Source organism: Acomys minous (assembly GCF_964271855.1).
Source record: "Acomys minous genome assembly, chromosome: 16".
Lineage (NCBI taxonomy): Eukaryota > Metazoa > Chordata > Mammalia > Rodentia > Muridae > Acomys > Acomys minous.
Window position 1 is genome coordinate 62858384 of NC_140498.1, and position 141242 is coordinate 62999625.

Sequence of the window (141242 nt, forward strand, 5' to 3'; positions counted from 1 at the left end):
GTCACCAGCCATCCCTCTGGCCCAGGCAGAGTGTGTATAGGGAGGTAGGGACCTGGAGTGGCCTGGTCCCACCCTCTGGCCTACGGGACTCCTCAGGTCACCAGTGTTGTCCTCTCCCTTTTTAAAATAAAATGCCCTCGTTTGTAAATCCTTAGACGCTTGAGAATAAAACCCTTCCCTTTTCTTCTCCGAGTGTGGTGTCCTAAGCCTGGCAGAGTTGACAGAGCTGTGGGAAGGGGCCGGGAGGAGGGCTTTTAGTAAGTGGTTAAAGACTGCATACGTGGGAAACAAGCAGGCCAGGAAGTTTTTGGAGTGACTTAGGGTGTCAGCAGCTTTGTGAGGGGCCACTCTTACCTAGCAATTTCAGCACATCACAGAAGTCCTTATCCAGGTAGGCCTTGAGCATGGTCTCTGATGTCAGCCCCTCCGTCCTCCGCCCCCGCTCCCTGCTTCCCAGGGTGGCAGCTTCACCAAGGCCAGGGCTGGCAACCCACACTTAGAGGGCTGGCTGGGTACAGCCCGACCAGGTCTCTGCTGCTGGCCTGGAGTACCAGGCCACCATGGTGGGGACCCCATTCCTGCTCCTGGCCCTGCTCCTTGGGACCTCCACTGCCTACAGTGCACTGCTTGGTATGTAAAGGCTGGCACTGGGGGTGGGGCGTTGTGCCCCACTTACCTATTGTCTCTTCCCAACTTGGTTTTGTACCTGTGTGTTTGGGGTGGGGAAGTGGTGCCATCCTTTTCCCTCTAGTCAGTTTCCTCAAAGTTTTCAATAACCAGTTGGTGGCAAAGGCTATGGGAATGGGGCAAGGTGTGCACATGATTCTTGAGAAGACCACCAGCTAACTGCCACCTACAGTCATTTGCCTGTATAGGTCGTGCGTGCGTGTGTGCGTGCGTCGCGCACACAGGCCTGGGTAAACAAAATAAGAGACCATCCAAACTCATCTGTTGGTGCTGTCTCTGGGCACTTGGATCTCTTTTGAACAGAAATTACTAGTCCAGTTGCCTGTCTGGACTGAGGCTCTGCCCTCTGGGGGGGGGAGGGGCTGGAAGGGTGTGGTGTGCCCTCCTAACTGCAACAGATGCTAGCACCTACCTCTCTTTAGTGTGGCCAGTAGGTCACACTGGATCTTTTAGATTCTAAGACTTAAGAGCCACCTGGGCAAGGCAAAGAACCTTGACTTCATCTCGCCTGGCTGACCACCATCACAGGAGCTCTTCAGCCCTGTGTAGTATCCCCATATCCCGTTGCCTACTCTGCAAGTGGCAAAAGAGGTTGGAAAATGAAGGAGCACGGTTTTGTGTGAGCTGCGGCTACTGGGCTGTGATGCCACTAGGGTTACATAGTAGCAACTTGGAGGGAATTTGGCACTCGTCTCAGCGCTGGTAAAGAGACCACCTGTAATGCATCCCTTTTCCAAGCGAGACAACGGCTGGAGGTCGAGGCCCTCCACTGGGGGAATTGCGCCCTTGCTCTGTGCTCTGTTTCAGCACCTCCGTTCCCTGGGGCGCCTAGCCACTGGCTGCGCAGACCCCTTTTCAGCCTGGAGTTATCAGATACAGAGGACGCGTTCCTTCGCCGCGCAGGGCCGCTGGAGGTTCCTGCGGACAGCCATGTGTTTGTGCAGGTGCGGGCGCCTGAGACACAGTGGGGTGGGTGGGGATAGGGACAGATGGGGACCAGTCGACCTTGATGGTGCCTTGATCCCTCAGGCGGCACTGGCTCGTCCTTCGCCGAGATGGGGTCTGGCTCTGCACCGCTGCTCCGTAACGCCTTCCTCACGCCCGGCCCTGGGGCCTGCTCTGGTGCTGCTACGTGGGGGCTGCCCGGCTGACGCCTCTGTCAGCGTCTCGCCACCTCCACACCCGGATGCTGCTGGCGTCGCTCGCTTCAGCTTCCGCCTGCGCCCTGTATTCAACGCCTCCGTGCAGTTCTTGCACTGCCAGATAAGCCGCTGCCGCCGCCGTCGCAGTCACCGCCACCGAGCTGTTGGCCAGATACCAGTGCCTTTGACCTCACCAGGGCCATTGTGGGTGCGCTCACAGAAGCAGTAGTAATCTGGTTCTCTGTAGCTAGACGCAAGTGTCTCTGGCCCCTGAGGGGACCTCGTAGGCAGCATGCTTCCAGCTCAGGACGGGTACTGGGTACAGAGATACTCCTCTTCTCGTGGTGCTCTGCAGGACTCAGAGCAGATGAGAAACACACAACTTTCTGCAAAGGATCTAGGGTCCTTGGGTGGGAATCTGAAGTCCTTTCAGGGCTGGAGGACTAGATGTGGGAAACTGACACGTCCAAACCTCTGCAGATCTGATTTGCCGGCCTCACTTGAGACCCAGAGGCTTACATATGGGTTGATCTAGGGCTAAAACCGTTTCTATGTTTAGGGGTTCGGCCCAGGAGTCCTGCTGTGACCTCCTAGCTCTAATGGAAAGCTGGAAGCTTAATTAAGTCCATCTTAAGAGCCATGGGAGAGGAGATCCAGAATCAACAAAAGCACTGACATCTGGTTTCTTTCTTCCGAATCCAGTGTCTGCCTCACGATGAGGCATGTGCCGGCGGCAGCATGAGCCTTGGTACTGACAGCCCCTACCTGCACACGCTGACACAGCCCATCGTGGTCATAGTACCTCGTCCGTCCCCTAGTAAGCTCACAAGCGTCCCTGGAAACGGTATGGGGGAAAACAGGTCCAAGGCCTAGGCTCAGCCTTGCACACACACACACACACACACCCCTCCCCAATAGGGCCATCCAAGAGCCTCCCAGGCAGGGCGGTGCGCCCGGAGCCACCAGCTCCAGCCGCCGCCGCCGCCCTGGAGCCCGCACCAGTGGTGGCGTTGGTGGTGGCTGCATTCGCGATGGGTGCTGCACTGGCCGCTGGGCTCGGTCTCGTCTGCGCTCATTCAGGTACCGACTTCTGCACCACCCCACCCCACCCCCAACCCCGACACCTATTTCCACAAGTCCAGACGGAGTAACCTACCGCCCCCCCCACCCCCCACCACGTGCCCCATATCCTCAACCAGTCTCCAGGATCTAGCCCTCAGCGTTGCAGCAACTCCCACCAGGGGGCGCACTTACCCTGGCGCTGGGCACAGGCAACCCTCACTCTAGCTAGCTGCTTCTTTCAGCACCCCCAACCAACCGCCAGCCTCCTGGAGCTTCGCCCAGTGGCCCCCAGCTCCAGAGGCCCCAGTAGACAGGTAAGTACCGGGTATGAAGAGCTAAAACAAGAGATAGAATAAGGGGGTGGTAGTGGTGGTGGTGGTGGTGTTAAGGATCCTTCCTTGAGTTTACATCTGGGGCTCCAAGTAACTTGTATATTCATTTAATCGTCTTTTGAACAACATTCGGGTGGATACTTTTCATAGTATCCATTAGAGGTTGTTTGTTTGTTTTTATTTTTTATATTTATTTATTTATTTATTTATTTTGGTTTTTCGAGACAGGGTTTCTCTGTGTAGCCTTGGCTGTCCTAGACTCACTTTGTAGTCCAGGCTGGCCTCGAACTCACAGCGATCCGCCTGCCTCTGCCTCCTGAATGCTGGGATTAAAGGCGTGCGCCACCACGCCTGGCTGTTTGTTTGTTTTTAAAAATGAGGTTAAAGTAAGTTGCCAAAGGTAGAACTGGAAGTTAAAGTTGGGGATAGGGTCGCCAGCGGTGAAGAAAGGGGTTCTTAAAGACTTGAACAGACATTAGGTAAGAGTTAGGGATTTACACAGGTCCTGTTCTCACACCTGGTACACAGATTGATGGAGGAAGCCGATGCCTGCTGGGAAAATGTGACCTGAGTAGTGTTCCCCCGTTCTGAGCCTCTGCCATCCTCTGTCTAGAGATGGCACGACCCAGGGAGGTCCTGAGATGCATCCAGCCATGGATGCAGATCGGGGGCGGGGGGGGGGGGGGTTCCTGTGGGTCTCCCCACTCCACCCCCCCCTTCCGCCCTCACTCACCTGATTCAAAATAAAGTGCTGACCTGCGAACTTGTAGTGGAGTCACTGTGCTTGCAAACGCGGGGTGCTGGGGGCGCAGGAAGAGGAGGCTCCAGGCTATGCCTTGGGACCGACACCTGGGGAGATTCGTGTCTGGCAAGACTCAGATTGGGGAGTGGAACTCCAACTCCCATGAATATGCACTGGGAGAGCGGGGGGGGGGGGGGGGGGCGGGGCATTTGCAGGAAACAGAAAATGACACCACCCAACCTGGCCAGCTCAAGTTAAAATTAAGCCCTGCTTTCTTCCTCCCCTCCAATACCAGCTCACCTTCCCCTTTGCTCTTCCCCAAACTGGATCTTCTTCGCTCTTTACTCCCATGCCCAGATCTTACCTTTCCGCAGGTGTCTATTGGGCCTCTCGAACCCCTGCCTACCGGAAGTCTCCCCTCCTCTTTGCGTAAACAATCAAGGAATTTCCAGGCTTAGTCCACCAATGAGGAAATTGTGGCTTGGCAATTCTAAATCGCCTTCCCCCAAAGTCTCCAGGGCTGTCTTACCCCCAACCAACCCAGGTTTTTTTTTTTTTTTTTTCTTTCGAGCCAGGCTCTATGTAATCCAGGCTAGCCTGGAACACAATGATCTTCCTGTCTCAGCCTCCCAAAAAGCTGGGATTGGTCAGTGATCACCACCCCTGGCAAGCCCGAGTTTGTTTGTTTGGATGTATGTGCGTGAGTGTTCTCCCTGCGTGTATGTATGTGCACCGGAAGTGTGTCAGGTGCCTGGGGACTTAGGAAGAGGTTGTGAGCAACCATGTCTGTGCTGGGAAACAAACTTCTGTCTTCTGCAAGAACAAGTGAGCGAGATGTGGAGGCGCTCGCCTTTAAACCCGGCATTCGGGAGGACCTTCGTCAGTTCGAGGCCAGCCTGGTCTACATATCAAGATCCAGGCCAGTCGCCAGGGCTACATAGAGAGACCCTGCCTCACAAATGACAAGCCCAGGGTTTTTTGTTTGTTTGCTTGTTTTTTTAGTGCAACTGCCCACTTCTCTACGAAAGGCAAAGCTCAGAGTATGGGTTTCATGAGTTGGTTTAGGAACATAGGTCTAAGGTTAGACGCAGAGGCAGGCAGATCTCTGTGAGTTCGAGGCCAGCCTGGTCTACAAAGCGAGTCCAGGGCAGCCAGGACTATATGAGAAACCCTATCTCGGAAAAAAAAAAAAAAGTTTTGGCTCCAGGTAATGAGTAACATAAAACGCAGATAAAACTCGCTGGCCCCTCCGCCCGCCTCAGTCTCTGTCACTCCTCTAGAGCCATCCCTCCGCGGGCAAACGTAAGCCACGCCCCCATCTGCTCCGTCTTCCGCGTAGTGCTTTTTTCAGACCTTTTCAGCCTCCGTAGCCGCGAGCCAGCAGAAAAAAAGAGCTCTTTTACAGTTCGGGCATGAAGCCACCGCAGCGACGGCGGAAGGTCCCAGCCCGCTACGTAGGTGAGGTTACCGGCCCCACAGCATGGAGTCCCCGCGAGATGCGGCATCTGCTGAGACTCCTTGAGGCTCGGCGGGGCGAGCCGGAGCCTGACGCCGCGGAGCTTGCCAAGGAGCTGCGAGGCCGCAGTGAGACCGAGGTGGCATCCCGGAGCTGGGGGGTGGGGGTGGGGGGTGGGGGCGTGGGTGGAGCTTCGGGGCGGGGGAGTGGGGGGGGGGTTGATGCCCCAGCGGGGACTGCAAGGTGGAGCTCAGGGCGGGGACGTGGGTGGAACTTGGGGTGGAGTTGTGGTGGCGCTTGAGCTTGACTGTTTAGGGGCGGGACGACAATGAAGTTTAGGAAGAGGCCTTGGTGTGAGGGTTGGGGGCGTTGGCGGAAGTTTAGTAGCCGGGCAGCCATAGCAAGCGACCCGACTGTGGGTCTGTATGTGAATAAAGGGTAAAGGAAGTGGAGCATGAAAGAGGTGGTACGTGAGTGGGTAAGTCTTGGGGGGTGGGCCGTGACCACTGGGGTGGGGTGAGTCTGTGGGGAAGGTTGTGGAGAGTTAGGAGGCTGGAGAAGTCAGAGGGCTGAGAGAGAGCCGAGTGGAGGTCAGTGGAAGTGAGGCTGGGGACTGGATTTAGGTGGAGTTGGTAGCCAAGTGTGGTGATCATACACCCTTAATCCCAGCACTTGGGATCCTGGCACAGGTGAACGTCTTTGAGTTCAAGGCTAGCCTGGCTCTGGTTATGGTAGGGACTTCTTTAATCCCAGCCCCTCGGGGAGGCAGACGCAGGTGGATCACTGAGAGTTCGAGGCCGTCCTAGTTTACAGAGCGAGTCCAAGACAGCCAGGGCTACAGAGAGAAACCTTATGGCGGGGGCATAGTAAAAATCAAAAATAAAAATAAAGGCTAGCCTGGTCTACATAGTTACAGGACAGCAAGAGCTTTGTAGAGACCCTGTCTCAAAAATAAATCAACTAAGCCGGGTGTGGTGGCGCATGGCTGTAATCCCAGCACTCAAGGAGGCAGAGGCAGGTGAGTCTCTTGTGAGTTTGAGGCCAGCCTGGTCTGCAGAGTAAATCTAGGACAGCCAAGGCTACACAGAGAAACCCTGTTGAGCGGGGCATGGTAGCGCATGCCTTTAATCCCAGCAGAGGCAGAGGCACAGGCAGGCGGATCTCTGTGAGTTCGAGGACAGCCTGGTCTATAAAGCCTAGGACAGGGGCCTGGAGAGATGGCTTCAGAGGTTAAGAGCACTGGCTGTTTTTCCAGAGGTCCTGAGTTCAGTTCCCAGCAACCACATGGTGTGGCTCATGACCATCTATCATGAGATCTGGCATCCTCTTCTGGCAGAAACATTGTATACATAATAAATACATCTTTAAAAAAAAAAAGGCCAGGACAGCCAGGACTACACAGAGAGACCCTGTCTCAAAAAAAATAAAAAATAAAAAAATAAAAAGCCAACCATAACAAAAAACGGTAAAGTTGCATGGGGAACCAAAGTGAGTATGAAGTGGAAGTCTAGGAAATGAGACGGAGTAGAATTGATTAGTTCTCATTCTAAGAACAAACTAGCCCCCAGGAAGGGACGAAAACAGACCTGGCTTTTTTCACATCTTCATTTGCTAGCTGGTCACACACTTGGGCTTTGGCTTGAGTCCCAGCACTTTCGGGAATGCACAACACTGGGCTCCGTCCAGGATTGAGCAGTAGCAGTCTCTGAACCGAGCAAGGCAGTAGACTCCGGTCTTGCCTCTTATTTTTGAGCTCACAGAAAGCCCGTCTTCCTCCCCAGATCTGCCGATTTATCCAGCAGCTCAAAGGCCGTGTGGTTCGAGAGGCCATTAGGAAGGTGCATCCAAGTAGCAGAGAAGGTCCAAAGCGTCACGAAGCACGGCTTCCAGCCCCCATAGAGGTGAGGGTTGCCCAAGGCTAGCCCTTGACGGAGGGAGGATAACCTGGTCAGAGGAATACTGGGAAGGGTGGAGCTTGGGAAACCCCTGGGGGCCTGTCCCTAGACTGACCATGCACCTACCTACTATTGGCTTTACCCAGGTATGGACGGATCTTGCTGAGAAACTTACAGGCCCACTGGAGGAAGCCCTGACTGCAGCCTTCTCCCAGGTACACACATTTTCTTAGCAGGTCAAAGGGTATATTTACCACAGGGCACAAGGGTGGGTGTGGCCCAGGGCTAGAAAGCCACTGGGTTGAGTCAGGCAGTGGTGTTGAATATAATCTCCAAATTTGAAGGAGCAGAGAATTGTTAATGAGTTCAGGTTTCTCCTGCCCTATCCAAAAAGAAAAGAAAAATGTAGACCTGGATTCTGGGCCTTTCCTTTTGCCAAATCGGTGACTCCAGCCAGGCACTGACACTTGAGACAAAGCAGCTAAGGCCATCGCTGAGTCCCCTTCAGAATGGGAAGAAGGGTTCGGTCCATGTGTAGAAGTGGGGGGCTCATTCTAGGCCTAAGAGGGCAATGGAAGATGAAAGACTTGCCCCTTTCCTTCCTGACGCCTCTTCCCTGTTAGGTGCTCACCATCGCGGCTGCAGAACCTCTCAGCCTCGTGCACTCCAAGCCAGGCAAGCACACGAAGGCCTGCGGGAAGCCACTGCTGTTCTTGAGCAACCCAGGAGGGCAGAAGGATCCTGGCCCTGAAGCCTCTGGGCCTGGCCCTGTGACCGCTGACCCCACTCCCGAGGCCTCTGTCCCTGACCCTAAGGCCTCTGGTACCAACCCTGAGACCTCTGGCCTTGCCTCAGAGGTCACTGTCCCTGACCCCGATGCCCCAACTAAGTCCCTGGCTGGCCCCTCCACAGGGAGAGACTTCACTGTGGACTTTGAGAAGATTTACAAGTACCTGTCCTTCTCCTCCAGAGGCGCCCATGGCCCTGAGCTCACAGCAGCTGGTAAGAGCGGGTAGGGAGGAGCGGGGCTGTAGGGCTGTGGGGTTTTCAAACCTTCTCTCTCACTCTTCTCCTTTCCATCAGAGTCAGCTGTGGTCCTTGACCTGCTAATGTCACTCCCAGAGGAGCTGACTCACCTGCCTTGCACAGCCTTGGTGGAACATATGACCAAAACATATACTCAACTGACGGCCCCCCAGACCTCTCTCCCTGGGCAGAAGAGCCCCAGGCCTGGGACTGAAGATGGAGGGACTGGCTCCAAGGGGCCAGAGAAGCCTGACCAAGCCAATCCCAGCCCTCAAGCTCCTGAGCCCATACAACCAAGGCCAGCCTGGCAGACAGTTGGGATCTGCCCACTGAACCCGTTCCTGGTACCCCTGGAGCTCTTGGGCCAGGTGCCCAGCCCTTCGGGGTGAGGAATACAGCAGACCAGATATGCTGATTTCTGCCTGAACTTCAGTCCAGCCCCGCTGGTACTGGGTGGCCAGGAGGATGACGGTGGACTTCTGACATGGTGTCCTGCCACAGGCTAAGCCTTTCAGATGCAGCATACTCCAGTGGCCTCAGGGAAACCCAGTTGTAATGAATGGAGAGCTACAGGACTCTGCACACAGGCAGAATTCCCGCACAGGCAGATGGGGCCTGGAACTTTCTGCCCGGCCGTGCCTTGTTCTCTGCCATGGGTATCACCTACACCACCATGCCTTTTATGTGTCTGTGTTTCCCCAGCACACCTCCCCCACATCAGCTGACCACTGTACAGTTTTCTTCACTCCTTCCTGGGGCGTGCCTGTCACCCTTAATAAAGCTGTCACCTTACTAGCTAACTACACTCTTTTCCCCATGACATAAATATGGGAGTGAGGGCCCCGAAATGATGCACTTTGGGAGCTGGATTGAGACACCAGGGAAGAGGCGTCCCTGGTAAAAGCTGGTGCCTGGGCTGGTGAGATAGCTCCAAGGGTAAAGTGTTTGCATGCAGTCTGGCAACCTAAGATTAATTCCTTGAACTCACGTAAAGCTGAAGAAAACCAATTCCTGAAAGTTGTCTGACCGTATATACACATGCCTGTAGACCCACGTCATGCACTCACACAAACATTCAATAATTTTAAAGAGCTGTTATCTAGAGCGACCTTAGTTTGGCATAAGGAGCTCCTGGGTGACCATGCAGAGGCGGCTCTTTGATAAATGTGGGAAGAGGAGGAAAAGTGGGCTGGTTTTATGGGGGGACAAGTGTTAGAGGCAAATTTTTAGAGCAGCGTAATGATCTATTGACAGACGACTGAAGCTGGCAGACAGCGTGGCCAGCTCGACTGAAGGAGCAAAAGCCCTGGTTCTGGGGAAAGGATTCCCGGGGGGGGGGGGGGGGGGACGGACTAGCAGAGGGCTAGAGGAAGAAGAGCGTCCCTGGAAATGGTCTTGGAGCTTCACCTAGCCCTAGAAATCAAGGGAGGAGGGAGGCAGAAGCAGAGGGTCTATAGGATAGTGTGGGTTGCAGAAGTGCTGGAGTTGGAGCTGAGCCCCAAGACCTCACACTCCCCTTTGCACTGGAGGCCTCCTCACGACAGGCTCCACCCACCTAGGTCGCTGGGTCTCTTTGGGGAACCAGGTGCCTTCCCACATGAGCACCCTCCCCCAGGCCTAAACGAGCTTTCTGAGAGTAAAATTTCTCTTCCCTGAGCTGTGCCTTCGCACGGCTTTCCTTTTTTAGAAAGGCTCGATTCTCCCCCACACACACACTGCACACGGCTCCCCGAGGCGCTCAACTCATCTCCCAAGGCAGATTGTGGAACCTAGCCAGCCCACTCCATGGTTGCAGCCCCACAAAAGCCAAGCCCACGGGTTCTGAGACACTTGAGGATGATGGGGACAGGAGGGACCAGGCTTAGGAGCCTGGGGGCTGCAGGTGTGGGTTTCCGAAAAATAATCTCTAGGCTAGCTGAAAGTACCCCATGTTTGCTCTTCGTAGTTCCCTGTGGCTCTGTGGCCAAGGGGAAAAGAAGAGTGTGTATGTGTGGGAGTGTCTCAACTATGCCATGAGCTCAGGGGACGGAGATGGCTGCTAGCCTCCACTTTCTGTTATTTTGTCTTTTTTTTTTTTTTTTTTTCCAGAGCTGAGGACCGAACCCAGGGCCTTGCGCTTGCTAGGCAAGCGCTCTACCACTGAGCTAAATCCCCAACCCCTAGCCTCCACTTTCAAAGCGACTGAAAGGTTGTGTATGAAATTGGGCATCTGCAGGCCTAGGCAGCAGTTAAAAGACAAAAGAAGATCCGGGTTCTAATTCCAGCTCAATGGCTTGGGGCAAGTCATTTTAGCAACGTGGGCTTCAGTCCCCGGGCCTGTAGATCCTAACAGGGCCTTGGCTCTTTCTAAAAAAAAAAAACCCCAGAAGTAAACAGCCTAAGAACAGGACCGGCTAACTCAGCAATCTGCTTGGCATGCAGTAAGCGCTCAATAATAGCTTTTTATTATCATCTCCATCAGTCAGAAGCAGGGAGGGGTGAAAGGCAAGGGGAGGGTGTGGGGGATGGGGGAGGTGAGGGAGGTGGGGCAAAGGAAAGGCACTCTAACCTGTGCTGGGGCCGGGTCTGGGAAGGGGGATGAGCCTGCTTGGCACATAAAGTGCCAGGCATTCTCGACACAAGCAGCCGCCATGGTGGGGTTTCGGGGTCTGTCTCTGGGGCAGGCTGTACGGTGCGTTATAGGTAGGCAGCGTCCATTGTGAGCCGAAGAGAGCCTGCCTGTCAGGGACAAAACTCAGGGAGTGTGTTGAAATTGGCAATGTCGACCATAACAAGGGGAAAGAAATAGGGGATAGAGGAGTCCGCACTCCCAGGAAAGGATGTAACACTCATGCCTGGTAGCTGGGGAAGGCTGGGGTTGGTGCGGGATGATTTGCTCACTAGGGATTCAGTGTTGAGGGATCAGCAGTGATGAGTGTGCAGAGAGACGGGGACAGGGCAGATAAAGGCACCAGGTGGGGTTCTGGCCTGGCCAGGAAGGAAGATGGGTGGTTAAATGGGGGTAAGAACTGGACTTCTCTGAACGCTCTTAACTCTGAGCTAGGATAGCTGGGGCATAATCCTGAGCGCAGTCCAGGCTGGTCGCACCCCTCCACCAGGCTGACCCTCGGCGGACCCGCCAGGGACTCGGTGCCCTCTCACACCAACGCATAGTCGAACTGCCCGCGTTCGAGCGCCTCCTTGTGGTCGGTCCAGGACGAGGCGGGCATGCGGCTGTAGGGGTCTAGCAGTATTCGCACACAGCGCACCATCAACAGAACCAACACCACGAGCAGGCAGAGCACGAAGGCGAACACCGTGCGTTGCTCGACGTCCAGCCCCGCGCCCACCGGAGGCCCCGTCGATGGCGGCAGCGGCTCCGGTGACAGTGTCCACGCCGCGCTCATAGCTCACATCGCCGCGCCCTGCGGAAAGAGGGGTGCCCACCCCGGGGTCCGCGGGGATGAGGCTGCGCTCTCCCTGCACCTCCAGCCACCCTTTCTGGAGTCACCCCTTTGCTGTATCTATCCCGCAGCATCTTCCCAGTCCGTGCTGTTGTCTCCGGGCTACGCCCATGCCCCGCCTGTGCGCTCCTCCACCACAGCCACGCGGGGACCCAACTCTAGCGGTGTGCCCAGGTGGGGTCGCTGAGAGCCGGGACGGGGCAGCTTAGATCCACCCAGCCCGCGCACAACAGGTGCGAACGCGCTGGGACAGGGACCCGAGCTGCACTGTTTGAACTGGTCCCCGCCCCGCTCCCTTTGTTCTCCAAGGCCCAAGACCCCCCTCCCCCACCGTAGCCGCCTCCCCAGCCACAGCGCGCCCCCCTCACCCTTGGTCCTAGACAGGGACCGGCCGCCCTGCAGCCCCTCTCTCTCTCCCGGTACCCGTGCGCTGCTCCGCTCTGGTCTTCCCCGGTGGCGGAGGTAGTGGCGGAGGCTGTAGCAGCCCCAGCTCAGCCCACCCCATCCGCCCCTGGAGCTGTGGAGACCGAGGGAGGAAGGAGAGTCGCGCACCAGCCGGGCCGCCGCGACTGTTCCCATGGCGACGGGGGCGGGGCCGCGAGGGGTGGAGGCTGAGCTGGGAGAAGTGCCTGGGTTTGTGACCCCGCCCCGGCCTGCCTACCAAGAGACTAGACCTTCCCACCACGAGCGCCTGCCCAGACAGCCCCAGCTTCCTTCTCCTGGGGCACCCAGAACCTCTCCAGCACGTGGGCAGTTGCGAGCCTCCACCACGGAAGCCTCACCCTGACCTCAGTGTCTATATCCCCATTCTTCCCTGCAAACCCCTCACCCCAAGCCTGTTTCTGGAGGATCCTGAGGCCCCCAAACATCACCCACTAATGTTTAAGCTGCTCAGTCTCAGGGAACCCCCAGTTCAACGGAGAACCACCACCCCCCCGCCCCGCCCTCCTCCGGACAGCTGATATAGTTATTCTCCCCCACAAGAGGGCAGGGTCCTGGCCTGAGAAAGCCGCCCACTTCCTGACACAACCCTTCAGTGACCTTGAAGGTCTCTATGACAGGCCCTTGGTCCCAGCCTTCCCAGCAGACATACACTTCAGACAGTTCAAACTGCTCTTCTGCGCTTTGGTGTTTTATTATGTCCAGATCTTAGGCTTATGTACAGGAAGTAAGAGCACTGATTAAAAAAAAAAAAAAAAAAAAAAAAAGGACCTTAAGTGGCCTGGCAGGCAATGCCAGTGGACTACTTAGAACAGCAGGCCAGGCCTCGCCCCACTGCCCACGGAAGTTCCTGGGCGGGGCCTTCTGACACTGCCAGTAGCCCCCTGTGGCACTCTGGGGAACACCCACCCACCGGGTTGCCACTCTCAGCCCTTTCCTTGTCCAGCTGGTTTCACAGGAACTTGGAGCAGAGGCCATACACAGTTTTATCAGACGTGCCAAAGTGTCTCTTTCTCTGTGTCTGTCTCACGACGGTCTAGCCTTGGAGCTGCCTAGAACCGCATTGCTGCCCTCAGAGGATCTGCTCTGTGCTGGAGGCCGAGATGTCCAGAAGGCGCCAGGCAGCGTAAGGGTTGAGCTCCTCCTGGTCTCTGCAGAGTGCCCACACGTACAGCATGCGCAGCACCTTGTCCTATGGGAGATGCAGCAGAGGGAGGGGCCAGGCTTGGTTGGTGCACAGAGGGGTTGCTGGGGGGGGGGGGGAAGGCTCTCGGAGGGGCCACGGAGGGGTGCCTAGGGCTCCTGGCTCTGGTCACTGCTCAGGTGAGGTAGTGGACTTTAAAAAGGTCTCAATTCCTAGTTCTTCTCTCCAACCCCAGAACCACTGGACTCCAGGCTGAGGTCTGTGCTGAGCAGGCATGCACAGGGCCCCCTGTGTGAGAAGCCGTCCCAGAGCTCCAGGGCCTTGATTCCCCACTCACCGGGTCACCCTCAACCACCTCGCCTTTTGGGTTCTTGATCACCATCACCAGCTGGGCCTGAAAGGTAACGATCAGCACCGGGCCCTGCTCCATCATCTTGCCCATGGCCAGCTGCAGAGAACACAGAAGCACGGGCCTCAGAGTGGCACTCCTCCACCCCACGGCCACGCCCCAGGCCCGGAGACGGGAAGCACCCGAATGCACCCTGTAGGAAAGAGGCCCGACACCTTGCCCCACTAGAGGCATGGCACCCGCCCCACCTCGGGCAGCTGGTTTCCATGGAGCCTCTTCTCATGGACAACTCCCGGTCTTCAACCGTGGGACTTCTCTGTTCCCAGATTGGGTCCATGCAGGTTCATAAAGGCCAAGAGGTGAAGGAGGGCAGGAAGGTGGCTCCATTTTGCTTAGGGCTCACACCAGGGAAGAAGTCTGGGTGACCCGAAGTGGAATTGCCTATTCGGGGCCCACGCCGCAGAGGCAGGAATGCCCCTGCCGAGGGGCCTCAAGAGCACTGGAGGTCTGGGCAGTGCTCACCACCTGCCCAATGACGTAACACAGGTGCTCCTGGATGCAGGAGAGTGGCACCCTGATAAACACACTTGAAAAGACTGAAAACTCACAGCCCAGCCCAGGGGTGCACACCTTTACAAAGCAAGGCCAGGACTACAAGAGAAACTCTATCTCGAAAAACAAGCAACAAACAAAAAGAAAAAAGAAAGAAAACTCACTAAAATACCAAATAGAATAAGCATCCTTGTAAGTATGCTGGCCTATACGTGAGCAAAATTATCTAATGCAAAGCCTTTTTTTTTTTAAGATTTATTTATTATTTATACAGTGTTCTGCCGGCATGTGTGCATGTCCGCCACAAGAAGACACCAGATCTCATTACAGATGGTCGTGAGCCACCATGTGGTTGCTGGGAATTGAACTTGGGACCCTTGGAAGAACAGATGGTGCTCTTAACTTCTGAGCCATCTCTCCATTCCTCAAAGCCTGTTTTTATTTTGATCCAAGGTCTCAGGTAACCCAGGCTGGTCTATCACTCACTATATAGTTATGAAGTGCCCTGAATTCTCCTGCCTCAGCCTTCAAATGATGGAATTATAGGCATGGGCTACCTCACCACTAACAAAGCCTATTTTACGATAAAGTTATTATAGGAATTTTTTTTGGAGATATGGTTGGCCTTGAACTTTTGGGCCCCTCCTGCCTCAGCTTCCAGAGTGTTGGAATTCTAGGTGTATGCCTCCATGCCTGGCTCACTGCATAGAACTTTGCTTTTAATTTTTCATTTTGTGTATGAGTAGTGTGCGTGCTAATATGTGCACATGAATACAGACCAGAGACCGGTGATACTAGTCTTTCTCTATTGCTCCCCACCTTTGTTTCTGAGACGGGATCTCTCAGTGAACCTCACATTCAACATTTTGGCTAGGCTGCCTGGCTAGCAAGTCCCCCAGGAGCTGTCTGTTTCCACCCAAATGCTTGGGGTTCTAGGCATGAGCAGCCATGCCTGGCTTTTACACAGGTGTTGGGGACTCAAGGCCTCTTGCTTTTACAGCAAGTGCTCTTACCCACAGAGCCATCTCCTCAGCCCTGACAGAATTTTAAATAGAAGTCTAAAGTATGGTTTCAATCAAATACAATAATCCCTTCTGCACTATCAAAAAAGGTAAAAACAAAACAAAACAAACACCCACCCCTTTCCAAAAAAAAAACCACCCCAAAACAAAACAAAAAACCCTCTAGGCATTGTGACCCAGGCCTTTAACCCAAGCACTGAGGAGGCCATGGTGTGAGTTTGAGGCCAGCCTCGTCTACATAATGAGTTCCAGGCCTCAGAGACCGGGGGTTGGGGGGGGCATTGGAGGGAGTTGGGGGGGTGGGCAGACACAGAGACATAGTGTAGGTCACTGCACTTCCTACCATAAGCAAGGCCCTCGATTCAGTCCCTAGCCCCCTAAGCCCTCACCCCCAAACCAACTAAACAACCAGTTTAAGCCACATCATTACGTTGGGAATCACTCAGAAGCCAACCACGGAAATATGGAAAGCTTTGTGCGGCAGATCATACATTTTTGTTTGTTGCTGTACTAGGAATTCAAGCCTAAGGCCTTACATATGCTAGGCCAGGCCTCTTACCTGTTCTTTTGAAATACCGTCACTAAGTTGCCCAGACTAACCAGGAACTCACCCTGTAGTCTAAGCAGACCTTAACCCATGCGGAGTTGGTAACAGAAGAGCACACCTTTAACCTCAGCATTCCTGCACTGAGACGGGAGGAGGGGACAGAAGAGCCTCTGGAAACTCTTGGGCTAGCTAGCCTGGAGTACACACAATGGCGACTAAGAGACCTTGCCCACCCAAGCTCTCTCTGCCTGGATCAGCGGGAACCAGCAGGCCTGGCTTCATTTAGCCGACAGTGTCACTGCTGGGGCTTCGCTCCGACTGCCCTTTCCTTGGGGGTGACTTACGTCCACATTGCTGATGTCCAGGATTCGGGAGTGGAACTGGAGGCCCAGAGCCTTGGCCTGCTGGATCGGGTGGGCCAGCTGGCTGTAGGTCTGCAATAAGAGGCACATGTCCTTGTGGTTAGTCACTGATGGGGCTTGGGTCACACCCAGAAGTGTAGCCATGTTCATATGCCCCAGTACCCGGAGGGGCAGAAGAAGCCAAGAGCACAAGTCCAAGCCCAGAAGGACGCCACTCTTCGCTGGCTAGAACGGCACACTTGCTTCTCATTATGGCAAGAGCCACACTCACAAGCACGAGCAGTATTAATCAGTGTAGTGGGTGATTCCACAGCACCATCCAAAGGACACTCCCAGGGTAAGCCGGTGGACTGACTCTTGGCTGAGCTCTACTGTTCCGAGATTCACCTCCCCTGGAATCTTGGCCTGGACTCAGATGTCTCTTCTAGGATTTGTCCCAAACCTGTGGGTTGTCCCTAGAACTCATTGTGTTAGTGGCCTCTCTCACAGAACACCCCAGGTGTCATCCTCCACTGCCCCAAGAGTCTAGGGACATGTAGCTACATGGAGAACAGTTTGAGCTTAGAGGACACTAGGACAGGACATGCTTTGAAGACAATTACTTTTTATGGACATAACTGATATGTAGAAGAAGGGGGGGGGCAGACAGGGAACAGCACTGGGCTGGGAAGATGGCTCGGTGGATTAAGCACTTGCTGCACAAGTATAATGGCCTGAGTTCAAATCTCCACAACCCATGCAGAGTTGGTGACAGAAGAGCACACCTTTAACCTCAGCATTCCTGCACTGAGACGGGAGGAGGAGACAGAAGAGCCTCTGGAATCTCTTGGGCTAGCTAGCCTGGAGTACACACAATGGTGACTAAGAGACCTTGCCCCACCAAAGATAAAAAAAAAAAAAAGAAGATTAATACCTGAGACTGTTCTGTGGCCTGCACATCACGGCACAAGCATACGTATCATACACGCACAAGGCAGCGGCAACCCTAGCTGCTGGGTTTCTGTTGTTTGATGCTATAGCAATAAGAGCCTGGTGTAGCCCACGCTGGCTTTGTAGCAAAAGATGCCTCTCAACTCCTGATCCTGATGCTTCCCCAGTGCTGGGATGGTAAACGTGTGTCCCCACACCCAGTGTATGCAGTGGTGGGTATCGAACCCAGGGCTTCCAGCAAGTTAGGCAAGAGCTCTAAAAACAGCCACACCCCACACCCATGGGTTTAACTATTTTGTTTGTTTGTTTGTTTGTTTTCCGAGATAGGGTTTCTTCTCTGAGTAGCCTTGGCTGTCCTGGATTCCCTTTGTAGGCCAGGCTGGCCTCGAACTTACAGTGATCTGTCCGCCTCTGCCTCCCGAGTGCTGGGATTAAAGGTGTGCGCCATTGCACCCCGCAAGATAACATTTCAAAAACACCTCCCTAGAAAGAACTAGAATCTCAGCTGTGCTGTGGCCTAGGCCACTCTTGAGTAGACAGGATCAGCCACAATTTCATGGTTCCAGAGGAGGAGCGAGAGCTGGAAGGAGGAGGGAGGAGGAGGAGGAGGAGGAGGAGGAGGAGGAGGAGGACTCCTCTTCCTAAATGCCCGCTGGCTTAGTCACCAGTGCAGGGGAGTATTTAAGAAAAGAATCTGACAGATCTTCTCTGCTTTTCCCAAGTTGTTTGTGAGCTCGGTACAGATAGCATGAGCCAAAAAAAAAAAAAAAAAAAAAAAAAGGCTCTAGATTGCTTCACACAAAGAAACTGGAAGAAAAACAAAACAAAACAAAAGCCCCACAACCCTGCCTGGAGAGGCAGAGCCAGAAGCTAGCAGGGTGAGGTGAGGTGGCCTGACACTGGGCCAGAGCAGGAGTTCCATGGGGACAGGGAGGCTGCCAAGCGAGAGCAGACGGCAGATACTGGCCTTCCCATAGCCGGCTCTGACAGTGACCCTGCGATCTTGAGCCCTGACTCTGGGAAACAGCGAAGGTATCCTCAGGGCAGTGTCCTGCCTTGGGCAGGAAAGTCTACCCATACCCCTGTTTTGGTGTGTGTGACATTATCAGAGGGAGGGCCTGCTGGGACACCTTATATTCGGTGGTGTTCACATTGACTCTCATAATTGTCCCGAGGCAGCTGTCACCACCATGTGCGGGGCTCAGGAATGCCAGGGGGAACTTCATACATTCAAGTGGCCTCTTTCTTCTATGATCTTCCTGAGCGCACGGCCCTCCGATCTGCACATCCTAGGCCATCTTGCACAGGGTTCAGGTCACAGCCACTTAAGCCAGGCAGGAAAGAGACAGCAGGGCACCCTGGGAATTTCATATCAATCCGTGGCGTGAATCATTTCTGTGATTCTGTTTCATCAAAATGAGTTTCTGAGAGCCAGGGAGATGGCTCAGCTGGTAAAGGGCTTTCTGTGTAAGCCTGAGAACTGGGGTCTGGCTCGCAAGAACCCTCACTGAAGACAGACGACGGCTGTGGAGGCTTTGTAAGGCCAGAGCCCAGCAGGTATAAACAGGGGCACCTGGGCAAGGTGGCTAGCTAGGCTGGCTGAAACAGCAAGCCCTGGGTTCAGTACAAGACCCTGCCTCGATATAAGGTCGAGAGTAATTGTCATTAACCTTCATCAGTCTTCAAGCCTCCAGATGCATGTGCCCGCACACACTTGTGACTATACACACACCCATATACCATACACGGACACGTATGCCGCAGAACACCCTGCCCTCGTTAGTTTACAGGGCTGAAGATACAGTTCAATAGTGGAGCCTGCCTTCATGCATTCGTTGATCAAGCCAAGCCTGACCTGTGGGCACCTGGGCATCACTTGCAGAGCAAAGGACAGATGGGTGGGCTGTTGGGCTCCGTGGGGACCAAGCATATCAGACATGTCCTCTCCACTGGACATGGGCCAGGGCCACCCAAGCAGACCACCTCTATACTGTTTATTTACTTATTTATTTTCACAGCACTGGGGATGGAACCCAGAATACCACACGCGCTAGGAAAACGCCCGGACCCAAGGCACACCCCAGCCTTCTGACTTTCCCCCCAGCCCCAGCTGTGCTGTTTGGCTGAAGAGAGAAAAACAGTACTCACAGCTTCATAGCACCAGTCTTTGAGAATGTCAAGCTCCCCAGAAATCATGGCCTAAATAGAGAAAAGGAAAAAAAAAAATAAGCACAAGGTGACTGGGCTTTTGTAGCAGACTGTTGGTGAGGCCTTCTCGGGAGACCCCTGGCGTCCTGTCCACCAGCTTGTGTCTGGGATACTGGGTCAGGGGCCAGGCAGCTGTGTGTGGCCTGAGAGGGATGGCGCAAGTCCCTACACTTATGTTCACGCGGCTCTGGTCCTTCTGCGTGCAAGAAAAGGACCAGCACGGGGCACAGGGGAGCCCTCACAGTGGAGGAATTGCCTTCCGGCTCTCCGTGCCTGGGGATGAGACTTTGGATGGCTAGAAATGAGGCAGGCTGCAGAGGGAGAAGAAGACACAGCCACACAAACCCAGGGCTAGCTCTGCTGAGGAAGGTGCCCAGCGAGAAAGCAAGCAGCAGCTGGGGACTGCCTTAAAGAGGCTGCCTGAGTGACACCTGCTCTTCCTGGTGGCCACTCCCTTCCCACCTCCTCCCTGTCCTGCTGAAAGAAGAAGAAGGAGCTGAGAAACTGGAAAGAAAGGAGAAGATGACCCACATGGAGATGAGGGCAAAGGCGGGGGGGGGGGGGGCTGAGCTTTCTTGTGGTTCTGTGAAGGCTGTAGCGAAGGCCTGGCCAGACCCTGAGTAGGATTGCCCCACATCCTGCCATATTCTGGGTGCTTCCAAGAGGTAGAGACAGACAATAGGCGATACAGATGTGCTGTATTGTGACCAGAACAAGATGTGCCCTCCTGGCTTACAAAGGGGCGAGAGTAACTGAGTATGAAAGTCAGGACTGCCAGAGACAGGGGCTCCCAGATCTTCTCGGCTCTGGTCTGGCCAGGGTACCCTGGGTCTGAATGACAATGGTGTGGCTGGCCTCTCCCTGATGCCTGAAAAACCAGGACTCCTGGGCTATTCCCAGCCATCTCCGGAAGTGGCTTAAGGAAAACTTTACCAGGAGGCACAGTGCAGAGCTTCAGGAATAGGAGCTTTGAAGACAGAGAGAAACTCATCCTGGAGCTCTCATGCCCTGTGGAGAAGGCAAGAAGCCTCCACAGCTAACACAGAGCATAGGTGAGGGTTAGCACCCCTTTATGAGAACCCTAACTGTCATGGGTAGGGCACAGGCCTCTGCAGCTGAGGAAGGTTAAGAGACATAGCCTATGTCCGGTCATAGCCTGGAAGCAAAGCTATCTGCTCAGAAAACAGCCAAAGCAACTTGGTTCCCTTGAGATGATCTAGACTCCTTCCTCGGGTACCAGCCAGAGTGGAGAAGGTCCACCAGGCCAGGGCCCCACCACGGCTCGCACCTCTAAGATGTTGGGGATGATGTCACTCTCACACTGTCGAAGAAAGCGGTCCTTGTCAAAGGTTGGGTCCACTTTCAGGATCTCTGTGAGCACCTCTGACATTTCTGTTTTTGAGAAAAGGCCCCCTGCAGGGAGAGGAGCCTATGTTACGGCCAAGCTTCCAACCTGGGCTGCAGCCAGGGCAGAAAGAATGGTCCTGGACTGACACTCACCCAGCACGTCCGTGACCTTGTCGGTTAAGGCTCGGGATGCCCGGATGAGAACATTGTCACTCTCGTCATACTTCATCTTCATCTCAAAGAAGCCTGTGGAGGATAGACACCGTAGCTGGAGGAGGGGGCCTTCTGAGAGGATGCCCCGACTCCAGTTCCTGACAACTCCCTGGAAGACTCCTCTTCGTGCCATGGGTCAGGTCTAGGCAAGCCATGCGTGGGCCTGCACCTGCCTCCTCACCTCGGCATGCTATCTATCCACCTACCTGTGAAGACGCAGAAACTCAGCTACAGCCACAGAGGGGCTGGGAAAAATTTGGGATGCCACCCCTTCTGGTTCTTGCATCCACTACAAAGGAAACACAGGCCTCTAGCAGTCCTCACAGGAGGAGGGACAAGGGTGTGGTAGCCAGGGCTCTCCTGCTCAGCCCCTGGAGAAATCCCATGGCTAGCTGCGAGTGAAGAGCAGTCTTAGAGTCTGCCCCAGGGCCTTGGCACCACCTGTCAATCCTAATTTTTTTTTAAAAAGATTTATTTATTTATTGTATATGAGTGCTTTATCTGCAGAAGAGGGCATCATATCACATTATAGATGGTCTCGAGCCACTCAGGACCTCTGGAAGAGCAGGCGGCGCTCTTAACCACTGAGCCATCTCTCCAGCCCCGTGTCAATCCTAATTATTCCCCCAGGGGTGCTTACCTAGTGTCTTAGTGACAGGATCTACAGCTAGGTGGGTGCATGGACCTAAGGAGGCGTGTAACTCTCCCTGATCCCAACTTTCCTTCTATCAAGTGGGGCTCTGCCTAGTGCCTGGCGAGTATCTGCTGCCGCCATCCTGCCCAGGACCCAGCAGGCTGGCCACACTCACGGTTGAAGACTACGTTGTTATCTTTGAAGTCTTTCCACTGCTGGTACCACTTGGAGTCCTTGTGTAGCACAACCCCCAACGCTTCCCTGGGGGGAAAAGGCGGGCAGGTGGAGTGAACTGCAGCCCCACAGAGGTCACCCTCACATCCAGGAGCTTTCTTTCTCTCCTTTCCCCCACCCACCTCTCAACCCCAGTTCTCTCTAGGGAGCCAGGAACCCTAAGAGAGAAACAGACTTGGCAGGCACCTCCCAGCGGACCTTGGAAACCAGACCCCAGGTGGTCAGGACCATTCAGGAACCTGTCTGGGACTTACTCATTAGCCTCAAAGACTTTGCTTTCTTTGAACTTTGCTCCAGCAAACTCTGTCCTTTTCCGGAGCCGCTCAGGCCGGCGGTAGGGCCCCGTCTGTCCTAGCACGCTCTCGTCAATCTCCTTCTTCACTGACTCTACGCCCTGCAGGAGAGAAGACAGCATGCCTGTGGCTGCTGAGGGCCACCAGCTGATGGGCTCCCTGCACCTGCCTGGCCTGGGCCAGGCTCACTCACCTGGGAGATGGCTTTGAAGGCTGCAGTCCTGCCCAGCTTCTCCCCGCCCTTGGACACTGACTCTGCCGACTGCTTGGCCGTCCTGGCGGCCTCTTCAACTCCCTCCTTGATCTTCCGGCCGAGGTCACTCTTACTGACTTCATCAAGACTCTACTGAGACAGAGACAGAGAGGAGGATGTCGCGTAGGCCTATGCACAGCCTTGAGTTCAAGATTCTCCCTGGAATGGGGCATGAGCAGAATGGAAAGTCCCAGCCACAGGGACCCCAAGGACACAATCAGGAAAAGTAAGGGGAGGATGCCCAACCCAGCGCGGAGTCGTACCCCTCCAGGAGGAGCCTGCTCCCTCCTGTGCCCTCCCGCGCCTGCAGTGCCCTCCCCACGGCTGCAGTGCCCTCCCCACGGCTGCAGTGCCCTCCCCACGGCTGCAGTGCCCTCCCCACGGCTGCAGTGCCCTCCCCACGGCTGCAGTGCCCCTCCCCACGGCTGCAGTGCCCTCCCCACGGCTGCAGTGCCCTCCCCACGGCTGCAGTGCCCTCCCCACGGCTGCAGTGCCCTCCCCACGGCTGCAGTGCCCCTCCCCTTCTATATTCAGCCCTGAAGAACAAAAATGCCCACTTTAGTTTCCACTCTCACCCCAGGCCAATTTAAATGTTTACATCTTACGAGTGCCGGGGGGACTCATGGTCCTAAGCTCTTGAACCCCTCACTTTTTCTCACTTGTCAGGTCAGCCTCGGCCCTTACCTCCCTCACCGTCCCCGTTAACGCCCCAAGCCTCTTCTTTATCGCTTCACTGGTGCGCACAGTTTCAGACTCGATGGTTTTCTAGGATCAGAGAATTGCCTCTTTTTATTTGGCTGCAACGGTGAACTTGATCTTCCAACCGAAGGTCCCCAACCCCACTGTCAGAGTTAGGATTTTATTGCTGTGAAGAGACACCATGACCACAGCAACTCTCCTAAGGGAAAACACTGACTTGGACTGGCTTGCAGTATAGAGGGTCAGCCCATCATTGTCATGGTGGGAAGCACAGTGGCACGCAGGCAGGCTTGGTGCTGGGAAAGTTGTACATCTGCATCCACAGGCAGCAAGGAATGAACTGCCCCAACAGGACCAGCTTGAGCACCTGAGACTGCAGAGCCGGACCCCACAGCGACACATTTCCTCCAACAAAGCCACAACTCGTGAAAGCGCCATTCACTATAGGCCAGGCGTTGAACCACCTTTGGGGGCCATCCCTATTCAAACCACCACACCCATGCCCACCCACCCCGAGGGTTCCTGTTGCACAGCACCCTCCGCCAACTTGGTAGCCACCACCAGAACATGTCCTGGGTCACATGACACAGATGGCATTCTTAGCATGTCTCAGAGCTCTCCCAAAAGCGAGACCTTTGTGACCATGCTGTGCTACCTGTAGTGCTAGAGATGAAGCCAGTGTCTCTTACATGCTAACGCACAGGTTTGGCAAACTGGCCACTCCTGCACTGGCTAACCGCAGTGCCACAGCGAGCCCTGCAAGGCCAGGAGGCCTAGGCAACCTGCTGCCAGCCTGATATCTTTGAATCAGTGCTGGGACCTCCGGCCTTCCCCCAGCAGTTCTGGTCCAGGGAATAAAGGTGGGACTGCAGTACTCACGTATTTTCTTCTGGCTTCCTGGAGGGCATCTGACTCTTCTAGTTTCTTGGCTTCGTCTCGGAACTTTTTTATACTCTCTTTCATCTCTTTGTTTTTGGCTAATTCTTGTTTGATATTATCTAGTAGGCCTGACAAAAAACCTTTTCTGTTGCCAGAAGAATAGGATTTGGTCTAGAAAGAATGTAAAATTGGAAAAAAAAAAAAGTTTAGAGGCTAGAAAGGCAGACATGGCAACATCTGGTTACCCAGGGCCCAATTTCCTTCTTTCTGTTGACAGTGGTGTTTAACAGTGAATAGATGTCTCTTTTACTATAATAGAGTTTGAACTACAGAACATCCGTGATAAATTGCCACAGCACAGTCAGACCTTCATGTCCACAGGTTTATATCTACTGATGTTATCAACCATAAGTCAAAAATAAAAACTTGCATTCCAATGTTCATTGCCACACCAGTCATAATATGTAAGATACGGAACCAAATAAGGGAAATGGACAAAGAGGGTGGGAATTTTTTTGTGATTTAGATGATTTTTTTGTTTGTCTGTTTCAGTCATAAAGAATGAAGTTATGGGGGCTGGAGAGATGGCTCAGTGGTTAAGAGCAACTGTCTGTTCTTCCAGAGGTCCTGAGTTCAATTCCCAGCAACCACATGGTGGCTCACAACTATCTATAATGAGATCTGGTGCCCTCTTCTGGCCTGTAGGTTTACATTCAGGCAAAAAAAAACAAAAAAAAACAAAAAAAACCTATATTTAATAAATAATAAATAAATCTAAAAAAAAAATGAATAAACTTATGGCTGGGTATGGCAGCGCATGCCTTTACCCACTGCAGTTGGGAGGCAGAGGCAGGTGGATCTGAGTTCAAAGCTACCCTGGTCTCAGAGTGAGTTCCAGGACAGCCAGAGGTACGTCAAGAAACACTATGTAGGGGGGAAAAAAACCAAGTTATATGGTGTTCTGAAAACAGATGCAAGCATAGATAACTATATTAAGTGGTTTTAAGTTAGACTCAGACAAATACTTTATGCGTTTGCTCAGTTATGGGAGATTTTCTAGATCAAACAGTATATACACACATGAGATCGAAGTACAGTCAAAGCTAGGGAACAGAAGGGACTAGTGGGAGTGTCAAGAAAAAGAAGGGCATTAGGGACAAACATGCTAGAAGTTAAATATATATATATATTATATATAACACATACATTATTTTTTGTATGATAATGGTTTATATAACAAGGCTTCTGAAGCAGGTGGCACATACCAGCACTGAAAAGACTGAGGTCCATCCCTGGGACCTATGTGGTGGAAGGAGCAAACAGATTCCTGCAAGTTGTTCTCTGACCTCCCCACACATGCCATGGCACAAACATGCTCACCTCCAAATAATAAATGCTTGGAAAAAAATATTTAAGCAACAACAACAATCACAAATAAAAGAGGCTGATGCACAGATTTTGCGATTAAAGCTGGCTTGGATCTCAATGGCTTTGAAGCCAGCCTGGTCTATACAAGTTCCAGGCTACCCAAGGTTACATAGGAAGACCTTGTCTCAAAACCAAAAAACTGGAGCCAGGTGTGGTGGTGCATGCCTTTAATCCCAGCATTCAGGAGGCAGAGGCAGGCAGATCTGTGAGTTTGAGGCCAGCCTGGTCTACACAGTGAGTCTAGGACAGCCAAGGCTACACAGAGAAACCCTGTCTCAAAAAACAAACAAAAAACTCAAAAAAACTGAGCACATGAAAAATTGTTTTCCTTTGATTATTCCCTAAAACCACACTGTAGCAACTACTGACATAGCATTTACACCGTGTCACTTGCTATCGGTTGTAGTTACTTGTAACTGAACTTGAATCACCAGAAAAAGGATTCTCAACTGAGGGACAGCCTAGATGGGAGGGTATCTTGAATGATAACTAATGTAGGATGGACTCCAGGCCACAGTGGTTGGTGCCATTCCCTGGCCAAGAGGGGAGCCCTGGGCTGTATAACAAGTCTAAGCACTAGAAACCTACAAGAAGAACACTATGATGGGTGGATCTGGGCCCAGGGGTTCTGCTCGATCTAAGGCACCAACCAAGGACAATACGTGCAGTCATCATCAAACCCCTACCCAGACCTAGCCAAGGGACAGAACATTCTCCACAATTAAGTAGAGACTGGGGACTGACTCTCACACAAACTCTGGTGCCCCATATTTGGCCATGTCTTCTTGATGGGGAGGCCCGATGGCACTTGGAGGAAGGATAGCAGACTACCAAAAAGAGACTTGATACCCTAGCATCATATTCAGGGGGAGGAGGTCCCGCTCAGTCAGTCATAGGGAAGGGGAATGGGGTGAAAGCGGGAGGGAGGGAGGAATGGGAGGATACATGGGATGGGATAGCAAATGAGATGTAATATGAATTATTTTATTTTTCAGTAAAAAATAAAATAAAAAACAGAAACCAAAAAAAATTAATTAATTAATTAATTAAAATTAAAAACTAAAAAAAAAAAGTCTAAGCGTTAGCTTAAGGGAGCCAGTGAGCACTGTCCCTCCACAGTTTTGTCTGTATTTCCTCGGCTGTGAGTGCATTTCCTGGTTGGAGATAATACTGTGCACGTAACTGATATGTGGCTATATGAAAAGCCGCTAACTGCGTGAGTTACCAACACGACATTCTGACAATGGCAAAACTACAGAGACAGTAAAAATACTGATGGTGTCAAGGGCGTCTACGGGAAGGACGGATAAACAAGTAGAGTCCAGAGGATGGTTTAGGACAGTGACTGATGATAAAATTAAGTACAAATAGTGTCATGCTTGTATGCAGAGATCAGGAGAAAACTTGTGAAATGGGTTACAGGACTCAAGTCCTTTTACCCACAGAGTCCTCTCACACAGCCCTGTTCTTGCGGTGCTTATGTGGAGGGGTTTGTTTTGAGAGGGGGTCTGGGAACTGGTCCTGAACTTGCTGTGTAGCTGAACTTTTGCTGTTCTTGCCCCTCGCCTTCCAAGGGCTAGGGATTACAGATGTGCACCACCATGCCTGTTGTGTATTCTCTCCCCGGTGATAGAGACAAATCCTTCCCCACTTGTTAGAACCTCACCGGATGTACAACACAGAAGCCAACCTGAATGTAACCAGATTTCAGATCTTAACAATGTATCCACTCTGGTTCAATCAACTGTAACAATGTCACCCACAATGGGAAATATGACTAACAGGCACCTGTAAGCAGGAAAGGGGAGAAAGAAGGCCCTCTGTGCTTTTTGTTACATGTTTATTAGTTACGTTTGTTTGTTTGTTGGGGGTGAGGGGCGTATTGAGATAGGGTCTCATATAGCACAGGCTAGGCTGGAGGCCTCTATGTAGAGTAGACCAGGGTAGCTTAGAACTTACAGAGATCTGCCTGTTTCTACCTCCTGCGTGCTGCTAGGTTTAAAAGCATGCACCATGAAGCCTAGTCCAATCTATTTGTAATTTTCAGGATCTCCTGTCACCTACACTGGCCTTTAACTTGCTAAGCAGCCAAAGAGAACCATGAATTCCTAATCCCACCACTTCTACCTCCACAACGCTGGAATGAAAATTGTACACACACACACACACACACACACACACACACACACACACACACACAAGAAAATTGTGCACCACTCTTGCCTATTATATGCTGGGCTGGTTACAGAATTTAGGGCTTTCTGTGTGTTAAGAAAGCACTGTAGCAACTGAGCCACATGCCCCGCCCCCTTTAATTTTTCAGAAAAGCTAAACCTTCTCTAAAAGATAAAGTCTGTCAAGGGTAAGATACCAAAGCAAGGCCCCAGTGGTGCACACCTGCAATTGCAGCACTCAGGAGACAGGAGACAGAAGCAAGAGGATCAGGAGTTCAAGGTGATCCTCAGCTACACAGAGGCTAGCCTGAGCTACATAAACTGCCATCTTTAAAAAGAAAGTGTTTAAGGACGGTGAAGAGATATGGGCGTGACCACCTGTGGCTGATGCACGTCAGGCTTGCCACAGTGGCTGGTGCATGACTGCCTCCCTAGCGCTTGCCAAGGCACAAGGAGGAGTAGCCGGGGGAAGTCATCACTGGGACCTGTCCTACTCCTCGAACAGCTGCAGGACGGGATGAGGAAGAGGCTGAGAAGAGGCTCTGGCCAGCATGTATACTTGAGGCTTCCTGCCTCCCTCAGACATGACACACTGAAGAGTAGTGACCAAGACACAATGAGACCCAGAGAATGATGGAATGACTCTGTTACAATATTTAAACAACTGTGCTTTTTGGGGAGCCCACAGACAGAAGCCAGAGAGGGAGAAGGTAAGTTGATGCCTTTTCTAGCCATCAGAGCTAAGTGGATGTGTTACTCTATAAGGTACGAGTGCCTTTTTGCTGGCAAAATATAACAGGACATATCCCAGGACATCCAGAAACAAGGTCTGCTGCTCTCCGTGATTCTGCAGGCCCGGAACACAGAACACCGCCTGAAGTGACTTGGCATTTTTTTTTTTCCAGACCTCTATTGGGTCTGCTTATTGGCATCCTGGGTCACTCACCAGTCTTAGCTCTCCTCCTGGCCGGCATATCTGGTAGCTTGAACCATGGGGTAAGTTGTGGCTGGAGAGAATTTGGATTCCGCTGCCTAGGCACCTCTAATTGGTTAAGAAAAGAGAAAGGTCCATTCAGAAAAGAGGGTAACCCTGAGGGTCGCTGCTGAGTCGTTTTCTGACCTTGACCTCATGCCTGTTGTGAGCTAATATGCAATGTTCATAAAAATCTGAGAAGCCACTGGAATTAGGCAGGAGAATACATTGCATCAGCACCTCCAGGACCTAGTCCCACCTCTGAAACTGAGGAGAACGTGGACACATAGTTACCAGGAAACCTTGAGAGCCATATAAAGCTAACACTTCAACCCAATCTACAGTGGCGCCCACTCTACTTCTGGGTCTCCAACAACTACAGACATGAACTTTTGAAGACAACCAATGACTCCTTGGTCCAGGGAAACTGTGCAATGGACTTGTAACGCCCTGGTCAAAGGTTCTAAATGCAAAGCCCCTCTGGGGCGGGGAGCTAGGTGAACCCGTGAGAGTTCTGCTACCAAAGGCTGACCTTGGAGCTATGTGCAGTTGAGTCCACCACGGGTGCACTGAACAGAATGGCCCTACCACAACCACTTTTCAGCGTACGGATTTCCTATCTCCACTTCTTCCTGGCTGTGTAATCACTGGTGATGTCCCAAAGTCACCCAGCTTCACAGGTGAAGGAGATGAGACCGTGTGATTTGTCAGCCCACCGACTGACTGGCAGGGTGATCTGGATGACCCAGCTGCTTAGTTTAATTTTTCCTTCCTCCCTTACAGCTCCACTTGTGTTCTTCCCAAGGTCGCGCACTCAGTCAAAGAGGATGGCCTTCCTTTGGTCAAGCAAATACCTGCTCTTCCCAGGTAGATCCTCCAAACAAGGTCTTAACGGCCCAAATGCATACAAGTACCAGTACGGCTATAGTTATTAGAGAGTATAAATAACTTGTTTTACGTTTTTCCTTCCTCTTAACCGTGAGCGGTAGAAATATACTGATCTGGGCTTTAGACTAGATCAGCCACCTACTAACTCCGGGGCTATAGGCAGGTCCTGTAACCTAATCAGACAGGGTCAAACAACAGCAATATAAAGCACTATATTCTGAGTGTGTATGACAGGCCATTGACCTAAGTCAAGAGTCCTAGGTCTTATCCGGGACGTAGATTATCTCTCCCACTCGAACGCTGAGCATTAGGAGTGGCAGATTTAGGAAACACTCTCGGCAGAGAACTTAACATTCAAACACCAAGTATAAATGTCACTTTGAAGAAAAAACTTTCATCAGACTGTGTTCTCCATGAGGCACCGCCACCCCAGACATTAGGGACTCCCTCTTGTACGTGGGATCAGATCCACAGGTGAAAGGTGACCGGTTCCCGGGGCAGCCCCGCGCTGCTGGATGCCCGGGGAAGGGGTTGGGGATCGGTTCCCGCCCTCAGGCCTCGCTACGTGCTCCCTGCCCAAACCTCGGCTGACCCAGTGACCCAAGCCCAAAGCAGCCGTGGAACCCATAGGAAAAGTCACGAGAGATCAGGGACCGAGGAGAAGGAGATCTTGGTAGCTGAGCATCCAAACCCCTTAATTCTGCCGTACCAGCCCCATGCGTCTGCTCACCCGCGGACAGCGGCACCAGCCGCTCCGCAGCGCTGCCGCCGCCATGTTGGAAGAGCCCGTGTGACCTTCCTGCGGCGCGCCTGGACAGCGTCATCAGCTGCGCCGGCCTAGAGGAGCAGGAGCCTGGGAAAATTCGGAGGGGGTTGGTAGGACTGGCGGCCTTAGAGGAGAAAGAACCACCTGCATTTGATTGGTCCTCTGTGATGAGATGAGACAAGAAAAGGGATGAGCGTAGGAGAGGTCCAAGTCTCTGGTCCAGGAGACTGAGAATTCTGTGATCCAGCCTAGGATGGGGCAGAGTTTGGGCCACGTAAGCCTCTGATTGAGGCCTAAGGAGGAGGGCACTTTTGTGAGAACACCCGTGGTAGGTACGGTCTACGAAAGGGCAGAGGACTGGAGAGAAAGCTCCACACACTTAAGAGCACTGGCTGCTCTGGCAGAGGATTGGGGTTCAGTTCTTAGCACTCACATGGTGGCTCACAACCACAAGTAACTCCAGTTTCAGGGGATCTGATGCCCTTTTCTGACCTCCAATGGCATCAGGCACACACGTGGTGGGTAGATATACGTGCTGTCAAAACACCTACCTAAACATAAAAATTAAGAAGACTATAAAAAAGCAAAGCCTACTGGGGAGGGGTCAGTACAGAGTTGAGATAGCCCAAGAGATGTCAGTGGTGCTTGACTATTTTGTTTGTTTGTTGTTGTTGTTTGTTTGTTTGTTTGTTTGTTTTTTAAGGATCTCGTGTAGTCCAGCAAGCAAAAGACTCATACGCATAAAATAAAAATTTATAAAAAGACGATGAAGCCGGGCGTGGTGGCTCACGCCTTTAATCCTACCAGCACTTGGGAGGCAGAGGCAGGCAGATCTCGTTGAGTTCAAGGACAGCCTGGTCTACAAAGTGAGTCTAGGACAGCCAAGGCTACACAGAAAAACCCTGTCACGGGGATAGGGGGGAGCGGGCGGGGGCGGAGGGAAGAATATGAAAGGGCAAAAGGGCAAAACCTAAAGGTGAGTATTCAATCTGGAACATGGATTGCCCCCCAAAACAGCTCAATGATTAGTCCTTGTTGTGTGTGTGTGTGTGTGTGTGTGTGTGTGTGTGTGTGTGTGTGTGTGTCTGGAGCGTCTGGAGTAGGCTGGCTTCCAACTTGCTATGTAGTTGGAGATGACCTTGAATTTCCGATCCTTCTGCCTCCACCTCCCAAGTGTTTTTGTTGTTGTTGGTTTTTTGTTTTGTTTTTTTTTTTTTTTTGAGACAGGATTCCTCTGTGTAGCCTTGGCTGTCCTGTACTCGGCTTTGTAGACCAGGTTGGCCTTGAACTCACATTGATCCGCCTACCTCTGCCTCCAAGTGCTGGGATCAAAAGCGTGCGCCACCACCCCCAGCCCAAGTGTTACTTATCACAGGTGTGCCCCACAACAGAAGGTTTATGAACTTCAGGGAACGGAACACAGGGCTGTGTGTGCATGCTAGGCAAGCAGCCTACCAAATGAGTCACATCTCCAGCTCTGAGACAGCATGTTGTTAAGTGTTAAGTGTTAGAGACAGGCATGTAGGTGGGTGAACTACTAAAGTATATTTAGTTGGTCTTGGTTCGTTTCCAAACGAACCAAGAATGATTAACTCTGGATGTGCTTGCAAATGACTGACTGACAGCACCAGGACCTGTCAGTAAGCAAGTGGCTCTAAGAGCAAGACTTTCAAACCTCTTCTTATAAGCGAGGTAGGAAGATACTTGTTAGTTCTAGCCTAGAACAGGAAAGGGAAATTAAGACCTACCTGACTGAGGTCTAGTCCTCCCATCAGTTCAGTGTAAATGAGCACATCTCTCTTTTGAAGCAGCTTGGGCCTTTGCTACTTCAGCACTTCTCTGCTATTTTAGATTTAGAAGATACTGCTAGTAAGCAAAGGTACTGTAAAGTGACTGTGCTGTCTGTGGCTGAGGACATGAGCAGGACCATGGCATGGGGGGAAATGTATGTATGCAGCCCCCTGTCCTGGGGAATCTGTAGGAAAGCATGGGCTTACAGGATTTTATCCCTTGAAAAGGAGGCAGCTTTCACTGCAGAAAATTGGAGACAGGACCAGTGACTACCTCATGATGAGATTATATCCCCAGAAGATACTCCCCAAAATGCTAAACCTTTAACATTTAGGACAGCAACAGTCTTGTGTATCACATTCTTCTTATTTACTTATTTATTTATTTATTTTCACATTATTCTTCTTAAGCTAAGAGACATATCTGGGTTGTTTTTTTGTTTTGTTTTTTGCTTGTTTGTTTTTTCCCCCGAGATGAGGTTTCTCTGTGTAATAGTCCTGGCTGTCCTGGAACTCTCTTTGTAGACCAGGCTGGCCTCGAACTCACAGAGATCCGCCAGCCCCTGCCTCCAGAGTGCTGAGATTAAAGGCCTGCGCCACCACACACCACCCCCTAGTTGGCTTTCTGTTGTTGTGGTTAAACACTGTCCAAAAGCAACTTGAGAATGAAAAGTTTTATTTCAACTTACAGTTCCCAAGTTCACACTGCACCATGAAGCAGTCAGAACGGCAGCTGGAGACAGGAATTGAATGAGGAATTATGGAGGACCATTGCTTACAGCTCATTCCCCAGGGCTTTGGTTCAGCTATCTTCCGTATACAACCTAAAACCACCTGCCCGAGTGTGGCACAACCCACAGTGTGTTAGGCCCTCCCACAGCAATCACCAAGAAAAGACCTACAGACACCCCTGTAGGCAATTCTGATGGAGGCATTTTCTCAATTGAGGTTCCATCTCCACAGATAACACTGACTTGTGTCAAGTTGGTAAAACACTAGCTAGAAAAGCACAGGAGTTGGGGGTACAAGTTGTTAAAGTCTGGGTTAGAAATACAGCTTCTTAGCCAGGCGGTGGTAGCGTATGCCTTTAATCCCAGCACTCTGGAGGCAGAGGCAGGAGGTTCGCTGTGAGTTCAAGGTCAGCCTGGTCTACAAAGCGAGTCCAGGACAGTAAGGGCCACACAGAGAAACCCTGTCTCAAAAAAACCAAAAAAAAAAAAAAAAAAAAAAAAAAAAAAAGAAAGAAAGAAAGAAAGAGGGAGAATGGCAAAGTAGAAGGATCCAGAGGGTTCTAGAAACCTACAAGTAGAACATTATGATAGGCAGATTTGGGCCCAGGGGTCCCGCTCAAACTAAGGCACCAGCCAAGGACAATACAGGCGGTAAACCTTAAACCCCTACCCAGATCTAGCCAATGGACAGAACACTCTCCACAGTAGAGTGGAGAGTGGGATATGACTTTCTCACATACTCTGGTGCCTCAGCTTTGACCATGTCCCCTGGAGGGGGAGACCTGGTGGCACTCAGAGGAAGAACAGCAGGTTACCAAGAAGAGACTTGATACCTATGAACATATACAGGGGAGGTAATCCCCCTCAGGAACGAACAGTCATAGGGGAGGGGAATAAGGGGAAAACGGGAGGGAGGGAAGAATGGGAGGATACAAGGGATGGGATAACCATTGAGATGTAACAAGAATAAATTAATAAAGGAGAAAAAAGTTAAAACAAAAAAAGAAAGAAAGAAAGAAAGAAAAAGAAAGAAAGAAAAGCCAGGTGTGGTGGCGCACGCCTTTAATCCCAGCACTCGGGAGGCAGAGGCACGCGGATCGCTGTGAGTTCGAGGCCAGCCTGGTCTACAAAGCAAGTCCAGGATAGCCAAGGCTACACAGAGAAACCCTGTCTCGAAAAACCAAAAAAAAAAAAAAGAAAGAAAGAAAGAAAGAAAGAAAGAAAGAAAGAAATACAGCTTCTTGGCTCCCATTGGCTCATATGTTTATTTTCTTTTATGTGTATGAATGTTTTACCTGTATGTAAGTCTGGGTACCATGTGCATGCCTGGCGCCCACGGAAGCCAGAAGAGGCCATTGGATCCTCTGGAACTGGAGTTACAGACAGTTGTGAGCTGCCATGTAGATGTTGGAAACTGAACCTAGGCCCTCTATAAGAGCAGCCAGTGCTAGTAACTGCTCGCTCTCTCTCTCTCTCTCTCTCTCTCTCTCTCTCTCTCTCTCTCTCTCTCTCTCTCTCTCTCACCCTAACTCACATGTTTGAATATTAGTCCCTAGCCAGTGGAATTGTTTGGGAAGTATCAGGGCTTACGATCTTTTAGGAGGTGTCACCGAGGGGGCAGCCTTGAGGCTTCAAAACGCTCCCGCCATCTCCGGTGTGCTCTGCCTTCTGCTTACAGTTCAAGATGTAAGCTCTCAGCTGTCCCTGACATCTTGCCATCGTGGACTCCAGCCCCGTGGAAGCATAAGGCCAATTAAACTCGTATAAGTTGCCTTGGTCATAGTAATAGAAAAGTAAGCAGTAGAGCTGGCCTGATATACATGGGGGCATTGTGAACAAAATTAAACACAACAGAAAAGGAGAAAAGGGGGGAAAAAAAGCCCAAATTAGAAGAAGAACCCCGGGAGACAGGGCAGGATTGCCCAATAGATTGAAAAGATACATACAAGGCCTTGAAGAAGGCAGATATTTAACAAGGCCAGGCCAGAAGGGTATTGATTGCCCTTTGTATCTATAGCATAGAGTCCCTGGAGAGACAGTTAAGTTTGTAAAGTAGTTACACTGAAAGTATGAGGATATGACCTTAAAATTCCCCAGCACCAACGCAAAAACTGCCTGGGTCTGTAATCTAAGCAATGGGGAGTTGGAGACAGCAGGGTCCCTGGAGCTCGCTGGCCAGCCAGCACAGCTGAACTGTGCAGCTCCATGCTCGTAGTTTGTTTGAGTCTGGGTCTGTGTAGCCTTGGCTGTCCTGGAACTCACCCTGTGGACCAGGCGGGCCTCGAATTCACAGAGATCTGCCTGCCTCTGTCTCCCGTGTGCCGGGATTAAAGGAGTGTTGCCACCCCTGCCCAGCTCAGGCTCTGTCTTAAAATACAAAGCGAAGACCTGGAGATTCGGCTCAGTAGTTAAGCGAACAGGCATTTGCTCTTCCAGAGGCTCTAAATCGAGTTCCCAGCAAGCACCCATATCAGGTGGCCCACAACCGCCTGTAACTGCCGTTCCAGGGGATCTGGAACTTCTCTGGCCACTGTGGGCACCTGCACAATATGCCCATGGCATTCACTCACACACATATAAAAATGACAAACAAGCCTTAGGAACAGGTGGAAAGCAATTGAGGAAAACATCCACATTGACTTCTGGCCTCAACATGCGTCCACACCCTCATGCATACACACTAGTATGAACATGTACGCACACATATAAAAAAGAAGTCACTAGGGAGATGAGCCATCATGGTTTGGACTGGGTAGTGAGATGCCAGATTTCAGAGTGTTGAAATTAAAAATTTCACATAAGTGGGCTGGATCCAGTTCGTGCCAATTCTTGAGGCAAAGGTTCCAGAATTCTGAAGGCAGCTTTGTTTTCTTTTTCCTTTAATGATTTATTTATTATGTATACAGTGTTCTGCCTGCATGTACACTACACCCCAGAAGGTACCAGATCACATTATAGATGGTTGTGAGCCACCATGTGGTTGCTGGGAATTGAACTCTGGACCTTTGGAAGAACAGACAGTGTTCTTAACCTCTGAGCCATCTCTCCAGCTCCCACTTTTGGTTTTTATTTCAAGACAGAGTTTCTGTCCTGATTTGTAATCCAGGCTGGCCTCGAACTCACAGAGATCTGCCTGTGTCTGCCTCTGCCTCCTGAATGCTGGGATTAAAGGCATGGGCCACCATTGACAACCTGAAGCAGCTCTTTTTTGTTTGTTTGGGTTTCCTTTTTGTTTTTCATGACAGGGTTTCTCTGTGTAGCCCTGGCTGTCCTGGACCAGCATTGTAGACCAGGCTGGCTTTGAGCTGACAGAGATCTGCCTGCCTCTGCCTCCTGGGTGCTGGGATTAAAGCCACCACCCAGCTTTGAAGGTAGCTCTAAAACACAGCCAGTATTTAATAAGGAGTTGCAGGCTCAAATGGATTACATTAGCATAAAATTAACAAATACTCATCACTTCATTCTCTTCCTTTTTTTTTCTTTTAAAGACAGAAAGGCTTTATTTGCAGGGGAACAGAAATTTAATCAAACAAGCCAAATCCACGTTTTATTTAATTTATTTATTTATTCATTCATTCATTCGTATTACATCTCAATTGTTATCCCATCCCTTCTATCCTCCCATTCCTCCCTCCCTCCCACTTTCACTCTATTCCCCTCCCCTATGGCTGTGACTAAGGGGCACCTCCTTAGACTAAGGGGGTATAAAGTCTCTTCTTGGTAGCCTGCTATCCTTCCTCTGAGTGCCACCGGGCACCAGAGTTCATGTGAAAGTCAGACCCCACTCTTCACTCATCTGTAGAGAATGACCTGTCCCTTGGCTAGATCTGGGTAGAGTTTCAATGTTTACTGCACGTATTGTCCTTGGTTGGTGCCATAGTTTGTGCAGAACCCCTGGGCCCAGACAAATCCACATTTTCATGTGACTCCTTAGATTCCTCCTTCTTCTTGTCTTTCTCCTCCACTGCAGCAGGGGCAGAACCAGCAGCAGGAGCTGCAGAGCCAGGGGCAACAGAAACAGCCCCAGCCCCAGCAGCAGGCACACTGGCGAGCTCGACAACACCCTGAGCAATGACATCCTCAATGTTTTTTCCGTTCAGCTGATGACCTTGTTGAACTGATCATTGTCTGCATTTGCATTGATTCCCAGGCAGCCTAGTATCTTCTTGATGTCTTTGTCGCTAGAAGAGTTGTTCCTAAGGGTGGACAGCAGGTAAGAGGTGACGTAACACAGGACAGGCCTCCCAATGCAACCTTGGCAGCACCAGGCAGTCAAAGCTTCTTGATTGCATTTTTTTTTCCTTCGGAGACAGGGTTTCTCTGTGTAACCTTGGCTGTCCTGGACTCATTTTATTTCATTTTTTAAAAAGATTTATTTATTTATTATTAGCTATATAGTACTCTGCCTACACATATACCTGCAGGCCAGAAGAGGGCATCAGGTCACATTATAGATGGTTGTGAACTACCATGTGGTTGGGGGGAATTGAACTCAGGACCTCTGGAGGAGCAGTCAGTGTTCTTAACCTCTGAGCCATCTCTCCAGCCCCTGTGTTGGACTCATTTTATAGATCATGCCAGCCTCAAACTCACATAGCTCCACCTGCCTCTGGCATCTTAAATGCTGAGATTAAAGGCTTGTGCCACCATGCTCAGCGCTGCATTGTTTGTTTTTTTGTTTTTTGTTTTTTTTTTTACGAGACAGGATTTACTGTGAAGTCTAGGCTGGTCTCAAGCTGAAGTCAGTCTTCCCACTTCATCATTCAAGTTATTACCTGGGTGCTGTTGAAGTTATATTTATAAAACAGTGTCTGTCTGTTTGTTTGTTTTTTTCTGAGACAGGCTTTGTCTATGTTATCTAGGTAGTCCTGGACTCACTCTGTAGACCAGGCTGGCCTAGAACTCACAGCCATCCTCCTGCCTCTGCCTCCCAAGAGCTGGGATTAAAGGCATGCACCGCCATTAGCTTATTTCTTAAGCAGGCTATCACATAAATGATTGAGACTCTTTTATACTACAAGGCTTCACAACGCCATCTGAGCCGTTTCCAGTCTCTTCTTAAACCCTTTATGGTATTTTGTCTTACTCCCGGCGAACATCTCAGCTATACTTGCACTTTGTAGCTTTCCTTGGCTCCAGTTCCTTCCTCCTGGTTTTCCTTGGACCTCTTCTAATTCCTCCTCTCCTGGCTGGCAGGAAGTCCAGCCCTACTCTCTCCCCAGCGTATTGGCTGTAAGCTGCTTTATTGACACATCAGGGGGACAACTGGGGAGCAGAGTTTACACATTTAGGCAGGAAATCAGAATTTAAGCTACACAATAACCTTATGCCTACCACACATGCTTCTTGGCTCTGCACTGAGAGACCAAGTAGAACGGCATTGTCTCACAGCATTTTTTTCTTCTTCAAATTATATGTGTGCGTCTGCAACATGAATGCAGGTACCCATGGAGTTCAGAAGAGGGCATTGGATCCCCGGAAGTTGTGAGCCACCTGATGTGGGACTGACCTCAGGTCTTTTGGAACAGCAGCAAAAGCTTCTTAACCACCTCCCCTCAGAAACATTCCATTCATATAGGTGATAAGGATGCCTAACGATGCAAGATCCATCTGCGTCATTGGGTAAAGCATAACTGTCTATGGTACTGTTATCCCCCACCTCCCTTGTTGCCTCCCGAGTACTGGGATTATGTACGCCACCACATCTGGCCCCCCTTTTTTTGAAGAAAGGGCCCATGCAGCTCAGACTGGCCTTGACCTTGCTGTGCAGTCAAGGCTCCATGCATCGTATCTGCATTCTGGAAGTGCTTGCTATATTGTGTTTTGTCCATCTCTTACTAATGCCAGCTTTGATGATGCCCTGTTAGTAATGACATCAGGCACGGTGGGTATATTTACACTGCTGGAGATAGCAACTACTACAAGTCAGGTGCCTTGGGGTTTGTTTGGAGAGCCACTGATTGAAACTTTAGCCAGAACAGCAGCATTTAGGAAGAGAGAAGGTGACTATAGACCCCTTAGAGGATGACAACTGGAGAAACAGAGAGAGGAGTGGGTGGGTATGATACCTTTCTCCTCAAAACAACAGTAGCAACAAGCCCATGTTCTTTTGTTTTTTTGTTTTTTTGTTTTTGTTTTTTTTTTTGTTTGTTTGTTTGTTTTTTCGAGACAGGGTTTCTCTGCGTAGCCTTGGCCATCCTGGACTCCCTTTGTAGACCAGGCTGGCCTCGAACTCACAGTGATCCGCCTGCCTCTGCCTCCCGAGTGCTGGGATTAAAGGCGTGCGCCACCACACCCAGCTCAAGCCCATGTTCTTATAGTGTAGCTCTGGTTGGCTTTGCTCTCAGCGTTTCCCCCTCTATGTTTTTTAAAAAAGGATTTATTTAGTGTATATGAGTGGTCTATCTGCATGTACATCTGCATGTCAGGAGAGGGTATCAGATTTCATTTATAGATGGTTGTGAGCCACCCTGTAGTTGTTGGGAATTGAACTCAGGATCTTAACCGCTAAGCCCTCTAATCTTTCTAACCTTCTCCCTCAACCTTTGTTTGTGCTTCTGTTTCTGCCTCAGGTATCGTAGAATGCTCTTGAACTCAATATGTAACTGAGGATGACCTTGAGCTTTTGATCCTCCTGCCTCTACCTCCTGCGTGCTGGGATTATAGGCATACATCACTAAGACTAATACAATCTAGGGCTTCATTCATGGCAGATGAACATGACTAACTCCTATTTAAACTTTTTACTACATTTATCTGCCCCACCCCAGTGTGTGTGTGTGTGTGTGTGTGTGTGTGTGTGTGTGTGTGTAAAAGTTTACCTGTAGAGGTCAGAGGACAACCCAAGGGGTCAAGTTTCGCTTGCTTATGCCTTTTGATCTGAACCATTTCACTGGGCCCACTTCAAATTTTATTTTATTTTTTTAAGCTAGAGACTTAGAGAATGTGTTATTAGTCCAGGCTGGGCATGAACTTGAAGCCATCCTTCTGTCTTAGGCTCCCAACAACTGCATTCGCAGGTAGGAATGCCACGTTGGATTTGTAGAATTTCAAAGTTGCAAGAACACTTTAATGACCATTCACAAAAAAATATCTTAGCCTCTTTTTAAAAAAATATTTATTTATTATGTATACAATCTTCTTGCCTGCATGTACACCTGCACACCAAATCTCATTATAGATGGTTGTGAGCCACCATGTGGTTGCTGGGAATTAAACTCATGACCTTTGGAAGAGCAGCCAGTGCTCTTACCCTCTGAGCCACCTCTCCAGCACTGTCTTAGTTTCTTGAGTGCCGCATTTTAACTTTGGAGATCAATGGGCATGGTAGGGCACACACCTTTAATCCCAGCACTCAGGAGACAGAGGCAGCCTGGTCTATAGCGAGATTCCAGGATAGCCAGGGCCACACACAAAAAAACTCTCTCTGGAAGGAAAAACAAAACAAAAAAGCCAGGTGCAGTGGCACACACCTGTAATCCCAGGATTAGGGAGGCAGAGACAGGCGGATCTCTGAATTTGAGACCAGCCTGCTCTACAAAGGGGGAAGTCCAGGACAGCCAAGGAGACACAGAGAAGCCTTGTCTTGGAAAAAAAAATGTCCATGGAGACCAGTGGATAACCTTGTGGAATTTGCTCTCTTCTTGTATCATGTACGTTCTGGAGCTCAATGCAAGTGCACTTACCCACTGAGACATCTTGCTGGCCAAATTGTGTTGTGTGAAGCTGTTAATAACATTACAACTATTTGTTCCATCAACAGGGAAACAATACTTTATAAGTGGACTCCAAACCAGGTGTGGTGGCGCATGTCTTTAATCCCAACATTTGGGAGCAGAGGCAGGTGGATCTCTGTGAGTTTGAGGCCAGCCTGGTCTACAAAGCAAGTCTAGGACAGTCAAGGGAGAGAGGGGGGGGGGGGGACTCCAAGACTCCCATTCATTTGTCTTCTACTTCATTTTAATAAACCAGCTGTGTAGGACTCATGGCCTCCTATGGTGGATGTCATCGCAGCTTGCTGACCTATCTGGTTGTTCCAATTATTCCATGAGGTGGGTAATACCATTATTCCCACTAAACTTTGAAATAAGGGTGGGTGAGATGGCTCAATGGTTAAGAACACTTGTTCTTCCAGAGGACCTAAGTTCTATTTCCAGCACCCACAAAGCAGCTCATAAGCGTCTGCAACGTCAGTCCCAGGGGAACCTGGCACTTTCTTTTGAACTCTGTAGGCATCAAACATGCAAGTAGTATGCGTGAGCAAAACATATAAATAAACCCAAAAGCCCCATTTAGAATAAGACTGTCTTGTGGCTGAGTGGAAGTCAGATGACAACAGGAGTCGGCTCATTCTTTACACAACATGCCTCCTGGGGATTAAACTCAGGCCATGAGGCCTGGCACGAAGCCACCTTGCCAGCTCTATTATTATTTCTTAAACCACACCCTGAGGCCCTCTGAACAAAAATTGAAGCTTACTGGGTGGGAGAGATGGTTCATGAGTTAGGAGTGCTTGTTAGTCTTGAAGTAGACTCAGGTTCAGTTCTCAGCACCCACATAACGGTTTACAACCATCTTTAACCCCAGTTGCAAGAGCTCTGACACCTTTTCCTGGACTCTATGGGCATTGGGCATACATGTGGTATAAGACATGCATGCACGCAGAACACTCTTAAGATCTAATAGAAGTAGGAAAAATGTCAGTTTACACTATATCAAATGCTGCATTCACTTTGCATTAAATTACTAAAGTCTTCATGAATTCCCATTTCATTCTTGAGCAGGGACCATGCTAACCTCTCCTCATTCTTGTTCTAATTTTAGAATACAGCTGCTGAATCCAGTACTCAGCCACACTTTTCACAGAACCAGGCAATGATAAATGGGTGTTGTTTTGAGCTACTAAAGTCTTAAAGACATGGTAATTGGTTACACAGAAATAGAAAACAAGTGGGGGTGTGGTGACTCACTGGTAGAGAGCAGTAGGCCTTGGGTGGTTAATCTCATCACAGGGGGGAGTAAGGAAAGAAAAATGTATGGGGTTACAGGAAAGCCACCTGAGTTCAATCCAGGGCTCAATCCTTGGGACCCGCATGGTGAAAGGAGAGAACCTAATGCCACATTGTCCTCTGACCTCCACCTGTCCCATGACACACACATACATAAACCACTCCCACACTCACTTTTAAAGATGACTTCACAACACAAATCCTGGAGTCCTACTTTGGAATTGGTTTCAGGGCCATGAAATGACCATGTCAATAGGCCAAAGGACCCAATAGCCAGGCATTCCTAAGAATTCAACTTTCCAACTGTTTCCAGCTTTTGCATCTCTGGATCTCGATTTCTGTAGCTGATAGCTTGTGGTTCCTTTCTGCTTGTAGGGCAGCATATGGATTTCCTCTATACTTCATTTGACTGACCAAAATCAATGTTGAGATCTATCATCTGTACCTCATAGTGAGGCTTATTATGAAGCCAAAGTTCTGCTATGTAGCCCAGACTGGCTTTGAACTCACAGATCTCTACATCACCCTTTTTTTTTGAGATGGTCTATGTAGCACTGGCTACGTGGGAGATTGCTTGCCTCTGCCTCTTAAATGCTAGGATTAATGTCATGTGTCACTATGCCTAATTCAGTTTGTGTATGGCCATGCAAACTTGCCTGGCATGGCTCTCCCGGGGTCAGAGGACAACTTGGGGGAGGAGGTTCTCCTTCTATAATGTGGAACCTGGTGATGGAGCTCAGGCCATCAGTTCTAGTAGCAAGTATCTTTACCCACTGAGCCAGCTCACCAAGCCACTGTTTCCCCGCCCCCAACGGTTTTGGGACTCTGGGCCACAGAGGTACTCTTTGCAGGTGCCCTGGCTTCTTTTGATTCCATGTATCCTGTTTATCTAACTACAGTCCCCTTATATGTCAACCATTTGGCCAGGACTAGGGTATGCAGTTCACTCTGGCCTCTCTCCAGAAGGCCCGCCATGACAAGGTATTCCACCAAACCAGTTTTCCATACTAACTTCACACTCTTGTCCCACATTTGTTCAACTGTGTGGGGGTATGTCCTTCAGTAGGCTTTTCTGAATCATCCTCCCATTCCCCAAGCTACAATTTCTTTTCTAGACCTAGATCCTTAAATCCTGGGAGTACACCCCCTCCTCTTTGGAGGGGTTGGCGGTGATAAGGGCTCTCATATCTCAGGCTGGCCTCAAATTTGCTACGTAACCAAGGCTGACCTCCTAGCCCCTCCTCTCAAGCATTTGGATTTCAGGCACACTACCAGGCTGTTTTTCTGTGGCACTAGTGGATGAATGTCAGAGCTTAGTGCATGCCAGACAGACACTCTTTAAGAGTCATTTATCTCCAGCCCTCATGAGATTCTGTGCTTCTAACTACACAGTAAGATGGAGAGTTACACTTGCTTTCCTGTCCCCAAAGGAAACTAAGTCCCATTCCATCCCTATGGCTCAAATGTGGCTATGGTATCATCCAACTGAAGGTAAGGGGTATCCACCATCAGGGGCTCTGGGGCTCCTCCATGAGGAGCACTGGGGCAGGAATGGGTGGTCTTGAGGGAGACACATACACAGCATACCTGGACTGTCCACAGGCTCCTTCTCTGCTAGGTCAAGGTTGTGGCCTGGTCCTGGCTCACACAGGAAGAAGTCACCTGGCACTTTATCCGGCTTCGGAATGCTGACAAGTCACACATGATCACCCCTACACCGTCGCATCTCAATGATCCCACTTCATTTATTACCAAAATATCACAGAATTCCAGTCACTGGTAACATACAGTGTTTAACACAAACCTGACACCTGTAGAAGGAACTAAGTATTTGGACAACTGACTCGTTTGGAATCATCAGTTAACGCCCCATACCTCCAAAATACGCTTTTGAAGAGCTTTGGAAACTGAATTAAAATGTCTACACAGCTATGAACAATTGTTTAATAAAACTTTTTTCATGTTTGCATTACATGTAAATATATCAATTTGGCATCTCTATAAAAACTCTGAAAATGGTGCAAAAGTTTCATTCTCTTTGAGAAAGCCATTGACAAAAAATATTCACACGTCACTAAAATTTCGAAAAATGGTTCTTTCAAAGCTTCATTAATCTGAAATCTTCTGGATTATCAAAATCTAGGTTTGCTTTTTCTTCCTAAAACACTGAAGAACATTTATTCACAAGGGTTTAAAGTTGGGGGGAAAAAGGCAATGGGGAGAAGGAAAACAGGTAAGGGATTTTGTTCCCCACCTTTCTTTTTCTGAAAATTACTTTTAAAGGCTAGTTACATAAACATCCTCAAAAGAACACAATGGGATTCACTTTATTGTTGACTTTGGACAGCAGTGTCAGACTTTATTGAAAACAAACCCATGTAAAAACAAAGTTAAAATGAAAAAAAAAATGGTACCTGAAAAATAAATTATTTCATATAAAACAAATCAATAACTTAAAACACACTAATATACAAAAATGTCTAGCCATCTAGTGTACAACATGGGAATCAGCTGGTAGAAGCCCTCCCCTCCCCCAAAGTAAGCCGCTGTGGGGGAAACAGCATGTGGGAAGAGAGGTGGCCCCACCAACCAACCAGCCTTCTTTCCTGGGGGAGGGGAACAGAAAAGCACAGTCCTCTCCAAGTCTCCACCAGCCTAATGCAAATACTTGGCAGCTGGTGACTTACAAGTAATAAATAAATAAATAAATAATAAATAAATAAATAAATATTTTCATGACCAAGAAAAAGAAATTGAACCACATCAGCAAAAGGTTATGGGAAAATGTAATACAATCATTATTAAAGGTCAAGGGGTGGGATGGGAAGTCTTTATCTAGGATGGAAATGCATGCTCTATTGCTTCCCTAAGAATGTGTCAAATCATCAATGCCACTGAACAGTAAAGTTCATGACTTCTGGGGTGCTCTAAGGAAGTCTGGAAACAAAATTCCTGACCCCTTGCATGTGATGAACCCCAAGGGTCCCTCCTCAGTAGTTACCTCAGGTCCCAGTAGGTGAGGCAGTTCCTGGAAGATGGAAAGGGATAAGGTGTTAGGGATGGAGGAGGCAGAGGCCCCCTTCAGCTTCCTCATATTTTCTTTCACTCAGTATAGGAAAGCTGGCTACACAAATCACCAAGAGATAAAATTGGGCTGATACATGCTAATTGGAAGAGCTGAGTTATTTTACCTTTGATTTTTAAATATAACACAAGACTGGAGTAGGTCACAACCTGTTAACATATTATGTTATAGACAAATGGCTCCTTTGGAGGCAAAACTGGCCCCTGTCTGAGAGGCTCATCTATTTCTCTGACCCAGCTGGATTCCCCTTATATGCCAGCCACAAGACTCCAGTCTTAGCTCCTTATAGCTAGGAGGTCCAATCCCCAGCAGTGTAGGGGTTCCTGAACTTACTGCTGAGCAGACTCTCAAAAGGTTAAGGCAACTTTAAGGGAGATATAACTCAATTCAGTACAGTGGCACCACATCTCCCCACACCCACCAGGGGAAGTCTGGTTCTCAGATAGTCAAGCAAGATGGTAGCTGAGCAGAGCAACTAAGTACAGAGCAGGAGAGGAGGGGGACAGAGTCAACAGTACTGCGACTAGAGGCACAGCCAGGACGGCTTGGCACACTACCTAGGGAGGTTTCAGATGAGGGAGAGAAACACTCGAGGAGAGCCGGGCAACCCAACTAGAAGTAGGCTGAAGGATCTGGAGGTGGCTCAAATGAACAATCCACTACCCGGGGAAGTTGTACAGGTCAAGAGAACTCAGCCAAATCCTCTTTGGTATTGGCCAAAGCGTATTTCTGATGAATGAATAGTACCTACTCTGTATTTTTTCTTTTCCCCCATCAGACTCCCCAAAAGAAACACCCCTACTTTGCTCCATAAAAACAGGATGAATTTCTGTTAAAAAAGAAAATTAAGTTTCTCTCGGGTTGTGACTTTTTCATGCTTAGCAAGTGCTTTTATCACTGAGCTACATCCACCTCTGGACTATGGGATGCCCCTTTCTAGAAAGCTTCTACAGGGCATCATGAACCAGGTCCAGCACCTAGTCTCTTCATAGAATGAAAATTGCTTTCAGGAATGTCTTTTTAAAGCTAACTCCTAGGCTGGGTACGGTTGCGCTCCCCTTTAATCCTAGTGGGAGACAGAGGTAGGCGGATCTCTGAGTTTGAGGCAAGCCTGGTCTATGAAGAGAGTCCAGACCAACCAAGGCTACACAGAGAAACCCTGTCTCGGGGTGGGGGTGGGGGTGGGGCGCTAACTCCTTCTAGACACTGGCAAAGAAAGAAACACACTAGGGCTTTTTATCTAGAATGTTGTCGAGATTGTAGAGACCACACAAAAAGAGAATTTCACTGAACTTGAGGTGACTTCCAGAAGCTGGTTAGATTTCCCTTTCCTCTCATGCTTCTGGTCAGAATTATTATGGAGTAAACAGGCGTCTGAAGGATGGGGATGGGAGTGACTGCGGTGCTGCCTCCAAGCACCATCACGTGCTTTAAAGACACAACCCCTTTCAGGTATGGGACACTAGCTAAGGCTGCAGAACGAGGGGAAACCAGGAAAGGGTTGGATGGGGAATCTCACCTTCACTCAGAAGGATGTTGGTCTGAGAAACTGGAAATGCCTATTTTACCAGGAGAACTTTCTGGTCCCATGGGAGGAGCACTCTGCACCAAAAGAGCAGTGGACTCCTCTCCTTTTTTGGTCAGATCTGGGCATAAGGGCCTTTGGTTCTGGGTTTCAGGTCCTACAGGCTGGGAATTCTGGGAAGGAGATAGGATACTGAGCAGCACTTGTTCACTTAGGGTGGTACAATGAGGCAACCTCGTCAATGGTGGGGAGCACTACAAAAAGCCCCTCCAAGGAAGTCAGGAAAAGGAGGCGGGGGAAGGGACAAGTGGCCTCAAATTGTCTAAGGGCTTCTTGACACACTGACCTGCTTTGGAGATGGTTGTGCATGTTGCTCAGTTTTCCACTTAGTAAATGAAACAAAATAAATAGCTATATATATAAATAATTAAGCAAATATATAAATAATGCTGTTGTACCATGATATCAAGAACTAAATATTAGCCTGCTGTTACTCCAGGCTCACATCAAAGTGAAGAGCTGCCAGTAGCTGAGCTAGCCTAGTCTCATTCTCTCCACGTGCTAATACAAATCAGAGCGTGGTCCTCATGGCTCCAGGGGTCAGGCCTGCCTCATCTGCTCTAAAGGCCTTCCCTCTGACCTTTCAATCCTACCATCTGGAGTTAAGAAGCATCGATCCATAGCTGTGTTTCTATACCATAGATCCAGAAGTGCTTTTTAAACGTTGAGGCAAGTGTTTAAGGTCTGACAGACTCCTCCCTGAATGCTGGGCTGTCTGTGCCTTCCCTAGCCAAAAAAGAAAGAAAAGGTAAAACAAAAAACAAAACAAAACTCGAGCAAAACAAAATCAAATTTAATGGTCTTAAATGCAAAAGTAAAAACAAACAAAAAACACAAAAAAGCAAAAGAAAATTAACAGAACAGAACCCCAAACGTCAAGGCAGTTATGAAGAGAACTTTGAGGGTTAATCCTTAAAACTACAAATCAAAGGTTTTTGTTAATAGATAACTGGCAAGAAGTACTTTTCTGCTGAGTGTCCATACAAAAGCAAAACATCAAAGCAAAAATCTGACTAAAATCAGAAAAAGTCTAGTGCTCACAAGGAGGGATGCGAGAAATACAATGCTCAAATGTTTCTGTGTCATTAAAAACAGCAATCATTGTGCATTCAAGCTAGGATAAATGGTCTTGGAAACTTGAGAGGTTGCATGAACAACAGTATTTGATGTATGGGCACCATGCATGCAATGTGTGGACAGACACTCAGGATGTCAGAGGAGTGGGACATCTTCAGGCATGCCTGGAGCTCAGGTCTGACTCTGGAATATACTGGAGCTGCCCTGAAACTCTTTGGTCCGTTCTCATTGGTGCCTGGGCTTACCCCTTTTTGTCCTCTGGAGGGCTTGGCCCAGCCCAACATGTGGAACCCCTCCCTCCCCTGGTGGGGGTCCCACACAGTCTGGGCCCTGCTGTTGCTCCCTACACCACAGAGCTGGGACTGAGTGGGCAGGAGACAGCAGTGGGACTGCTGGGGAGGGCAAATTTCCTGTGAACTAAAGCAGAAGTTGCTTAAAATGGTGAAGCAGTTGAGAAAAACACACTCCCCATCTGTCTAACATCTTTAGTTTAAAAACTAAAACTAAGGAAAAAAAAAAAGAATTTTTTTTTTGTTTGTTTTAAATCCAGTCTGTGGAGACATCAAATGAAACAGGTGTTAGACAGTCTTAGAAGTTAAAGCATGCTTCAGTTCCACCACCATCCAGAGGGACTGGTTAGTTAATGCAGTCTACTTAGGTTTCGGTTTAATATATACTTTAAAGGAAATAACTTAAGAAACTTAAAATTGGTCTAACATTTGTGGGATTTCAAGCATTTGAACATGTCGGTTGCATCCCAGAGTATAAAAACCTTTTGCACTTCTCATTTAGACTAAGACAAACACTTGTGAAAATTGGCGCAAAATGAGTTGTACACTAACAAAAAAGTTTCAACTTCTTCACTCTTAATTATCTATTCCGTACAAAAAAAGAAAAAAGAAAAGAAAAAAAGAAAAGCATGAGCGAGTTATTTGTGGGACTTGTTGGTTTTGAAGGAAACCTGTAAAATTTTGTCCCCCAGGCGGTAGCCATTCAGACTTGCTATGGCCACTGCAGCTTCTTCATAGTTTGTCATGGTCACAAAACCAAACCCTTTGCACTTGTTGGTGTTGAAATCACGAATCACTTTCACATTGGTGACTGCACCAAACGGGCCAAACATCTGCCAGAGGATCCCCTCATCCGCGTCTTGCCCAAGGTTGTAGATGAAGATGCACCAGCCGGAGGAAGCATTGCCGGGGACATTGACACCAGAAATCCCACTCATGTGATCTACACCCATAGGGGAGAACCTAGCAAACAGAGAGCACATGTCAGGTCAAGGTTAAGGTCAGCAGTGTATCTTAACAGGAGGGTAAGAGGTAGGATGGAGAGGGGTAAGAGGGTGGCTCTGGTACAGTGATATAAGGACACTGGGCCTCTTACACAGCCAGCTTTTCTGAGCTAGAGGTGCTCAAGAATGGGGCATCATGTGGGTTGAAATGACTTTTAAAAACAGCATGTATTAGCTGCATAATAATGCTCACTGTGACATTTGCATAACACATGTAACGCAATGAAAATGGTCACTTTCACCTTTATTATCTATCCTCTTGTCCCACCTCCCCTCAGACCCTGTCTACTCCCCAAATAATCCCTTCTACTTTCATAATTCATTAAATGTTTGCACATGAGAGAAAACAGGCTGGGCATGGTGGCACATGCCTTTAATCCCAGCATTCCAGAGGCACAGGCAGGCAGATCTCTATGAGTCTGAGAACAGCCTGGTCTACAAAGGGAGTTCAGGATAGCCAAGGCTACACAGAGAAAGCCTGCCTTCAAACGAGAGCGGGGAGGCGGGAGGTGAGGGAGGACCCTGGAATCTAGTAAGACAAGACAGGTTGTTAGGATCTGAGGTGTCAGTGCTTTCACTTGTGCTGTATGTGTGCAGCACGTTTATTTAGTTGTTCCAGTGGCTCTCCCCATTTTAGTTTTTGTAATGCTGGGGAGGAAACTGACGGTTGGTGCTGAGCCACAAGCTCAACCCCACATTCCACATTTGAAATTCTGGGAGTTTCTTCCACATGCCCCAGTGTAGGTGGCAGTACTCTGCAGGGATCTTTCATTGTCAATGTACGTGAGGGAAACTTCACATTCTGTGTGTGAGTGCGTGTATTCATGAATCCATGTAGGGGGGAAGGAGGGAGGTTTTTTTTTCTCCCAAATTTAGTCCCTTTTCAATGTTTTGTTTTGTATCGCCCCCCTCGGCCCTCATCATGGTTGCTCTGTGTAGGCCCAGATATGCTGTAACTCACTCTGTAGACAAGGCTGACCTTGAACTCAAGAGATCTTCCTGAGTGCTGGAATTAAAGCTTGTGGCACCCCCCCCTTTCCATTTAGCATCTCGTGGTGATACTTCTAGATGAGTGTAAAAGCACAGGATCCTCTGGAGTGAGTACAAGTCATGCACAGTTACTACAGGGCACAAGGTTTCTTCCTCTTAGCTCTGGGCTGGCTAAAACCACCTTACAAGGCCTAGGTCAAGATACTGAGGCCTATAGACTCGGAGTTTTTCCCGGTGACACATTCATACTCCCACAACACCCCTTCTCTCTGTCTCCCCCGTACCCTCTATGTTTTTCTTTCTTTGGAGCCACAAGTACCTCACTCTACAGCTCATGCTGACTTAGGATTTATAATTCTCCTGCCTCAGCCTCCTGACTGCTAAGACAACAGGTGAGTACAGCATGCCTGGCCACAGTGAACTGTTAATTACATTAAACAAAATGTGATTGAAAACACGACGGTAGCAGTAAAGATTAAGGAAAATAATAAAAAGTGCTAACGAAGCACTGCTACCCTCTAGGTGTTTTATGAGGGATAAAAAAAAAAAAAGGTTGGAGGGCACATTTAAGAATGTTTGAGGGCTGGAGGGATGGCTCAGAGGTTAAGAGCACTGGCTACTCTTCCAAAGGTCCTGAGTTCAATTCCCAGCAACCACATGGTGGCTCACAACCATCTATAATGAAATCTGCTGCCCTCTTCTGGTGTACATGCAGGCAAAATACTGTGTATATATGATAAATAAACAAATCTTAAAACAAAACAATGTTTGAGGATGTGCTTACTTCGGCAGCACATATACTAAAACTGGAACGATACAGAGATTAGAATGGCCCCTGTGCAAAGATGACATATAAATTTGTGAAGCATTCCATATTTTTACAGCAAAATAGGGGAGAAAAAAAGAATGTTTGAGGTGGAGCTGCACAGTACAACCAAGGAGTCATCACTTGCTCCAAAATGATAGCAGACTCTCCAGACTTCCAATATAGTGCAGAAGGTTTCAGGGCTAGTTTCTATGTGGTTAGAAAAAAGCAAGATAGAGTATTGGCCTCAGTTTAAAACAAAAACCAACTGTATAAACTGTTTTCTATAGTCAGCAGTGTGATGCTGCAGTGGCCAGACAGCCTTCTATGGTCCAGAGGCAGTTTCAGGAAGAATGACTGTGGTATTGTTGCTATGGGCAGCAGTACGGCACCCAACTGTCTGTGAGATACTAAGCTGAGCTGTTTTTCTTTTCTCTTTCGTTCTTTCTTTTTTTTTTTGGTTTTTTGAGACAGGGTTTCTCTGTGTAGCCTTGGATGCCCTGGACTCTCTTTGTAGACCAAGCTGGCCTCGAAATCAGAGATCCATCTGCCTCTGCCTCCCATGCTGGGATTAATGGCGTGCGCCACATCTGGCTCTGGGCTGATTTTCAGTTAGAACTAGAAAGAGGTGCTGACTGCCATTTCAAGTCACTTAGGTGACTACAGTAGGCCTATTCATTATAGGCTCTCCATCTGTATTTTACTTTGTTGTTCATTTGTTTTTTTTAAAAAAATATTTATGTATTTTATGTATATGAGTACTTTGCATGTACATCTGCATACCAGAGACAGCATCAGACAGTTGTGAGCTGCCATGTGGGTGCTGGGAATTGAATTCAGGACCTCTGGAGTACAGTGAGTGCTCTTAACCACTGAGCTACCCTACAGACCCCGTGTTGTTGATTCTTGGCACTGAGCCTGGAACTGTATATAGACCATGCCTACTTCAAACTCATACGAGTTTCACCTGCCTCTGCTGCTGAGTACTGGGACTAAGTGCACCTGTGCCAGCACACTCAGTTTTGCTTTTGGTTTTTTGAGACAGGGTTTCTCTGTGTAGCCTAGAGTCCTGGAGCTCACTCTGTAGACACAGCTGGCCTGGAACTCACAGAGATCTGCCTGCTTCTGCCTCCCAGGTGCTGGGATTTAAAGGTGTGCCCCACCACTGCAGGGCTGTTCTGTTTTAAAATAAAGTCTAACTTAGCCCAAGCTGGACTCTTGACTCTATATGTAACTGAGGATAACCTTCAAATTCTGGTCCTCTTGCTAGAATGACAGGTGTTTTATTAACACACCTAGTTTATATGGTGTTGGGAATGGAACCCAGGGTTTCATATATGATAGGTAAGCACTCTTCCAACCAAGTGGTTTCTTCAACAACCACCTCTGCAATTCAACCAATTTTGGATCAAGGAAGATTATTTGGGATAAAAAACCAAAACCAAAACCCCTTCCTTGAAAAAAACCTCACAATTTTCTACCTGTAATAACCATGTACAGACATTTGGGGTCACTATTCCCTGAATATGCTGTTTCCAAGGTAATCACAGGGTATCAGGTATAAATCATGTGGTAAAGTAGAGAAGCAACGAAGAGAGGATGTTTATGGGATCAATGCAAACATTTTATATGTTGAACTCGAGCACTGGATGGTTCTGGAATGTGAGACAGGGGTGTGAGGTGAGGGGAAGTCCTAGCACCAATCCCCTAGTGAGCACCAAAGAATGACTGCATATTAAAAATATCTAGGATATTATTTTACTATCTTAAAGATTCTACCTCTTCAGCCTTTCCAGTGCTAGGATTATAGACATACATCTCTAGTCTAGCAAGGGACACTTCTTCATCTTCCGCATTTTCATTTCTTAAGATTGGCTTCATCATCTCTGATGAAGAAAGAAGCCTGTCCTGACTTACAGGTCTTTCTGGAGGGGGGACCTGACTCTCTGCCCATCTGAGCCCCTCCTCTTTTCCTTATCTTTGCCTCCTTCCCAGAACTCCTTATCCATCCCTTCCTCACTGCTATTTCTCTCTGGCTCTGTGATTCTTCTGGTTTCCTTTCTGCCTGTTCCTCATGACTGTGACCCAAACCCTGTTCCTTCCCTCTACCATCTCCTGGTCTCATTCCTGAGCAGGCAGGATCCTCATAAAACTGTCTATCTACTTAGCTGGGAGTGGTCCAGCATCTTCAGACTCTAGATAGCTTGTGTGGAAAGAGCAGGATCTATTTGGTCCCACTGTTTAACCCAAAGATGGGAAATCTGAAGAGTAAAACAGAAAATCTTTATCCACCTAAGGCAAATCCTTGCCACCCTGACAAAAATGAAAGGCATCTATGTCAGTGATTCTTTTTCTCAGTCTGGCAACTGACATTTTCAGTATGGAGAGAAGGAAATTGCAGAAAGCAGCTCTTCTTTTGGCCAGGACCTTCAAGCAGTAGACTCCTAATACTCAGCTAATAGTCTGGCAGAGTGCTTACCCAGCAGTTATAAAGGCCCAATTTCCATCCTCAGTATAGCATAAACTGGCTGTAGTAGCGGTAGACCTGTTTACCAGCATTTGAGAGGTAGAAGCAGAAGGATCAGAAGTTCTAAGTAATTTATTTCTTATTTATTTATTTCTTATTTATTTTTTTCCCCAAGTTTTTCTGTATGTTCCTGGTAATCCTGGAACTTACTCTGCAAATCAGGCTGGCCCTGAACTCAGAGATTTGCCCAGAATTAAAGACCAGGCCAAGCTCCAGGCCATCTTGAGCTATACTAGACCCTATCTAAAAGGGAAAGAAAAAATAGACAAGGAAGTTATATGATAAAGGCTTGCCTCAGAGTCACTGATCAAATGCATGAATAGGCCTTACCTAAGCACATGCTGTCTGCTATCTTTTCTCACAGATACAAAAGGTTTTTAAAAAAAACAAACATAATTTAAAAAATGTATGGATTCATCTATTTTTATGTGCATGTTATATGTTTCCTTCATGTATGTCTACAACACCATGTGTGTGTCTGGTACCTTCATGGGCCATCTGGTTTCCTTGGTACTGAAGATACAGACAGTTGTAATGCAACTGATGTGAATTAAATCCACATCCTCTACAAGAGCAGTTAGACCCCTAATTATTGAGCCATCTCTCCAGGGCCAAGATTTTTATTAGAAAAAAAATTTAAGGATTGAGAAATTGCAATTCCTGCTAAACGATATCCCCATATTACAGGAACCATGCACTAGAGCACTAGCCCGTGAAGTTGGTGCCACTTTTTCAACTTAGAAGAAAGACAATGCCTCAGTGGATGTGGGGTTGGTCCATTGCAGCCACGGGCTACCTGAGGACATGACCCACCAGTCTGAATGGACCTGGAAAAAAAAGAAACCATCTTGTCTGTGTACTGATTTTTCTTTTGTCATTATCTTACAAACAGCAAAACTTAAATTGCATTAGGTGTTAAGAGTCACTAAGTCTACAGGAGGATATATGTAGGTGATGTGCAAAGATCTTACAGGAGAGCTGAGCAACCTTACAAATATTTGGTACCTGCAGAGGCCCTGGAATGCACTCTCACACTCTTGATGGCGGAGGGCCACTGCGTACATTTTGCTTTCCTTTAAGAAAGGGCTTTGCTTTGTAGTCAAAGGTAGTCTTCAATTCTGCCTATGTCTCTCTAGTGACAGAACTGCAAGTGTGAACCACTACGCCCAGTGCACAGACATGTTTCTAATAGAGGTGATGAGAAAGTTAGAAAGATATGACTCTGGTAGGATCAGACTAGTGTCCCCAGTATTTTCTCCTCTGAGCACATTCCTCTCAACACACAGGGCTATGTTTAGCTTAAAGGATTCTGGCAGGACAGGGATAGCCCACCAGGACGTTAACCTCTGGACCCACCTGAATCTCTGTGCCTGGTGGTGCACAGGGCCTCCAAACCGCCTAGCAGGTGAGTGGTACAGCTGCGAGAGGAGAGCCATGTTTTTGTTCTGGTTGGGATTGGCTGCAAACTTCACTGTGATGGGCTCGGAGGAACCTGGGGGTTTATGACCATTGAAACTGGTAATTGCCTCTTCTGCTTCCGACCGTTTGTCAAACCGGATAAATGCAACCCCTCTGGACAAACCTTTTTAACAAACCAACAAAAATGAGTTAGAGGAAAAAACTGTAAGGACAGCAAAACAAAACTAAACTGAAAAGCAGAAGTCAAGTCTGTAGGCTATGGCTCAAACTGGGCACCTAGGTAATAAAATAAACCAAAAATCAAACCTAAATATGCAAAAGAATGAATAAAGAAATGTCAGACTCTCTTTTGAATTAAAGCAATGAATTCCAAATAGCATTCTGAACATATCTTAAGTGCCCCATACCTCATGGATGATGGAATATACATTAAGTCTTGGCTCCCGAGCAGGACTCTCAGAACTCCTCCTTGGGAGGAACACTGGCTTAGCAGGGTAGAGGGTGGCAGAGATGACTTCTAAATTAGCCCTTTCTGGCTTGCTTGAAGGGGACTTCCTTGCCTGTTTAGTACCTTAGCCTATATGCTTTCTCCTTCACCCCAGGAGAACACGGTAGTGGTATCTCAGAGGCAGCCCTTCACTCTCCTCTTTCCTATCTCAGATCTTCTTGTATCTCTTGTATCCTCTGAGGCCCTGGGACCTCTTGTGATCCACAGCTGCGTTCAGAAACAAATGAAGCCACTTATATCTCCACAGAAAACCACCCAGGCATGGGCCACAGAGAGGAACGGCTAAGAATCTTCTAGGAGCATCATGAGCCCACCCTGCACCCTCTGTACCTTGTCAAGCTCTTGTACAGGAAGCCAGGACCGACTGGTGCAGTCTACTACCTGGAAGACAACTCCTGCTTTCCCATAGGAACCCTCTCCCTAGACTGAGCTGCCTGAGACTTGAGCCTGGCTGCTAAAAGGAGCATCTGGTCAGTCCAGCTCAAGTGTGGAACCTGAGTGGAGAGAGGACTTATCCTTCATCCCCTGCCTGTCATATTCCAGGCCCTGGGAGGAAAAAAGGGATTAACTCTGCTTTGAAGGACAATCAAAATGGGTGAGGGCAGCAAACACTAAAAAGAACTGGTTAGAAAGGTGTTAAGAGGCCTGTCTGAATGACATCTCTGAGCCAGAGTTTGACTGTGGTCTGGAAGAGAAGCTACCTCAAGTTGACTAAACATTCTCATTCACAAGATCAGTAAAGGTTAACGTGGATGGGGGCGGTTCTCTAAGCAATGACATTTTGTGGGTTTTTTGTTTGTTTTGTTTGAGACAGGGTTGGCCTTAAGCTCATTATGTAGCCTTGGACCTTGAACTCCTACTAATCTTGCTTCTACCTCTGAAGTGGTTTGATTACAGGTGTGTGTCACTATACCTAGTTTACGTGTGCTAGGGACTGAATCCAGGACCTTCTGCAAGCCAGGCAAACACTCTACTGATGGCACTTTTTGCCTAGCGTAGGCAAAAGCCCTTTAGCTTACAGTTAAAAAGTAACAACAATGATCTAGAACCTTGGGTGACCAGTCAAGTGAGCATGCTGTCAAATGCTCTCAAGTCTCTTCCCATTTCTCGGTACTTTGCCTAATCATTTCTTAGAAGACCCCCCAATGGCACATGACTGTAACACCGTGGGCTTCATATGCACATACAGCAGCAATGGACTCTATGGTTCTTCCTTCTAGATTCAATGGCAGCACTGTAAACGCAATAAAACTCACCCTATTTAAACCCACAGATTTAGTGATTCCAGACCTAGCAATGCACCATGTCATAGAAGACTCTGGCTTTTTTTTTTCCCCCCAAGACAGGGTGTCTCTGTGTAGCCTCTGCTGTCCTAGACTCATTTTGTAGACCAGGCTGGCCTTGAACTCACAGCAATACGCCTGCCTCTGCCTCCCAGGTGCTGGGATTAAAGGTGTGGGCCACCATGTCTGGCTACATTTATAAATCTTAAACCTGAAGGAACACCCAAAGACCCTCCCTTGGCAGATGCTATCTGTATTTACACTTACAGCAAGACCAACAGCTTGGTTAATCTTGGAAAACTGAACACTGACCTAACTTTAGCTAGTATGATTCAAAGTTGTGGTTGGTTGGCTCTTCCACAAGGCCACTTTAGAGAGTCTTTCTACTTCTTAGACCTGTGACCAAATTGAAAAAAAGCCTGTATCCCAATGTGATTTCTTTGGTTTCATTCAACGGCTTTCAAGTAAAAACTATCTGAAAGAAAAGCGATGGAATCTCACTTAGAAGGTAAAAATCCATATAAATGTCTGATGAATTCATACTTTTTTTTTTTTTGGTTTCTCATGACAGGGTTTCTCTGTTATCTTGGCTGTCCTGGGCTTTGTAGACCAGGCTGGTCTCGAACTCACAGCGATCTGCCTCTCTTCTGCCTCCCCAGTGCTGAGATAAAAGGTGTGCGCCACTGCCCCCATTTTAAGGTTTTTTGAGACAAGGTTTTTCTGTGTAACAATCCTGACTATCCTGGACTCACTTTTGTAGACCAGGCTAGTCTTTAACTCACAGTGACCCACCTGCCTCTGCCTTCTGACCTTCTGAGTGCTAGGATTAAAGGTGTGTGCCACCACAGCCAGCCAACCCACTGGCTCTTATTGTGACTCTACTTCCACAAAGTTCTTTGACTTGGGCTTTATTTTTGCTAATGTTTTCAGAATTAGCAACAGAGACCAAGAATTGGCATAATTTCCAGATGTGTGAACTAATCTAATTCATGATTATAAATAAAACAAAGCCAGCACTCGGGAAGCAGAGGCAGGTGGATCACTCTGAGTCCCCGGCCAGCCTGGTCTACAATGTGAGTCTAGGACAGCCAAGGCTACACAGAGAAACTCACCCCAAATAAATAAAACAAAGAAAAATAAAAACTAATTTCTATTGACTATGGATGTCAAGATCAATCTATTTCTATTTTATATGCGTGAGTGCTTTGTCTGTGTGTATGCACTGTGTACCAGTATGTGCCTCGTGTCTGTGTGTATGCACTGTGTACCAGTGTGTGCCTCGTGTCTGTGTGTATGCACTGTGTACCAGTGTGTGCCTAGTGTCTGTGTGTATGCACTGTGTACCACTGTGTGCCTAGTGTCTGTGTGTATGCACTGTGTACCAGTGTGTGCCTCGTGTCTGTGTGTATGCACTGTGTACCAGTGTGTGCCTAGTGTCTGTGTGTATGCACTGTGTACCAGTGTGTGCCTAGTGTCTGTGTGTATGCACTGTGTACCAGTGTGTGCCTAGTGTCTGTGTGTATGCACTGTGTACCAGTGTGTGCCTCGTGTCTGTGGACGTCAGAAGGTGTCTGCTTCCATGGAACTATACTTACAGGCAGCTATGAGCTGTCATCTGGGTGCTGGGTGAGTAGCAAGTACTCTTAACAACTGAGCCATCTCTCCAGCCCCACATGTGAAGACTCCTAAAAGAGCATTCCAGTTTTTCCTTTTTTAAAAAGCAGGATCCCACCATGTAGCCCTGAATGGTTTCAAGCTCACTGAAATCCACCTGCCTCTGCCTCCAGAGTGTTCGGATTAAAGGCTTGTGCCACAACATCTGACTGATTTTTTGTTGTTGTTGTTTCCATACATGCAAGCAAAACACTCATACATATAAAATAAAAGTATTTAAAAATAATTGTAGTGGTTTGAGTGAGAATGGCCCCCACAGGTGTCCATATAGTTGAACACTTAGTCCTCAGTTGGTGGAACTATCTGGGAAGGATTAGAAGGTGTGGTCTTATTGTGAGGAGGTGTGTCACTGGGGACAGGGTCTCTCTCTGCCTTGTGGTTGTGGATCACGATGTGGGCTCCCAGCTGCTCCTTTTGTCTGCCATCATGAACTCTAATCCTCTGATACCATAAACCAAATCAAGTATTTTCTTTTACAATTTGCCTTGCTCACGGTGTTTCAATCACAGCAATAGAAAGGTAACTAAGAATGACGAAGAAAGATAAATTCAATTATTTATTTACCATGTGTTTGTGTTTATATGTCTGCCATGGTCAAGGGGTAGAGGTCAGAGGATGTTGTGAGGAAGTTGGTTCTGTTCATCCACAGGGACTACTGATAGCTTTCAGTGCAAACTGGGGGGAAGTTCCTGTAGAGTAAATACTGCTTCCCAGTCTGATGCCACCCAAAGCAAGGAGCACAATGGTGTGAGGGAACCCAGGCCTTTCTGACACAGGTTGCTCAGAGTAGGTGTATGTACCAGGCTACAGGCCACAAAGAGCACCAGGAGTAGGGACCTGGGAAGCCTGCAGTAAGCCGGAGCTTGAGAGTGTTGGTAGCACCTTCCTTTCCTTAGGTTCCCACTGTGATCCTGTAGTCTGCTTAGATAAGCTGCCTCAGCCAGCAGAACATCTGGGCATGCAGGCTTCCTCCACAGCATACAGCTCAGGGGACAAGATTCAATGTAGTACCACATCAGCCCTACCTATCACAAGGTGAAGTACAATCCCTGTGCAGCCATAATGGGAGCAACAAGTTTCACCAAACAGAAGCTGTCCCATAGTGAGGTGATTCTATGGCTAAGCCACCAACAGCCAAAAGGTGGGACAAAAGGTCTAAGGTCTATAGAGAAGAAAGTAAAGAGGGAGTAAAAAGGAAAACTAACCACCCACCCACCCACACAGGCTTTGCTCAGACTCCGAACAGACTCTTCCTTTTTAGTGCCAACAACTTTTTATTTCTGCTATGGAGATAATGGATAATCATGTCCCCAAGTGAAGCTGTACTTGTCATCTGACTGAGAATGCTTTGGTTCCAAGTAGCAGATAGCTGGGTCGGGACAGAGCAATGGGCGTATGTACAAGTCCTTAGCACCTGTGTCTAGAATCTCCACACACAACTTGGGGTTCAAGTCTATACTGAGATGTTCTGGGAGGGATCTGCAATGCAGCAAAGATGGTAGAGACAGAAATTCACTGCTGTCTCTGAAGAGGAGCATCTCCTCCAATCATGATGTTGCTTCAGGGCACTACAAAGTAGGATCTTGGGACTTTGAGATACATTAACACAATGTGATTGTAGAAAAAACTGCCAGGGGCAGGTGGAAAGTAACCTTTCCAACTATTCCCTGGCCAGTCAAAGGTATCTGGGTGCCAAAGTTTTGATGTTTTTGCTATAAAATGCTAGCCTAATCCTGTGCAGAAAGGGTCTCATTATGTCATCCTTGCTGGCAGACCAGGAACTCAGATCCACCTGCTTTTGCCTCTTGAGTGCTGGGATTAAAGGTATGTGCCACCACACCTGTCCCCCAGGATTCTTTTGTTGTTGTTGTTGTTGTTTTCAGGGTTTCCCTCTGTGTAGCCTTGGCTGTCCTAGACTCACTTTGTAGACCAGGCTGGCCTCAAACTCACAGTGATCCACCTGCCTCTGTCTCCTGAGTGCTGGGACCAGGATTCTTTTAATGTCAAATCAAATGAAAACCAAGGTCTTCTCATGTCCAATCTATCCCCTGTTGGAGGCTAACTAATGACCTCTATCTTCCCTAGAACACCTGGTTTCAGGTTCAGAGAGAAGCCTATGCCTCCTATCTTAGCTCCTGTATGTACCTGTGGTCTGATCCACAAGGACCCTGGAGTTGATGATTCGCCCAAACCGAGAGAACATGTCTTCCACATCCTTCTGAGTCATGGTCCTTGGGAGCCCGCTGATGTACAAGTTGGCATCTTTGATGACCTCTGAGCTTGGGCGAGCATATGACACCTTAAAAACAAAACAAGTCAGAATTACTGCCAACATGTGGCCAAAGCACCATAGAAGGGACCAAACTTTGGTGTTATAGATAATCTCATGCAATGGCATTTTCTGGCATTTCACTACAGGCAGCAGGAACTCAGGACACTTTGTAGCATTTATGTATACTGTGTTCTACCTGCATGTAACACCTGCACACCAGAAGAGGGCACTCATTATGGATGGTTGTGAGCCATCATGTGGTTACTGGGAATTAACTCAGAACCTTCAGAAGATCAGCTAACCTCTGAGCCATCTCTCGAGCCCCTACTCTGTAGCATTTTCTCAGTTGGTCCGTAGCATCTCTAACAAGCGGAGCATTATTCCTACTACAAAAAGACAAAGAAATGAAGGCACAGTAGTTGGGATTTAAGTTCATGTGACCTGCTGAAAATAGGACCTAGGATCCCCAACTGCATGGAATTTGTAGTGTGGTATACAAGAGCTGATGTCCCTCTTGGAAAGACTGTAACAACCCTTGGCAACAAGTTAGCACACTACAAAAGACCACAAAAGAACGCAGCCCTGAGGGGGCCCCTGTGATCAGCATTCAAATGTTCATTGTTAATGTCTGTGCTAGGAAACAGAAAGGGAGAACCCAAAGGCAACAGCAAGGAAAGGTTTTGGGTGCTTTCCTGGTAGAGGCAACAGAGGCAGTGGAGACTTCAAAGACCACGAGCAAAGAGAGGGGTCAAGCCTGCCCCAGATGAGACCGTGTTGTTAGCAGGAGGCCTTTCTGCCTGTAGAGAGGTGGCCTGGCAAGATAGGACACAAAGCTGAGTATAGAGGGGAGTGTGTGCGTGAACCAAGCGTTCCAGAAATGGGATGGAGGGAAGGGAAGAACTCAGATCTGTGTGTTGAGGGCACAAAACTCCTTAAACACATACTTCTTGGGTGATAGCTCTTCTAGGCTTTCCCAGGATTAGGCTGGGTCAGCAGGGAGCTGCCATCCCTACCTTGCTTAGGCTGTATTTTTCTCAGCGTCTACTTAAGGACACAGAGGTATAGGTATTCCTAAATTGTAACTGAGTGGCACCAGTGAGGTAGAGCTCAGGACCAGCACTATCTACCTTTCAGAGCCAAATGCTGAGGAGCCCTCAATGTCTTGCAGTTGGTATACCCTGTGGGTATTCTTGGGTGCTGTTCCACAGTACCACAATGATCCTCTACATTCTCAGCAACTCTTTCTTTAGTGTCATCCACTGCTTTCCTGTCCTGACCTTGAGAAACCTGTGAGTGGCTGGACTATATATCCCTTTGCCCAATTCTAAGCAATAACCCACAGGATCATAGAATGTGAGCTGGTTTGCATGCAGACTTAGTTAAGACAAAGTCACACATGCTGGGCCCTTAGTCCCATATAATTGTGTACTTACAGAAATGGAAAATCTGGACCCAGGCACATATACAAAGGCAGAATGTCATGTAGAGATAGAGGTGGTGAGCAAGGGAACACTTCTATAGCTCAAGGAATGCCATGACTGCCAGCAACTGTTAGAAGTTAGGGGAGAAGCTTGTGGGAAATCCTTTTCCACGGCCCCTAGAAGGAACCAACTCTTCTGACTCCTTGACCCCAAGACTTCAGAGCAATGAAATGGTCTGGGGTGCTATATTAAGGCAGCCCCAGCAAACTCGTAATTTCCCTGAGCAAGTGGTCGGCATAGACCTCTGTTATCTACTTAATGCATAGCTCCCCCTGTCTCTGTACTACATTAACTATAGTCACATATACTATATTTTACTCAATTAATTGCACGAGAGTAAAACTTTGATGATCACTGTTTCCTTCAGCACCTAGGACAGAGTCAAGGGGACTACTGGCATAGAGTGAACACCTGCCCAATGACTCAATCAGTCACTGGTGATAAGAACACACATAATAATCCCAGTGCTCCCAAAATGGGGGCAGGGAATAACAAGTTCAAGGTTAGTGTGGGCCATAAAGGCAACTAACATAAATGTTCCATTTCTCTAGAGCTCTGTGCAGTAACTTAAGTTCCAGGTGCTTATCTCCCACCTTGTACTGGAAAGTTGCTTAAACTGGTGTTAAATGCCAGGTGCCTGAGCACGCAGTTCCAAGCCTTAGCCTTTGCCCCCCTTTCTCTGCTCCACCCTCAGAAAGCCCTTTCATTTACTGGGGAAAAAAAGAAAAAGTCAGCTTCCCATTCTAAACTGGGGCTCATACTCTATGAGCTGTGGTGAGGACCCTGTGATGCTATGTGGAAGGATCTAGCTTACGATTCTCCTCTGTTAAGTGTCAGCTGTGTGAATCACAAGGCCCTGGCAGGCCTGTGGAGCTGCACCTGAGCCTGATTAGTTTGTCTCCTCACTAGAGCTGCCAGTCTTTCACAGGGAAAAGATGGTTAGGCATAGAGGAGCAGAATCCTTCACTCTGACCTCTGCAACCAGAGCACAACACCAGGACCAAGGAGATAAATTAGACACCAGGAGCTGTGACCTGAGGCTGGTTAGATGTTCATGTATGTAAAGCCTTCAAAAGAAGGCCTGCCTACAGGGACAAAAGCAAGGTTTTAATTTAGGGGCAGAATATGCCTGGCTTCTGGGTCTTTTTCAACATAGCTACTCTTGCTTGGCTTCCCATCCATGAATGACACACCAACACCTGTAAGTCCTAAGTACCCCATTCTGTCCTGGCTAAGGCTTTTCCTCCAAATCAACATCTCTTTACCTTAATGGTTTTGGACTGGAGTCTCAAGCCATTCAGCGTGCTGATTGCTCTCTCTGCATCCTTTGCAGTCACATAGTTCACAAAGCCGTAGCCCAAGCTGTGCCCTGTGTGAGAGAAAATGACATTGGTAAACTAGTTGCCAATGAGCAGGTAGAGGAGAGGTGCAAGGGCAAGGTCAGAAAGGGAGAAGACAAGTGACACAGCAAAACGGCCAGGGAGGTACAAACTTGTGCATTTTTGCAACTAACAAGATATCCCGTAATTAAAAGTTGCTTAAAAGCTGGGACAGTAAGACGGCTCACCCAGGAGTGCTTGCTGCCAAGCCTGGTGACCTGAGTTCAATCCCTGAGGCTTACATGGTAGAAGAAATGAGTTGCTTTTCTCTGACATGTGAGCTAGAGTGCACGTGCATACATACAAAATAGATAACTTGTTTCTCAAAAAAGAATAAAGTAATAATGTGTTACTGAGCACATCCTGTGAAATGCTGCCCAGCAGCAGTCCTGAGGGGCTGGCCACACTATGCCTGAGCGGGAAGGCCTACTGGGCTCTCACACCATCTAGTACTGCTTCCCTTTCTTTCCGGTGTGTGGGGTAATTGGACCCAGTGAAAGGGTGGGGAAAAGCTGAACTGAGAGATCCTAAGCTGGCCAAGTGGCCCTGGCCAAGCTCCCCCAGCTTCTTCTGGCAGCAGAGTCCACTATTATGTTATCAGAGCAAATTTAGAGATGAGAGGTGAGAGGCATAAAAACTAAGGTAGCAGCAAAGGATCCCAATGTCCTCTTTGTGAAATCCTCAGGACAAGCAGGAACACCTACTACCTGGCTACCTGGGGAAGGAGGACATGGCATGTAAGGAGAGGGCCAGGAAGATGAAGCTACTCGGCCCTGACTCACATCCTCCCACCTCACGCAGACTCTTACTTCGTTCTGTTCTGAGGTCCTGAGAGACAAGCCCATTGAAGGCAGAGACCTTTGTGTTGTGAGTGTGCTGCAATCAGAACCCAGGAAGCCACCTCCCCTGCTGATTGTAAGACCTAAACCAAGCAGAGAACCTAATTGGTGTTTATGTTTTAGTTGTATTGGCACTTTCCCAATACTTTTAGAAATTATTTTACTAAACTTGTGTGTATGTGCATACCCATGCTACAGCAAGTATTTGGAAAACAGACACATTTCAAGAATCAGTTTTCTCTTTCTACCATGTTGGTCCCAGGCACAGAATTCAGGCTATCATACTTGGCAATAAGTACTATTAACTGCTAAACCATCTTGTTAATTCACCCTTCTCAGATACTGTCTTTTGTTGGTTTGTTTTTTGAGGCAGGGTTTCTCTGTGTAGCCTCGGCTGTCCTGGACTCACTTTGTAGACCAGGCTGGCCTCAAACTCAGAGATCTGCCTGCCTCTGCCTCCTGAGTGCTAAGATTAAAGGTGGGCGCCACCACTGCACCATATATACTGTATTTTTTAATGCCAATTTTAGATTTACTGAAAATCTAAACAACTAAGAGTTGCCATCTTGTCTCTGGCCTCTTCTAGTAGAAATATCTTCCATTACTGTGGCATATTTTCTATAGTAAGTGAACCAGAACTTGTTCAATGTTAACAAAATATTCTTTCCCATGTCCTTAGTTTTCTCATTGAGGCCTCTTTCTGCCCTAGGACCTGACACTATCTTTAGTGTCATTCCTCTACCTCCCACTGTCTTTGCTTTTAACAACAACAACAACAACAACAACAACAACAACAACAACCTATTTCACATGTATGGGCACTTAGCCTGTACGCATATCTGTGAAACACGTGTGTGTAATGTCCACGGAGGTCAGAGGACATCATTAAACTCACTGGAACTGGAGTTATAAATGGTTATGAGTTGCCATTTGGGTCCTCAGCAAGAACAATTAGTATTCTTAACCACTGAGTCCTCACTCTAGCCCTGTCCTTGTATTTGATGACTTTCCCAGTTTGGGGGTCCTGGTCTGTGTCTCATGTACCTTGGTTTAGTATTTTTCTTGTATTTACTAAGATGATGAGTTTAGGGGAAGAAGGCCACAGACTTTCAAGGGTCAAGGCCATATGCTAACAACAAGGCTTAATCACTACACACATATCGGCTCAGATTAGCTGGCTGGGGCAGTCTGTGAGGTGACCCACCTCTAACAACATCACATTGTCTCTCCCTTTTCCATATCAGACCTGCTGACACCACAAAAGCAGTCCTAAATTACGTTCTTTCTTCTTGGGGCACAAAAACTGCAGGCATTATTTACAGTTTTTCACAGGCTATTTATTTTCTCTCTCTAGAGATCCACATTTCTTTTCAAAACAACCTTTTTTTTTTTTTTGGGTGCATACATGTACTTATGTGTGTGGAGGCCAGAGGCTGACACACAGCTGATCCCGTAATCACTCATCCTCCTTTTTATAAGTTAAAATGTTCACACAGGGGGCTGGAGATGGTTAAGAGTGCTGGCTCCTTTTCTAGAGGAGTTGGGTTCCTTTCCCAGCATCCACATAGCAGGTTACAACTCAATGTAACTCAAGTTGGATTCCAGGGAATCCAACACATTTATACAGATGAACATGCAAACAAAAAACAAAACAAAAACACCAATGCACATGGAAATAAAAATAAATAAAAACAATTCACATTTGACTATAATATATTTTGATAAATCTCTATTCCCATCTCTCCAGTACATATCAATGTTGATCTGCAGTTCCCAGTTCCTAGAAGCACAAAGGGCAAGGAAGAACAGATGACCGAGTCATCATTTTTTTGGCTGTAACCCTTGTTTGAACATGGAAATATGTTTGGAAATGCTGGATACTAGCCCAAGTGTACCAGAGAATACTTTAACAAGGTGACACATATGCTGCTCCATGTGGAGGCTGCTCCAGTGCAGCAGACCCCCAAGGTCTGTCCTCTAACCACCAAGTAACTTCTGGGAATTTGGAGAAATGCAAACCACCCAGACATACCAGATCAGCTAACTCTAAGAGTCAGACCATCTGTGTTTTAACTTTTTGTAGGTGGTACTGATGCTCGGCCAGCCAGAAAACAGGTGGCAGAACTGTGTTTCCTGTTGGGATACACTGTATAAAGGTGTGTCTGTATATGTGATTGCTGATTGCTAAACTGGCAGAGAGCTAAGTGCTAGACTACTAGCCCAATCTTGGTATTATTTCTATGGCCCATCACCAGTCTTCTATTTTTGTAAACATCCATCCTTCCTCACTTGCATTTATGAATGTCATAAAGAAATGATAGCCTATAGTTGGGCTGGAAATGGAGATGAAACTTTTGGGAGAGAGAAGGTCTCTGGGAGAGAAAACAAAGGCAGGAGATTCATTCACCAGCAGGACATCATGCCAGGTTTAGTTCGGTTAAGCTAGAAAGCTGGCTGGGAATCAGCCCAGCTAAGCTTTAAAATATTTTAAAAAAACCTCTGTGTTTTTTGATTCATAAGTCCTACTATATGTTCCTGCAATTAAAAAGGGAAGGGAGTACAACCAGCCTTTGGGACATTCTCAGAACTTGGAGCCAAGGTTTGTTCAATCTTTATTCTCCATATCTCTTGCCCCTTCCTACCTCTTTATCCCTCTGGCCTATAGTATCATCTCACCTCAGAGCCTTAGCCCTCTGACCCTGACTCTAGGAAGGTGCTGATGCTACCCAAGTCCCCAGCTGCCTATCCAGAAGCTGTGTTTGTCCCCAACTACTGCTGCTCCCCAGCCCTCAGGCTGATCTCTCCTCTATCTCCAAAGAAGACAGAATCCTACAAGGCTTTTTGGTCCTAGTTAACAGAAGCGAGAGGAATGAGGCTTCCAGTAGCCTGACTCCCAGGCTGAAGATTTGAGATCTCGATGTCCCACTGTTGGATATAGTTATTTGGGGACCACCACCCCCTTTGGTTTTTTGAGACAGGGGTTCTCCATGTAGTCTTGGCTGTCCTGGACTAGCTTTGTAGACCAGGCTGGCCTCAAATTCAGAGATTCACTTACCTCCTCGAGCCCTGGCATGATAGGCGTGTGCCACTGTGCCCAGCTCCTTCTCCCACTTTGAAGCCTCTTACCAGCTGCCTACTCAGTACTAACTATTCATACTAAGGTTTCTCTGCAGCCTTACTATGCCACAAATAGTGTGTCAGGAAAGCTGATGATAGAGACAGGTGGTCCAGCCTCATGAGTAGAGAAGACAGGAAAGCTCAAAAGCAGTTGCTTCTAAAAGAGAAAAACCAGGTGCTCCATTGCCAAGGTCATGTTAATAGGATGGGCTCTGATGCTTGAGCATAGTAGAGAATTGGTATAGAGAAGCATTGAAGAACAGGTTCTTAGAGGTACAATAGTCTGGCCACTCTGGAGAGATGTAAAGCCCTTTTATGGAGATCTTCATGTCCCCAGCTTAGTTAGTACTCTTAGTAGAATACTACAGTGTGACTACTAGATAGTTCTTAGCCCCACAACTCTGCGGCTGCAGCTCCTCACTTTGTCTAGGGCTATAATGTTGAGTCTCTAGGAGCTCTTTGTTAGAAACAGGAAACAAGGGCCTGGAGATGGCTGTTAAAAAGTGCCTACTATGCAGGCATGAAGACCTGAGTTGGGATCCTCATATAAAGAGTCAGGATCCCAGCTGGGCATGGTGGTGCACACCTTTAAGCCCAGCACTTGGGGAGGCAGAGCAGAGCGGGCGAATCTCTGAGTCTGAGGCCACTCTGGTCTACAAAGCGAGTCAAGGACAGCCAAAGCTACCCAGAGAAACCCTGTCTCAAAAAATCTTTAAAAAAAAATCCCTGTGCTCTCAGTGTTGGGGCATGCAGTGGGAGGGAAGACACGTGGACCCCTGAAGCTCATTTCTATATCAATGAATCAAAATTAACCTTATTTGTGAGTAACAATTAAAGCCTCAAGTTAAAGAGTAGATTCAATAATCTACTTTTTGTCCTATATCTCTACATATCTCTATACTCCCTCATTTTTTTTTACCACCCTTATCTCTATACCTCTTAATGACAATATACATTTATAATCTAAGAAAGAAACCAAACACCTACCCAACCTCCCTTTTGGGAAATGGGATGTCTTTTAAAAAGTTTTTTAAAGCTGATTTGGGGCAGAGAATACCTGTAGGGCGCCCCCCCCCCAACAAAAATGGTTAAACAAGCTGAGGACAAACAGTATTTGTGGTCCAGTCTCTAAATGTTGAGAAATTTAGGCTTAATATTAGTTTGGTGTGGGACAATTGGAAATGTTGGACCAATGTGGATCAGGAGTCCTTTTTGAAGCTGTCCTTCTCTGATGAGGAACAGTAACCAAAGCACTTGGGCTGGAACATAAAGGATGTATGATGTCAGTGTCTCAGCATGCTGGAGGAATGAATCTTGTCAGGTTTGACCTAGTATTAGTGTCTGGTTTTTTTATTTTGAAAACATAATTTTTTACAAGTTTATACATTATTAAAACATGAATGTATAAGGTGTGTAGGATGTACATGTTTCAGTCAGTCTCAGAGTTAATTTTATGTAGTGGGATTAGCAATATAAGTTAACTGTTTTGTAGTCTGAATTTATGTAAACATAGACTTTAAGTTAGTAGTTTTTTAAAATTTGGGTTTGTTTTATTTTGTCGTTTTTAAAAGACAAAATATAACATCACCATTAACAATTAACATACAATTATCATATTAAAATCAAAACAAGATGTCTAATTTAAATGTCTATTTTTAGGCTCTGTGGCTTTTGATGTATAAGTTAGGTCGTAACCTGTGTTTTAAGAAATGTTTTGCGTTTTAAAACAAGCCAGTTGTTGTTAGCAGAAAGAAAATGCATTAAGTTTTAAATAAACATTAGACAGATTTTTATTTTATCTTACGGTTTATGTATATAGTAGGTATCTTGTACCTACGTAGGCAGTTTGTATTTTTTTTTTTTAACCTTGGGTCTTATCTTGACCAACAAAATGTATTTTTTAGGCCATAGGTATCTTGTACCTGGCTTTTTACATTTGTTTTGGGTGGTTTTGTCTTACTCCTTTTTTACTTGGGAGTCATGCAGCTTTGTCTTTTTAAAAAATTTACCTATGTTTTTATCTTGACCAACAAAACATATTTAAAGTATTTTTATTATCTTTTTTAAAAAACATAAACCTCAGATTGATACGTATCTATCTTTTAGATCAGTAAGTATATACAATCTATTGTTAAGAAAAAGAAACATTATCAAAAAAAATGTTACTTTAAATCTTAAGCAGTTTTTTGTAAACAACTTTATCTTATCAGCAGGGGTCAAGCCTGTGGAGACCAGGTTAGAACTTAGTAGTTTTACTAGGCTTCTGTCTTTATTGTGTTGGGATTAAGAGCTGGTGTCATTACTGCCCTCTTTAACTATTTTATTTTAATTTAGTCAAAATTTTTAAGAAATCTTAGTAAAAAATCAAACAAGGAAACCAGAAAAGTCTAAGCCTTGGGGTCATTTGTGCTAATTTAGGCTTTAGTTAGTGAAATCCTGTTTACTATTTCTTGGAATTTAGTTACTGTTATCTCTCTTTGGTGGACCTTTTCCAGAAAGCCCTGACAAACACCTTGTAGTTAAGGAGTTTAGAATTTTAGCTGTTATCAACTTTATGGAGAGTTTAGTTCCTTTTTCCTTCTTAGTTGTTAGTAAATTAGTCTCACATTTCTCACATTGAACTTTTTTAGAGAGGGTAAGGAGAAGTGTGACTATGACTAAGCACACTGTAAACAAATTTATTAACACCAAAACAAAGTCAAAACAGATCTCCGTTCCTTTTGTCATAGCACTTTGGAAAGTATATCTCCACAGGCTTGACCCCTGCTGATAAGATAAAGTTGTTTACAAAAAACTGCCTAAGATTTAAAGTAACTTTTGATATGTTTCTTTTTCTTAAAAATAGATTGTATATACTTACTGATCTAAAGGATAGATACACATAGTAGTTTTTATTTTATTATTATTTTAGGCATTTAACTCTATTTTTTAGGCTAGTTTAGAAGACTGTCAATCTCTTAGGTTCGCCTTTTTAGCTGGCCACTCTTTGTCCTTGTCTATGGATGCTCTCTGGGAACTACTTACCTTTTTCAGACTATGGCAATATTATTTTTAAGAGTGTGGATACTTGCCCCATGTTGGGCACCACTTATTGTTTTTAAAATTATCTGTATTACCTGTAGACCTGGCTAGTGATCAATTAAAACACAGGCACTTGTTATATTTTAAAATAGCCTTAGTTAACCTGGGACAGGATAGATATCTGTCCTATACTAGGGCCTCAGGTATAGGATCCCTGTCTCAAACCCATGCTGTCTGTTTCTAATAACTTCTATCAAACTATCTCATATATACTTGCTCATGTTCTTCATCTGCGCTGGATCCTCCATCCCCGCCACCAGCCATGTGCATCTCCTCCAGCTAACCCACGGCGGCCTTCCTCTCCTCACTTCAGGTCTCTCTCCTTTCTCCTCCTGACAGTCCTTCTTCTTCCCAGAATTCCTCTCTCTCTGCTAGCCCCACCTATCTCCTGCTCTGCCCAGGTGGGGTGGCTTTTTATTAAACAAAAGATTGGTTCACAGAGACAGAAGCTGTAATTAGTGTCAAAATACATCAGACCATCCCCCAACACTCATTGGCCAGTCTGTCTATCCAAATCAGCAAACTCTAGGTACGGTGAGAGATCCTGTCTCAAAAAAAATAAGGCACTGTCAACTCCAGTCTCTTATTCTTTGCATGTTGGCCAGTTGTGGATATTGCATTGATCACTGTCTACTGAAAAAAGGAAGGTGTTGTACACCTTTAATGTCAGCACTTGAGAGGGAGAGGCATGTGGACATGACTTTTAGGCCAGCCTGGTCTACAAAGTGGAGTTTCCAGACTACACGAGGAAATCTTGCCTTGGAGAAAAGAAAAGAAAAGAAAAGAAAAGAAAAGAAAAGAAAAGAAGAGAAGAGAAGAGAAGAGAAGAGAAAAAAGAAACTTCTCTGATGATGGTTGAGAAACACACTCATCTTCTATGGGTATAAACTTAAGAACTTAGGGAACAGGGTTTGAAAGGTTTTTTGTTTTTAAGTTTTGTTCACATACTTCCCCTTCTCCAATTTGTCCCAGATCCTCCCAACCCTCTTAACTCAATGCTCTCTCTTTAAAGGTGCTCCAGAGAAGACTTCACTGAGAGAGAGAGTGTAGGTGACAAAAGGAAGAAATCTGAAGTAAGAAAGAAATAGTGAAGGGACCAAAACAAAGGTAGGAGCCAAAGGACAAGAAGGGTGTTTTAGAGAAAATAGAAAGGGGCCAGCAAGCAGATGGAGATGACAGGCTTTACTAGAAATGAAGGCCGGCACATGATCCAACACCACTTGCTGTATCAGCTGAATCCTGCAGGGCCCATGGGATTGATGGCAAGTCTTGGTGGAAAGGAGGGCCAGTTACAACTGAAACTATGGATGTTCTTTTGAAGGAATATTCTTGTTTGCAGATTTGCTACTTCTAGAAAAGTTCTATGGAAACAGCTAGTGAGCAGAGTGATGCAAGGTGGTCATCTCCGCGGAGCTTATAAATATGGAGTAGTCTTATACAACCACTGTGATGATGGGATAGTGCAATGTCCAGCAGGGAGGGAAGATGTTCAGATAAGAACAGTTTGCTACACAGCTCACAGTACCATGACTACTTACAGTGGATATGCAACAAATGGAATCTGAAGGGAAATTTATCTAATGGTAAATTACAGATAATTTAAACTTTACTTCCTGCTTGTATTGCTTACTGTTTCTGCTGCTTTTTGTTGTTGCTGTTGTTTGTTTTTAGACAGGATCTTACTATGCAGCTCTTGGCTGGTCTTGAACTCAAGAGATCTACCTGCTTCTACCACCAAAGTGCTGAGATCAAACATATTTGCCACCACACCAAGTCAGGTTTTGTTTTTAAAATGAGGAACAAAGCCGGGCGTGGTGGCGGACGCCTATAATCCCAGCACTCGGGAGGCAGAGGCAGGTGGATCGCTGTGAGTTCGAGGCCAGCCTGGTCTACAAAGCGAATCCAGGACAGCCAAGGCTACACAGAGAAACCCTGTCTCAAAAAACAAAACAAAACAAACAAACAAACAAAAAAAAACCCAAAAAATAAATAAAAATAAAATAAAATAAAATGAGGAACAAAGGTGAACAAAGTGTAGAAAGGCATTCTTGTAGAAGGAACATTGTTCAGTAGTCCTGAGAACTGGAGTACACACATCTGGGAAATAAGCAACTCAGTCCAGGCTGAGGGTGGGTATGGGGCAGAGAGGTTAATCATGAATGGTGTGGATTCAATCCTGAATCCTTGTACATGGCAACAAGATGACAGAGAAAATAGGGAACCATGAGGACTGAGGGCTGGCTCCAATCCCTCAAGGGACATACAAGACAGATAAAGGTCACACAGCAAGCTTTGGTATCAGGTAGATGCTGTGATGCCACTTTGTACCTAGTGTTTGTAGACAGAATTGCCAACAGCAAATATAATGTCTCCAACAAGGGACTAGATTTGGCTGCCCAGAAACACCGGAAGCTTCCCAGCCAACACAGTGAACATTCTCTTCATTCTAGTTATCCTGTCCCTTGTCTACTGTCACTAGTATCCAGCTGACTCATAGTAAAAATTCACAAAATGAATATATCAGATTTGACAGCGTCAACCTCAGTGCAGTAGGAGTTGCTATGAAAACCCAGAAGGCAGCATCTTATAGTGACTAAACAGAGGCATGTAAGGCTCTGAAACTAACAGAGCCCAGAACCTGAAGGGTTTTAGAGCAAGGGTCACATGGAGACTGAAGAAGTCCCTGTGCTGTAATGAGGAAGTCTGGAAGGAGGAAAGGCTTGGGTGGCAAGTGAAGAAGCCACAGCAACAAAGTAGGTAAAGGTAATGATGTCCTGGGCTAGGATTACTCTTGGGGGAAAGGACAGATAGGGAAAATCTACAAAAACATTGAAGGGAAAGAATTCTCAGACTCTGTACTTCCAGGTAGACCTACTGTGTATACAGTGGTACTATTCCACTAAGACAAAAAACACAGAACAAGATCAGTGTGGTACAGAAAGGCCTGGAGTACAAGACAGCTGTCTGGTAAGGAGACAAAATAAACTAAACTTACCCTGATTATCAGCTCTGGAAAAGGAAAAGAGCAGCAGAATAATCTGAAGCTCAAAGCTGGGGAAAGGAACAGCTATGAAAGACAGAGTGTGGCTTTGAAGGCAGATTGAAAGCCATGGGAAGAGGATGTTTTTAGAAGAAAGTAGAGAGAGGAATTTGACATTGACAACCTGTACACAGGAAGAAAACACACAGCGGTGGTTCTCACCCCAGAGCTTTTCTGCCTCCTGCAAACCTCAGGACAATGCCTGGAGACATAGTCTAATGTTCACAACTCAGAAGGTGCTATCAGTTTCAAGTGGGTAGAGGCTAGGCATGCTGCTCAACAACCCCCAGTGTGCAGCCAGGCTCCAGGTACCAGCACCCAGCCCCAAATTTCAAAGTGCTAGAGGACATCAGGGAACCTAAGAAGGTCAAGAGACCCAAAGGAAACAGGTGTGCTTGGATAGCTCATGGGTCATGAGTAGCAAGGGAGGGAAGGGATTGAGAACAGAGAGGATACAGCTGTTGGTTCTACTGTGAACTAGTAGGTTGTCATCAGAGCTGAGTGAGGGCTGGAGGAAGGAAACATAGAAAGGCTATTAAACAAGGAGGCTACCCAATGTGCCAGTGAGAAGGCCTGGGACTGGCCCTAGTACCCGGCCAAGCTAGACAGATATAAAGGACTATCTTGCTGGGGTACATGGGCTGAGATCTGGCCAGAGAAAGGAGACATGAGACTAGGCAGAGCAGTGCCACTGAATGACAGATGGACAGTGAGACTTGACAGCAGGAGGAGTAAAAGTAAGAGTGGGACGAGCATCTCAAACATGCCATTCACTGAACTGGAATGAGAGGCTGCTAGCAAGATGTTATTGAGCTTAGCAGGTAACTTCTTCACAACTCCCAACGCTGCCTACAGGTCAGACGGAAGCCTTGTATCTGGTAATTCAACTCTGTTTCTAATCCCACTTCTGTTTCTGTGGTAGTTTGAATGAAGCTGGCCCCCACAAGCCTTTAGGGAGAGGTACTAACTTGAGGTGTGGCCTTGTTGGAGGAAGTGTGTCACTGTGGAGGTGGGTTTTGAGGTTATGTATGTTCAAGTTACGGCCAGTAACCCGTCTCTGCTGCCTTTGGATCAAGATATACAATTCTTGGCTCCTCTAGCACCATGTCTGCCTGCACACTGCCATGCTTCCTGTAAGCTACCTCCAACTAAGTGTTTTCCTTTGTAAGAGTTGCCATGGTCATGCTTTTTCACAGCAATAAAACCCTAACTAAGACAGCCTCCTCCAAAAAGAATTCTTTCAAGGCTAACCTTGCCTAGTGTCACAATTCCTAGTAACTACAGCTTATATTCCTCTGAAACCCACAGAAAGAAGTCAGGGCATGAAAACCAATAGCTAGACTCAAAAGCCCAGGATTGATGAAGATGCTGCTGAGAACCCTTCCCACCAAAACATAAGCAGAGAAAGGCACCCAGAAGCCCTTTGGTTAGGGTTCCTATGCAGGGCCAATGTCCCAAAGTCCCAAAAATTGTCCCAGACATTACCCTGCATATTATTCAATTTGTGTATTATCTAAAATTTCTTTTTAGAATGCACTAAACAACAGACTTGGGCCAGGCATGGTGGCACATGCCTTTAATCCCAGCACTTGAGAGGCAGAGGCAGGTGGATTGCTGTCAGCTTGGTCTACAAAGTGAGTACAGGACAGCCAGGGTTATTACACAGAGAAACCCTGTCTTGGGGGAAAACAAACAAAAAACCCACTCCAAAACAATAAAAACCAACCAACCAACCAACCAACTAACCAACCAACCACAACAGACTTGGGATTGAGAGGGTTCAAGAACTTTTAGTTTAAGGATCTCATCTGATGAGTTATTTCTCTGGACAGCCATCAGACAGGTTGTACAGGGTTATACAGGGGTCACTGTACTTATGTTACTGGAACAATGTTGAAGGTTGATGAAGCAAGGCAACAGTGTAACAGACTAAGACTGAATACATACTTTCTGTTCACACATACCTGAAGCTTTCCATAAAACAAAAAGGATGTTAAAAAAAAGCAACTTTTGCCTGGCAGTGGGTGAGGCAGGCCTTTAATCGAGGCAGAGGCAGTTGGATCCCTCTGAGTCCAGGACAGCCAAGGCTACACAGAGAAACCCTGTCTCGAAAAACTAAAACCAACCAAACAAACAAACAAAAAAGAAACTTTTAGCCCTGCGTGAAGGCGTACCACTTAAACCCCAGCACTTGGGAGGCAGAGGCAGGCAGATCACTGTGAGTTTGAGGCCAGCCTGATCTACAAAGCGAGTCCAGGACAGCCAAGGCTGCACAGAGAAACCCTGTCTCAAAAACAAAACAACAACAAAAACCTTTTAAATTAGTTTCCAAGATGAAGCCCGATACCAAGAAACTAGATGATAGCTGAAATGTCTCGACGTGCTGCTTGTTTCCCAGTCACCCAAAGTAGAGAAGGGAAGTCAGGGAGGGCAGGAAGGAGAAGAAAGAAACCTTTAAAACAGGGATTTGTAGCACTGAGCTCCTGAAGCCACACTCTCAGAACCTGGCCTTTTACAAACACTTATGAGGTAGGTTCAGGCAGGACTTAAAAGTACCATTGGCTACTACTGAATAGACGGGGGCCCAAAGGCCTGTGAGTCACACCATGAGAGGGCTCAAGCACAAGGCTTTCAGGCACCTTGCTCCTGACTCCAGCATTCCAGTTGGTGCAGGAGCTCTGCATCCTCAGGGAAAGGCTTGTCAGTATTTGGCCTAGTAGGGTCCCTTCTGTATGTGGGAATTTGATCAATCCCTTCAAGATCCTCTCAGACTCATTACCTGCTACTTTATCCCGAATAAGCTTTGCAGATTCAACCTCGCCAATGCTGCTGAAAAGACTTCGTAGTTCCTCCTGGGTCATGTTCTGAGGGAGGTAGTTGACAATTAAATTTGTTCTCCCAATGTCATCCCTGCAGTCTTCAGCCATGTGGTCTTCATAACCATTAGACATTGTATTATTTAAAAATCTGCAAATAAAAATAAGATCAGGTAAACTGTAGATGTATATCTGGGTATGTAAAGGCAATGATAAACGACTACACTTGCACTTAAGGGTTTTTCTTTTCCACACTAAAAGATCAACTACTGGGGAGATGGTTCATTTGTAAAGAGCCCGCTGGCACAAACATGGAGACTTGAGTTCATATCCCCAGAACCCACATAAAATTTGGATGAGCTGGCACATAGCTGTAATCCTGGCACGGGAGTTGGGAACACGATAGGGGAACTCTTTGGCCAGCCAGCCTAGCCGAATCAATGAGCTTCAGGTTCAGTAATACCTTGACTCAAAAAAATAAGGTGGAGAATATGTATGTAGTAGACACCATTATACACCGCATCACAGTCAGTGCATCCCACACAGATCTTGCTGTGTCTTAACGACAATAATACTTGCTACAGAATAGCTCTACTCACTAACACTTAGGTCTCAAAGAAGGAGGAGAAATATTTTTCACAGGCTCAAGCATTTGAATACATGGTTCCCAGATGACGGCACTGTTTGGGGAGGATGTAAACTTTTTAGTAAGTGAAGCCACTGGGGGTGGGCTTTGAGAGTGTCTAACCTTGCCCTACATCCAGCTCTCTCTCTGAGCCCCGAGTGTGGCTGGAGATATGATTTCGCACCTACCTACTCCGGCTACATCTCCTTCACCATTAGGGACTATCCCTCTGGAACTGTAAGCTCAAATACACTTTCTTCTGAAAGCTGTTTCTGGTTATGGAACTTTAATACAATGTGATAGAAGAATCACTCAATAGAGACCTCTGGCTTCCACATAAACCTGTACCCCCACACGAACATACATACACCATATATACCTACCTATACCCATACAAAGAGATCAACCATGGTTACAAATGGCAGCTTTATCAATACTGACCTAAAGAAAAATGAGCTATTATGCCACAAAAAGGCAAGGAGAAACTTTAGCTAGGTAATTTTTGAAACACTGAGCTATGTCCCTAGACTTAATTTTTCTTTTACCTAGTGTTAGAGAGCAAACCAGGGCCTTGTGATTAACAAGGCAGTGATCTACCTCTGAGCTAAACTGCCAAAGTTCCTAGTCTTTCTATTTAAAACATTTGTGTGGGGAGGAGGGGGGCTCTGGATCAAACCTAGGGCCTTGAACATGCTAGCTAAGACTCTGTCACTATGCCACACTCCCCAAAGCCCAGTAAGCTGGAACTTAAATGCATATTAAGTCAAAGGAAACAGTTTGAAATGCCATACTATATGATTCAATTGTATTACTTATCAGTAAAAGGCAAAACCACAGGGATAGTACTAGGTGTGGTAGCTCATGCCTATAATCCCAATGCTTTTGAAGGCAGATTTTCAAGGCTATCCTTGGCTACATATCAAGTTGAAGGCCATCATGAGATATGAGACCCCCAACTAAACAAACAAACAAAAACAGGGCCTGCAGACATAGCTCTTAACTTCCTGTTCTTAAACAGAACCCAGATCTGGTTCCCAATACCCACAAGGTAGCTTACACTAATCTATAACCTTACAGCAATCTGTAACTCCAGTTCCAGGGGACCTGAATTCTTTGGCTCTCTGTGGGTAGCAGGCTTGCATATAGTGCAAACACACATACAGGCAAAACACTCACACACATTAACATGAGTTATGGGCCTCAGTTATTACATAATATGCCAATGTTTCATTAACTGTAACAAATTTATCTAACTACAAAATGTAACAGTGAAAGGCATTATAACAAGGATATGAAAGGAATATATTATGCTTTAAAATTTTTTTGTTTTGTTATTTTTTGCTTGTTTGTTTTGAGACAGGGTTTCTCTGTGTAACCCTGGCTGTCCTAGATTCCCTTTGTAGACCAGGCTGGCCTCAAACTCACAGAAACCCTCCTGCCTCTGCCTCCTGAGTGCTGGGATTAAAGGTGTGCACCACCACGCCCAGATAAATTTATTTTTATGTGTGTGCTTTGCCTGCTTGTATATAAGAGCATTTCATATATACCTGGTATCTATGGAAGGCAGAAGAGGTAGCTAGATCCCCTGAAACTAGAGTTATAAATGACTGTAAACTACCACGTATGTGATTAGAACCAAATGTGGCTTCTCTAGAAGAGCAGTATGTACACTTAACTGCTGAGTTCTCTCTCTAGCCACTCACTTCTTTTCATTTTAATATTACATTTATTTTACGCATATCCACTATGCATGTTTGCAAGAGCATGAAGGTCAGTGGATTACCTATAGGAATCAGTTCTCCCCTTCCTTTGAACTCAGATCAGACTTAGCAACAAGCACCTTTACCTACTGAGCCATCTCACCAGCTCCTCACTAGCTTCTTTATAATCCTTTTTTTGGGGGGGAAGGGGGGTTTCGAGACAAGGTTTCTCTGTGTAGCCTTGACTGTCCTGTACTCACTTGTAGACCAGGCTGGCCTCGAACTCACAGCAATCCACCTGCCTCTGCCAAGTGCTGGGATGAAAGGTGTGAGCCACCACCACCCGGTTTCTTCTTTATAATCTTTTAGTAAAACTAAAACTGTTGTACAAAATAATTTATTGACACAAAACAACAATTCTAAGATCAACCATTTTCAATAAGTATTTTTTATTTTGTTTTGTTTCTTTAAAGCAATCTCACTTTTAAACCAGACTGGCCTAGAATAAAATAGTAGTTTAGGGCAGCCTCAAACATGGTGATCCTCCTGCCTCAGGCTCCCAGCTTCTATGATTACAGGTGTGAGGTTTCACATTTGGGTAAGAGGACTTTTTGTGTGTGTGTGTGTACGCGCGCACACACACACACACACACACTGATTTAAACTTCTGATCCTCCTGCCTCTACCTCCCAAGTGTTATGATTACTAGTATGTGCTGCCTGGTCTAGCTCCGTAGGAGAATCTCTGAAGAGGTCTGAGAATGCAGCTCAGTAACAGAACACGCACAAGACCCTGGGTTCTATACCTAGTGGATGAGCATACCTATACATAAATATAGCTTATAAGAACCCAGAAAAGAAACCCAAATGTAACCCCAGTACAATAACTCCAGCTTGCAAGAGAAAAAAAGCTTTGTGGGTCTCTAACTGCCTTTTCCTGCCCATTGTGGATTACAGCTGATACTGAGGAACAAATGATGTGTATCCCTGCAACCCAACTTCGGAATCTGCCTGTCACATGTGCCCCTTTTATCTCCAGAGACACAGCTATGGAACTAGAAAGAAATTAGGGATTCTCTCTTTGTATGTATGTATGTATGTATATATGTATGTATGTGTATATGTATGTGGGGGTGGGGTCTTCACAGTTGCAGGCTCTGGAAAATCTACTTTCAGAGGCAAAGAGCCAGGATAGTTTGGGAGAAACATCTGTATAGATAAATCTGAGGGCATCAAGATCAATCTTTTGAAAACAGCCTACATCCAGTTTGCTCAACAAATATTTCAGTACAGAGGCCTAACCTGAGAGGCCCTTTGATGCTGCTTCTCAATTCATAGTCAACACTTCATGTGTGCTCACCTGTCTCAAGAGCTCAGTAGGCAGTCCATCCTTTCCTCCAGATGTGTAGCTTGGGTTTATGAAAATCCAAAACCCACAAGGCATAAGCCTTTAACTATCTTTAACACCAATTCTGCAGAGGCTGGATGTGGATGCAAACCTATAACTCCAGTACTCAAGTAGTGGCAGCAGGAGGATCAGGAATTTAAGCCTGTATAGAAAGTTCAAGGCCAGTCTGGGCTATATTTAACTCTACCTCAAAAGAAAACAAAAAACAAAGAAAACCTTTTCAGAGCTAAGTAGCAGAGCACTTATTTAGTATGCAGGAGGCACTAAGTTCCATGTCTAGCACTTTCTCAAAAAAAAAAAAAAAAAGCTTTGCCTGAGATTACATAAAACCAAACACAATTTTTGCAGATCTTTCTTTTCTACTTCTTGAATCATTGGGGAAAGGAGAATTAAGTCTGTTTCCTAGAAGTGTTCAAGTCCCACTCTCCTAATTCTCAAGCAATCAAACAGTAAAAATTCCCCAGTGTTTGTTACTCACTTAAAGCTGTGCAGGTTCGTTTCTCTATATAAAGTATGTTAACAGCAAACCAGGTATCACAAAATTAAATAGCCGTATGGCAAAAAGCACCAGAAACAAAGACAAGTAACAAGAGAGTAGGAACAAACATCTGCTATGTATCATTTTGATCAGTGTTTGTCATGCTGGGAAATTCACCCACCAGGAGACAGGATGTGATGATGTGTGCAGGCATCTTGATTAATAGCAGTATATATGTGCCCACACACTATCAGTGTCTAGTGAGTACATTTCAGAATGCTATTAATTAAATATTCTTCAAGGCACAGGATAATCCCGACAACCAAGAAGCACCTTGCCTAAAATGTCAACATTGCTAAGGCTGAGTCAAGTTGATTCAATGCATCTACAAATAATTAAAGTCCAACATATAACCAACAGAAAGGCAGATGATGATATAAACTACAACTTCATGATGACAGCCATTCAAAGAGATGACAAACCCATGAGGGGAAAAGCTCAATCTTGCCAGGTGGTTGCAGGGAACACCTTTAAACCCAGCACTCAGGAGGAAGAGTCAGGTGGATGGATCTATGTGACTTCAAGACCAGCCTACTCTACAGAGCAAGTTCTAAGACAGCCAGGGCTACACAAAGAAGCGAAACCCAAAACAAAGAAACAAACCAAACAAGGAAAACTCCTCAGCATCATGAACAGCAGGGAAATTGCAAATGAGTGTAGGGATGAAACTCAGCTGTTAGAGTACTTGTCTAGCATGCACAAGCCAACCATGACACCATGTACTAGACACGGCAGCACACTACCATGCTAGCATCTGGGAGGTAGAAGCAGGATGATCACAACCAACCTCACTTTCAGTCTGGAATTATCTAGGAAAGTTCCTAGATGCTTTAACCCTTTAATACAGTCCCTTATGTTGTGGTGACTGCAACCATAAAAATTATTTTGTTATTACTTCAATTTTGCTGCTGTTATAAATGGTAACATAAATATCTGATATGCCAACTCCTGCTGAAAGGAACATTCAACCCATCCCTAAGAGTCACAACCCAAAGGTTGAGAACCATACTAGTCTAGGCTATATGAGACACACAACCCCCACATACAAAATTTAGGAAAAAAAAATGGTATGAGGCTGTTTCTATTGGTCATACAGGATGAATAAAATCCTTTACGTATTGGGTGTGGTATGTTGATGGAGAAGAATGAATGAACCAGCCCCCATGCCTCTGATGGGCAGCACAGTGGAGCTGGCTCTGTAGGCATGAGTGTGAGTGAGCCAGCCCTGAGGGCATGAGGGAGCAGCCACCTCCCCCCCCTCCATGGTGGCACTGGGTAGCCCAACTGAAGCCGTGCAGATGTAGGAGAGTTGGCAGGCTGACTAGCTCTGCTATAACCCAGGCCACCTCAAAATCTACATCATCTAAAACTGTTGTAGAGTGAAAAAGGGCTGGTCCTGCTGATCCAAAGCTGCAGGTTCTTCATGATACAGGGCAACAACAGGATAACTGGGAAGAGTCCCAGTGAGGATTCAATATTAATGGTGTGACAGAAGCCAAAGACCCCCAAAGCAAACCAATAACTCATTGCAAGTGAAGATGTTTGGACAGAGGGTTATACTGTGGGACATATTGTGATACAAGATGTTTTCTATGCTTTGTTTTATTTTTGTTTTTTATTTTCTTTTGGGGGGGGTACAAGGGCAGAGGGTGGATATGAGGGGACAGGGGACCTGGGTTTATGATGTGAAACTCACAAAGAATCAATAAAAAGTTTTTTAAAAATCCTCTAAGTAGGAAGACAAGGGAACAGTTTCACTGACTGACATATACATAAGACAGCGCCCACCTTTTTGGAGGAGAGTTGGCAATCCTACTAAAAATTTTCATGTGAAACCAACTCCATGATAGGAATTTGTCCTGTAGCAATGTCCACACAGGCACAGATTAGCAACCTGAAGAAACTCACTACCCCTCACCTAGTCAAAAGTACAAAACGTAGCTAGCATTTACATAATAGAAAATGGCTCAGAGTCAATTTTCAGTAGAAAACATTAACATTTAATCAGAAAATACTGTGGCTAATCAGTTAAACTGTCTGTTGTCATGAGATATTTAAATAGATCATTAGCTCAAAAACCAATCAACAAAAGCATCTGCTTAAGATGAGAGCACAGAGGTTAATGTTTAAAAATTAATATTCACCAGAGTGGTGGTGGTGCATACGTTTCATCCCAGCCCCCAGAGAGGCAGGTGGATCTCTGAGTTCAAGGCCGGCCTGGTTTCCAGAGCAAGTTTAAGGGCAACCAGGGCTATACAGAGAAACCTTGTCTTGAAAAAGAAACCTTGATCATGCATGTTCAAGTTTGTTGAAGTGAGATTCAAAATATTTCTTCCTTCCTCTTTTCCTTTTTTCTTTCTTTTCCCTCTCCCCTCTTCCTTTTCATGGTGTTGGTCATCTACTATCTTGCATGTACTAGGCCATGCTCTACCGCTGAGTTACATCATGAGCCTTTTCCCTCCTCTTCCCCCTTCTCTAAGAGCTGTGCTTCTTCTCTCCCCATTCTGCTTCCAAGAGCTGATGAACTGATAGTGACTACCCTCTTACCAAAGGGGCAAAATTCCAGCCCATTATCTTTCATAAAGTTTTACTAGAATACTGTCATTTTTCTTTGAGCTATCTACTGTCTAAGATTGCTGTTTTCCACAATGACAGTTGAATAGTAACCAACTAGTAACAACCACATGGCCCATAAAGCCCCAAAGATTCATTGTCTAGTTTTTTATAGAAAAAAAATTGCCTACCATTATTTCCTTCCTTCGTCCTTGCCCTTCCTTCTTTCCCCATTCTGAAGTCCTCCTATGTAGACCAGCCAGTATCAAACCAGGAACATCCCTCAGGGGTACAGTGCTTACCTCACCTGTGTGGACAAGGGCCTGAGTTTGATTCCTAGCAGTCTAGTTGCTGTCAAACTCCATGCAGCCCAGGCTAGAGTTAAACCTGAGATCCTCCTGTCTCAGCCTTCCAAGTACTGGGATGATGGCATATGCCACCACACCTGTCTTTTTCTTAATGAATATCTTGTTCCTTCCTTTGGTTTTTCGAGAGTTTCTCTGTATATCCCTGGCTGTCCTGGAATTCACTCTGTAGTCACACTGGGAGATCCACTTGCCTCTGCCTCTTGAGTCCTTGGATTAACACTGGCCAAGGCAAAGAAAAGAATTCTTAGATATAGCACCAAAAGCTGTTTTCATTAAAAAATAAACAGATGTCATCAGAATGTTAAAACTGCTGCCTAGAGCCGGGCATGGTGGCGCACACCTTTAATCCCAGCACTCGGGAGGCAGAGGCAGGCAGATCACTGTGAGTTCAAGGCCAGCCTGGTCTACAAAGTGAGTCCAGGACAGTCAAGGCTACACAGAGAGACCCTATCTCGAAAAACCAAAAACCAAAACCAACCAACCAAAGAAACAAAAAAACTGCGGCCTAGCAAGACATTGCTGGAAGAATTAATACTCAAAGACTAAATAAAGTATTTGCAAAGAAGTGAGAAAGTTAAAACTATTTTTTCATTATTTTTTTTTCTTTTTAAGATTTATTATGTATACAGTGTTCTGCCTGAATGTACAACTGCATGCCTGCCAGAAGAGGGCATCAGATCACTTTTTCGATGGTTGTGAGCCACCATGTTGTTGCTGGGAACTGAACTCAGGACCTCTGGAAGAGCAATCTTAACCTCTGAGCCATTTCTCCAGCCCTGAGCCATGATTCTTTAAAAACCTGTATATGGGTATTTTATACGTATGTACATATGTATATCACGTGTATGCATGATGCCTGTGGAAGTCAGAAGAGGGTGTCAAATCCCTTGGAATATGAGTTATAGACAATTCCCATGTAGGCGATGGGAACTGAAACCAGAGCCTTTCAAAGAGCAGCCATCTCTCCATCACTGAAGACTAAATTTTTTAAAAGCTCTCATGACTAGAACAACTCAGACAGCAGATCTTCTGTTACTACGTTGCCTACTGATCTCTTTTAGTATACTAAATATGTGGTTTCTCTTTCTATCCTGTCTTACCATCTTACCAAAAGCTCCAAAACGATGTTCTCAATTAACTACTAAAAATATACTGGTGGTATACATAAATTGTGTTTATTAGGGATTTATTTCTGATACGTGTATGTTCAGTTTGATGTGTATAAGTATAAACACATATAGACACATCTTCAGTTAAAGAAAAAAGGAGGTGATGGTGGCAGTGACTGGAGTGATGACTCCCATAATATGCTTAAAAAGATGGACATGGCTAGGATTGCCTGTATAATCCCAGCACTGTGAAGGAGAGAGGAAGACTGACGTCTTCCAAATTACCTTCAGCTTTGGTGAGACCCTTCTTTGGAATAACGCAGAAAATTTTAGAGCTGTAGTGACAATTTTGGAATTTTGGTTTGTTTAAAGACAACAATATGTGTGGTGGTGGTGTATGCCTTTAATACCAGCATTTGGGAGGCAGAGGCAGGCAGATCTCTGAATTCAAGGCCAGCCTGATCTACACACTGAGTTCCAGGATAGCCAACATTATACAGTGAGAAACAAAACAAGAAAACACATAAATATTCTAAGAATGTGCTTTTTTTGGCTTTGGTTTGGTTTTTCGAGACAGGGTTTCTCTGTGTGATAGCCCTGGCTGTCCTGGTTTCACTTTGTAGACCAGTGTGGACTTGAACTCACAGTTATTCGCCTGCCTCTGCCTCCCAAGTGCTGGGATTAATGCACCACCACACTGAGCTGAATGTGTTTTCCCAGGTGTAGTGATGTTGAGCTGCTCTGGATTGTGTGCAGCACCTATGATTTGCCTTGTGCTCTAGCAGAGGCATGGTTTTTCCAGCTCCAGATAGTTTCTGAGACTGTGTGACATTTGGAATTCTGGGAATTTTTCAGAAGATATATAAATGCTAGAGCCCTAATAGGTGGAATAGGTGGTTGATGGTCATTTAGAGGTTGGCTGCAGTTTGCCAGCAGCCAAGGTCAAAGAAGAAACAAAGAAAAAAAAATTAAGATTCAGGGATTTCCCCAAATTCCTCTTTCCTCTGTATCCTTGTTTCTCTGCTATGCTATTTAGTATTAGGGGTAAAATCACAGGAATAAAGAGTGAGGGGGGAAAAAGCAAAGAGCAGCAATGGAGCAGACACCTTATTTAAAATGTGAGTATGTACACTTGCACACACACACACACACATATAAATAAGTCTGGATATGGTGGTATATTTCTGACATCCAAGTATTTGAGAGGAAGAGGCATGCAGATCAGGAGTTCAAAGTCATCCCCAACCAAATGGCTTGTCCTGAAAAACAAACAACTGGAGAGATAGCTCAGAGAGGTAGAAGTATTTGTACACCTGACAACTTGAGTTTGATCTCCAGAACACAAGTATGAAGCTAGATGTTATGGCCCACTGTGTGGCAAAAACAAGAGGCCTTAGGAGTGGAACAATCCCTAGACACGGAAGCCAAAGGACAATCCATTCTCTTTATTTATGAGTTGTCCTTTGACATCCACATATGCAGAGCTGCAAGCTTGACCGCTCAAACACAAAAAATATACAAACAAATAACTGAAAATTTAAAACAAACCAACACATAAAACTTTTAAAAAATGGCAAAGTATTTTTGAAAGTGCACCAAAGCAGATATGTAGATGACAAATGAACATATGGGAAGAGGCTCATCATTAGCCAGACAGAGGCCTTGTCCACTTACTAGAATGGCTAAAACAAAATATAATAAGATAATGTCAAATGCTGGGAAAGACAAGGGAAAGGGGTTTGTTCTAAACCAAAATATTAACAAAATAATGTCAAATGCTGGGGGAAATGGGGGTGGAGAAAAGTTAAGTTTTCTACATATAGCAATGGTAGGAATGCAGAAATGTTATAGTCACTTTGAAGAATTGAGTTGAACATGCATACTTAGTATGTGACCTGGCAATCACACTTACTACTGTTTTGCTCTTTCATTCCCTTTCTTTAAAAAAAAAAAAAAAAAAAAAAAAAAAAAGGTTTATTTATTTTGCGTATGTAAGTACTCTATCTGCTTGTACACCTGCAAGTCAGAAGACATTATAGATAGTTGTGAGCCACCATGTGGTTGCTGGGAATTGAACTCAGGACCTCTGGAAGAGCAGACAGTGCTCTTAACCACTGAGCCATCTCTCCAGCCCCAACTCCTTTCTTTTTGATAGACACAATCATACTCTTAACTCTAAAATTCACCATATAGCCCAAAACTAGCCACAAACATGACAATCTCCCTGTCTTTTACTTTTTTATTCATTACCTTTTTTCCTTAAAAAAATTTTTTTTCAAGATTTATTTATTTATTATGTATCCAGTGCTATGCCTGCATATACACCCACAAGCCAGAAGAGGGCATCAGATCACATTATAGATGGCTGTGGTTGCTGGGAATTAAACTCAGGACATCTAGAAGAACATTCAGTGTTCTTAACCACTGGCAATATCTCCACCACCACCCCACCTCCTTTTCCTCATTCCTTTCAAATACACTTTACTGGGAGGAAGGGGGAAGAGAAGGCGTAACTAAAAGAGCTATCTCTTGAGTGATTCCATTTTAGGACATTCTGGAAAGAACCAAACTAGACAGCCTCAACTCAACTTAGGATGATTCATCTTGAGAACATTTCCCTATGGTTTTTCCAACAGGATCAGTGTACAGCCAGGCCGGTCCTCTAATTTGTGACTTTAAATAAACAAACACATACATTAAAAAAAATACTTAGATTTTATGTGTACAAATGTTTTACATGTATGTATATGCAATGTGTTTATCTCAGAGGGCACTGGATTCCCTGGAACTGGAGTTAGGATGATTATGAGGATGTGGGAATCAAATCTGAGTTCTCTGCAAGAGTTATGAGCCTCATGCTCTGATTATAGACTTGTGTCACTAAGCCTAGAAACAACTTTTGGAAAGCTCAGAAGCAATGACACTCTATAGAAATTGTGCTTCAAGCTGGGCATGGTGGCACACACCTGTAATACCAGCACTCAGGAGGCAGAGGCAGGCAGATCACTGTGAGTTTGAGGACAGCCTGGTCTAAAAAGTGAGTCCAGGACAGCCAAGGACACACAGAGAAACACCCTGTCTTGGAGAAAAGAAAAAGAAATTGTGCTTCAAAATTTATATCTTTTCCTAATAATGTGGTATGACAGTCTTATGATGTTGAACAATAACAGCTCCCAAGCACTCCACATTCTCAGTCGACTATGGATAGACTACAGGGTTCAATAGTTTGAACATATTGGGTCTATTTTTAATTTTTTTCTTTCTCATATTACATGGTAACCCCACTGCAAGTCTAAAAATACCCCTCAAATAGATCTGTGGTTGCCAGAGTAAAGTATGAGGAGAACTGACTACACCTAAGAGCAACTAGAGGGAATATATTTAGTTTTGGATAATGGACATTTCTGCTGTCACGATGGAGATGATAAAAACTCAGGGCCTTAACAGGAAGGTGACAGCTATGCAAATCTGAGTTTGAGCTCTCAAATACACATAAAAATGGACAGGAGAAGACCAACTTCATAAAGGTGTCCTCTGATGGCCACACTGAGGGATGTGGCAGCACATACTTTAATTTCAACACTCAAGAGGCATAGGCAGGTAGATTAATGTGAGCTTGAGGCCAGCCAGGGTTACACAGTGACACCCTTTAGTTCTTACCTAGCAGGCACGAGGCCCTAGGTCCATGCCAGCACCACATGAAAGTGATGAGGCACAACTATAATTCTAGTACTTGGGAGGTGGAAACAGGAGCTCAGAAGTTCAAGTACAGCAAGTTTGAAGGCCAAGCTGGGTTCCTCAAGACCCTTTCTCAAAAGAAAACCTTTCAAACAGTCCTACATAAAGATGAGTAAAATTTTCTAAATTACAAACTAAAAACTAAAATAAGACTTAAACAAAGAACTTCTTTGTTTACTACACAGCATGGTCATTGGCTGAATACTCCTTGCAGGTCAAATCTATAGCCAACTGGGAACAACCGAGCCAGTCTCATGGTGCGTCACAGGCTATTCCACTCAATCTTCCATATGCTGCCTTTAGCCTTCTCCAAATCCGTATGGCCCAACCTGGACTAGTCCTGTGCCCACAAGCTTTAACCATAACAGGTCTTGTGACTATCCAGTTATCAACCATGACCGCCACTGGCACCTCCTGCTCCCTCTATGTCAGTTTCCTTCACTCCCAGGCTTCTCCTATCATCGTCCAGTAAAGCTCAGAGGTCACACTATTCTCTTCATGGTCAGTCATGCTGTTAATAAGTGGCAGGGCTTGGCCTTGAGTTGTCACCACATAGTGGTGTTCCAGCATGAATCGTAACACCTTTTTGATGGTGCCCCTATTGAGCTTTCTAGCCTGTGTCCCTAGCCTGGCTTTGTCCCTCACAGGACAAGAGGCTGCTTCATTTCTCAGCTCCTCTCCACCACTGGCAGAAGCTTTTATTGCTTCCTCAATCTCTGATTTAAAATCATTTACTTTTCACCAATATCAAGAGTGAGATGTTGGTTGGGAAGATGGCTTAATAGGTAAAGAATTTATTGTGCAAGTCTGATAATCTGAGTTTGATCCCCAGAACACATGTAAAAGTAGAAAGGACCAACTCCACACCAATAAATAAATATCGCAAGGACTTTTAAGGGCCCATGTCATTCATACACAGACACACAGACCCCTGACGTTCCAATTACCACAAATTGGGACTTCACATTTCCTACATTTGGGGAAATCACAGAGGTTAACACATCACAAGTATAATGGATAAGACTCGTGCTGGGAAAATGACCTTTTGATCAACAGGAATCCCCTGCCAGGTAAGGATAGACTACTGTTACCTAAGAGCCTCAAACTCAGGATTCCAGGCAACGCTGGGCTCTCATATTCCACCTAAGATATTACATGCCTGGAATATTTCTTTAATGTTAAAGAACAGTAGTCACAGATTTTATGAGCCTATTCAGTTTCACTTATTTATTTATTGGCTGTCCTGGGATTTACTCTGTAGACCAGGTTGGCCTCAAACTCACAAGATCCACCTGCCCCTGACTCCCCAGGCATGCATCACTGTGGCTGGCTAGTTTCTTCCCTTTAAAAGTAATTTAAGAATTATTTTTTAATTAAGTTTATATGTCTGCATACAGCTATGTACATATAAGTTTAGGTCAGAGGTATTGGGTCCCCTGGAACTGGAGTTACTGGTGGTTTTAAGTTGTCTGACGTGGGTGCTGTGTGCAAACTCAGTTCCTCAGCAAGAGCAGGACACATGGTTAACAGTTTAATCATCTCTCCAGTCCCTAAAGTAATTTGTAAGTTAGCCCACATGGCATTTTCATGCATTCCCCTCCTCTTCTCTGAGGTGCTAACAATAGAATCTGGGGTCTTGAACATGTTAGGCAACATCTCTACCACTCAGCCATATGACACAAATCTAACTTTCTCAAAATTATCATTAATAAGCATCACCCCAAAGAATAAGAGTCAACTGCAAGGAGCAAAATAATGGAAACTCCAAGTGTGACAAAATGACTCCCTTACTGATTTGGAATCATTTCAAGTAAATGGAGGTACCAAGAAGTCTTGTTTAGAATTCAGGGCTTTTGATCCTACTGCCCATTTCAAAAAAATCCTAATAGTTGTGCCCAATGTGACACCCACCACAGTGTTCCCACCAGCAGCACGTCTACTGCATATGCAGGAGACCAATGTATATGTCTTTATATATGACATAAAAATATATGTAGGTGGTGTATCAGTGAGGCAAATTGTTTAATGATGGGGGAGGTTTTTGTAAAGGATGAGTGCTCAACAGCCAAACACTTTACCAGGTTGACCAACACTACTACCTACTTTATCTAATGAGGCTTAGACTCAAATTTATTTCTTGTCTTAAGAAGTTTTATTTTATGTGTATGAGTGTTTGGCCTGTTTGAATGTCTCTGCACTGGTGCCCATGGAGGTCAGAAGGTGTTAGGTCCCCTGGAACTGTAGTTAGTTGTCTGTGACCCACCTTGTGGGTAACTTGGAACAGAACCCAAATCCTCTGCAAGAGCAGCAAGTGTTCTTACCCACCAAGCCATCTCTCCAGCCTCTCAATTATTTCTCAGGTATTTTCTAGCTGTAAAACTTTTGGGGGGTGAGGGTAGGGGGAGCAAATCACCCAGGATATGTTCTTGTGCCAGAATATGCTGAAGGTGCCACTTGACCCAATATGACTGCACCCATCAAGGGCTCAGGTAGATGGGGCCACATATAGATCCTTACTGGTCCCTGTCCACAGCCAAGTAAGTCCCCAATACAGGTCAGGTGAGAGTAGACTCCCTAGTTCAAGTGCTCTACAGGCCCTAGGAACTTGGCCAGCTCCAGTCACGCTAAAAGTGCCAGCAACTTGGAGCTGGTGAAGCTCTTGCCTAGATATGCACAGCAACACAGTAAGGCATGAAAAGGCATGGGCTCTACCCCACTTCCAAAATGAATTCTGTCAGAGCAGTAACTGAAAGACAGTAAGGGTAAATCACTTCGTTTTCTCACTGTGAATGTTACCAGCTGCTACATAACACTTGTCACCTGATACATGTAGGCACCCTTACTTGCAAAACCAAGGCGATGATTCCCCAAACTATCTCCTGACCTTACTCTTCTCCAAAACTTTCCCTCACCTTAAATTACCTCCTGCAGCGGCACTTCCACACCTGTCCTCCAAGTCATCTTTCTATTCCCTCAATCTAATCCAGCTACAAGTTCTGCCTGTGTAACATCTGAAAGACAGCTCTAACTCTCCTACCTCTTAAGAATTCTGTCTCAATCAGGTCCCTGTTCCCTCTTGCCTAGCCCAAACCCTAAACATGTCTCTAAACCCACCTTAATCTTTCCCTCCAAATAACTCCTCTTCCCGTGTCTCCAAGCCTCTGTTCATGGTAACATCTGCCTTGCCACTGAGCTGCTGTGCACTATTCTCTCCTGTCAATCCTTCCTCTGGCATAAAGGTTTCTTTGATGGGTAACTGGATCCAGTCACTTCCGAGCTCCCCACTAACTTTCTTCCCCAGGCATGGGTGGAATGCCAACCATGTGCCAGGCACTGGAAACACAAAACAGGAATGATTTCAGTCTCAAAAGATCAGGATGTTAACAGCATTTGAACTGGTTGGTCCTTCAAACAATCTTCTGGAATCCCCTTCACAAGGACCAGAAACCAGCTACCACTTGACCCCAGTATAATTTTCTAGTTTTACCCTCCTGACCCTCTTGGTCTGGCTTAACTGGTCCACCCAGGCCTGGCAGCTTCTTGGTGACTTCCTTTTCTCTTACTGTGGACATTTACTGATCCTGGATAGCACTCCCTGTTCCTCTTTCATTGCAATCTGCTTGAACAAAAACAAACTCTCAGTAATCAATTATCATTCCATTCAATATACTTTACATATAAAAACTAACCTTTTTTTTTTTTTTTTAATACTATGCCTTATACATTGAGGCCTCTTTTCAAATCAGGTTGACTTTTTTTCAGTGTAGCCCAGACTAGCCTTAAACCCCATAGGCAGCCAATATCTGCCCCTAACCCTGACCACTGGGATTAGCGGCATGAGACACTACTCCTTGGTTATGTGGTTTGGGGCATTAAAACTAGGATTTCACGGGCTGGAGAGATGGCTCAGTGGTTAAGAGCACTGCCTGCTCTTCCAGAAGTCCTGAGTTCAATTCCCAGCAACCACATGGTGCCTCACAACCATCTATAATGTGACCTGATGCCCTCTTCTGCAGATAAAGCACTCATATACAATAAATAAATAAATTTTAAAAAATAAAAAAACCAAAAAAACAAAAAAACCAAAACAAAACAAAAAAACCCTAGGATTTCACAAGCTTCTTCTTCAGCCCTGAAGAAGTTATTTCTTCCCAGTGATAGAAAATAGAGAACTGGTCTTAGCAATTCATACAAACTAGGAAGGTGGGAACAGACTAGTGAACACTGGAGTGAGTCTCCACATATGTGTAGACATGGATATTCTGTCACTATCCTATTTCCTGCACTCTTGTCACTAGCCATTAGATTAAATTTGTTTTCTCTTCCTTCTCAAGTTCTCCATGCCCATCGCTACTCGTTCTTATGTCCAAATCCCTTAATTGTGTCTCAATGCTCCACGTCTCTACAGCTGATGGTCTGGGGCACATTAGCAACTTTTTTGAAGGGAAGCAATCACCTTCTAACTGGTTTTCTGGCTGCCAATCAGTGCATCCTGTGCAAATGTGACTCCCACTGTCAATATGGGTCTGATTGGGCCCTCATAGTTTCTGAGCTCTCTTCCCATCTTCTTTCCCAGAAAGTTCCATAACCCACATGGTTTCCTGAACAAATGGAGAGCCCTACTTCCTCCACTCATCAAGTTCTTGAAGAGCCCTTCCCACTGGTCTTTTAGCTAGCTACTTCCTCTTGCCTCAACAACTCCAGGGAACATCTTGGGGTCTCCGGGGCTTGAGTACCTGTTCCTTCCCCTGTACTTCCACATCAGCTTTTGCATTACTATTGCTCATCAGCCAGGCTCGAATCATCTACACATAGGTCACACACACCATGGCCTCTCCAGAGCCTAGCCTCTGGGCTAGAAAACAACTTGGGGGAGGGGGACACAAAGGCTCACTTTCTTCTTGTTGGCCAATTGCCTGGTCTTCTGCTGTAGAACTACTGCCACCTAGGGGCAAAAGGCTGGCATTGCAGCTCACTCTCACCATTCAGCATTTAACAAGATTGAACAAACTGAATGGGATGGGAACACAAACCAGGGAACAGTTGATTCTGGAGGTGGAAAAGCCTTGGCAGTTGGTGGCGGCTTCAAGTGGTGTTTGTGCTCTCAGCTGGGCCACAAAGCATGAGAAAGAGATCTTCTAGGGAAAGAGTAGAGAGGGTCAGAGGAATGGGTAGGGGGGCATCCCAAACCAAAGGCTTCTGATTTCAATCTTTAGAGCCATTACAACAGCGTAGTACACTTTTTTTCATGCCCAAAGACTTCTAATCAGGAGAAACATAATCAGACTTGCATCTTAAAAAGTCAACTCCTGCTGTTGTGCAAAGACAGAACAGAAGCAGTAAGTGTGAGATGCAACTGAGCAAGCACAGGAAAGATTATGTTTGTCAGTGTCTCCCATGCTAACTGTTGCCCCAGGACCTATTGCTGAACACAGCCAAACCAGTGCTTCAACAGAAACATCTCCTATCTCTCTCAGCTTCCTTACAGACCTTGAAGTCACAGCATTAAAAAACAGATTTTTTTAGATTTCTGTGTTACATATGGGAACCACATGTATGCTTGGTACCTGCAAGGTTAGAAGGAGGCACCGGATCCCCTAGAACTAGAGTGATGGACAGTTGTGGGTGCCAGAAACTCAACACAGGTCCTTGCAGGAGCAGCAAGTGCTCCTGTCTACCGAGCCACCTCCCCAGACCCACACCATGCTCAAAACCAGATCTCAGCAGTTTTGCATATGCAAGTTCACAGGCAATACGCTTCCAAATCCTGCACTGACCACTTTTGTGCACAAGATTACTTTAAGCTTCACTTTCTTCTCTAAATGGATATTATAACATCTATTTTAGGGGCTGGGTACATGCTTGTGAACTATTAACACATGGTACATTGTCAGTAAGATTCTGGTGATTATTTGCAATCATATATATCCCATGTGTGGCACGCACAATACTGGGGGTTCCTTCACATCTTTACACTTGCACAATACTTTCGCCCTACCATCTTACAAGCAATTCAACACAGCTTACTCAACATCTCAGGAGCTTCTCCCAAAACAGAGATGGGGCTGGAAGAACTTTCCCAGCAGGATTATTTAAAGATTTCTCACCTCTGTGTGTGTGTGTTTGTGTTTTGTGGTGGGGAGAGAGAAAGACGACCCCCCCCCCCTTAGCAACGCCTGGATGTATTTTTGGTCCTCACAACCGGGAGAAGTAGGAGGCAGAGATGCTAATACTTAGTGGGAAGGAAAGCCCGGCTCGGTATCCAACTTTCTACAATGCACTGGCTGCCAGGCCCCACAACCAACCATTATCCGACCATAACTGTCTGTAGAAAAGGGGGTTAAGAAAGCTTTCTCTAATCATCCGAGCTTGCCCCTTCTAGAGAGCTATACACTGGTAACCCACACGAACACTTTCGACAATGAAGCTCTCTCCAGTGCAAGAAAGTTCTCCGCATGCCCTGCACATAGGTGTCAAAACCCATTTTTAACATGCCTTAGCAGCAGAAGACAAAAGAAAAGGAAGACCCTTCCCTACTCCCCATTGTTCAACTGCGTGCAATTTTATCTTTTCAATATTTACACACTATTTCAAAAATGCGAACGTCCCGAAAACAGCTTTGCTAGAGACGGTGATCAAAAAAAAAAAAAAAAGAAAAGGTTTCTTTCCCTTTTCTTTTCTAGGATCTCCATACATACAGAAGAAAGCTGTGCACACTTCTAAAAGGACCTCACGACCCACCGCCGTGTATCCTGAAAAGGGGGGGGGGGGACCACAAAAGAGATCTATGGGATTTCCCGAGGGAGCAAGTCTGTGGGCCGTGACCTCTGGGCGCCCAAGGCCCCAGCTCCACTCTTCCTCTTCCGCCCCCCCGCCCTCGATCTCCGGGCCTCCGAGACCGACTATCCGAGGCGCCCCAAAAGCCTCGGAGCCCGGCCCACCCCCCCCCCCCCAAGCGCGTGCCCACGCCGTGTCCTTCTCCCGCCTCTCTCGCGGGATCCCGGGGAGGAATCTGGCCCGGGGGAGGCTTGTCGCCGACCTGGATCAAACGAAGAGTCGGTTCCACTTTGCCTGGCCGCGGCCCACACGCGCGTCTCGGTTCCCAGGCCTGCCGCGGCCTGGAGGCTTCGGCCGGTGCAGGCCCGGCGGGCGCCCGCGGGGCTAAGGCGAGCTCAGGCCTTAACGCGGCCTACTCTTTCGGAAGTCGCCGAAGCCTCCTGGCCTCACCTGAACACGGGCGGGAAGGCCCGGGGCTCTGCTCCAGGGCGGGCGGCGCGGCGATAACGGCTCCGCACGGCCTCGGTAGCGGGGTTGGCGGCGGCAGAGCGGCAGCGGCAGCAGCGGCGGCGGCGGCAGCGGCGACGGCGACGGCGGCGGCTCCTCCTCAGCGCGCACGACCCGCTCCCCGGCCCCGCGGCCCAGACACGCCCCTTCTCAGCGCGCTCTGCTATTGGTCAGCGTCTTTGACGATGAGGCGTTCATTGGTTGGTATGGCTGTCGCGGCACTCGGGTGCGCGCGGTGGAGGTGGGACTTCCTGTCGCGGCGGTGCTTGCAGTGGACCAAAGCGGCCGGTGGAGACGCGGAGTGGCTAGCGATGGCCGCGGAGGAGGCGAGTCGTTGGGCCTGGCCGGCAGTGGACGCCGACTGGAAGTCTAGGCCAAGGAGTGGCGCTCTTTGTATACATTGCACGCCGTGTAGGTCTCCCCCCCCCCCCCACTGCCTGTCCAACCGCCTCCGCCCAAAGTAAGAAAGTTGGTCATCGGGAGCCCAGGCTAGGAGGACAGGATCCCGGATTCGAATCCCGGCTCCGACATTTCCGGTCGGAGGCACGGTTGAGCACCGGTGACAGTCGCTTTACCTGGCCTCAGTTTCCTTATCTAGTGAAGTGGAATAAGGGATTTGGTCAGCATGGACGTTCCCGGAAGCTCTAACGTTGAAATTTGTATATATGTATATGTACACACATAAGTATATGTGTGTGTATATATGTATATATATTTAATGTTTATGCATGGGTGTTCTGCCTGCGTGTGTGTCTGCACCATGTGCGTGCAATGCATACGGAGGTCAAAGAGAATGTTGGATCCTCTGGGACTGGAGTTAACAGATTGTTGTTAACTGCCCTTTGGGTCCCGAGATCTGACCCCGGTCCTCTGAAAAAGCAGCCAGTGCTCTTCCTTGGTGAGCCATTTTTTCCAGCCTCTCTCCGTTTGAAATTTTAAATGCTTATTATTTGCCAGCCAGTTGGGCATTGAGCAGAAAAACAACTACCTGTCCCTTTAGGGACTGCTGTTCAGGGCTAGTGGTATCAGAAAAGTGTATGTCAACTTGTATGATTTTAAAACCTCTCTGTGTCTCTCGTTTGTTGTTGTTTTGTTTTTTTTGGTTTTTTGTTTGTTTGTTTGTTTGTTTTTAAATCGAGTTGGTTTCCTTTTACTCAGGGTCTTTCTAACTAGACCTCATAGAAATTTTCCTGCCTCTGCTTCTTGAGTGCTAGGTTTAAAGGTGACTATGTTTTTGAGACAGGGTCTCCTAAGATCCAGGTTGGCCTTAAATTCTCTCTGTAGTTAAAGATGTCAGTGAAATGATCCTTCTGTTTCCACCTCCCAAGTTCCAGGATTACAGGCCTGCAACACAGCAGCTGCCTATAAGAGACCTTTTAAAAAATAGTTTTATGGAATTTGCAAAATATATTTTAATATGTTATGTGTGTAAGTGTTTGTATGAACGTGTATGAAGAAGTCAAAGAATATCTTGCAGGAATCAGTTTCTCCCTCCATCATATGAGACCTGGGGGGGTTGAACTTAGATTGTCACACTTAGCGACCAGTGCCATCAAGTGAGCCATTACTATAGCCCTATGGCATTCTTTTTGTTTGTTTGTTTTTGTTAAATTTTGAGACAGGGTTTCTCTGTGTAGCCCTGGCTGTCCTGGAACTTGCTCTGTAGACCAGGCTGGTCTCAAACTCTCAGAGATTCACCTGCCCCTGCCTCCTGAGTGCTGAAATTAAAGGTGTATACCATCAGGGCCTGGCTTCCTGTGAAATTCTTTTGTTGGTGGTGGTGTTTTTATTTTTTTGAGACAAGATTTCTCTGCATAGCCTTGACTGTCCTGGACTTGATCTGTAAATCAGGCTGTCCTCAAACTCATAGAGATCTGCCTGCCTCTGCCTTCCAGAGTGCTGGGATTACAGGCGTGCGCTGCCACCACCACCCGGCTTCCTATGACATTTTTAATCAGCTCTGTTCAGTAAAAATTTAAGGAATCCACAAAATTGTCAACAATATGGCAACATAAAATTTTAAAATTATTTATGAGTAACAAGTGTATTAAAGTATGGGCCATGGGTATAGCTTAGTAGGTAAAGTGCTTCCTTAGCACATCCAAGGAGGTTCACAAAAGAAGAGGAAAAGGGGAAAAAAGGACGTGTGTAGTTTGGTGGGTGTTTGCCTAGCATACACAACTGTAATCCAAGGCCTCGGGAGAGGAAAGCAGGCAGGATCATACACAGGATGGAAAGATGCTACAGCAGTGAGAATAGTTGTTGCAGAGGACCAGGACTTAAGTTTCAGCATCCACATCTGTGGACTTACAACTGCCTATAACTCCAGTACCAACGGATACAGCACCCTCTTCTGTCTCCCGGGGGCAGTCCACTCAGGTACACAAAGCCACACTCAGACACAGACGTATGTACATAATTCAAAAATAAAAATAAAACCTTTCCTTAAGTGGTGGTGCACTCCTTTAATCCCAGTGCTTGGGAGGCAGAGGCCAGCCTGGTCTACAAAGCGGTAGGATAACCAAAGCTACACAGAGAAACCCTGTCTAGAAACAAACAAACAAAAAAAAAACCATTCAGAGCTGGGCATGGTGGCACACGCCTGTAACCCCAGCACTCTGGGAGGCAGAAGCAGACTAGATCTCTGAGTTCCAGGCCAGCCTGGTCTACAATCAAGTCCAGGACAGCCAAGGCTACTCAGAGAAACCCTGTCTCAGAAAACAAAAACAAAGCAAACAAACAAAAAAAATTTTTTAAAGTTCATTTTTGACTACATAGTAAATTAAAAACCACCTTCAGCTACATGTGACCCCACTTCACAAAAAATAAGTTATTAGCTGTAATAAAAGGGTAAAAGTAAGGTGTCTGCAAGATGCCTTAGCAGGATGAGGCACCAGTTGAGTTCAGTCTCCAGGATGATGGAGACTGATGGAAGGAGAGAACTGACTCCTGAAAGTTATCCTCTGACTTTCATATTTATACATGGACACATACACTATTTTTTAAATGCAAAAACCAGATACTTCGTAACAGTTTTATTTCACCAAATATATTCAAACTATTTCAACATATGATTAGAGCTAATGAGATCTTTTGCTGGGCAGTGATGGCACACACCTGTAATCTCAGCACTCAGGAGGCAGAGGCAGGTTCAAGGCCAGGTAGCACAAAGCAAACCTGTCTTAAAGAAACAAACAAAGAAGGGCTGGGCATGGTGGGGCATGCCTTTAATCCCAGCACTTGAGACGCAGGAGGATCACTGTGAGTTCGAGGCCAGCCTGGTCTACAGAGGGAGTCTGGGACAGCCAAGGCTACACAGAGAAACCTTGTCTCGAAAGCAAAAAAAAAAAAAAAAAAAAGTTTTTTAATATTTTGGTTTTTTCCTCCATTAGCTTTTGAAATCTAGTGTGCATCTTACATACCAAATTGGCCCAGTTGCATTTCCAGGATTCAGCAGTCCCACGTTGCCTTTGGACCATGAGCTACAGTAGGAGGAGGCAGAAGAGAATTCAGAAGGGTTCCATCTGAAGTGGTTTTTAAAAGGGTAAGAAGAGTAAGCTGGAAAAAATGGTCCATGGAAGGGAGGGATTGTAGTTACACAGAGGGTAGCCAGGGAAGCAGGGGAAATGGAATATGAAGAGGATTCAGAGGAACTGAGAATAATTTCATTCCTCATTGTTTAGTGCTGCCCTGTAGATCAGGCGGAAGCGATGGGTATGGGGCCTGGGAGCAGCTTAGTGGGTAAGAGGTTTGCTGTGCAAGCGTGGGGACCTGAGCCCAGAACCTGGTACACACCTAAGAAGCCAAGCATGGCCTGTGTTTCTGTAACTACAATGCTGTGGACGCAGAGAAGGGAGGATTGATGGGACTGCCTGGCTACCAATCTAGCTCAAGGTTCAGGGGAGAGTGTGCCTCAAAGGAATAAGGCAGGAAGTGATAGAGAACAAGCTCTCCATTGCCCTCCTGGCCCCTGCATGTGTGCATACATGTGGGCATACACAATACTTGCATACAAGAGTGAGTGGGTCCCCTGTCAACACTTCCCATTTGAAACTTGATGTTGGACATTTGACAGTGACTAGTTCACTGAAGAGCTGAATTTTTAATTATAGTCATGTGTGTATCCAGGTGCGCTTGTGTGTGTATGTGTACTCACATCTACTCATGTGGTCACTTGAAGGTAGAGACCAGAGATCCCAGAAAAACTATCAGAAAAACAAGATAGACAATGCATAAAGAATGTCATTCTTTATGCATTGTCTATCTTGTTTTTCTGAGACAGAGTGTCTTCATTGGCCTAGAACTTGTCAGTTAAAAGAGGTTGGCTGGCCAGGGAGTCTGAGGGATCTACCTATGTTTTTTTGTTTTTGTTTTTTTGAGACAGGGTTTCTCTGTGTAGCCTTGGCTGCCCTGGACTCACTTTGTAGACCAGGCTGGCCTCGAACTCACAATGATCCACCTGCCTCTGCCTCTCAAGTGCTGGGATTAAAGGCATGCGCCACCACCGCCCGGCCTACCTGTGTCTTAATTAGAGTTTCTATTGCTATGAAGAGACACCACGACTGTGGCAACTCTTATAAAGGAAACATTTCATTGAGGCTGGTTTACAATCAGAGATTTAATCCAGTTTCATCATGGCAAGAAGCATGGTCCCAAAGACATAGCTGAGAGTTCTACATCTAGAGCCTCAGACATCAGAAAGAGATTGAGACACTGGGCCTGGCTTGAGCATTTGAACCTCAAAGCCAGATCCCAGTGACACACTTTTTCCAACAAAGTCACACCTACTCCCAACAAGGCCACACTTCCTGACAATACCACTCTCTATAGGACTATGGGGCCATTTTCATTCAAATCACCACATCTCACTCCCTGGCTGCTTCCGTAGGTTTGAGCCATATCATAATGCAAAATGCATTTAGTCCAGCTTCAGCAGTCCCCATAGTCTATAACAGCCTCAACTCTTGTTTAAAAGTCAGAGTCTCTTCTGAGACTCATGGTAATCTCTTAACTGTAATCTCTGAAAAATCGAGATGAAAGTCACATTACGTTCTTAAAACATACAATGGCATGGGATATACATTACCATTCCAAAAGGGAGAGAAGTCAGCATAATGAGGAAATACTGGACAAAGCAAGGCCAAAAACCAGCAGGGCAAACTCTAACCTGCACCTCCATGGCTGGTGTCACAATGCTCTTCAGATGTCCAGCTCCTTTCAGCTTTGTTGACTGTTAACACACTTCTCTCTTGGATTGATTCCGCTCCCTGTTAGCAGCTTTCCTCAGTAGATATCCCACAATTCTGGCATTTCCAATGTCTTGGGGGTCTCCAAGGCAATACAAGTTTAACTTTCAGTTTCACATAACGGCCTCTCTGGGCTCCCATGCAGAGAAGCCCCTGACACAGGCCTGGCCTCAACAACTTTCCTTACTTGGGGCAATTTCCATAACCCTTTCCCTACTTTCTTGTATCCTTGACAGTAAAGTCAGAACCACGTGAAGCTTCCAAGTCCTGCTGCTGCTTGGGCTGGAACATGGCCCCGTTGTTCAGCTACATCTGCATGAGCTTTTGTTTCCAATGGTTTCCTTCACTGTTTGTGCATTTCTTTAATTCTTCACATATTGGACGCCTAGCTGGGTGGATCTTGCCCTAAGGTTATTTACTATTAAAGTTCATTCAGCACTGGGCTTTTCTTTCATCTGTTTATCTCCTTGAAGACAGGCCTCAGCTAGTGTCCCTTTTCTCCTCAAACTGTACATTTTGTATTTTCCTTCTTCAGCGTACTCCTTTTCATTATAGGTCTGCATAAGACTGGCCACGAATAACATACTATGCAGTCAATACTAGGCAGTTTTGAAATCTCCTCTGCCAACACCATTAATCCAAAACTTCATTTTAACTTCCGGCAGATTTTTTTGTACAAGGGCAAATAGCAGCCACATTCTTCACTACAGTATAACAAGAACGGTCTCTAGGTCACACGGTAGTATTTCTCCCCTCTGAGACTCCTGGAGTTGGGCCCCCACAGTTCAGATTGCTCTCAGTACTGTCTTCCATGCTCCTACTAGTAAGGCCCGTTAAGCCCAGTTAAGTGTCCGATCACTTTTCTAGTCCAGAGTCTCTTAGTGATCAATATCCCTCCAAACAGAAGCGTGGCCGGGCCTATCCCAGCAGCACTCCAGTCCCCAGCACCAGTTCTGTGTTAGTCATTGTTCTGTTGCTGGGAAGAGACTCACAATGACGATGGCAGCTTTTGTAAAGGAAAGCATTTGACTGTGGCATGCTTACAGTTTCAGAGGGTTAGTCTGTTATCAGCATGGCAGAAAGCATGGCGACTGGCAGGAAAAAGTAGTGCTGCCCAGGAGCTAAGTGTTCTGCATGTGGATCCCCAGGCAGCAGGAATCGATGGTTTGTTTTTGGTTATTTAGACTGTTTTTCTCTAGTGTTTGTTTTCTCTTTCAGGATCCCACAAAGATTACCGCATTATTCTTAATTAATTTTTCTATCTAGTTACTTCTTGGCTGTGGCAAAGCTAACTATACTTTCCAGGTTTGTGATGACCGTGAAATTTTTAAGAAGCGCAGGTCAGGTATTTTGTTTTGGTTTGTCCTTTGAGACAGGATCTTTGTATCTCTGAGGCATTTTGCTGTCTAGAATAAACCAGGTTTGCTTAGAACTCACAATCCTTTTGGGTGATGGAATTATAGGTGTGCACCACTGTACATGGCTAGTGAATTATTTTGGAAGATGTTTCTCTAATGGAGTAGCCATAAGATTATGATAATGGGGGCTGGAGAGATGGTTCAGTGGTTAAGAGCACTGACTGCTCTTCCAGAGGTCCTGAGTTCAATTCCCAGCAACCACAGGGTGGCTCCCAACCATCCATAATGTGATCTAATGTACTTTTCTGGTGTGCAGGTGTACATGCAGGAGGAGCACTGTATACATAATAATAAATAAATCTTTTTTAAAAAATTATCAGCCGGGCGGTGGTGGCGCACGCCTTTAATCCCAGCACTCGGGAGGCAGAGGCAGGCGGATCGCTGTGAGTTCGAGGCCAGCCTGGTCTACAAAGTGAGTCCAGAATGGCCAAGGCTACACAGAGAAACCCTGTCTCGGAAAAACCAAAAAAAAAAAAAATATCATAATGGATTATTGACCAAAAGATCTAAGCAGCCAATCAGTTTTCCACCGTCATATTGTGTGTGTATGAATGTGGAAGACAAAAGTTGACATCTGTTGTCTTCCTCAGTCGTTTCCCATTTTTTATTTTATTTATTTTTATGTTTATTTATTTATTTATTTTTGTTTTTTTGAGACAGGATTTCTCTTGCCTGTCCCAGACTCACATTGTAGACTAGCCTGCCTTTGAATTCACAGAGACCGCCTGCCTCAGCCTCCTGTAATGCTGGGATTACAGGTGTGGGCCATTGCATCTGGCCTCCATTTTATTTATTTAGATTTACTTATTATGTATTCAATATTCTGCCAGCATGTATGCCTGCACACCAGAAGGGGGCACCAGATCTCATTATAGATGGTTGTGAGCCCCCTGTGGTTGCTGGAAATTTAGGACCTTTGGAAGAACAGCTAGTGCTCTTAACCTCTGAGCCATTTCTCCAGTCCCTCCATTATATTTTTTGAGACAGAATCTCTCATTGAACCTGGAGCTGACTGATTGGGTAGGCTGGTTGGCCAAAGAGCCCCAGCTCTCATCCTGTCTCTGTCTCCTCAGTGCCAAGATTATAGGTATGCTCCACTTTACTTGGTTTTGCTAGAGCCTTCAGCATGCTGAGTGTATTATCAGGGTTCTCTAGAGTAGCAGAATTAATATCTTTATATATATATCTGTACATACACACATACATACATCACACACACACACACATACATACATCACACACACACACACACACACATACACACACACACACACACAGGATTTATTAGAATCACTTACAGGCTGTGATCCAGCTAATCCAACAATTGCTGGTTAACAATGGAAAGTCCAAGAATCCAGAAGTTGCTGGGTCTATGAGGCTGGGTGTCTTTAGGAGATGCTGGAATCCCCAAGAAGCAGACGAATGACAGTGAAGGAATGGACTTGCTAGAAAGGCAAGAGCAAGCAGGCAAAGAGCCAAAGCTTCCTTCTTCCTTGGCCTTATATAGGCTTCCAGCAGGCGTGGCCCAGATTAAAGGTATGCCTTCCCACCTCAAGATCCGAATTAAAGACAGGTGTCTTCCTGCCTCAAAGGTCCTGACTTGAAGTGGATTCGCCACTTCAAGCCGCACAAATTCTCTCACAGGTGTACCCTCCATTTCTGGATGGTAGTTCCTTCTAGATGTAGTTGACAACCAAGAATAGTCGTCATAGTAAGTACCTTACCACTGAACCCCACCTCTCACCCTTCCTGACCTGTCTTTCGATGTCCCCCATCATTGCTGGTGATACTTACTCAGTTTCTCCAGCATAAAGTTACCTTTTCCTTCCCTTCTTTATTACTTCTTTTGGTTTATTTTTGTTTATGTGATAAGGGGACTGAACCCAAGGCCTCACGTGTGTTGGACAAGTCCTGTTCCACTGAGCTACATCCCCAGCCATTTACTGCACACCGTGGAAAGAAGTAGGCAAGGCCTAAGGCGTGAAGGGTTACAGTGTGAATGAGAACCATCCCCAGCACCACCATCCCCAGCAGCACCATCCCCAGCAGCACCATCCCCAGCAGCACCATCCCCAGCAGCACCATCCCCAGCAGCACCATCCCCAGCAGCACCATCCCCAGCACCACCATCCCCAGCACCACCGTCCCCAGCAGCACCGTCCCCAGCACCACCGTCCCCAGCAGCACCGTCCCCAGCAGCACCATCCCCAGCAGCACCATCCCCAGCAGCACCATCCCCAGCACCACCGTCCCCAGCAGCACCGTCCCCAGCAGCACCGTGTGTCTTAACCCTTGCTGTCCAGCAGGAGGCACATTAGGAGTCAGATCCTCGCAGGAGGAAATGGGTTGTTGGGGAGCAGGGGTAGGCCTTGAAAGTGATAACACCTGCTATGGTTCTCAGCTGTTGAGCCTTTTGATTTCCCGATCCGCCACTGCTGCTGAAGGAGCCACTTCAGCACCCTGCCTTCCTTGCCGCAGTATTCTCTGAAGCCCTGACCCAGCATTTGTACTCCCACTCTGAAGTTGCTCTGTCAAGTGTTTTATCAATGACGAGAAAAGTAACTTTTAATTATTTATATTATTATTGGTATGTAAATGTGCATGACGTGTGTGCATGTGAGAGCACATATCACAGTGTAGAAAGCCAGGACAGCTGTGTAGAGTCAGTTTCCTTCCTTCACCTTTCTGCTGTGGTGGTTAGCTTCAACTTTCAACCCTACACAACCTAGACTCACTTGGTAAGACAGCCTCACTGTAAGATTGTCTGCTGCATTGGGTTGGCCTGTGGGCTTGTCTATGAGGAACTTAATTACACTAATTGATGTGAGGGGGCTGAAGAGCTGACTGTTTAAAAAAGTGTACTGCTTTTAGGGAGGATTAGATTTGGTCCCCAGCACCCACAAGCACCCACAGCGGGCAGCTCACAGCTGTAATCCCAGCTCCAGGGGATCCAACACCCTCTTCTTGCCTCTGTGGGTACTTCACTCACATGCACATACACACACAGAAACTTTTGCATATATGCACTTTCTTTTGCATTTATTTATTTATTCACTTTACATCTTGATCACAGCCACCCCTCTCCTCCCAGTCTCCCTCTCACACTCTGCTCCCCCCATACCTCCCTCTTTTCTTCAGAGAAGTTGAGGCTCCCCATGGATACCACCCCACCCTGGCACATCAAGTCCCAGCAGGACTAGGTGCCTCCTCTCCCACTGAGGCCAGACAAGGCAGCTCAGCTAGGAGGGAAGGATCTGAAGCCAGGCACCAGTGAGGAGACAGCCCCTGCATCAGTTGTTAGTGGACCCACATGAAGACCAAGCTGCACATTGCTGCATAGTGCGGGAAGGCTAGGTCAGGCCTATGCATGCTCTTTGGTAGTTCAGTCTCTCTGAGCCCCCGTGGGCCGGGGTTAGCTGACTCGGTAGGCCTTCTTGTGGAGTCTTTGTCCCTCCCGCTCCCTTAATCTGGTTGTCCTCCCATCATTCCACAAAACTCCCTGAGCTCTGCCGAATGTTTGGCTGTGGCTCTCAGCATCTGTTTTCAGCAGTTGCTGGGTAAAGCCTCTCAGAGGACAGTTAATGCTAGGCTCCTGTCTGCAAGCATAGCAGAGTATCATTAGTAATGTCCGGGGTTGGCTGTCTTCCATGGGGTGGGTCTCAAGTTGGGCCAGTCATTAGTTTGCCATTCCCTCAACCTCTGCTCCATCTTTAGCTCTGTACATCTTGTACACAGGATAAATTTTGGGCCAAAGGTTTTGTGGGTAGGTTGGTGTCTCCATCCCTCCCCTGAAGTCCTGCCTGGCTACGGGGGAGGGGGGGAGAGGGGGGACCTTCAGGCTCCATATCCCCTGCTGCTAGGTGTAGCTAGGATCACCCCATAGACTCCTGGGAGCCTTCCCCATTCCAGGTCTCCAGCTTGTCCCAAAGATGTACCCCCATCGATTTCCATTCTCTCCACCAGCTCCCCCACCCCATCCCTCTCCCTGTTCTGTCTAGCTTTCTCCCTCTGTCCACCTCCAATGTCTATATCCCCTTCTGAGTGAGATTCTAGCATCTTCTCTGGGCCCTCCTTGTTACTTAGCTTCTTTGAATCTGTGGATTGTAGCATGGCTATCCTGTATTGTATAGCTAATATCCACCTATAAGTGAGTATATACCATGCATGTCTTTCGGGTCTGGATTACTTCAATCAGGATGATGTTATCTAGTTCCATCCATTTGCTTGAAATTTTCATGATGTCCTTAATAGCTGAGTAGTATTCCATTGTGTAAATGTACCACAGTTTCTTTATCCATTTTTCGGCTGAGTGGCATCTAGGTTGTTTCTAGTTTCTGTCTATTACGAATAAAGCAGCTATGAACATAGTTGAGCAAATATCGTTGTAGTATGGTGGAAAATCTTTTGGGTATATGCCCAGGAGTGGTATAGCTGGGTCTTAAGGTAGAGCAATACCCACATTTCTGAGAAACTGCCAAATTAATTTTCAGAGTGGTTGTACATGTTTGCACTCCCACTAGCAATGAAGGAGTGTTCCCCTTGCTCTACATCCTCCCCAGCATGTGCTGTCACTTGAGTTTTTGATCTTAGCCATTCTGACAGATGTAAGATGGAATCTCAGAGTCATTTTAATGTGCATTTCCCTGATAAGTAAGGCTGTTCACTGTTTCTTTAAGTGCTTCTTGGCCATTAGAGATTCCTCTATTGAAAATGATCTGTTAGCTCTGTACCCAATTTTTTAATTGGGTTATTTGGTTTGTTGGTGTTTCATTTTTTGAGTTATTTATGTATTTTGGATATCCAGTAAGTAACCTAAGTAAAATCCCTTATTCTAGCTAGATTTGGGAGCTAGGCATGGTAGCACACACCTGTAATCTCAGTACTTGGGAGGCTGAGGCAGGCGGATCTCTGAGCCCAGGACAGTCAAGGCTACACAGAGAAACCCTGTCTTGAAAAAACAGACTTAGGTAGATTATTACAGTGCTGTATCTGGGATGAATAGATAATTGTTCCTCTTGGCTCAGGAAGTCATAAAACACATATTCATGCTGGGCAAGTACTCTGCCACTGAGCTGTATTCCCTGCCCCTTGTTTTCCATTTCGTTTTTTTCTGGTTAGGAGTGTAGTGTCCCTTGGGTTAGAATCAGCAGACGCTCCAATAATGGTTAGCCCAGGTTCTTGCTGCACCTCCATATCCCGGCCCCTTCAGCACAAGCTCTGCATTGCCCATAAGGCTAGGAGATACAGAGATGGCTGAGGCGTCTTGTTTTTGAAAGATTTGTTTATGTGTGTATGCATGTGTCTGTGGATATATGCCCACATCTGTGTACATGTGGAGACCAGAAGAGGATATCAGGTGTCCTCCCACACTTTGCCTATTGTGTAAGGTATGGTCTTTCCCTGAACTTTGGGCTTGCAGGTTTTTTGTTTGTTTGTTTGTTTTGTTTTGTTTTGTTTTGAGATGTGGTTTCTTGTAGCAGGCCTTAAACTTGCTAAATAGCTAAGGATGTCCTTGAACTTTTGGTCCTCCTGCCTTCATCTTCCTAATGTTGGGATGACAGGCATGCACCATTGTGCCCGGCAAGAGATGACTTAAGTCTTGATGACTCTTTTGAGAATATCATTGCTCTCAGATACACTTTTCATGTGGGGGAGTAGCTGAGCTCAGTCAAAGCATAAGGGATGCTGTGTTATAGCTGTCTCCTCCAGATTAACGCATTCCCTCCTAGAAGAATAAGGGAGGCTTGTAAACTCAGGAAGTAAATTAGACTTAAAAGCTCCCCCACTGAGGTTATAGAAGGAACAACAGTCATAAATACAGGGACCTAGAGTTCCACCTCTAGCACCACCACCAAGAAGCCTGAGGAAGAGACTACCAGACAGAGAAGTAGGGTGCATGGGTCTGAGAAAGACTGACAGGAACAAAACAAAATGGACACCAGGGACTGGAGATAGGGCTCAGTCGTTAAAGCACTTGCTGCACCGGTGTTAGGAAGAGTCTCAGTCCCTAGGGCCCACATAAATGCCAACTAAATGTTGTGCAGCACTCTATAATTTCAGCCTTGGGAGGTGGAGTCAGAACTCACAGAGCAAGCTAGTGGGCTGTGGTTTGAGTGAGAGAACTGTCTCAGTGAATAAAGGGAAAGAGCTATTGTGGACAGTTCCCAACATCAGCTTGGGCCTCCCCAAGCATGTGCACACTGCACCTGCACATACATGCAAACGTGTGTACATATACATACATAGGCAGTGCACACTGCACCTGCACATACATGCAAACGTGTGTACATATACATACATAGGCAGCACACACCTATCCAGGAAGTCAAGTAGTTAGTGCGTGGGGAAGATGACGAGAGGATGCTGAAGAGGTGCCTTCACCTGCTTTGAAGAATCAAAGAGAAAGCTAGAGAAGTTACATCTGATTCTGAAGATGAGCTAAGAGTAAGCTTTACATTTCAGTTTTAAGATTAATCCCAGTACTCAGCTCCAGGACAGCCAGGAGTGCACAAAGAAACCCTGTCTGGGCCAGGTGTGTGGGTGTTTGTACATGCATAGGTGTTTGAGTCCGTAAGAGGCTGTCCACTGATGCTGACGTTATAAGTGTTGGTAAGCCCCTGATGTGGGTGCTCGGAACTGAACTCTGGGCTCCTGCAGGAGCAGCGAGCCCTCCTGTTCACTTAGCCATCTCTCTAACCCCAGGTCCTACATTTCTGGAAATCATCTAGCTGCCCCAGCAAACAGAACATACGCCAGCAGAAAGCCGTGGATATCTGTGTTGACAGTTTCTGACTGACAAAATGCCTGAGGTGAACACTTTAGACAGAGGAAAGCTTGTTTTGGCTTTGGGGTGTCAGTCCATGGTCACTTGGCTCTATTGCTTCTGGGCTGTGGTGGGGCAGAAGATCATGGTGGAAAGCACGCAGTATAGCACAGCTGCCCAGCTCATGGCAGCCAGGATGCGGGGAGATTGAGAATGAAGCTGGGCACAGTGGCGCACACCTGTGATCCCAGCACTCGGGAGGCAGAGGCATCCTGGTCTACAAAATGAGTCCAGGCTACACAGAGACACCATGTCTTGAAAAATGAAAACAATAAAAATTGAGAACAAGGGAGCACACACAGTGTACCCACCCCTTCCTCCAGCTAGGTCCTGCCTCTTACCAGCCCTGTCCCCTTCCAGTGGTCGATCCAGCTGTGAATCTCTCAATGCATGACCCACTGATTAAGTCAAACCCACCAGGGTCAGTTTTGTTCTCCAAAGTCCCACTTCTCAGCATTACAGCATAGAGACCAAACTGAACCTTTGAGAGGACAGTAGAGATGGCTCAGTTGGGAAAGTGCTGTTAGATTCCCACTGTCTGTTAAAAAAAAAAAAAAGTCAAAAACAAAAACTCAGAGCTGGGTGTAATGACCTATGGCTATGATCTCAGCATCCATAAGGTAGAGACAAGAGAATTGCTGAAAGCTCAAGGCTGACCATGGGTTGAACATAGGATGAGACCCTATGTTAAAAGGGTAGGAAAAACAAAAACAATCCAGAACAGCAGCCCAGGTATTGTGCACCTGTAGTAAGGAGTGGGAAGACAGGAAGGTCCCTGTAGCTCCATGTCCAAGCAGGCTAAACAGTGAAAAGCCCCTACCACCACCACCACCACCACCACAGACACAAAAGACCAAGTGGCTGGAGCTCATGCTTATTTTGTTTTGTTTTTTTGAGACAGGGTTTCTCTGTTTTAGCCCTCACTCTGTAGATCAGGCTGGCCTCAAACTCACAGAGATCTGCCTGCCTTAGCCTCCCAAGTACTGTGATTAAAGGCAAGCGCCACCACTGCCTAGTGATGGCTCATGCTTTTAACACAAACAATTGGGAGGTACAAGCAAACAGATTCTGATTTCACTGCTAGCCTGGTCTACATAGGGATTTCCAGGCCAGCCGGGGGTACACAATGAGACTCTTTTTTTTTTGTTTGTTTTTTTTTTTTTGTTTTTCGAGACAGGGTTTGTCTGTGTAGCCTTGGCTGTCCTGGACTCGCTTTGTAGACCAGGCTGACCTTGAACTCACATCGATCTGCCTGCCTCTGCCTCCCGAGTGCTGGGATTACAGGCGTGCGCCACCACGCCCGGCCCACAATGAGACTCTTAACTCAAAAACCTAAAAACAAAGTTGAGAGTGATTGATAAAATATCCAATGTTGACTTGTAGCCTCCATATACGGGTGCATACATACACGGTACTGGGACATGTAGGCAATATAAGCAGTTTTGCAGCAGAGTAAAGAGTGATTGGGGAAAATGCCCAGTGTTGGCCTTTAGCTTCTACATTCATGTGCACACATAGACAGTGCTGGGAATACGGGAATAGAGTTTGCAGCTGGATATAAGACAGCCAACCAGAAAGAGGAACGTCTAAGAAAAGCCAGCCAGTTCCCAGCTTCTCCCCAGCCACAAGAATCAAGAGAGCTGCCCCTGCTCCTCACCTGGGTAGCACAGGAGAGCTAACCTTGATGCCTAGTCTGACATGCGGTGGCTTGTGCAAGGGAAAGATGCTACTACTCTCTTACTCGCTTATGCCTAGCTGCCTGTGAGCTAGGCCTGAGGACCCTTCACTAGCGTCGGCACTTGGGAGATGAAGCCCTGCACCTCGCCTGGGTAGCACAGTGGAGCTGGCCTAGGTGGTGCAGGTGTGGGTAAGATGGCACTGAGGACATGACAGCAGGAGAGCTGACCCTGCCCCTTGCCAGCTGCAGCATTGGGTGAGCTAGACAGAGTGGTGCTGGAGAGCTCACCCTAGTGGTACAGGCACAGGAGAGCTGGCAGGCTCAGATCCAGGGTTTTGAGTTGGCTCACATCCACATCTACCCCATCTATGATTTGCTGGAGTGCATGAAAGGGCAATGGTGCATATCCCAAACTCCAGGATCCCCATGGCACAGGGCAACAACACGATATCCTTATGAAAAAAATAGAGGAGTCCCTAGGAAAATCCAGTGCAGATAGTGTAGAGGAAGCCAGGGGCCTCAAAACAGACCACTGACTCATTGCAATGAACATTTGCAAGTAAAGATGGGTGGACAAAAGAGTATACTGTGTGACACAGGGTGACACACTACAGCTTCCATGACAACTTTTTTGTTGTTTTTGTTTTTTGAGACAGGGTTTCTCTGTCATCTTGGCTGTCCTGGACTTGCTTTGTAGACCAGGCTGGCCTCGAACTCACAGTGATCCGCCTGCCTCTGCCTCCCAAGTGCTGGGATTAAAGGCGTGTGCCACGCCTGGCTAACATTTTTGTTTTTTAATTTCTACTTTCTTTGGGGGAAGAGGTTGCAAGGGCAGAGAGTGGATATGAAGGGCCAGGGAGATGGGTGGGGTTAGCGTGCATGATGTGAAACTCACAAAGAATCTATTAAAAAAAACTATAAACAAAACAACAAAACAAAAAAACCCCAAGCCAGTCTTCTGCTGGCTCCCACGGAGGCCTTCCCATGATCCCTTGCAGCGTCCTAGGAGCACACAAGGCACCTTTGCTCTTTCGCCTGTTAAACTCAGCAGCTGTTAGTAATTACACACTGAATTGTGGTTATGTGCAGCTTCTAAGAAAAGCTCTTCCTGTTCCTGAAAGGAGGCCATAGACTGTCCAGTGGTGGGCACGGGGAGGAGGAATGCTAGACCTGTCAGTCCAGGTGCTAGTGGCAGCCTTTTGTTGGTATTGCTTGACTTGGTCCACACTCCATTGAGAGATGCTTTTGTTTCTGCTTTTTACATTTTGAAATTTATTTTTGTATATGTGTGTCACAGTGCACATGTGAAGTCAGAGGACCACTTAAAGGAGTCTTCTCCTACCATGTTATGTCCTTGGGATAAACTGGAATCATCAGGTTTGGCACTAAGCACCTTAACCCTGCATTTGCTCTTTTAACCTGGGTAATAAACTTTGAAAACTTGGCTTGATTTACTCAGGTCTGGCTAAGTTTTTCAGGGACACTAGGACTGAGACAGTCGCCAGAGATGTAGGATGTGGGAGGAGGCATGTCCCCATCTGACACTTAGCACAGCATCCTCCTAAAAGGGAGGCTAGGGAGAAGTTATTAGATGGAGAAACTCTGCTCCAGCCCTGAAGAGGTGAACCAAACATTGAACCAAGGGGCACAGGGCTTCCAGGAGCCAGAAAAGGCAAACACTGATGCTGCCTAGAGCCTTCAGAGGGGATTGCGCCTGCCAGCACCTTTATTTTAGCCTGTGTTGTATGGCATTATTCCTGGGGTCAGACATTAACAAATATCTACTTTCCCTAATTAGGGAAGCAACAACAATCAGGGTAAAGGATGCCACCACAGTCCAGCTTGTTGAACAGGTGAGTTTTATTGGGATTCCTTAGAGGAGCAAGAATGACTCGAACAGCTGCATCACCAAAACGCCCACCTCCACATGGATGACAACCCACAAAAGCCTGAAACCCAGGAGCACACTGCACAACCTGTGAGCAGTTCAACAGATTGGAGATTTTGTCCCTCCCCTAGACAGCTAATTAGGTCTCTGCTTCTCCCAAGCAGCTTAGTTTGGTCCAGGAGTGTCTCTTGGCAGTCCTTACACCTTATGCTTGGAAAGGGAAGGGTCTAGTAAATTTGGTCAGTTTCAAGGACTTCCTGAAACCCTTTAGTTGTTTACTTTCTGAACTTAAGGAGCTTACCTTTATGATAAAATGTTTTGCTTCCTTTTCGCATGTCCAATGTCATAAATTTCCCTCTAACATTGAAAGGTTTTGTTTTGTTTATCTTTAGGTCAATAATTTTGATATTTATTTATTCATTCATTCATTCACTTTATATCCTGATCTCAGCCCACTCCTTCCTCTCCTCCTGGTCCTACCCTTCCCATCCTCTTCCTCCTTTTCCCTTCCCCTTCTCCTCATAAAGGGTAGCTCCCTCCCATCCACCCCCACACATCAGGTCACATCAGGGCTAAGGGCATTCTCTTCCACTGAGGCCAAACAAGGCAGCCTAGCTAAGAGAAAGTGATCCAAAAGCAGGCAACAGAGTCCTGTCAGAGGTAGCCCCTGCTCCATTTGCTAGGAGACCCACATGTATAGGGGACCTAGGTCCAGTACATGCATGCTCTTTGGTGGTTGTTTCTGTCTTAGTAAGCACCCATGGGCCTAGGTTAGTTGACTCTGTTGGTCTTCTTGTGCAGTTCTTGTCCCCAGGTCCCTCTATCTTTAGAACGCCCCCCCCCTCTATTCTTCCATATTCCCTGTCTATGGTTTGGCTGTGGGTCTCAGCATCTGCTTCCATCAGCTGCTGGGTGTAGCCACTCAGAGGACAGTTATGCTAGGCTCTTCTCTGCAAGCACAGCAGAGTATCATTAATAGTGTCAGGGTTTGGCTCTCTCCCATGGGGTGGATCTCAAGTTGGGCCAGTTATTAGTTTACCGTTCCCTCAATTTCTGCTCCATCTTTATCCTTGCACATCTTGTAGGCAGGGTAATTTTTGGGTTGAAGGTTTTGTGGGTGTCCCCCTCCCTCCACTTAAGTACTACCTGGCTAGGAGGTGACCAGTTCAGTCTCCATGTTCCCCGATGCTAGGAATCTCAGCCAGAGTCACCCTCATATCTTCTCAGGAGCCTACTATTTATTTATTTATTTGTTTGTTTGTTTATTTTGGTTTTTCAAGACAGGGTCTCTCTGTGTTAGCCTTGGCTGTCCTGGACTCACTTTGTAGTCCAGGCTGGCCTCAAACTCACAGCGATGCGCCTGCCTCTGCCTCCCGAGTGCTGGGACTAAAGGCGTGCGCCACCACACCCAGCTCAGGAGCCTACTCTTTTGCAGGTCTCTAGCTAGTCCCAGATATGTCCACCTCCCATCAGTTTCCCTGCCCTTTCCCAGCCCTCTCACCTCCCAGCCCTTTCCTCCCCATACCTGATCCCCACTCTCCCTCCCAGTTCCCTTTCTCCATCCACTCCCGATGTCTGTTTTCTCCTTCGGAGTGAGATCCAAGCATCATACCATAGGCCCTGCTTGATACTTAGCCTCTTTGGGTCTGTGGATTGTAGTAAAATGCCAAGTTTTAATCTGAGACGAAACTGCTACAGTCTAATACATAAGTTTGAGGTTTCTGATGTTTTCTTGTTATTGTAGTAAGATAATAAAGACCCACTGAAATCTTTCAAGATTGAATTTATTATAACACATGTGAAATTTCATGAAATAAAAATGTCAGTGTTCATAAGCCAATAAACAGTGACTATCTAAAAGAATTTTATCAAGCCAGGAATGGTGGTGCAAGCCTATAATCCTGGCTCTTGGGAGGCAGAGGTGGGACGATCAGGAATTTAAGTTATTCTGAGGCTGGAGAGATGGCTCAGCGGTTAAGAGCACCGCCTGCTCTTCCAGAGGTCCTGAGTTCAATTCCAGAAACCACATGGTGGCTCACAACCATCTATAATGAGATCTGATGCCCTCTTCTGGACTGCAAGTGTACATGCAGGCAGAGCACTGTATCCATAATAATAAGTAAATATTTAAAAAAAAAAATCATTCTGGGCTACATAGCCAGTTTGAAACCAGCCTGGACTACATGAGATTCTCACCATGAATTCACACACACACACACACACACACACACACACACACACACACACACACACAAATTAAAATTAAAAAGAAACTGCCTTTTGGCTGAGAAGAAACTTCTGAAATAGAAGACTTGGGTTGGTAAATCATTTGTCGTGAAAACATGACCTGAGCCTGGGGAGCCTGAAACAGAGCGACTTGGAGCTCACTGGCCCACTAGTCTAGCCTCTGGTAAACTTCAGGTTCACTGAGTGGCCCTACATAGAAAAAGAAGATGATTATTGAAGGGACTCTGGCCAGCTTGATTGTGGGGAACCTGACTCTACCTTGCCCTTTGCCCCCATTCCCTCTGCCTTGCTAAAAACTATCAGATTACATTCCTAAAACTAGTCACCAAGTTCCTTCATGTGGTCACTTCCTCCTCCTGAAGCTGACTAGCCAAGGTCTAGCTATCAAAGTACTGAAGTCCAGCAATCAAAAAAAATGCTCCCTTTGGCTCATCTAATTAACCTGTTCAATTAAAATTAAACACCTCATTCTAACATGAGGTTTCCCCTTTTACCTTTATAAACCACCATTTGCCTATGGGCTGCATCTGTCTCCTCTATCCAGAGGCGGTCTTTTCTCTCTCAGGAACATATATCCCTACCCCCTTCCCTTGTCCCTTTTCCCTTCTCCCCCATCCTTTATCTTCTCTATCTCTTACTCCCTGCCCCTGTTCCTCTGGGGCAAATAAATCCCAATCTTTGTGCAGTGAACTTGGGGGTACCGAGTTCATACCGTTCCTTACAGAGATCAATTAAGGTATTTGATACACACTCCACACACAAGTAATTGGAGGGGACCATTTTGGAGAGATGGCTAAGCAGTTAAGAACAAGTACTGCTTGCCGGGCGTGGTGGCGCACACCTGTAATCCCAGCACTCTGGAGGCAGAGGCAGGCGGATCTCTGTGAGTTTGAAGCCAGCCTGGTCTACAAAGTGAGCCCAGGACAGCCAAGGCTACACAGAGAAAACCCTGTCTCCAAAACCCAAAACCAAAACCAAAGAGAACAAATACTACTTAATCGTCAGTGTTCCTCCAAGACTTCTGTTTCAGTTTCTGTCTTGGCTTCTGTCTGGAACTGTAAGGAAAATAGACGCTTTCTTCTCCAAACTGTTTTTTTTTTTTGTTACTCCAACCAAAGCTCTAGAAAAAAATAGACTTAAACATGAGTCAAGCAGATAACTCCACCTAAGGAGGGAGAATATGGGACCAGGGACTGTGCAAACCAGGCATGCATGTCAAAATAGGGGGAATAGTGGTCAAGCAAGGTGGCTTAGCAGATGAGGGTGCTTTGCTGCACAAGCCTGACAGCCCAAGCTTGATCCCTAAAGCCCATGTGGAGTTGGGAGTAAGGGGACTTTTTTTTTTATGGCCTCACCATATGTGCCTACAAACACCACACACACACAATTTTTAAACATGAAAGAGGCATTAGAGGGATGGAGGTGTGTTCACCAGGTAGAATCCATGTGACTTGGTGACCAACCAGTCTATAGGCAGCAACCAGACACAGAGGTGTCATTCTGTCTGAACTATTTGTGGAATTCCATATGTGAGCTGGCTAAACTGAATCTTCAAGAAGCCTGGAGAGAGACGGCTCGTTTAGTAAAGTGCAAGTGTGAGAACCTGAGTTTAGACTCCCAGAACCTGTATAAGGCCGAACGCAATAGTACATATTTGCTGTACCAGCATTTACACTTCGACAGGACGCAGAGGCAGAACAAACTCCCAAATCTCTTGGGTCATCTAGCCTAGAGTAGGGTTTTACATGAGAAGCGTTCCCCAATGGGCTTGTGTATTTGAAATTTGGTCCCTAGCTGGCACTGCCCTTTGGGGAGGTTCTGGAACCTTTAAGGCAGTTGAGCCATTCTGGAGGATGTACATCACTGGGAGTGAACTTGAACGTTTATAGGCATGCCCCATTTGCAGTTCCCACCTTTTCTTTGTCCTGTTTACAACTGAGATGTGAACTCCCAGCTTTCTGTTCCTGAGGTTATGCCTTCCGCATCTTTATGAACACTCAGCCCTCTCAAACCATAAGCCAAAGTAAACTCTCTTCTGTAGGTTGGTTTGGCCATTGCAGTTTATCACAGCAACAGATAACTCTTTAAAAAAAAAAAAAGATTTGTTTATTTATTATGTATACAGTGCACATCAGATCATGTTATAGATGGTTGTGAGCCACCATGTGGTTGCTGGGAATTGAACTCAGGACCTCTGGAAGAGCAGTCAGTGCTTTGAACCGCTGAGCTGTCTCTCCAGCCCCTACAGATAACTCTTATAGCTGCTATAACCAGCGGCGAACAAGGGATCCTGTCTCAAGTTGGGACAGGAGAACAAACATCCAAGGTTGCCATTTGACTTCCACACTGAGATATACACTGCATGTAATAACAATTTTTGAAAACTGTAATGAGGAGCTACGGAGACGGCTCAGCAGAGAAAGGTTCTTGCTGCCAAGTCTGACCATATCCCCCGAACTCACATGCTGTCCTCAGATAATAGAAAAATAGTATTTCAGCTTGGAAGCAAACCCAGGTCAGTGAGCCAAGCCATCTTGGTGAGGAGCTTAACTGTACAGAATTCCCTCTGGACCCAACCCCTAAAGCCCACTTCAGTGCTGCTCCATGAAGAAGTAATTGCATTTTATCTCACTGGAGTCAAGATTGGCAAAGCCCCGCTGCTCTTGTTTCCCGGGTCACAAAGTGACCTGTGTTGCCATGCACCTTAAGGATAGTGACCCCATTCACTCTTGGCCATTCCTCAGCGGGCCATAAATCAATAAACTACACTTTCATCCTCCCCCGCCCTTCGCGCAGACTCACTCTCTGTAGGAGGGGCCGCCACCACTTTCTCAGAGTCCAGCAAATTAACTATTATACAACGAAACATTGTCACAACTACTTTCTCTTTCAGATTTGTTTCATTTTGTACCTGACTCTTCTTTCTGTGCAGCTGTGTGTATGAAGGTGACCTTGTGGAGACCAGAGGTCAAGAGCTGCCACACGCCTTATTTATTGAGCCAGGGCGAGGCCAGCCTGGTCTACAAAGCAAGTCTAGGACAGCCAGGCCTACACAGAGAAACCTTGTTTGGAAGAACCAAAAAGAAAAAAGGGGGGAAAAAAGAAAGAAAGAAAAGAAAAGAAAAAATAAAATGGCTAGGGAGCAACTTCCAGCGGTACCAGCCATATCTGTGAGCCATGGGCTTGCTGGCCAGACCCTTGCCTCAATGAATAAGGCAGGAGAACAATGGACAATAATTTCTGTTATCAACCTCAAAAAGTGCATTCACACCTACACATATGCAAAAACTTGTACGAACACACACACAGACACACACAGACACACACACACACACGCACACACACACATGAAAAGTGGAAGGAAAAAAAAAAACCAGAAGAGAAGCAGCTTGGCACAGGTGAGTCAGGGCCGGCTGAGGTAGAGTATCCCTGTGAGATGAACAGATGTGGAAGAGGGTTTCCGGCTGCTTCTCCCAGACAGCCAAGGCTGCCTGACTTTTAGACTCCTCACTTCAGCCCAGGTTGCTGGGCAGGGCCCATCCCTGCACCTCTGCTGCTTGACCTCCATGTGTCTCTGCTCTTTGCGGCGTCTCCCTCCACCATGGGAGGACCACTCAGTTCATGAACAATATTTTTGTTGTTGCTGCTGCCAAAGGATCTCACTATGCAGCTGAAACTGGACTCAACCTTTCTTTCTACCTTGGCTTCTCCAGTGCTGGCATTTGTAGCCTTTCTACCCCCTCTCCAATTGGTATTAAGCAAACATTCTACCACAGGCCTCTTTTTAATTGATATTTTAAGGCAGGTCCTTACTAAGTTGCTCTTAAACTCTCTGAACTCTGCAGTACACACAGACCTTGAACTCGGATGGCTCAGCTTCCCATGCAGTGTGTGTGTGTGTGTGTGTGTGTGTGTGTGTGTGTGTGTAGGGGAGAGGGAGGGAGAGAGAGAGAGAGAGAGAGAGAGAGAGAGAGAGAGAGAGAGAGACTGAGAGAGAGAGAGAGAGGGAGAGAGGGAGAGGGAGGAAGAGAGACTCATATATCACAGGCTGGCCTTGAACTTTGGATTTTTTTTTCCTGTCTTTCCAAAGGCCGGGATTACAGATGTGAACCACCGGTTTTGTGTGGTGGTAGCATTAGACCCTCGAGTTTCATGCATCCTAGGCAGCTGTACCAACTCTACATCGTCAGCCTAGAACTCTCTCTTTAATTCATGGCTTTGTGACCCTTGAAAATCCTGTCTCTTAAGCCGGGCGTGGTGGCGCACGCCTTTAATCCCAGCACTCGGGAGGCAGAGGCAGGCGGATCGCTGTGAGTTCGAGGCCAGCCTGGTCTACAAAGCGAGTCCAGGACAGCCAAGGCTACACAGAGAAACCCTGTCTCAAAAAACCAAAAAAAAAAAAAAAAGAAAAAAGAAAATCCTGTCTCTTGTTGGCACACCTACACCTACGTCTTGAGCGGACGCATGTACAAAGCCATTCACTTAGGCCCCCCCCCAAGAAGCTTGCTGGTGGGACAAGCTCTGACCACCAAGTTGGGAAAGTTGGTACACAGTCCAAGAAACTTCCCCTGAGACTTAACCTCAGCAGGTACTGGGAAGCAATGGGCCGTAGCCGGCGGCTGGTTTGCCACGCTGCGTCTCCAAGCCTGCAGCTACGCGGAGCGGCGTCCAAACCCACCTTAGATCCAGAGGCTGAGAGGAACCTGAGACGCTCGAGGGTCCGGAAGGTGGGGGTGGGGGTGGGGGTGGCTCGCATCCCCTCTACAAAAGGACTGCTGGATTCCTCTGGAACTCGTTTGTGACTGGACTTGCACGCTCCGCCTCTGCATAAGCCCCCAAGCAGAAAGCCACGCCTTGGGGCCCACAAGCCCTTCTGTTTAGTCCGTCCTAAATTACACACTGGCTGTAAATTTTACTCACCAAGCCCACTCAAATCTCCACCACCAAGACCCATTCGCAGGGGCCGGTCCTCAAAATTCGCCCCCCCCCCCCGGGGCTATTCTCTAAAGCCAGACCGCAGACCCCTTGCTCTGATTGCCTGGAGCTCTGAGCTCTAGCCACCCAGGCCTTAAACCGCATTTACCAGCCGCCTGCTAGCGCCGCCCACTCCAGGGGGACGAAGGCAAGAGGTCACAACGAAAGTAGGACTAAATACAGCAGGAGAAATAAGGAGGTCCACAGTGTGAGAAATACACGGAGAGCGGACTGGTGTAGCCAGCCGCGGATGCGGGGGTGGGGGTGGGGGGTGGGAGGAGGGGGAGGGGGAAGTAGAGGGGGGAGGGGTGGATAAAAAGTTAAAAGCAAGTAGTTGTGAGGTTCTGTGGCGGGCCTCCCTGTCCCTTCCTCCACCCTCCTCGCCACCCCTCCCTCCTCCCTTCACCCTCCCCTACCCACCTCCTCCCCTCCTCCCTTCCCCCATCTGGTCCGGCCCCATCTTCCTAAACACCTATCCCCTATGCCCTATCAAGTTAACTAAAGCAAAGAAGAAATGCTTTCTAAACGAGCCTCTTTTTTTTTGCTTCCTGCTGACCTCAGACACCGTTACCTGGATGCTAGTTTCATATTCTAAGCCAGAACATTTATCTCTTTCCAGAGTTGTGGTTAAAAAGTTTTGTTGGAATGATTCTCAGTATAATATTGGGGAGAGGGGGGGATTCAAGTGTCGCTTACTGCTCCATTAAAATGTACCTTTCCAGACAGGGAGATGGCTGGAGGTGTGTGCCACTAAACTTGACGACCTTAATTTGATTCCTGGCTTCCACTGACTCGCCGAAGTTGTCCCCAGATCTCTGCGTGCTCACTCTGGTTCTCATACCCTCAGACCCCAAATAAATAATTTTTTAAAGTGTACCATTAACTGGACTTTTATTCAGCCATTAAAAAAATGAAATTATGAAATTTCAGGAAAATGAACTGGAAAATAAATCGAGTCGGGTGACCAGGCTTAGGAGAACTAACACTAGCAGAGCGTGGTGGCGCACGCCTTTAATCGCAGCACTTAGGAGGCAGAGGCAGAGGCAGGTGGATCTCTGTGAGTTCGAGGCCAGCTTGGTCTACAAAGTGAGTCCAAGACAGCCAAGGCTACACAGAGAAACCCTGTCTTGAAAAACCAAAAATAAATAAATAAATAAATAAATAAAAAGAACTAACACTGCAGTTCTCTCTCCCACAGTCCCCTCAGCTTTGCTTTTTTTTTTTTTTGTATGTATGTATGAATGTGGGTGGGAGGGAATGTGTTTAAGGGCGGGACAGAGCAAGAAAAAGCAAGGTGGCTCCTTGATCCAATGGGTAAAGGCACCTACCGCCAAGCTGGATGATCTGAGTCCCATCCCCAAGACCCACACGATGGAAGGAAAGAATAGAGCACTGTCCTCTGACCCCACAGGTAAGCCATGATGCATGCCTGTGCCCCTCCCCCCCATACAAAAATTTAAAAAATAAAAAATAAAAGTAATAAAACGATTTTAAAGCCAGTTAACAATAAAAGATCCATGGAAGAATGATGATAAAAAGCTTTATAAGGGAGAGAGCTGAGGACAGTCTTGGGCCTCATATAATAGGTGGTGGGAGGGGCTACTGATGGGGAGGCCTGAGTAAAGCAGAGAAGACCTCACGGCTCATGAAGCAGGTAACCTGGAGAGACAGATGCAAGATAGAGCTTGGTCTATCTGTAGGAGAGAGAAGTCCCACAGACAAGGTGGGGAGGAGGAGCAGGAGGAGGAGGAGGGAGAAGGCAGGTCACAGCAGGGCGGAGCTCTGAGTATAAAGGGTGAAGCCAGTCTACTGCTCCCACAGGCTGTATACCATACAAGCAGGCACCAGCTCTCAGGACCAGAAAGGCGCTGGTGAGTCCTCCCCTATACAGCAAGCCCTTTGCCACCTGCCTGTCTTTCAGAGAGTTTCAGGGGCTGGCTTCAGCTACTGATATCCTCCTTTTCACCCCCTTCCTCTCCCGTAGGTGGCCCCATTAAACCCTCAGGCACCTGGAGAGAGGAGCTCTAGCCCCGCACCATGAGACTGTGGCTCTTTGCCTGCCTGCTAGCCTGCTTTGTTGGGGCCTGGGTGCCGGTTGTCCATGGCCAAGGTACTGTCACTGTCCTTAGCCATACCTTTCTTGTCCCAGTTTTCCGGATGTTGCTTTCTCTTCTCACTTGTCCCCTCCCCAACTTGTTGACATCTCGCCGTCCCCCTCCCCTGCCCCCCCCCCAATCCTGTATCCTTTGAATTCTCCAGTGTCTCTTGGGAGGTTTGGCACAGTAAGAATTCCTGACTTACTACAGATGAAGAGTCCTCGTCTTATTCCAAGGATGCCTGTCTCCTTTGCAAGGCTCTTAGGGGCTGCAGGAAGCAGAGGGTGGATTCCAAGCAAGGAAAAGTGCGCTTACAGCCAGGAATGCATTCTGATGCCCTTCCTCTTGCCTAGCTTGGGATGTGAGGTTGAGCTCAGTACCCTGGAGACTCTCCAAAGTGGATTTACTTCCTATGTAGCCTAGTTAGCACTAAGCTAAGGGGGATACAGATTCCTCATCTGCTAAGTAGGAGTGAACATGTAATGATGCAGTGAACTGCAAAATACTCCCAGCTGTAAAAATACTCCCAGCCCAGTGATTGGGGGGGGGGGGGCGGGGAACCATTCCTGATTTCTTCCTGCCCTCCTGGAAAGCAGGCGCTTTTGGATTCAGCCAATCAAGGCCAATTCTCAGCATGCAGCACCCGCCCCCCCCCCCGCCCCCCAAGACAGAGTCCTGCCCTTGGGTACTTCATCTCAGAGAAAACATGGCATCCCAGCAAGTGTCAAAGCAAGGTCCCAGGCCCAAGCAAGTGTCAAAGCAAGGCCCCAAGGCCAGGTTGAGGGCCCAAGATCCTACCCACTGCCCTGCCTGCTCTTCTACGAGGTTCCAAAGGTCCAAGCTTCCAGCAGACCTTTAGGGAGACCAGGAGGGAGGCTTGGCTTTTTTTTTTTTCCCCTAGCATGCTATCAGAGCCAGGCCCAACCTCTGCCCTTTGATCCTGGGAGAAAAGGGGCCCCCAGTGTTGGAAAACACCTGCCAAGGATCCTTGAAGCCCCAGTTCTTATCTAACACCGTTGCCCCTTGTCCTCTAGAGCCAAGGTGGAAGGATGGCAGGCAGGATGAGCTCCCTCCCTGTACCACTATACCGGGATCTACTTGAACCCAGATTTGACCCCTGAAGGCTAGGGCTTGGCAGATGGGAGCTTGAAGTGTAGCCAGATTGAGAAACATACTGATTTATCAAAAAAATTTTTTGTTTGTTTGTTCATTTACTTTTCTCAGAAATTTCTAGAAACCTCTTGTTCTCCGTGGGCATCCCTTCCAGCCACTGCACATTCTCCTTTTGTGTAGATAAAGTCTCTGCCTCCCCCACCAGGTTAACATCCTCCTGAGACACTAGGTCCAATTTGTGTCTGCGCTGTATGGCTATTTGGTACCTATAAGAACTAACTCTTTAAGCTTTCGTTGGGCCAACGGGGGAACCAACCAAGAACGGCTGGGCCAGTTTAACAGTTACTAAAATGAGTATAAAGGGGAAAAGGGTTTTTAAGCTGATTCCATGTGGGGTCAAGGCAAGCTCATGCCTGGAGCTGAGATCTTCAGAAAAGTTGAATAACCTTGCTGTTTGTTTATCCAAGTTACAGTTATTTAATACGTTTATTCATTTAGCAGGGCATGGTGGCGCACGCCTATAATCCCAGCACTAGGGAGTCAGAGGTAGGTGGATCGCTGTGAGTTCAAGGCCAGCCTGGTCTACAAAGTGAGTCCAGGACAGCCAAGGCTACACAGAGAGACCCTGTCTTGGAAAAAAACAAAAAAAAGTTTATTCATTTACTTATTTAGTATGCATGTGTATGGACCAGTGTGCCACAATGCCCTTGTGGACATAACAGGACAAATTGGAGGAGTCGGTTTTGTCTTTCCACTATGTGGATCCTTAGGAACAGGAACTCACTATGTAGATCAGGCTAGCCCCAGAATCTTAGAGATCCTTCCTGCCTCTGCCTCCTGAGCGCTGGGATTAAAGACATGCACCACCACACCTGGCCATTATTTATTTATTTTTATAAAAAAAAAAAAACTTTTTTGAGACAGAGTTTCTCCATGTATCGTGGAACTCACTCTGTAGATCAGGCTGGCCTGGAACTCAGAGATCTACTTGCCTCTGCCTCCTGAGTGTGGAGATTAAAGGTGTACACTCTCATGTCCAGCAATTTTTTTTTTTCGAGACAGGGTTTCTCTATGTAGCCTTGGCTGTCCTAGACTCACTTTGTAGACCAGGCTGGCCTCGAACTCACAGTGATCCACCTGCCTCTGCCTCCCGAGTGCTGGGATTAAAGGCGTGCGCCACCACACCCGGCCCTGTCCAGCAAATTTTTAATTTTAAAAATTAAGTTAGGGTCTCCTATATCTCAGGCTGGTCTCCAACGTACTTCCTCCATGAGGATGACTTTGAAATTCTGTTCTGCCTGCCTCCACTTCCCAGGCATGTACTACCATGCTCGGTCTATGTAGTTCTGGGGACCCAACCCAGGGTCTCATACAAGCTCAGCAAACACTTTACCGACTGTGTTACAGTCCTAGTACCATGTAAGTGCTTTGAGGCAGGGTCTCATGTAGCTCAGACTGGCTTCAAATACATGATCCTCAGTGCCAGCCTATGGATTTCTGGGTTTACAGATGAACATGTGCCTCAGTATCTGGTTAACCAGTTTTAGGAAAGTAGGGCTGGCCTGGGTGCCTCCTCAACAACACCACCCCCCAACATGTGCACCTGCCTCTACCTCATAGCAGGGACAGGAGGGACTTTGGGCTGTTTCTTTGCCTACCTGCATTCCCTAATTCCTGACAGTACCCTGATATCAAGAGCTGAGAGCAAGCCAAGAAACTTCCTTATTTCCCAGGTAGACTGTTGACTTCTGTATCTGGAAGGCGGTGTGTGTGTGTGTGTGTGTGTGTGTGTGTGTGTGTGTGTGTGTGTATACATATTTTTGTGCATGTGTGTATACATGAGTGTATGTGTGAGTACAGACACGTATGTATTGATGTGTATACATATATGTATGTGTGTACATCTGTGTGCTTGTGTGTATAAAGGTACATATGTGTGTGCTTGTGTATGCTTGTGTGTACACAGGTGTGTATGTATGTGTGTACATGTTTGTGTGTGTGTGTGCCCACATCTGTGGTTGTTCCTGCCATGGTGTGCTCCTGGAAACAGGGGTGTGACTGAGTCATCTGGTTGCAGGTACCTTTTTGTGATTTTGTGATTTTGTGTTTTTTTTGTTTTTTTTTTTTGGTTTGAGAACTTCATACCTGCAGATATACTTTGATGAAATCCATTCCCTCTTCCTTTTCCCCAAATATCACCTCATCCCCCCCCTCACTTTCCCCAGCCAACTTTATGATCTGTCTTTAAACGGAGTCCACTTAGTGCTGCCTGTGTGTGTACATAGCTGCAGGGCCGTCTGCTAGGGCACAGGTAGTCAGTCTCTCAGGGACCACAGCTCTGAAGAGAACCGAGCCTCTCTCAGCGGCCATCAGTTTCCAATAGCTCCCCAGATAGGAGTAAGACCTGATAAGCTCCCCTCATCCACCCACCCAATGCTTGGGTTCTGGCTGTCTTGATCGTGTGTGCCTCTGTGCACTCATCACAGCTGCCATGAGTCATGTGTGCAACGGCCTCCTCGCGCCCCACAAATATTCTTTCCCTGAAGATGACCCCTTCCTCTGAGGCTTACAATTTTTCTGCCGCCTTCTTCTGAGATAATCCCCGAGGGTTGTGGGGAGGGGGGTATAATACAGATGTGTCATGTGCAGCTGGGAACACCACAGTTTCTGATCCTGACTAAATGGCCAGTTGTGGGTCTCTGAGGTAAATACCATCTACTACAAATAGAAGTGTCTCTGATGAGGGTGTAACCTATGAATATACAGATAAGACTGTAGGGGACAGTTTACTACTATGTCCATTTGATAGAATAATAGTATTAGCTTCTCACTTACGGCTTATGACCTAGTGAGCCACTGTGTGTGTGTGTGTGTGTGCGCGTGTGCGCGTGTGCACATGCATGTGAACATGCATGAATGTGCCACGCGTGTATGGAGGTCAGAAGACAAATCTGTGACTCTTTCCTACTCTGTGGGTTCTGGAGGTTGAGCTTAGGTGGGCATGCATCTTTACCCACTGAGCCATCTCAGTTGCCTTTGTAGGTGCCTTTGAAGACTGCTGCTTGGGTTACCAACCCAGGATCAAATGGGCTGTTCTCCGGCACGCTCTCCGCTATAGCTGGCAGGATGTGAACGGAAGCTGCAACCTACGTGCTGTGATGTGAGTAGGACCTTCGGTGTTGCTGGAGGTGTGTGTGTGTGTGTGTGTGTGTGTGTGTGTGTGTGTGTGCGGGTGTGTGTGTGCGGGTGTGTGTGTGTGTGGGGGTCATGCGTACCTTAGATCCTCATGCCCTAACTTACCACCCACCTTTCCACCCTCTGTAGATTCTACTTCCGCCACAGAGTACTGTGTGGGAACCCAGAGGACAGGACTGTGAAGAGGGCGATGAGGAACTTAGTAGGTAGGAACAAGCCAGTCTACAGTCCTCGCCTGACCAACACCTCAGGTGAGACCCCCGGCCCAACATCTCAGGGAGGAAAACAGCTCAGCATGCTGTTATGCTTCTAGCCAACCCTCTTCAAAGAGTCAGTCGCTAGTCAGTCAGAGATGAAGTGAATAGCCAGGTAAATTGCGTCAACGTTTAGCCCGTGTGCAGCAGCAGTCTACCTCAGTTTTCTTTCTGCAAGAGCTTTCCACTTTTTCCTCCCTTTCAGGACTATGTACTGAACCCAGGCCCTTGAACATGCTAGGCCAGCAGCGTTCTACCACTAAGATACATCTCTATCTCTTCCATTTTATTTTTGGTGTGAGCGCGTGTACATTGCATGTAAATGAGTACGCAGTTGTGTCTTGGTGGTAAACTTATTGCTCTCCTGGCTTTACTGCCTTGAGAAAGGGACGCTCACTGAACTGGAAGCTTGCCGTTTTGACTAGGCTGGGTGGCCAGTGGGTTCTTAGGCTCTGCCTGTCTCCATCCCTCAAAACTAAAATTACAGGCATGTGTGGCCATGCCTCATTGAAGTTTTTTTTTTTTTTCTTGGCCAGGTGGTGGCGGCACATGACTTTATTCCCAGCATGCAGGAGGTAGAGGCAGGCAGAACTCTTTGAGTTTGAGGCCATCCTGGTTTACAGAGCGAGTTGTAGGACAGTCGAGGCTATGAAGAGAAACCCTGTCTTGAAAAACAAAAAAATCTCTCTCTCTGAGATTATAATAATTATGCCAGTTCCCCTTCCACTTTCTACCCTCTTCACCCTCCTACATGTCCCTCCTCGCCCTCTTTCAGACTCACTGCCTCTTTTTTTTCATATTAAAGTTGTAGGTAATGCAGAAACTCCTAAGTACATAAATACAACTTGATCAGTCTGTATGATATTACCTATATTTCAGGGCTGACCATTTGGTGTGCTCTTCCATGGGGAAGGCCATTTCTCCCAGGCTCAGAATTCTTTAGTCTAGGATTGAGGCCTCCTGGGCTCCACCTACCCAGCATGTCTATTATTGCAAACTCCATGGTTCCCCTGGCTCTTAAAAATCTTACAAAGTGAGTCCAGGACAGCCAAGGCTAACGCAGAGAGACCCTGTCTCAAAAAACAAAAAACAAAAAAACAAACAAACAAACAAACAAAAAAAGTCTTAAAATGTTTCCTGAGCCTTAGGTGCAGGAGCTGTAATGTCATGTATCCACTGGGAATGGGCACAACTCGGCATTTTGATTGGTTGTGATTTTCTGTAGTGGCTGCTATCTGTTGCATCCAGAAGTTTCCTTGATGAAGGGCGAGAGCTACACCTATCTGTGAATAAGAACAAATATTAGTAGTTAGGGATTATGCCGGTTTTGTTAAGAGGTGGTTGTAGGTTCACGCTCGCAAGATCTGAGACTTTACTGGGTAGGTGACTAGGTTTCCCGTACCAGGCATGATTTTTGTTTGTTTTGAGAAGTTCCAAAGTCCAATCAGAGAGCTGCTGGTTACCACCGAGATGTATGTGTCACTGCTGCACACTTGGGGTTATCATGCCACTCTGGCCATTGTTGTGGTCTGTAGGTATCAACCACAGCTGGGTAGAGCTGTTGGTTGCTTCCCTCCTTTGAAAGCTTGCATGGTGCTTTTTCTTTTCTTTGCACAGGGCTTGAGGTTCAAGCTTAGGCCATCAGGCTTGCACAGCAAGCACTCTTAGCTACTGACAAATTCTCCCCAGGCCTCTCTATCTTGCCTTCTTTCTGTCTTTGTTTTGAGACAAGGTCTCTTTATGTATCCCTAGCTGTCTTACTCGATCAGGTTGGCCTTGACTCACAGAGATTTGCCCACCTCACCTCTGTGCCACTACACGGGACTCCACCTTGTGTTTTGAGACCAGGTCTCTTCCTGGGATCTGACGCTTGCCAATAAAGCTAGGCTGGTTGACCAGTGAGCTCCAGAGATGTACTTTTCTGTCTCTTCAGGGCTAGTAATACAAGTTCGTACTACCACACCTGGATTTCTGGGTGGGTGCTAGGGCTGGGACTCAAGCTTTCATGTTTATATGACAAGCACTTTCCCGACTAAGCTTTCTCTCCAGTACATCCTTGCTTTAATGAATGAGTTATGTTTGTTTTCAGGGGTTAGGGAGCTATCTCACCTATTAAAGTGCTCATCCATACAAGAGTGAGGATGGGGGCTCGGATCCCGAGGAATCCATGTGTGTGTGTGTGTGTGTGTGTGTGTGTGTGTGTGTGTGTGTACACACACATAGTGGGTGTGGTGGTCTTCCAGTAATTCCAGCCTCAGAGCATGGAGACATATGATCCACAAAACAAGCTCCCAGCTCTGGGTTTGATTGAGAAACTCTGGCTCAATGAATAAAGTCAGAGAGCAATGGAGGATAATTTCTGACAACCAAGAGCTTCCATATGCACAGGCGCACGTATACAAGTGCACCCACACATGTGAGGGGAAAAAAATGCACATACTTGCACACTGTGTTACAGCTCAGAGGGGAAAGATATCCTGGCAGCTGGGAGCCAAAAGACATCACAGTCATACTGCATAACAAACCTCACACAAAAGACTTATAGGAGGGAAGGTGGCAGTGGCTGCCTCTGCTGAGGTGAGAAGCATCAGGGAATGGACGAGAAACAGGTTTATAAAAGGCTTTTGGGGGTGGGTGGAGCTTTCCAGGACGGCCTGGGATTGGTGGGAATTTTGTGGTCTGCTCTTGGGGCAAGCTCAGGGATTGGTGGGATATTTTATATTTTCCCCCCTTCTTTTTTTATTTATGTCTTATATGGTACATCATGGCCACAGTTTCCCTCCCTCCTCTCCTCCAGGCCCCTCCTCTTCCTCTACTGCTCGCCATCCACTCCTCCTCCGTTTCCCTTCAGAAAAGGGCAGGCCTCCCAGGGATACCAACCAAACATGGCATATCAAGTTGCGATAAGACCGGGCACCTCCCCTCATATTAAGGCTGGATGAGGCAGCCCAGTGAGAGGAAAAGGATCAGTTGGTAGGATCTTTTTCTTGGCTCTGGTCTCAGGTTTAGGGTCAAGTCGGGGTCAGGATGTTCTTTCCTTGGATCTTTTCACATATCGCAAACAGAAAAAGTGGAGAAAAGTGAGAACAATTACTCATATATTGTATATTGTGCCCCGACCCCATCTCGCACTCCTCTGTAATTCTAACACCTACTCCCAATAATCCCATTTCCCCTGGAAAGTTTCACTTCATTTCTACTTTTATGCATACAGATATGATTTTATTAGACCATATAAAATGTAGGAACCACAAAAAAGAGAGAAAACACGAAATATTTGCCATTTTAAGATCAACTTAATTAGCTGGGCATGGTGACGCATGCCTTTGATCCCAGGACCTGGGAGGCAGAGGCAGGCAGATCTCTGTGAATTTGAGGCCAACCTGGTCAGCTTCATTCACTTACCATGATAGTCCTCAGTTATATGCATTTCCCCTAGAGTGACAGGATTCTGGTTTCTCTTTGGATGAACAAAATTCAATTTTGTATGTAGATGTCTCCTTTTCCAGCTTTCTGTTGGTGGACGCCTAGGCTTGTCTTACGTCTAAGCTATTGGTAGGCAGCCCAGGGCTAGCAGGACTTAGAGGGCAGGCTCAGCTGCAAAGGACAGGTCCAATCACAGGGAAAGTTCACTGCCTCAAATCACCAAACAACAGCTTCAGGTTCAGCTGGGTCCAGGGGGCTAAAGGTTTGTTGTGACACTATTCCTGGGAGGATGCGCAGGAACGCCTGCCTACTCAGCCCTGACAGGGAACTGAGGAACTGAGGACCAACTAAAGTAAGGAGAATGTCACCAAAATACAACTTGGGGGAACCAATGAGTTCTATTGGGGTTACTTACAAAAATATGGTAAGAGGCAGAAACCACTTTAAACACAGCCTCATCCAGCATAGGTTGACTACTCAAGAAAGCTGAAAACCCAGAGTGTGCTGGACGCCCTGCCTGCTGCTAACTAGGTTGAAGAGCATCTCTTTCAGGCAGCTTGGCTGGTCTGAGCCTCACTTGCTCAGCTAAATTTGAGAGGGTCTTCAAGCAGTCTTTCCTGCTTATATGCCGTTGAGAGGGAGGGTGTGTGAACCAGCTCGGTTTCAGGGTCTTCCTGAGGATATTCAATTGTTTACTTCCTGAACCTAATGAATTTCCCTGCAAGATAAAGAGTTTCACCTCACCTTTGCACATCCACCTGTTTCACATCCCGGCAAACTATCTCTTAATAGCTTTCCTCTAAGATGGAAGGCCTTAGTCTCTGAGGAAACCTCTATACAAGAGTGTTTGTGGAGCTGGGCTGGTGGTACATGCCTGTAATCCCAGTGCTTGGGGAGGCAGAGGCAGGAGGATCTCTGCGAGTTTAAGGCCAGCCTGGTCTACAAAGTGAATCCAGGACAGTCAAGCTACATAGAGAAACCCTGTCTTGGAAAAAAAAAAAAAGAGTATTGGTGGATTTAAAACAACAACAACAACAAAACAAAATAGCAGGGTAGTGGTGGTGCACACCTTTAAACCCAGCACTCAGGAGGCAGAGGCAGGTGGAGCTCTGTGAGTTTGAGGCTAGCCTGGTCTACACAGTGATTCCAGGACAGCCAAGGCTAACAGAGAAACCCCGTCTCGGAAAACCAACAAAACAAAACAGACAAACAAAAACAAAACAAAACAAAGCTGCGTGTGGTGGTGCACATCTTTAATCCTAGCACTCTGGAGGCAGAGGCAGGCGGATCGCTATGAGTTTGAGGCCAGCCTGGTCTACAAAGTGAGTCCAGGACAGCCAAGATAACAGAGAAACCCTGTCTAGAACCACCCCCCCCCCCCGAAAAAACCTCCAACAAAACAAAAACAAAACAAGGTGCCACTATGTAACCCTGGCTGGCTCTGAGCTAGATATTCAACAAAAGCTTGCACACACACTATCACACTGTTTGCTGCAATTACAGATGTACAGTATCACCCCTCGCTGTTAGAATCCTTCTATTCAGAATAATCTTTTTACATTTTATTTTAATTTTGTATATGAGTGTTTGCTTTTAAGTATGTGCCCCACAAGTGGGCCTAGTACCTTTGGAGGTCGGAAGAGGGGTGACAGATCCCCCTGGAACTGGAGCTGTAGATGGTTGTGAATTGCCATGTGGGTACTAGAAATTCAACCCCTGTCCTCTGTAAGAGCACAAAGGTGGCTCTTAACCACTGGGCCATCTCTGCAATCCTTGTTGGCATATTTCTCTATTTCTCCTTCCACTTTCCAACAGGCACTCAGACTGAAAGGAAGAAGTCAAGTCATGCCAAGTCCAAAGTGGGGAACCCCAGCAGTAGCAATGTGAGGAATGCCACCCGAGGCCGGTTCAGGTAAGGTTCTCTTGGCCACGTGACCGTCCTTCTGCCATTGCTTTGCTGGCAGCGGTCTACCCCAGGAGCAAGGGGCTGGGTATAGGCTATGTAGTCATACCCTGAGCTTCATGTGCAAAACTTTAGGTGGCTGTTAATGCCTTAAACCCAATGTACAGGCATCAGTAAATCCTAATGTTGAAACACCAGGGAGGTGGGACATGCGCTCTGTCCCTCCTATGTTCTCTCTTTTCCTTTTTTTTTTTTTTTAAGATTTTTTATTTATTTAATGTTTAGTGTTCTGCCTGCATGTATACCTGCAGGCCAGAAGAGGGCACCAGACCTCATTATAGATGGTTGTGAGCCACCATGTGGTTGCTGGGAATTGAACTCAGGACCTTTGGAAGAACAGCCAGTGCTCTTAACCTCTGAGCCATCTCTCCAGCCCACCTGTCTCTTTTTCTTTCTGCAATACTAGGGCTTGGACCCAAGATCTTGTGAAACTAGGCTAGTAAGCACTCTGCTACTGAACCGTCCCCATCCCCTGCTTCTTTATCATTTGTATTTTGAGGCCAGGTCTCCCTAAGTTGCCCACGTTGGCCTGGAAATTGTCTGTAGCGGAGGCTGGATATTTAATCACCATGATCGGCTTCAACACACACACACACAGACACCCTCAGACACATATATTGTATGTGCATGTGCATGTGCATGTGCATGTGCATGTGCATGTGCATGAGTGTATGCCACCGTAAGCATGCGGAGGTTAGAGACAACTTTTGGGAGTCGCTTCTTTCTTCCCACCCTATGGGTCTCAGGGATCAACCTCTGGTCAGCAGGCTTCGTGGCAAGCACCTTTGCCTGCTGGAGCATCTCGGCACAGCACATCTGAAGCCACATGTGAAAGGGGAAACTCCTTATGCATCAAGCAAATGCCAATAGGGGTCCCTGTAATTCACGTCCAGAGATGACGGGTACAGCATGTGAGACTGAGCCATTGAGGACGCAGAGTCTCAGAGCCTCAGCTTTCCTATCTGTAGGAGGGGAGCAGTACTAAACACTGTCTGTTTCACAGGATGGTGAGAATGACCAGCAAGATCAAAAATTAAGCTTGGTGCTCAGAGTGAGCAGCAGCTGGAGGACAGGAGGGATCCCCTAAAGTTCTTCCTTTGGGGCATGACCTGACCTTTGAACTCATGAACTCACAGAATCTACGTTTACCTGTCCAAGACTGAACTCACCCACATTTTAGCATGGATGAGTAGGGGACTCACAAGGACCGACCCCCTCGATAAGGAGCTATTGCCTACTGATGATTGCTGGGGAAGAGAATATTTTTTTTTTTTCCGGAAGCGTTGCTTGAGCAAATCGCCCATAGTCCAGTATATAACCCCCAACCCATGCTCATGTAAGCAACTTTAATTAAATGCCGTGGGCCACATGCAAAAATAAGAAGGAATTAAAGCAGGAGGGAACGTGTTAGAATGGAGGCATTCAACTGGAGAGAGAGGGGAACTACAGGAGAGTGGGTCTGCATGTCTGAAAATGGCCAAAGAATTAAAAAAAAAAAAAAGTGGGCTGGAGAGATGGCTCAGTGGTTAAGAGCACCATCTGCTCTTCCAGAGGTCTTGAGTTCGATTCCCAACAACCACACGGTGGCTCAAAACCATCTATAATGTGATCTGATGCCCTCTTCTGCAGATAAAGCACTTATATCCGATAAATAAATAAATAAATAAATAAACAAACAAACAAACCTTTAACAAATAAAAATGTAAGAATCTTTAAAAATGAATTTCTCACATGATGTCTGGTGTGTAGTGTGCCCTCAGGAGCTTAGTACCTGTGCTTCTGATTTACCTGATATAAATCAGGGTTCCTGTGAATCCCCCTCTTATTTATTCAGCCATCTTCGCTAGATCATCAACTCCTAGGGCTCAAGGGTAGCACTGTCCTTATATTTCTTGGTTATTCCATAGGATGTTGCAAAGGCTATGGACGATCTAGGATTGGTGCTGTTTAAGGAGTCTAAGGCAGGGTAATCAGATGCTTGAGGCCAGCTTGGGCTGCAGTGCAAGTTTAAGGCTGGCATAGCAAGGTCCTGTCCCAAAACAACAACAACAACAACAACAACAACAACAACAACAAAACAAAGAGCAAATAAACAAAACCTAAACCAAAACAGGACTGAGGAAATGGTCTGGGGACAACAAGTTTGCCACTCAAGTCTAAGGATGAAGTGTGTCTGTCACCTCAGCCCTCCCATACTGAGATGACAGAAACAGGAGGACCCCAGGAAGGCCAGCTAGTGGCTGTAAACAGCCACGAACAAGAGACCCTGTTTCTTTTTTTTTGTTTGTCTGTTTTTGTTTTTTGAGACACGGTTTCTCTGTGTAGCCTTGGCTGTCCTGGACTCACTGTGTAACCAGGCTGGCCTCGAACTCACGGCGATCCACCTGCCTCTGCTTCCTGAGTGCTGGGATTAAAGGCGTGCACCACCACACTCGCCTGAGACCCTGTTTCAAGTAAGCAAGGTGTTAGGTGAGGATTGGTACCTGAGTTTTGCCTTGTGACCTCCACAAGCATCCTGGAGGGAGCCTCCTTAAGATCCAGAAAGTCAGTGGCTCATAAGCATCAAGAGGTCCCTGAAATTTACCACAGAGGTTATACAAGCAGCAGTGAGGACTGCTTAAAGGAAGGGAGAAGACTGCCAGGGTTGGAGCTTTAGTGAGTAGGCACTCAGGCCAGGATGGGCTTTCAGGGATGCACTTGCTCTTGAGTCATACACGACGCCTCTGTAAACAACCCCAGCCACCTTATTGGTTTGTCAAGTTCAACGTTGGTGGTATGGTTACTTTGCTCTGTGGCAGCTCTTTATCTGAAGTGAGTAGATAGTTGCTTACATCTCCCCCAGGAAGAGCGTCACCCAATGAGGAAGCATTGTCTTCCTGGCACACAGATGTGTTTGCCAACCTGGAAACTCTTTGAACCTCACAGCTCAATATTTTTATGGAGGTGTTTACACACAGCGTGACTGATTATTACCTTCACTTTCAACCTTTCTCCCCTGAGGGGTGGAACAGAAATCTGGTCAACGTCTCACTTTTCCTTGTGACCAGCCCTTGATACACTCAGGAAACTCAGTGCCGTATAAGACATCCCAGGGGCTTTGGAGCTTTGTGTCAGGATTTGTGGCCAGAGACCAACTGTTAGAACAAAAGTTGCTTCTAGGGGCCGGGGAAGTGTCTCGTTTAGTATTCATTAGTCTAGCATTCATGAAGCCCCCCCGAGTTTCATCTTGGGGCATAGATCAGGTGTGGGAATTGTCATCCAGCACTGAGGAGGCAGAGGTAGCAGGATCAGGAGTTCAAGGTCCTCTTTCACTCTACAATTAAAAAGATATTCTTTATTGATTCTTTGGGATTTTCACTTCATGTACCCCAATCTGACTCATTTCTTCTTCCTTTTGTATCTACCCTTTTTCCTTGCAAATGCCCCCACCCCCAAGAAAACAACAAACAAATAAAAATCTCACCATGGAAGCTGTAGTGTATCAGTGTGTCCTACAGTACACCCTTTTGTCCACACATTTTTACTTGTAAGTATTTATTGCAATGAGCCACTGGTCTGGTTTGAGGCCTCTGGCTTCTGTTACACTATCTGTATTGGATCCTACTGAGGACTCCTCTCAGAAGTCCTGTTCTTACCCTGTGTCATGGAGATCCTGCAGCTGTGGATTTGCAGGACAGACCCCTTCATGCACTCCACCAGTTCATAGAGGAGCGATATGTTGGAGTGGACCAACTCATGAACTTGGGCCTGGGTGGTAGCTAAGATTGCCAGCCATCCAGCTCTCTCCCACGCCCTCGCTACCAGGACGAGCTCTCTAGCACTGCTCTGGCTAGCTTACCCAATGCTGCAGCCAGCAAGGGGGTGGGGCCAGCTCTCCTGCTCTGATGTCCTTGGCCCATGGCACCAGGGCCACGTCTCTACTGTGCTGCCCAGGTAAGGTGCAGGGCCCGCTCTCCCAAGTGCTGTCACCAGAAAGGGGCAGAGATAGCTCTCCTGGGACCTCCGAATGTCTTCAAATTTTTGTCCAACCCAAAGATTCCGAAGGAACTAAATCTCTGGTTAAAGCTAAACCCAGCACAGTAAAACTGTAATTCAGCATCGGCTTGTCCAGTCTCATGGTTTAAGCCACTTCACAACCAACGAGAGAGATTAGCAGATAGGCAAATGATGAGAAATAAACACAGCAGGACACTTCTGTCAGTTGTGGGTCTCCACTCTGCAGGTCCTGCTCTTCCTCCTGGGCTAGGATGCAGCTCTATAAGTAACAGCAACTCACACGGTGGTCAGTTTTCTCAAAGGAAGAAGGCGTAGACCCACTGGCGCTTGCTTTTGTTACTGGCTCTGTTGATGGACAGTGTTAAGTCACCATTTCCCAAGGAGCAAGAACAGCACCTGCCTTCGCATCTTCAGTTCTGTCTCACTTCATAGTGCACAAACCACTTGGCTTCTTTTTGTTTCTCATTTCTCCAGCACCTATTTACTACTCACTGCCTGCATGGCCTGGTGAGGGCTGCGTGTATGTGTGGAGCAGGGTAACTATAGTTTTTTTTTGTTATTGTTGTTTTTTGGGGGGGGGGATGGGTGGGTGGGTGTGATTTTGTTGTTTGTTGGTTTTGTGCTTGGCATAGAACCCAGAGTCTTCTGCACCTTATCATGCTATCATGGAGGCATCCCAAGCCCCCCAGTTCAATCTGGTTTTCCTTTGTTTTGTTTTGAGACAGAGACTTCTGTATCTGGGGCTGGCCTTATGTCACTACGTAGTGGAGGATGATGGGCTGAGTCTCTGATCCTCCTGCCTCCACCTCCTGAGCCCTGAGAGGGTATGTGTGCACCACCATGCTCAGTCTGTGCAGTACTGGGGATGGAACCATCATTCCTGCCCCTGGTGTGTGTGTGTGTGTGTGTGTGTGTGTGTTCACATGTGCGCATGCTTGTGGACATGTATTCACACCATGGGTGCTGCTCTTCATGGCACTATCTGCCTTTGCTTTTTGCTTCTTTTTTTTTTAATTAGTAAGAAATATATTTTTATTAATTCTTTGAGAATTTCATAAAAATGTACACTACATTTTGACCATATTCACCGTAGTCCCTTGAACTCCGCCAAGACCCGACCCTCTCAACTACCCCACCTCAACATCCTTTTCTCCTTTTCATTTTTTTAAAAAAAATTGTATTTCCTGAGTTTTTTTGTTATCAAGAATAAAAAACAATTAAAAAAAAATATAGCCTCCTCGAATTTTGGCCCAGGCCTTTTATCCTAGGACCCCGATGGCAGAGACTGGCAGGTGTTTATGACTATAAGGCTAGTCTGGTTTACGTATCAAGATCCAGGCCTTCCAGGGCTACATAGTGAGATCCTGTCTAAAAAAAAGGATTTAATTTTAAAGTGTGTGTGTGTGTGTGTGTGTGTGTGTGTACGTCTGTGTGTGTGTACATGCGTGTGCCACAGTGCGTGTACAGAACTCAGAGGGCAACTTGCAGGAGACAGGTTCTCTCCTTTCACCATGAGGGTCCAGGTCACTGAGCGAGATGGCGAGTGTCTTCTCCCCGAGCCATCTCACCGGCTACCCCTTACCCCTGATTTTTATTGAGATGGAGCCTCTCATTTGGCCTGGGAATTGTTGTGGGCCCCACTTAAATACAACATAACTCAAACACCAGGTCAATGCAGATAATAAATGTTTTTTCTTTTTTTCTTTTTCTTTTTTGGTTTTTCGAGGCAGGGTCTCTCTGTGTTAGCCTGGGCTGTCCTGAACTCGCTCTCTAGACCAGGCTGGCCTCGAACTCACAGCGATCCGCCTGCCTCTGCCTCCTGAGTGCTGGGATTAAAGGCAGCTTTAATTTTTTTGTAATTAAGCCGCTACTGATCTATCAAGACTGCAGAACAGACTTAGGAGCTGAACTGCGACCAGGAAGGGGCATTGTACAGCATATTTAAAGGATGAAACCATGAAGCAAGGGGACAGGGTGGGACGTAAAACTGTCCAATCATATTTTAACATAAGGGGTTGAGCAAGGGAGTTTCCATCAGTCAGGATAGGAATTGGTTCCTGGGCCTGGGAACATGGACTTAGCTGACCCTGCCAGCAAGATGGAGAAGTTGTCCCTGAGATGTCTGGACTCAGACAACTCTCTCCTTACAAGTTGGTCCCTGAGATGGCTAGATTCAGACAACTGTCTTCTTACAACAGAAGCTGTTCAGCTATTAGGAAGTCCCCAGTTCCCCTAGGGTCTGGAACCTTAAACTTAGTTTCTCCCTATGATTAAATGGAGTTTGAAAATAAAATGGGGGGGGTACTTAGAATAAGTTTCATTTGTTTGTTCCCAACAGGACTACCAATTAGCTTAGACTGGCTGGCCACTGAACCCCAGGGACCTCCAGTCTCTGTATCCTCAGTGCTAGCATTACAGGTGCATGCCATCATGCCTTGTGGGTTTTGTTTTGTTTTGTTTTGTTTTGAAGTGTGGGCTGTCGGGATCGAACTAAGGTCCTCAAGCTTTTCTGGAAGGCATAACTGAGCCATCTGCTCAGCTCTTATTTTTTGTTTTGAGACAGCGATTCACTGTGTATAGGCTGGCCCTTCATATTGGATCCTCCTGCCTTAGGTTTCTGTCATGTGTTTCTGGGAAAATGCCTCAGCCTGGGCTGAATCCCATGGGGGTTCCCTCACCTAAAGAGCTATGCTCTAGCCTTCATAACAGATGGCTCCTGGGAGGCTGACCCCTGGCAGATTGGATGTGGCCTGACCTTGGACCATTGCTTCCTCACTCTGTTGAGATGAAATGGGACCCCTGGTTTGTGTGGTGCTGGATTTATCCCAGGGATTTGGGCATGCTAGGCAAGTACTCTACAGCTGAGTTGCACCCTGTACTCTCTGTCCAAATCTATTTATTGTTGTTGTTGTTTTTGGGTGGTGGTGGTGGTGGGTGTATATAGTTAGGACACAATTTAGGGAATGGGTTCTCTTCTCTCTTCTCTCACTTTGGGGTCTGAAGACTGACCTCACATAGCCTTGCATGGCAAACACTTTTATCTGCTAAGCCATCTACACACACACACACACACACACACACACACACACACACACACGGAGGAGGAATTATGACAGGGTTTCTCTGTGTAGCCCTGGCTGCCCTGGAACTCACTGTAGACCAGGCTGGCCTCAAACTTACAGAGATCTGCCTGCCTCTGCCTCCAGAGTGCTGGGATTAAAGGCGTGCGCCACCATGCCCACCTAAGGTCCAAATCTTTTTTGTTTTTGTTTTTGTTTTTGTTTTTCGAGACAGGGTTTCTCTGTGTAGCCTTGGCTGTCCTAGACTCACTTTGTAGCCGAGGCTGGCCTCGAACTCACAGCAATCTGCCTGCCTCTGCCTCCTGAGTGCTGGGATTAAAGGTGTGCACCACCACACCTGGCATAAACAACCTTTTCTAAAAAAGCAAAATGGGCCAGGGATGTAGCTCAGTGGTGGGGTGTTTGCCTAGGGTCCCTAAAGTTAAGCTGTGTGTTCAATTCCTGCTACCACTCAAATAACAACACAGGGACATAAACACACACAGAAAACAAAATCCTAAAACACATGTTTTCTTGGTAGCAAGTTACCCTTAGTGATTTGGAGCCAGGCTTCAGAATGGAGTGTCAGTAAACACACTTACACACCCTCCTCCCCCCACCCCCACCCCACCTGCAGTAACCACAAAAGGTTAGGCCCTAGCCTGTGCAATATGTGGCGATGTCAGCAGGTTCCTGTACACTCTCTAACCACAGTTTTTATGTGATAATACTGCTTTCCTCCGATAGCCTTTCTGGGGACCAAATGTACTAGTGTTTGAGAGGTACACTCAAGCTGCAGAGTTTTTCATTGTGATGTATATTCCAGCCACTGAGCCAGAGCCAGACACAGTGACTGACAGCACAGCTGCAGGTGCAGCCACCAGATCCTGGGCACGTTGCTTAACTTCTCTGAGTTTCAATTGTTCCATCTATCTGCAGGTGTCCCTCCCCCCCCCCCCCCCCCACGCCAGAGACAGGGCTTCTCTGTGTAGCCTTGGCTGTCCTGGACTCACTTTGTAGACCAGGCTGGCCTCGAACTCACAGAGATCCGCCACCACACCGGGCTTCAGTTGTTCCATCTATTAAACGGAAACTCCACGGAGACTTGCCTGCTTGCCAGAGTTTCATGACAAACAGCAAACGTGTGAACGTCTGAGAAAACAGCATGGCCCTGAGAGGCTGCCACTGCCAGCCTGGTTTGAGGTTTGTGCCAGATGTACAGAGGGGTGACAGTCCCCCAACACACCCTCTTCCCTCATGGCAAAGGCCAGGTGTTCCTGGGGCTACACAAGACCAACCTGGACCCTCCAGCTTCCCAAGGCAGAAGTCTTTCTGTAGAAGGTAACATCTATTTATTCGAGAACACAGAGGCCAAGTACTTTATTATTTTCTCCAGCTTCAATAGAAAAGTATCCTGTGAACCGTAGTCCAGGCTCTGGGGGGTATGAATCTGGTAGGTAGCGAAGGTGTGGGCAACAAACAAGGCTTCTGCTTGATTCTGAGGGATGAACCTCACACCCATCCTAGTCACCTAGCCTGGTGCCCCACCAACACCCTTCGTGAATCGCAGTGCAGTCCAGAAGCTTAAACCCGAGCAAGACAACGTGTCCCTCCTGATGATGACCCTGGCTGTGGGGTGGAAGGACGCCCCCTGAGACATTGAGCTGAGTCCAGGGGAGAGGTTGAAGTGCTGGAGGGTCCCCCAGCACAGGCTGGGTCCATTTGAGGTCATTTTTCCACTTCTCCCAAGTTTTGAGGTTCCACTTGGTCAGCCACTGCACCCCCCCACCCCCATCCCCGCCGCCATCAGTTTTATCCAGTTCCAGAATCTCCACTTCCAATGGCATGAGAGATCTGGGGTGCGTTGAGGTCTCTGTCCGTCCTCTAGAGCAGCTGCAATTGGACCATCAGCCGCAAGGCTTGGCTTGCTGGCCCTGCTTGGTCCTGAGCTCCTGCTGCACTCACCACCTCCAGCCTGTATTTCCCTGGTCTTGGTCTCCCGTGGCTCAGCTGCAGGGAGCTGAGGCCATGCAGGTGATTCATTGGGAAAAAAACCTTTGATTGTTGCCTCTGGCAATAACAGTGGATCTGGCCTTCCAGACTCTCAAGAGCGGGGCCGGAATGCTAAGATCTGCTTGACCTGGCCCAGGTGTGAAATGTACAGGGTCAAGGTTAAGGGGACTTCCAGGTCAAGGGTGGCCAGGCTCACCTTAGGGGAAAGGACCAGGTAAGCTGTCAGAGACTGTGTAAACAGGGATGGAAGTGAGTATGCTTGGTTCTGGGCTTCTTTGTCTAGTCATCCATCTACAAGGCCAAGGTCAGCTAAGGCTGAGGACATAGCTGCACAGGCTAACCTCGGTTCTTTGATGAAAACAAACAAACAAACAAACAAAAAAGAGAGACTGAGGAGATGGCTCAGCTAATAAAGTGCTTGATGTGCTGAATTCAGAACCCTAACACCCATGTGAAAAGCTGGCTGTGGTGGCACATGCTGATAGCTTCACTGGACAGGGAGACAGGAGGATCCCAAAGGCTTGCTGGCCACTGGTACAGTCAAGTCATGAGCACCAGGTTTACTGAGAGACCCTATCTTAAAAAAAATGAAGTAAAGCTGGGCCCACG

The 141242-nt window shown here is 46.9% G+C and overlaps 8 protein-coding genes across 14 annotated transcripts in view; 5 read left to right on the forward strand and 3 right to left on the reverse strand.

The window, feature by feature from the left end:
• The window catches only part of MAP2K7 (mitogen-activated protein kinase kinase 7), a 9059-nt gene extending 8869 nt beyond the window's left edge, over positions 1–190 (forward strand). For both annotated transcript variants that reach the window (XM_084761046.1, XM_084761047.1), the window contains one exon: positions 1–190. This exon is cut by the window's left edge and continues 2027 nt beyond it. The gene's annotated coding sequence lies outside the window, so the exon portion shown is untranslated.
• Positions 1–4940, forward strand: part of TGFBR3L (transforming growth factor beta receptor 3 like) — a gene marked incomplete at its 5' end in the record, with an annotated part of 6794 nt that extends 1854 nt beyond the window's left edge. The window contains 5 exons of the mRNA XM_084763662.1: positions 1341–1631; positions 1717–2037; positions 2532–2646; positions 2748–2909; positions 3134–4940. Coding sequence (XP_084619788.1) covers positions 1341–1631; positions 1717–2037; positions 2532–2646; positions 2748–2909; positions 3134–3201 — 957 coding nt within the window. The 3' untranslated portion in view covers positions 3202–4940. The remainder of the gene's footprint in view (positions 1–1340; positions 1632–1716; positions 2038–2531; positions 2647–2747; positions 2910–3133) is intronic.
• A 437-nt stretch (positions 4941–5377) lies between these two features.
• On the forward strand, positions 5378–9142 carry SNAPC2 (small nuclear RNA activating complex polypeptide 2; the record flags this gene model as incomplete). Of its 3 annotated transcripts, none has more annotated exons than XM_084761068.1 (5): positions 5378–5560; positions 7203–7322; positions 7463–7531; positions 7940–8318; positions 8400–9142. In XM_084761068.1, the coding sequence occupies 5 exons, from the start codon at positions 5378–5380 to the stop codon at positions 8729–8731; spliced, it is 1083 nt and encodes a 360-aa protein (XP_084617194.1). In that variant the 3' UTR covers positions 8732–9142. The 3 variants fall into 3 exon arrangements, with proteins under 3 accessions (XP_084617194.1, XP_084617195.1, XP_084617196.1); XM_084761069.1 differs by lacking the exon at positions 5378–5560 and adding an exon at positions 5695–5899; XM_084761070.1 differs by lacking the exon at positions 5378–5560 and adding an exon at positions 5695–5887.
• Positions 9143–10390: 1248 nt separating this feature from the next.
• CTXN1 (cortexin 1) lies at positions 10391–12368 on the reverse strand. Its single transcript, XM_084764533.1, has 2 exons — positions 12154–12368; positions 10391–11746 (listed from the first exon to the last, which is right to left on the reverse strand). Exon 2 carries the CDS (start codon positions 11726–11728, stop codon positions 11480–11482), a length of 249 nt encoding a protein of 82 aa, XP_084620659.1. The 5' UTR covers positions 11729–11746; positions 12154–12368; the 3' UTR covers positions 10391–11479.
• A 528-nt stretch (positions 12369–12896) lies between these two features.
• Positions 12897–30237, reverse strand: TIMM44 (translocase of inner mitochondrial membrane 44). Its single transcript, XM_084764532.1, has 13 exons — positions 30086–30237; positions 28441–28536; positions 23893–24063; positions 22999–23079; positions 22255–22404; positions 22023–22162; positions 21710–21795; positions 20841–20933; positions 20629–20753; positions 19281–19331; positions 16185–16274; positions 13708–13818; positions 12897–13418 (listed from the first exon to the last, which is right to left on the reverse strand). The coding sequence occupies exons 1-13, from the start codon at positions 30128–30130 to the stop codon at positions 13299–13301; spliced, it is 1359 nt and encodes a 452-aa protein (XP_084620658.1). The 5' UTR covers positions 30131–30237; the 3' UTR covers positions 12897–13298.
• Positions 30238–43375: 13138 nt separating this feature from the next.
• Positions 43376–95320, reverse strand: ELAVL1 (ELAV like RNA binding protein 1). 4 transcript variants are annotated; one of them, XM_084761080.1, is made up of 6 exons: positions 95188–95320; positions 75886–76073; positions 62916–63019; positions 60043–60196; positions 54370–54595; positions 43376–48650 (listed from the first exon to the last, which is right to left on the reverse strand). In XM_084761080.1, exons 2-6 carry the CDS (start codon positions 76055–76057, stop codon positions 48326–48328), a joined length of 981 nt encoding a protein of 326 aa, XP_084617206.1. In that variant the 5' UTR covers positions 76058–76073; positions 95188–95320; the 3' UTR covers positions 43376–48325. The 4 variants fall into 4 exon arrangements, with proteins under 4 accessions (XP_084617206.1, XP_084617203.1, XP_084617204.1 ...); XM_084761077.1 differs by lacking the exon at positions 95188–95320 and adding an exon at positions 95000–95096; XM_084761078.1 differs by lacking the exon at positions 95188–95320 and adding an exon at positions 92994–93014.
• On the forward strand, positions 88355–99436 carry LOC311587165 (uncharacterized protein; the record flags this gene model as incomplete). Its single annotated transcript, XM_084763663.1, has 3 exons — positions 88355–88387; positions 94917–95655; positions 98637–99436. 3 exons carry the CDS (start codon positions 88355–88357, stop codon positions 98648–98650), a joined length of 786 nt encoding a protein of 261 aa, XP_084619789.1. The 3' UTR covers positions 98651–99436.
• A 21337-nt stretch (positions 99437–120773) lies between these two features.
• Positions 120774–135022, forward strand: CCL25 (C-C motif chemokine ligand 25). Its single transcript, XM_084761086.1, has 7 exons — positions 120774–120929; positions 121340–121389; positions 121503–121628; positions 125770–125887; positions 126052–126173; positions 131418–131514; positions 132569–135022. The coding sequence occupies exons 3-7, from the start codon at positions 121556–121558 to the stop codon at positions 132600–132602; spliced, it is 444 nt and encodes a 147-aa protein (XP_084617212.1). The 5' UTR covers positions 120774–120929; positions 121340–121389; positions 121503–121555; the 3' UTR covers positions 132603–135022.
• Positions 135023–141242: the final 6220 nt, after the last annotated feature.

Bases quoted from the DNA above. Each gene is read 5' to 3' on its own strand.
- CTXN1 (XM_084764533.1), bottom strand. From the start codon at position 11,728: ATGAGCGCGGCGTGGACACTGTCACCGGAGCCGCTGCCGCCATCGACG.
- TIMM44 (XM_084764532.1), bottom strand. From the start codon at position 30,130: ATGGCGGCGGCAGCGCTGCGGAGCGGCTGGTGCCGCTGTCCGCGG. The intron at 28,537-30,085 runs GTGAGCAGACGC...TTAACCAATTAG, and splicing joins GCTGGTGCCGCTGTCCGCGG to AGGTGCCTAGGCAGCGGAAT. The intron at 13,419-13,707 runs GTGAGTGGGGAA...CATCTCCCATAG, and splicing joins AGGTGGTTGAGGGTGACCCG to GACAAGGTGCTGCGCATGCT.
- ELAVL1 (XM_084761080.1), bottom strand. From the start codon at position 76,057: ATGTCTAATGGTTATGAAGACCACATGGCTGAAGACTGCAGGGATGAC. The intron at 60,197-62,915 runs GTAAAGAGATGT...TTTGTTTTTAAG, and splicing joins TCCAGTCCAAAACCATTAAG to GTGTCATATGCTCGCCCAAG. The intron at 54,596-60,042 runs GTACATACAGGA...TTTGTTAAAAAG, and splicing joins CCTTGTGGATCAGACCACAG to GTTTGTCCAGAGGGGTTGCA.
- CCL25 (XM_084761086.1), top strand. From the start codon at position 121,556: ATGAGACTGTGGCTCTTTGCCTGCCTGCTAGCCTGCTTTGTTGGGGCC. The intron at 125,888-126,051 runs GTGAGTAGGACC...CACCCTCTGTAG, and splicing joins TGCAACCTACGTGCTGTGAT to ATTCTACTTCCGCCACAGAG. The intron at 131,515-132,568 runs GTAAGGTTCTCT...TCTGTTTCACAG, and splicing joins GCCACCCGAGGCCGGTTCAG to GATGGTGAGAATGACCAGCA.